Here is a 141909-nt window from a genome sequence, read left to right on the forward strand (position 1 = left end):
CCATGTGTTTAGAGCAACTTATGTAAATGCATTCGATACACCTACCTTGCAAGTCTTTTCGAGCCGGTGCAACCCTTTGTCTCCTAGCTTCACCGAGGTGTAAAACCTTCAACTTGTAGCTTTAATAGCTGCCGGAGTGCTGGTACTAGGTATGGAGGAGAAGGGAGACAAAGAGAGTGGAGAGAAAGAGAGAGCTAAATGAGAAAGGAGAGAGAGCTAAGTGGAAAAGAAGATAGGAGAAGGAGGTGTTGTGCGAGGGGTTTCTATAACCCCTCTTGGGCATGTCCATAGCATAAGGTAAGGCCTCAACCTACCTGATTTGATTGGATTCTCATATGCTTCCAATCTTAATTTTTTTTATTTGTTTCCTTATTATTATAATTTTTTTCTACTTTTCTTTGCTAAAATTTTTTTTCAGCCCAAACCTTCCAAAATCCTATTGTTTTGGTTTCATATTTAAAATACATGTACATATTTACTTAGTTTTTAGTTGTATATCGTATAAAACACATAGATACAATATATGATATATTTGAATATATATCTATATATTTTCTTGCTTAAGGTGGCTTGCCTCTTAAAGAGATTTCAGTCATGAAGATTGGGCCCATTAGAGTGGGACGTCCCACCCTAAGCAGGCTTCTTGCCTAAAACCTTGACTTAGAAAAATCTAAGTCTATCGACAAGGTAAGTTTTTCCTAGTTGTCACATAAGAAACTTTTGAATTTTATGAACTTAGGTTTAAGAAAATTTTCCTAATAAAATTTTTCAGATCCTAATGCTCACTTTGGGTAATGTAGAACATCCATTAGGTTAGGCCCACATAAGGGGACGCCCAGCCTTTTGGACTTCTACAATTTTGTCAATTGTAGTTTAGGTTTTCAATTTTCATTCCATTTATTTTCTAAAATAAATTCTCATATGGATTTTCTCCTTTTGGATTTCAAATCCAATTGGGGTCCCAACCCATTTAAGAAATCCAAATCAAATCCGTGTCCAAAACCAAAGTGAATCTCGAATCCATTCGAGACACAAAATTAAATACCAAATCCAATTTGATTTAATTGAATCCAAATTCATGCTTAATTCAATTCAAATTCCAATTTGCATGAAATTAACTCTGATTTAAATTTAAATTTCAATTTAACTTTAAGTAAAAATTCTAATTCACTTGGGATTCAATTTTGAGATAATGTACACAATTAATTCTAACTGACAAGCATATTTAAATAAATTAAAATATATAATTAAGACATAAAATCATTTTTTTTATTTAAATAATTGGCTTAAAAAATGAGTATTACAGCGCCACCCATTGTTTTGATCATTGATTGTTTGACCCTTCTTTGACGGTCCTATCTCTACCAAAGTAAACTTGTGGGCTTGGCAAAATCCGCACGTTTAAAACAAAAAACTTCTCTAGTTTGTGATCTTCATCTTCTTGGAGGTTTGCAAGATAGTTTTGCAAATATGATCAAGTGCATGATATCTATTTGTGAATCTCCTTTTATTTTAATAAACTTCGCAAAGTAAACTTGCAGACTTGAGGAGGTTTGCATGTTTAACACACAAATCTCTATAAAGGGTAAAATGGTCTTAAATAAGTCAGGAATAAAAGAATTTAAGAACTAGAACTTTAACACATTTCTTAGCATTTACAAAAATAACGTATTTTTTAGGATGGTATAATCATTTTTCATAATACAAAAGTGTTAAAGATATATTTAATAAGAGGGTGTTTGATGGAACCAATTTTTTCTCTCCTCAAAAAAACTTTTCCATTTTTGGTGGGGCTCACATGCACCATCAAATGCATGATAAAGCTCCCCTACTTTTTTGTTGTTTTGAGGAGTACTCCCCAAAACATGGAGAGAAAAAGTGTCCTAGGGACCCAGAATGTTAGTTCTTAGATATATGGGTTTAGGTTAAGTCAGTTACCCTATAGAGATCCAATCCATTAACAGACTACCAAAAACCTTTTCTTTCACTTTTTCAATTTTTTACAAATGGAGTAATGTCCAATCTCCATGGGTCCAATCCTATGCAAATGCATAGATATAATGATGCAACACTGACCTTGCTTATTTCATACAATTTTTATAGAAAATATTTATTGGCATTCCCTTCCCTCCTCTTCCAATCATGGATGAAACAAACATTCAAGTATCATGGTAGAAGTGCCATGTTGACGCTAGTGAGCACCAGTTTTTCTGCTTGTTGTAAGAATCATTGTGAGTCGATTCAATTCATGCCTAATTGGCTCAAAACTAATTTTTTAAAGGGCTTATTTGGTTTAATACTTTTTAATTTTTTAATATTTATTAAGGGTGCATTTATGTGCCACAAAAAGTTGAGGCTTTTGTGAAAATGCACAGCTTTTGATGTGTTTCTATGGGGCTCACAAAGGCAATGCAAATGAGGGGCTCTATTTCCTTGTAGAGAAGTTGCCCCCAAAATCAACGTTTACGGCCTTTCCGCGGTAATGGTTATCATGGGGGTTGGGATCATCTTTTACGGAAGAGAGCGCCATGGAAAAACCAATTGTGGAGCTCTCTTTCATGACACAAACAGGCTCTAAGAGGTTTTAAATAATTTTTAATATTTTTAATTATGCATGTCTCATCTTATGGGTAAAAATTGGCTGATTCTAATTACTTCAGTTCAATTCTGAGTTAGCCAATTAAATCATTTTCAAAATTGATTCAAACTCTAAATTGATTCTGACAACATTAGTAGACCTCTTTCTATATGTAAATTATGTTGTACATCTCTCTTTATATTAAAGAACTTTGATGGGAACTTAGGTGGCAGCAATTTTTAAAACAAAAACTGACCATATTATACGACAAACATGACGTGTCTCCTGGAATGCCCCACGAATTTTGAAATCCACCCCATGTCCAAATTCATAAATATTTGACTTTAAAAAGACCTTTTTTACCCTTTGTACAAGCAGATATCCTCTCAAATATGTGAATTTTCTCTCAAATATACAAATTTTCTCCCAAATATGTAAATATCCTCCTAAATATGTGATTTTTTCTTTTGTTTTTTGCGCGATACATCGCTATGCTCTTTGGATCTTGCAACCACTCACTAAAAATTGTATTTGCATAATATTTTTATAGAAATTGTAAAATTTGCATAAACTAATATGCAAATATGGCTAGTTTTCATCCTAACAAAGTAGATTCACACATCAAATGTGTACATCTTCTTCATTTTGCAACCCCCATACAAAACTACTCTCGTTGAAATGTCGTGCGTCGCACTGTTTCGCAACACCCAGTCAAAATACAAAAATTCACATGTACATTGTGTGAATAACTGAAAACCTACTCACATTCATAAATTTCCTATGAGTTTTGCATATATAGTACAAAATTCATGAAGAACCATGTGAAACTCCTTTTAGGATATGATCTTCTAGGAGATATAGAAATGTGTGCAAAATTTTACATATTACAATACGAACTTCGTGAATATAACTTGTGAACCTTAGTTAAGTAAATACTCCTCAAGGAGATCCATAAATGTATGCTTACATTTGCAAATATCTGTATATGTGGATCTTGTGCCTTATTTGCAAACTTTTTGAACATTCACATTGGACATGAGATTCATAAATTTTTTGAAGACTTAAATGTGAACCTCCCCATTTTTTTATGAATCTTCATACTAACATTAAATGTGACACTTCGATATTTAAGAAGTGACAACTCACATTTTAGGGCTCCTAACCTCTTTTGCCCCACCATGTTTTCCCTAGGAATTTTTTTTTTCAACTATTTTTCTACGGCACTTCATCGGTGACTTTTTCAGTGTCCAGGACATCGACAGTGAGATATTTTGGTTGGCACATTGTTACCAGCTGAAACAATTATTTCTTTGGAAATTTTGGCATGAATCCATTTTGTAATTGAACGTTGGCATGAATCAATTATTTTGACATTCGCTTTTCCTGTTAAATGAATAGATAAATTTAACACTTTAAACATTGCTTCATATTTTACTTGTTTATGTTATTTTGGCATTCTTTTTTTCAATAAATACATTTTTTGGCATTCTCACTTTCTACATATTTTTTTACTTTTAGGCATGTTTGTTTATCATATGCATTACATTTTAATTCTTGATGCTAATTGATTCCACTCATAATCATAAATTTAATACATTTTGTGGATCTTGATTTGGGTTTCATGATAAAAAGTTCCCTCTTCTCATATGCCTCTTAATTTATATCATAATTTGATCATGTTGCATAAAGTTCTTCTCCTTTATGTTTATTTATATGATATGATGTTTGACAACTGCAAGTGTATGCCTTTATTTTTTTTTTGAGTTATGTTCATGATCATCATCTCTTTTCCTATATACATGAACTGTTGTGGAGGCAACAATACCTCCGCCAACACCTATTGATATAACATAGCAAAGAGGGTAGCAAATACCTTACCCACTTACAAATTCATCTTACAATGAAATATAATTGAGACTTGACACGTGAATAGAGAAGAAACATGCTCCATGGAAAAAATATGGGTGACCGACGTATACCATGATAAATAAAACATGAATAAGAGGAGGCCCAAAAAGTTGGGCTAAAATAAAAAGCATCTAACACCTTCAGTGGCCTGCAAAAAAAAGGTTAAAAAACTTGTGGCCAAAACCATGTCTCTCATCCCAGAAGCATCTAAGGAGGGAGATCCATGTGTGTAGTTAGTGGTAAAGAAGTTGAAAGAGTCATTGATTAAGTAGGAGGCTATTGCTAACCTCAATGCCCAACTAGAGAATGCAGGAGATGTGGTCACCTGTAGTGATAGTGGTGAGATGCAGAAGGATAGTGTGGACATTATGAGTGTGGAAAGGGTGGAGGAGGTACCATAGTAAGGAGAGGATGCCATGGCTGAGGTGGAGAAGATAAAAGTTAAAGATTTTGATATATATGGTGAATGATGTTGATAGTCCTCAGCCGAAGGAGAATGAGAGTGAGGGTTCCTCTGCAGAGGATGTACCTCAACAAAAGGAGAAGGTCCCGATTATGGAGAGTGCACAGGAGGATGTTGAGGAGTCTAAGGAGGTAAAAGATGAGACCTTTGATGGAACAAGTGCATACTCTAAAGAAGAGGTCGCATCGGCAACGAAGGTTCAGTTTTTATTGACATGTACTTTCTTCAGAAGTTATTGTATGCAATATGTTTATATAATATTTATGATCAATTTCAATGTTACATTCAATCATTCATTAAATTGTCATATATATGTGTGCTTGGTTTTGAATTTGAAATATGATATTATATCAAAATTTTAATTTTAAGTTATATGTTTTCCTATGAATTGTAATATTTGAGTGATTTTATGTAAATTTTATTATAATTGTAGGATTCGCAGACTCAAGAGTCAGAGGATCCAATACCTCTTATGTATTAGTTCTACTGGTTCCAAGCACATTCATAGTTCTTAATACTAGCAAAGAAAGGAAATGATTGGCTAGATCTAATACATTTTTAAAAAAAATTGAAGGTCACACTATGACAAATTTGTCATAGTCTTGTGGATTTCATGGTGCAGTTATAAAACCAAACAACTAACACATTTAAGATCTTTGATTTTGAGATGTCCATCACCTTGGAAGATGTAGCACATATTACCAAACTAAAGTGCCACGAGGAGCCAGTGAATGCACCTCATTTTGGAGATTTGAAGCATCAATGTGAAGTTTTATTGGGAGCACCCAAGGATGCATTCAAAGGTGAAAGGTTGAAATTGTCATGATTGAGGAAGACATGACAACAACATGCTAGGAGAATGAAGGGGAAGATACCCTGCGTTAAAGGTATGGCTGAGTTAAAGACATTCTTCCTCTACTTTTTGAGCACATGTTTATTCATCGACAATGGTAGAAAGTCAATCCATGCATCATATGTGCAACTGCTGCAAGACCTGGATCGCATCGATAAATTTGCATGGGGAGCAACTTCACTTGCATACATGTATACAACATTGAGTCAAGTGAAGCATGAAAAAAAAAATTGACCGGCATGTTGGTGTTGTTGGATGTACCAATATTGATTTGATTTGATTGATATAAAAACATGATTTTGTTATCTTTATTTACTAATTTATGTATTAATCCGCATATTGATCCTTGCAGTTTTAGATATGCGTGCACATATCCATTAGAAAGCCCCTTTGACGTGACTTGGTCCCTCAATTTTGATCTATTGCTATGTGGACCGGGTCACGTGCTAGAGAGAAAGATAAGGAAAAAAAATTGTGTGTTGACTAAGGCACATGTAAGTATACATTAAAATAATGGTTATATTTTTTTAAATAATACAATATATGACTAACCATGAATAAAACTTTATTCTATAAGTAACATGATACCGCTACAAAGAAGATGTAGTAGAGAAGGATGTGGTTGTCTAAACCATAGACCTCATGAGAAAGGACATTTGGTTACATAACATGAATAAAGTTAAACACCAAATGGCTAGCCGAGTTGTTCGACAATTTAGATATGCTTATCAACAACTTTGTCAATCATGTCAACTTATTTGAAGGATAGTTCAAATGATTACCCACGTTGTTCTCCTTCAAATTGAAAAACTGGCACGACGGTGGCAATGACATTGGCTTGTATTTAATGGGAGTCCATCACCATGAGAACGTAGCTGCTAACACCAAGTAGTTTCCAAGTCATTCTATGATGAAGAGGGGCATATGCACATATACCCATGTATTTTCTCTATTTATAAATTTACTTTCATTACAAATAAGCATTGCACATATATTTACACTTATATGATACTTTGATCACAAATGAAAGGAGAATGAGAAAATATGAGCTAATAAACAAAAGCAACAAAGGACTACAAGTTGAGAGAGTGCAGACTTAGGTCCTATAAGCACCGAAATTTGTAGGTTGCAGGACCTACTTGAAGCAAAGGATAAGGATCTCTCTAGCAAGGACCTCATTATACATAGTCTACAAGAGCTTTTGCAAACTCAGGCAGTGTTGTTCTCTAGCAAGGACATTACTATCTCTAGCAAGGATATAGAGTTTAAGGAGTTAACAGCACGAGAGCAGTAGTTGCAGCCTCCACTATGACAGTCACCCTGTTTGTTTCTATTGTATAGTTATATTTACAAACAAATATAATTTGTATAGATATATTCTTTTGTTTATATCCATTCTGATGGTTTAAGGTTCGCACTCCTCATGTACGAATGTCGTCTAATTATGGTGAGGTTCGCAACTCTTATGTGTATTTATATTCATATATTCATGCATTCATTCTTATATTTATTCATTAAAAATGAGCATGCTCATACATATATCCATTCATCCCATTAATTCAAAATGAACATGCTCATACATATGTTCATTTATTTAATCATTAAAAAATAAACCTTGTAATGCACATATATTAATTCTATTTACAAAGTCTGTGTTGAAAACATCTTATTACAATGTTGTCAACAATGACTCAGAAAATTCAACATTTGCTTCATGTCAACTTCCTCATTAAGGTCCTCTGCCACCTCCTCTTATGGATCCTTTTGTTTGACCTGTGGACCTTTTGAGGTAGCAGGCTTCACTTCTCTTTCTAGGAATGTTTTTTGTTGTTGTCTCTTTTGCTTCATTTCCTCCTTCACTACCATCTTTTGGGTTGCCTCTTTTTTATTTTTCTTCCTTAATTTCTTGTAGTAATTAACTAAACACTTTTTACAGATTATTGCATGAGCTTGAAAAAGGGGTTATTAACAAACAACTAATTAGCTTATATCGCAAGAACACAACAAAACAAAAAATATAAACATGTACCTACATAAAATTGAGGCTCATGTTTCTGCCCAACTATAGCATGTACATCAGAATAAATATACCACAATATTTGTGGTAACAATTATATAAAAAGTCAATAACATGTACATATATGTATTGAATTTAGGCACATGTGCAAAGTAATTACTTATTCTCTTATTGTAGAATATCATCCATAGGATAGGTCATCCAATTTGAGTAAGTGTCACAGTCAAAGCACTCTGCAAAAACTTTAACCTACAATCCAACATTAATCATACCTAATATAAAAGAAAAATAAAGATATTATCTAATAAATAATGAGTTCATACTAGATTTTTGATGTTCGTATCTGCATTATATATGAACCCTATGAAATTGTAAAGCATGAAATGTTTTTCTTTCATAGCCATCTCCTACAAAAAATAGTGTTCATTGCTCTAGTTGAGAGAAATTAAGATTTGCAACATATATCAAATTCAAAACATAAGTAATTTATCGATATGTAAACATAAACGTAAGTATGCAATATTGTTCGATAGATACCTTGTCACATTCCTCAAAAGGATATGACAGATTTTGGTTCTCTAAGAAAGTATAAGCCCCTTCTTTTGTATATTCACATTTGACCATTTGCTTTAAACAATATTAAGTAGTTAGTTTCTCTTAGTTGCACTACAAGAAACCTGTGGATTAGCAACGACCTAAATCTGTTGCTAATCTGACGCGAATCTGTCACTAAACAGTTTAGCTACAGATTAGCGTCGTATTAGAGATGAATAGATTTCATCACAGAATTTTCAATGCTAAGTAGCGACAGAACTTATCCGTCGCTACTTTCGTCGCTAATTTGCGATGGATTAGCGATGGACATGATCCGTCGCGAGTCCTTCGCTATTGTAAATTAACGATGGATAATATCCGTCGCTAAATTTTTAAAAAAAAATTAAAAAAAATTGCTCCGGGAGCATTTTTTTTTTTGCACAGAACCGACGTGGTCTCCGATGCGTTCTCCAGCGCCTTCTTCGATGTGATCTTTTGCATAAAACTGGTGCATTCTTTGACACGTTCTCTGATGCGCTCTCCAACGCCCTCCTGACCTGGTTCTCTGCTTTTTCGGCCCAGCTCGCCATTGCGGGGTCTTCTGCGACGCCCGCAATGTTTGTCTGTCGACCTGAAACCATAACTACTTAGGCCTCCACTTGCGATGTCTTAATCGATTCCTTGCAGTCCCATGCCTAGGGCTGCGGCCTCCTCTATGCACACATCAGTCCTCTAATGTCGTTTGTTTCTCCTGTCGTGTTCGTCCCAATGTTGTCAATATCTTAGCGGCCAATACGAAAATCAATACCATACTAACCAGAATGAATCTGCCCTGAACGATTCATGTGAATCGGCCCATACTGAATCTCAAGTGAATCATTCTGAATCGGCTAAAAAACAATTAATTAAAACCATGCTTGAAAAAAGAAAAAAAAAACACTTACCGGACCGGAGAGGTCGGGACGACCTCGTTCTTCAGCGCCGGCGGGCGACTCCTCTTCTTCCTCGCGTTCCTCTGCCACGAAGTCGTCCTTGTTCGAGAAGTCGATGAGGCCCTCCGGTCCGGTAAGTGGAACGGTTTAAATCTCAGTCAGTTTAAATTTCGAACGGAGAGGGTGGGGGAGGAAAATTTTCATGCCTTAGATGGGACGGTTTAAATAAAAAATTAGCGAGAGAACTTTTCCATCGCTAATTTTGCAAATATTTTGAATGTTAGCGACAGATAGTTTTCGCTTGATAATCCATCACAAATTTGCGACGAAAAAATTCCGTCACAAATTTCTGTCGCTAATTAGCATTTTTCTTGTAGTGTTGGTAGAAAAACTAGAGGACTATCGCTTTGTAGACTTAATGAGAAATAAGAGGTAAGGTGAGTGGTCTTTGTTTGTTCATTTTATGTTGTCATGTCTTGATTGTAATTCTAAATAAATCTTTTTATGAATCTATACAAATGTTACACAATTGTCATATATGATACATTCATGTTAGATTTAAATGAGTCTATATAAAACCTACCAAACAAACAAACAAATAAACATGCACACCTAACACTTTACTTCACTGGTTAAGAAAGTGTCCATGTAGAAATAATATTCGGGTAGCTCTACAGTTGAACTCTTTCTACGTAGTTGGTTGTCATCAACCTTTTTTTTTTTGTTGCTACCATGTTTTTTTTAGGTGCCATATCGCGAAAGGCCTAAGATGCACATAGAAGATATAAGGCATTGGACAAACAAACAAATATAAACTAGCTACAACAAAAACAAATATATATCTATAAAAAAAATTCTAAACATGGTAAACCCTAAACAGTAAATTTGATGATAAATATTAAATAAAATATAAAAAAATATCTACAACAATAACCAAATACAAATATGCATGGAGCTATTAAATGCTCGTATCTACAAATAAAGAAAAAAGTTTAGAATTAAGTAAAATAATATGTATATATATATATATATATATTTATATATAACTCACATTTCAACCTAACCTAGAAAGTCGACACGAAGGATACCATAACCTCGTAGGAATGCAACAAAAGAATTTCATAGGAATCACAACAAGGGGAGAGAAAAAATGTTGAGGGTTCTAGAAGAGAAAGGGTTAGGGTTCTTTTTAGTAACAAATGAGAAAAAGAAACAAAATAAACAAAAATGACTTTATATATGATTCAGCAAGTATGCAAATGTAAGAAAATTAACATGTCAAAAATTTATGCAAATCACCTTATATTTGAGTATCTCCTTGAGGATCAATTACTTAAAGGAGATCAACATGGCTCTATGAAAACTTCATGCTATGCATGCAAATTTAGTGGAATCATTATGAAGTTTTGACATGTTTTAATTACAAAAAGTTCATAGATTTGGATATGCGAACTTCGTACTATATATGTGAAGTTTCGATAGGTTTCAATTACAGGAAGTTCACAGATGTGGTTATGCAAACTTTGTACTATATATGTAAATTTAGTAAAATATTTGCAAAGTTATGAAAGGTTTTAGTTATAAAAAGTTCAAATATTCAGTTATGCAAACTCTGTGCTATATATGCGAATTTAGTGAAATATTTGTGAAGTTTTGAGAGATTTTAGTTACAAGAAGTTTGCAGATTTGGTCATGTGAACTGCATACTGTATATGCAAATTTAGTAAATTATTTGCGAAGTTACAATAGGTTTTAATAGAAAGTTTGTAGATCCAGTTATGCAAATTTCGTGAGGTCTGAAAAAAAATGTGTGAATCTACCTTTTAGTGAGAGTTTGCGATATCGGGAGAGCGTACCGATATATCGCACAAACTTCAAGAGGTTTGCTCATGTGAAGGGTAAAATGATCTTAAAAAAGTCAGACATTTGCAAATTTGGATATCAAGCAGATTTCGATAAGTGTAGAGCATTCGAGAAACATGTCATTTTTGCCGTACAGTACAATCATTTTCCATTTTTAAAAGTCTGTGTGCTTTCTCGTGAAAGACTCTTCCTTGGTGTAAAGGAAACAAACAGACCCTCGTAGTCTTTCAACCACAAAGTATGCTATAATTACCAATTAGGGCATCCACATAATCTTTTACTGAGTCATACCAGCATTGTACTGTAAAATAATTATTTTTAATATAGTTCTTTTCTCTACTTCAAACAATCAAAATGCATGTTTTGTAAAAAAAAAAAATAATGTGGACCGTATCATCTTCTTCAGATCTGCTGACAAGATCTATATGGAAACTCTATAAAAATGATAAGTCTTTCCCGTAGCCATTCCATTGAATACGGTATAGTACATATTGTCATTACGTGGGCTTCTTTAATGCATGTAGCAAGACAAACTTCACAGTTCCTACTCAGCCATAAATGGAATAGTCAATCAAGAGAGAGTTCTTGACTTTGACTTTTTTTTAAAAGGTAGTTCTTGACTTTGACTTATCCCACTTCTACAACAACCAAAAAAAGTCCCAATAGACCCCATTCCTTCTTTGTCATGGCAAACAGTTTATTTTATTTTTTTTAATAAGAAAACCACCTCATTTACTAGCTGGCTCACCAGGGTAAAAACTCCAGGTCCTTCTTGTCCATCAGGGAGTATACCCTACTTTTAGCCTTGCTGCAAGGTATGCGTACCAATGGGTTTCAAACTGATGATATCCTTTCAACTTGATAATGTTCACTAGTTTTTCCTTTTTGAAAAGGCAAGCAGGGGTTAGGCAGACTCCCACCAGTTAGTATTCAACGTACCACTGGGTTTTGAACCTGCAACATCCCACCACATGGAAACTTGCACTGACAGCTCATACCAACCACGCTCCGTTGGTGATAATGTTCACTAGTTGCCTCTATCAGATGAGCAGAGCCCTCACGGCCGGTCATGATCAGACATTTAAAAACATATAACTTCAATGAATTTTGGACATTTAAGGCTTATTTTTTTTTGGTTCCCTGACTAATGTTGTCTTATTTCTTACAATGTTACGTTATGCTAGCATGTCAGAAATACACACCTACTAGTGGGGGAAGACCAAATTTAAGAGCCATGAATGCTGCTTCACAGTTTTTCTTCCTAGTCCTAAATTTGTTAAATTATCAGTATGTTGACCATCTCATTACTTTTAAAAATGCCACCAAGGTGAACGAATTCAAGAGCATATTTATGATACTCAAAAGCAACTTGAGGTCATAATCATTGTCTTCAATTTATAAGATAAAAGCATTATCAAAAGTAGGTCAAGTTTAACAAGCCTCAACTAGGATCCAATCCAACGTAGACTGTGTTGTCTTTTGCAAGAGTGGCCTGATGCCCTTTTGAGCATGAAATTTCAAGTGACTATTACCTGCTCTGAATGTTCGGACCTGGATCACACCCAACTTCATGTATGTTTGGGTGGGTGTTAGAACCCTAACTCGCCTTCAATACTAATAAGGAGGAGAGGGAGGAAGAGAGAGGAGATAGAGTGAAAATGGTGTGCTTCAATTTGAAGGCAAGCTTGCCTCCCAACACCTGTAAGGGTGATTTTCATCAACTTTTTTTTTTTTGGATAAACAATCTGAGGTTAGCATCTAGGCTGGGATGCCCCCCTTATATTTTATGTAGTTTCCCTTTTATAAATCTATACATATGTGCACATAGCTTAGATATTTTTCAATGAAGTATATTGAGAACTTTCTCTAATCTTCGTTCTAGTTTCAAACTCTAACACTTGAGGGAACGTATTTCTCCCTAACATCTTTTTCTTCCCCTCATGTCCTTGACCCGGAGGGAACGCCTTTTCTTCCTTCCCTTGCTAGTGACCTCTTCACCTCATGTCCCCTGCCCCCCTCCCAAGCAGCTGGCCAGGAAAAATGACTCTCTCTCTCTCTCTCTCTCTCTCTCTCTCTCTCTCTCTCTCTCTCTCTCTCTCTCTCATCCCTCTCTCATGGTGTGTATCTCTCTCTTGAGTTGCGCCTCACACCAGTCCTCCCCTAAGCTTGGGTCCTGATAGTGGTATCAAAGTGGCATTCTCAAGAGCCACATCGACTAATTGTCTTTGCACTGGATGATACAGCAAGGGCCCAAGCCCTTTTCATTTAGGTTCAAATCGATGCTATTATTTTATTTATAGGTTGTATTTAATTCGGTAGCATCAGATTAAATGTAATGTTTGATCAGACCCAACGCTGATCTGACACGAATATTGAGGATTCAGCTTGATCCATGACACCCAGGTCATTTTTTTGTGAGCAAAGAGTTGGGAAACAGTCCTGTCGGCTTTATAAACGTGAGGCTGAATTTTTTTCAACCCGCACCAAGTCCGGATTCAAAGTCTGGTTCAACCTAGACATTTTTTTGGAGGGTCTAACCAACTCAAGTTCTCAACCACAGTTTTGGGTTATCCCTGTAGGAGCCCCACGCCTACCTAGTCGTGTGTGCACTCAGTGCTACCAGGTGTTGTCCACCAGATTTCTACCTGCGTAGTTTCGTTTGGAGTCGAGCCCCTAGGTCTGATCCTAGTAGCCAAGTCAGCACCCAGTTTCTCCCGTGCCTATCCAATGAGGGCCCAAGCCCTTCTTGAATCAGTATTTGTAGACTGTTTTCTGTCTCGGACCCGTTCGTAATCCTGGACACCCGAGATATGATGTGGACACATGTGATGATAGAGGAGCTTCATACAGAGCTACAAGATCACATCGATCAGGTGGATGTACATATCGCCTAGTTGACGCAGAACTTAGACGAGGTTCATGGGTGTATAAATGCGCTCAATGGGAAACTAGATGAATGTTTCTAGCGTGTTCTCACAGTTCTGAAAACTATCCAGAATTGGGGGCAAAATGAACATTCTCCAAGGTGACTCAGGCAGCCAAGCCTTAGTTCCACAAACGAATCCTACTAGTCCCGCCAACCTCGGTTGGAGTTTTTGAAGTTTGCCAGAGCAGACCTCATGAGTTGGTTGTTCCGAGCCAAGCAGTAATTCAAGATTGCGAAAATGCCTGATAAGGACCAGGTTACTTTTGCCTCGATCCACATGGAGGAGGAGCCTATCTGATGGTACCACTGGTTGGAAACCCAGTGGGGAACGCCTCTTTGGATCACCTCTTGCGGTTGAGACTCCTCTCTCTCTCTCACTCATGGTGTGCACCTCTCTCTTGAGTTGTGCATCATGCTCCACGGTGTCGAGATTGTTGGATCATATTTCAGATCACACAGTTTCACAATCGTCATCATGATATAAAACACGATATAAATCAGAAAATACAACAGTGTAAATAACATGATTAACAGACGACAGAAACAATAACAGGGTGCAGGCATGTCGGTTTCCGCAAGCAACCAAAATCCAGACAGCAGCATATAAACAAACATATGCACATAACACAATAAACATAATAGAAGCATGTTAATATTGTGTAACAGGCTAAGGCGTACGGAAGTACTCCCCTTAGAGAAGATTCGCCCCCACATACTGTGCAAATCAGGGTCCGGCGTCCTTCCCCAGGATACAATAGCCACGACGAACCGAACGGTGCACTCCGGCGGTGGTCCTTCGAAAACAACCTCTTCGAACCAAATGTAGCAGAACACCCTTTTAGGGAAAACTCAGGAAAGAGAGAGAGAGCAACCGGGAAGATGGGAAATCGCAGAGCTCTCTTAAGCGTCTCGAATCTGTCTGTAACCCCGTCCCTACCCATGCTTTTATAACCCACGAACAATTACAAGGCGAGGACGGGACCCGTTACGGAATCCGAGGGGACGTGACCCATAACGGACTTCGAAGGATCGAGATCCGTTACAGAATCCGAAGAGCCATAATGGGCACGGACTACGAGGAGTCGTGACCCGTTACATTTCCCATAACCCGTTACCGAATCCAAATAACCAAAGAAACTTTGGGTAAAAAGGTACTTTGTCTTGATTGGATATGGCCCTAAAGGGCCAATTACCCGAACCCGAACCCGAACCGGCTCGGCTCGGCTCGGCACGGCACGACATGGCACGGCGGGCGCGCGCGCGCGCGTGTGTGTGGTAGCCATCCCAACCTCTTGTTCTCAGGAACAAGTGTATGAGTTTACTAGTTGCTTATAAAGCCCACAGAAAACTCAAGGAAAAGCAATATGGGACTATTCCACCTCATCAAGACCACTTCCTCTAAACAACCCAGTTTCTCCTTTGAATTTTCTCTCATTACCTTCTTACACCTAACACTCCCCCACAAATTCAAAGAATGAAACAGAAGGAAACAAAGATGCAAGATGAGACAATCTGCAACAGGACATATCATGCTTTCAACAATTGTACCTTCCGGTTTGAACCACTACCTTAGTTGACTAACTTTACCCCCACAGGAACGAAGTGAACTGAAGTCTTGAACTTGAAGCTTTGGTGTAGGAGTGTCCATCAGCAACAACATGATAAAGGTTCTGGTTGTAATCTTTAGGGGCGGCGCGTTAAAGGCCATGCGTCTGAATCCTGTTTCATAAGTGACTTCAGGAATAACCCAATTCCTTAAACTGCGGCCACACAGTCACACTCACATAGGTGGGCTTCTCCAAAGATGCACTGCTAACATCTCGCCTAGAAGGCTTTGAACCCATTCAGAGTTTTAACTCTTCCTTAACTTGCAGCTACAACACCTTTCCAGAGTAAACAGGGAACAGACACAGATACAAAGTATCATATTTAATAAGATGCTATCCAGTTCACCCTACAGCTTGTTATTACCACATTGAACCTATTTTGTGGGATCTCCACTCAGATAGGTTGGGTTGCTACTGCAGATGAACTACAGATGGGTTTCAGTCCCATCCCCTCTCTGGATTTCAGGACTAAAGACTTATCTAATCCTTTTGTTAATGGATCAGCTGTGTTCTCTTTGGATCCAACATAGTCCACAGCAACCACTAACTGAGACACAAGTTCCCTTATAGATTTTATTCTGACTTGGATGTGTCTCCTCTGCTTTTGGTTATATTTTGTGCTTTTAATCTTTGCAATAGTGGTCATATTGTCACAATGCACAGATATCGCAGGAATTGGCTTGCACATTAAAGGAAGTTCCTCAAGAAGTCCCTTTAACCATTCAGTTTCCAATCCTGTGACATCTAAAGCACAGAGTTCAACCTCAAAAGTAGACCGGGACAAGATGGTCTGCTTTACTGATCTCCAGGCGACTGCGCCGCCACCCAAGGTAAATACATACTCTGTCACGCCATAACTGCCAGAGTTCATGCCTATCCAGCTCGCATCACTATATCTCTCAAGAACTGCAGGGAATCTCTTGTAATGCAAACTCAAAGAAATAGTTCCTTTTAGGTATCTAAGCACCCTGTCCAATACCTTCCAATGAGAGCGATTTGAACAACTTGTGTATCTACTTAATTTTGTCACGGAGAACAAAATATCTGGTCTCGTGCAATTTGCAAGATACATCAAACATCCAATAATCTGGGAATACCTTAATTGAGACACATGAACACCAGTTGTATTCTTATGAAGAAGGATAAAAGGGTCATATGGAGTTGCTACAGATCTCCCTTGGTTATAGCCAAATTTCACAAGTACTTTCTCAACAAAGTGAGATTGAGAAATGGTTAACCCTTCAGTTGAACGAGTCAGTTTTAAGCCTAAGATCACATTTGCAACACGCATATCCTTCATGTCAAACTTACTACTAAAAAATGACTTTGTCTCATTAACAATTCTCATATTGGAACCAAACAAAAGAATGTCATCTACATACAGGCATAAAATAATACAACCATCACTTTTAACTTTACAATAAACACACTTATCAGATTCATTGACAACAAAGTCAAATGATAAAATAATATTATCAAACTTTTCATGCCATTGTTTAGGGGCTTGTTTAAGTCCATATAATGACTTAACAAGTCTACAAACTTTATCTTCATTACCAGGAGCCACATAACCCTCAGGTTGATCCATATAGATCTCTTCTTCAAGATCGCCATGTAAGAAAGCTGTCTTCACGTCCATTTGATGGACCGAAAGATCATAAATGGAAGTCAGTGCAATAAGCACTCTAATAGTGGTCATCCGGGTAACCGGAGAATAGGTATCAAAATAGTCTATTCCCTCTTTTTGTTTGAACCCCTTGGCAACCAGTCTCGCCTTGTACTTGTCAATGAATCCATCTGGTTTCAACTTCTTCTTAAAGATCCATTTGCACCCAATTGTGGAACTGCCACGAGGGAGGTCAACTAGTTCCCAAGTACCATTAGAGATAATGGAGTCCATTTCACTCTTGATGGCATCTTTCCAATGCTTTGTTTCAGGTGAAGCCATTGCATCTCGAAAAGTGGGAGGATCATCTTCGATAAGGTAAGTGATAAAGTCACTTCCCAAATCCTTGGTAATCCTTGGTCTCTTGCTTTTTCTAGGTTCAACCACTTCCTCAGACTCACCGGGTCTAGGATGGGAACAGGATGGTTCTACCCCCACATCTGTCATTCTTTCCACATGATCGGGAATGGAACCAGAAGTTGAAGGTATATTTAAAGAAGACAGATTCTGAGGTACACCAACTTTCAAGGGAAATACATCCTCAAAGAATGTAGCTTCTCGTAGCTCTACAATAGAGTTAACATCTATGTCAGATATCTCAGACTTAATTACTAAGAATTTGTAGGCATAACTGTTCTCTACATAACCCAAAAAGACAACATCTACTGTTTTAGGACCCAGCTTCTTCCTATTGTGTTCTGGGACAAGTACCTTAGCAAGGCACCCCCACACTTTAAGGTATTTCAAGCTAGCTTTCCTATTTCTCCAGAGTTCAAAAGGGCTACTATCCTTATGCTTCTGAGGTACTCTATTCAGAATATGGCAAGCCGTATTCAGAGCATCCCCCCACATATAGGTAGGTAATCCAGAACTCCCAAGTAGAGTATTTATCATGTCAGATAGGGTTCTATTCTTCCTTTCTGCAATCCCATTGGATTGAGGAGAATATGAAGCAGTAAACTCATGAACTATTCCAACAGACTTGCAATATTCATCGAGTTTATTAGAGGTATATTCTCCCCATCTATCAGACCTCAATCTTTTAAGTTTTCTACCAGTTTGTGTTTCTGCTTCATTCTTAAAAATAAGAAACTTATCAAAAGCTTCATCTATTGATTTTAGCAGATACACATAACAGTATTTAGTGCCATCATCTATAAAAGTGATAAAATATTTTTTATGATTTCTGGTTAATACTCCATTAAACTCACAGATATTTGTATGCACCAGATCCAATATTTCAGAATCTCTAACAATCGTATGAAAAGGTTTCCTACATTGTTTTGCTTGCACACAAATTTCACATTTTTTAGTTTTATCAATGGAATGCTCAGGAATCATTTTTAAGTTCATCATGCGTTTCACAGAGTTGAAATTCACATGACCTAATCTATTATGCCATAAGTCAGATGATTCTATGTTATATGAAACATTAGACAATGAATCAAAAGAAACATTATTTTCTAATTTATCACTGCAAACATGTTCAACACGAAGTTTGAATAAACCATCATCTAAATACTCATTGCCAATAAAAGTTCCAGAATGTAAAATAACGACTTTATTATATTTAAAGTTAAATTCATAACCCTCTCTAACAAGACATGAACCACTTAGAATGTTCCTTCTAACTACAGGAACATGGTGCACTCTTTGTAAAGATAGAACTCGTTCTGAAGGAAACTTCAGATCTACTCGTCCAATCCTTAACACCTTTGCAGCCGTTGAATTGCCCATAGTCACGGATCTGCCTGCAGCAGCCTGGTATGAGACAAAGACAGACTTATCAGCACAAACGTGCACATTAGCCCCAGTGTCAACCAGCCACTCAGTTGGCTCATAAACGTGATAGATTTGTGGGTTAACAGAAACATACCCAGTACTGGTCCCAACGACCTCAGTCACCATGTTGACTTGAGGTGTTTCGTCTGTGGTCCCATGAGCTTTGGCCTTCTTGGAAGGACATTCCTTAGCCCAGTGCCCAACCTGCCCACAGTTCCAGCACGGTTTGTTCTTTTCCTTTTTCTGGATTTTGGCCTTAGGTTTAAACTGGTTTTTTATTGCAGATTTCGATTTTTGTCCTTTGCCCTTAAAAGCTTCGGTCATCATGTTCACCTTAGGCGGTTCAGTTGGCATTACGATCTGTTTCTGGCTCCTATGCTCCTCTTCAATGGCAATGGCTACCATAAGATCATCTAGGGAAATCTTCCCTCTACGGTGCTTGAGAGACATACCGAAGTCTACCCAAGACTTAGGAAATTTCTCTACGATGGTCATAACTTGAAACTTCTCAGGAAGTTTCATTTCAGCCTCAGCCAAACTATGGAGCAGTAACAGAAACTTGTGTGCCTGCTCAGTGACCGACTTGCCTTCTACCATCTGATATTTCAGAAACTTGGCAACAGAGTACTTTTCAAGACCTTGGTCTTCGGTATTGTACTTCTTGTCAAGTTGATCCCATAGATCCTTAGTAGTGGTAGACGAAGAACAGTACACATCGAACAATGTGTTGGACAGAGCCAACAATATGCAACCATGGCATATACTGTCCTTTTCTTTCCACTGAACTGCTGCAGTGACTGCAGCAGGGTCAAGGTCCGTATCAAAAACCGAAGGGCAGTCGATTTTCAGAACCGACAGCAGCCCTATAGTGGTGAACCAGATCTTCATGCATTGCTGCCAACGCTTGAAGTTCTGACCGGCAAACTTTTCCGGCATACCGGACATGTCCACTTTTGGTACAAAAGCGGAAGAGGTCGACATGCTTAGAATCTTTTCTAAAACTGTTGGATCATATTTCAGATCACACAGTTTCACAATCGTCATCATGATATAAAACACGATATAAATCAGGAAATACAACAGTGTAAATAACATGATTAACAGACGACAGAAACAATAACAGGGTGCAGGCATGTCGGTTTACGCAGGCAACCAAAATCCAGACAGCATCATATAAACAAACATATGCACATAACACAATAAACATAATAGAAGCATGTTAATATTGTGTAACAGGCTAAGGCGTACGGAAGTACTCCCCTTAGAGAAGATTCGCCCCCACATACTGTGCAAATCAGGGTCCGGCGTCCTTCCCCAGGATACAATAGCCACGACGAACCGAACGGTGCACTCTGGAGGTGGTCCTTCGAAAACAACCTCTTCGAACCAAATGTAGCAGAACACCCTTTTAGGGAAAACTCAGGAAAGAGAGAGAGAGAGAGCAACCGGGAAGATGGGAAATCGCAGAGCTCTCTTAAGCGTCTCGAATCTGTCTGTAACCGCGTCGCTACCCATGCTTTTATAACCCACGAACAATTACAAGGCGAGGACGGGACCCGTTACGGAATCCGAGGGGACGTGACCCATAACGGACTTCGAAGGATCGAGATCTGTTACAAAATCCAAAGAGCCATAACGGGCACGGACTACGAGGAGTCGTGGCCCGTTACCGAATCCAAATAACCAAAGAAACTTGGGGTAAAAAGGTACTTTGTCTTGATTGGATATGGCCCTAAAGGGCCAATTACCCAAACCCGAACCCGGCCCGGCCCGGCGGGCGGGCAGGCGTGCACGCGCGCGCGTGTGTGTGGTAGCCATCCCAACCTCTTGTTCTCAGGAACAAGTATATGAGTTTACTAGTTGCTTATAAAGCCCACAGAAAACTCAAGCAAAAGCAATATGGGACTATTCCACCTCATCAAGACCACTTCCTCTAAACAACCAAGTTTCTCCTTTGAATTTTCTCTCCTTACCTTCTTACACCTAAGGACCGTCCTCTCCTAAGCTCGGGTCCTAAGGTCGAGGTAGCACACCTTATTAGGAACAAGTCTAAATTCATTATTTTGTATAGCCGGGTTGGTAAATGATGAAAGGCTTGCCAAAACTAAAAGGTGGAGTTTGTTATCTAAAAGACATGTAGATGAGAAGAAAGAAAATAATATATACTCGACCATATCTCTCAAAGAAATCATAGAGAGAGGTGTGAGTTTCTTCCTGTACACGTAAACCATATCAAGTCCAAACTACGTAAATTTGCACCATATTCTTTAGCATTTATTTGAGTTTAAATATTTTCATGGTATCATAGTCAATGTCGGCTCTTGATATTATTTTCTGCTAGCTTTGATCCGGTGTGATATTCATCATGGACATTGTACCAATAATTGTTGCAGCTACACAATGAAATGCCTTTGCCAATTTGGTTTCTGTCAATCTCGACAGAGAAACAACTATCTTCTTTGGTGTTCCTAAATTGAATCGCTCATGTTCCGTCAAGACCTAATAAAGTATATGGATGGTTAATCATCTCCACCAAGTCAGAATCTCGTTGAGGGTGACAAGTTTGTTTCAAATCCTGAATAACATACTTGGAAGAGATCTAGCCAACTTGCATTAAGCTAGATTAAAAAAATTGTCCCTGAACCAATTTTAAGCCAAATCGCTCGGCACACATCAGCTCGAGATGCATAATTGTCCCTTAAGAAAGTGTATGCTTCTCAGTCTAGCATGAGGATCTTACAGCTTACACGAGATCTACAAAATGTGCAGAAGGAAGATAAGATCATAACCGAGTATCCTAATCATGTCAAGTTTATCGTCGACACACTGATTACTGTCAACAAAGTAGTTTCGAACAAGGATTAGGTCCTTTACACTTTAAACGGGTTGAGCAATGAATATAAAGCACTCATCACCACATTTACTACATGTACGTGTCTCCCTGAGTTTTTGAACTTTATGATATGCTTGTTAATAAAGAGAGACACTTGCAAATGATAAACAAGCAGTCTCAACATTCATAGTCATATATTATCGCCCTCTTTGCTCAAAGAGGTAGAGGGCACAGAAACTATAGTTTTAGAGGATGAGGTCAAGGCTGAAACAGTGGTGGAGGTAGAGGATTCCAAAATAATTTTCAAAAAAATCCACAAAACAATAATGTTTCTCAGGAAAATCAGGTGGTGTGCCAATTTTGTGCCCATAGAAATCACACAACACATCAGTGCTATGATATTCAAAATGTTTTTGTTGCCATGGCTCTAAATGCCTCTCAAGATTCAACGTGGTATCTTGATACAGGAGCCACACATCATATTAGTCCAGAAGATCAAAACATGAATAAAAGTGAATACTCGATAGTTGACTCAATCATGGTTGGAAACGGTGTAAATATTCTAGTGGTTGGTTCTCGTAATATTTTTTTAACCTTGAATGTTAGATCACTTGTCTTAAAAAATTATTTGCATGTTCCATTGATTAAGAAGAATATCTTATTTGTTGCTCAGTTCACGAAAGATAATAAGTGTTTGTTTGAGTTTAGGAAGGATCTACAAAAAAAGAGTGTATTGCAAAAAGGACAAATTAAAGATGGTCTCTATCAATTGGTGACGAATCATGAAGGTCAAAGGAAAGGAGTTGAAGCTACTTTTGTTGTTGGTCATCTTAGGGAGTTGATGAATAAGTAGCATCGTTAGCTTGGCTACTCTAGTCATAAGACCATTGAACTTTTAGCTAAATTTCTTGTTCTCGATAAACAATGTTTTAATTTTTGTTCTTCATGTGCTGTTGGAAGGATGCATAAATTACCTTTTGGTAGTGCTACTTTTGTTGCTAGTCGTCCACTTTGAATTTCTTCATGTTGATCTTTGAGGCCTACCCTTCAATTATCTTGAGAAGGTTATAAGTACTATCTTCTTATTATGGATGATTTTTCTAGATTCAATTGGTTATTTTCTCTATATTGCAAAGCTGGGTGCTTATGGTGCTTTGTGAATTTTAAGAAAATTGTTGAAAAATAGTTTGAATGTAAGATAAAAAAAAATCATAGTGGAGAATTTATGAGTAGAGATTTTTCAGATATTTTAGATAAAAGTGGAATAAAATGATGGTTTTTTTGTCATCACACTCCACAAGAAGAATGAGCCTTCTTTTTCATGCATCTATGAAAGGGAGTTGTTGGGTGGATGCATTTTGGACAACAGTCCATAGTATAAATAGATTACTAAGTCTTAATTTGCAAAATAAATCTTCCTTTGAACTTCTTTTGAAGTTCCATTATATGATTATTTAAAGAATTTGGGGTGCACATGCTATCCTCTTCTTGCTCCTTACAACTCATCAAAAATGGCTGCTAAATTGTGTGCTTATGTGTTTATTGGATATGGTGTATGTCACAAAGACTATCTTTGTTTGGATCTGGTGAACAAAAGAGTCTATAATCTTGACATGTGGTTTTTGATGAAGATTCTTATATGTATGTTGGTACAGGTGATCATATTATTGCCAAAGACGTCTTTATGGCTAAAAAAGACAAAATCCTAAGGTGAATGACACAACTAAAGTTTTACCAGTTTTGTTTATTCAAAGTCCTCATCTAAATCAAGTTGTCCTACAAATAGAATTCGAAGCCAATGTTCATAGGAACTTAAACTAAAGGATAGTTTGGTTGATCAAGACCAAGATTCCACCATTTATTTTCTCAAAATAATGAACCTTTAACATCTCATCAGTCCTCACCTGGAATAGAGCTTATTGTTGATCTAAATCCTCTACATCCTATTAGGACACGTCCAATGGTAACCAGGTTGAAGATGGAACCCGAAAACTCAAGGTCTTTGTCACCTCAAAGTATTCATTGTCTATGGCCTTGCTTAGTGAGATTATCAAAGAAGAAGAAGAATCGTGCAACTTTATCCAAGCAAAGTCCACTCAAAGTGGGAAAAGAGAAAATTGATGCCTTATATCAGAATAAGACCTAGATGTTTGTTCTTTCATATCTAAATCAAAACCTTGTAGGATGCAAATAGGTGTATAAAATCAAGAGGCATGTTGATGGAACAATAGAGCATTATAAGGCAAAACTTGTTGCCTATGGATATAGTCAGGTAGAAGGGGTTGAATACTTTGAGACTTTTAGTTTGGTTGTCAAACCAACAACTATGACAATTGTCCTAAATCTAGCAGTCTGTTGAGATTGGGTTATTCACCAATTGGATGTTAATAATGCTTTCCTACATGGTTTTTTGAAGGAGGTGTATATGCCACAACCTCCTATATTTGAAGATAAGATGTATCATCATAATGTTTGCAGGTTAGACATGGCTTCTTATGGTTTGAAACAAGCCACCACAAGGTTGTAAGGTTGGTCAAGTTTTTGCAAGCAACAAAGCATGTATTGAGATCCTGCAAAAGTTTGTAAGTTGTCATTGTGTTTGAACTCCTAAAACAGGGTAACCTTCTTCCTAGAAGGTTGGTCAAATTAGGAATCATTTGTGTAGATAGAATTTGGAAGGACAAACCATGTGAATGGTTTCCCTTAATATCATATTTTTAATTATGCTTTTGGCTTGTAATTGGTAGGGATATGCCTAAGGGCAACTTCACTATCTAAAAAAATGGTAATAGGATTAGGAAAGAATACATTTCAAAACTTGAAGCACTAAGATTTTATTTCTAAACCTATGTCTTGCAAACCAAATGCTTCAAACATTTTTTATATACCAGATTATATGGTGTAAAATGTATCTAAAATATATTTATTGTTATGTACCAATTATATGCAAGATAAACCAAGCTGAATACCTATTTTTCATGTATAGCATGCTAAGCCTATTTTGAGTACACAACAAGCTCTTTATGAGTCAAACATGAGCTGAACCATGAGCAGCTTGACTTATTTACTGAGCCTATGTGACATAAACAATGCTCATTATGTCAAGCTTTGTCTGATTATAGTTCTTGCAAAAGGACTGGCATTAAAATCATTGGACTTCAATCATGGGCTAAACACAGTGGAACTTTGATTGGTTATTTATATAATCATACATCACCACATTTATTTATCTAATTAAATGAGTTGGTTTTCTTAATTTTGTTTAAAGTGAATAATATTTGGTGCCTTTGAAGGCAGAAAATCATACACTTCAGTTTTTTTTTGTAAATTAAATCTTATGGATGTGATCTACAATGTTTGTTTAGTAGGGAATGAGCTTTGAATCATATGATTGCAGGTATTTTAGGGGCTTTAAAAATGAACCGTCTACAATGCACTAAAAATTCATGACACAAAAATATCATATTTATGGATCAAAACAACATGATCAAAGTCTTGATCATTTGCAAACAAACCTTCTTGAAGACATCTATGTTGTTAGATTGAGTTGATAAAGCTTGAACCTGATTTTTAGCTCAATAGTTCCATATAATTTGGTGCCTTCAAATGCACCAAATATTAACCCTTATTTAGCTTATGTATATCTAAAACTACAACTTGGGTGGCTATATCCACTTATATCTAAAGCTAAAGCTCAAAATCTCTTTGTTTCATATATTTTCTTTTTTACTAAAACTTTGTTCGTGACCATATTCCAACTTTTATATTCCTTCCATCAAATTTCAAAAAAGAGAAGAAAGAGAAAGGCAATATGCGAGTTGCACATGAACGTTAATTATTTCCCGTCTAGTTAGAAACCCACTTTCAATCAAGAACTTTTTTTTTTTCACCTTTCCACATTATACAAGTACCGTGCTCCACCATGGTCCATGGTTTTTTTTTTTTTAGTTTTAATTTTGTTGAATGTCCAAGCTGGGGTTTAAGCCCTTTGATTTAGTATCATAGTCGAAGGTCATTTGCACAAGATAGTGTTGACTCAAGTAATCCAACTGTTGAAATTGGCCCTGTTCATTCCATAAATTGAATAAAAAAAGACAATTAAATAAAGCAACTCAATTTGTCAACTGTTTATAGCTAAACATGAATAAGGTTTCTCACAAAAAAATGAAAAATATGGTGTTTATTAGTATATTATAGATATTATGATAGTAACAAGAATTGGTCTCTCTCTCTCTCTATATATATAGGGTATCATGGGATCCCCTTCTCGTATAAGATGTGCGCATCTTTTTTTCATTTTTTTGACATTTAGCGATTGTCCAGGACCGCCACTAAAAGTGCTAAAATGCAAAAACACACCGCCATTGATCACATGCACGATCAACAGTGGTGTTTCGTTCAAAAATCATAAGTCAGTTTGTCTGTCTGTCTGATGATACACCCTACTCTATATATATATATAGTAGGGTGTAACATGTACCCGCCACTGATCATGCGCGTGATCAGCAGTGGACATGCATTTACCGTGTTTTACACATTTAGTGGTTCTCGACTGCTGCTAAAAGGGCATTTTCTGCCCAAACCACTAAAGGTCAAAATATCACAAAAAAAAAAGGAGAATCAGATGTGTTGGGCTCGCCCGACCCCTGTCGGATGATTGGGCGTCCATCAATATGCCTAATCATGTATATATATGTGTTAATATTTGGTGCTACTGAAGGCAGCAAATTATATGGAACTATTGAGTTGGAAATCATAGGTTCGAGCTTTATCAACTCAATCTGACCACATAGATGTGTTCAAGAAGGTTTGTTTGCTAAAGATCAAACCTTTGATTGTGTTATTGTGATCTAAAAATATGATTTTTTGAGTCATGAAATTTTAGTGTATTGTGGATCATTAAAATTTTAATCTGTTAAAAAAACCTGCTTATAATGTGTCCGAATCATATGATTCAAAACTCATTTTTCACTAAATAAACATTGTAGGTAGCATCTATAAGATTTAATTTACAAAAAAAAAAATCTAAAACTTATGATTTTCAGCTTAATAGTTTCATATAATTTGGTGCCTTCAATAGCACAAAATATTAAACCTATATATATATATAAAGAGAGAGATGGGTAGAAGAGCAATCGTTAGGAGCACAATAAAAGTGCAGTTCCGATGACCGTTGGATTCTATTAGCATCCAACGACTAGCCCAAGCCTTTCTTAAGAAGCAAATTCCCGTTGTTTTCCCGCTCCCGTTTTTTTTCTCTCTCTCTCTCTCCTTCTCCCCTTCCCTCTCCTTCCCTATTTTCACTGCCATCGCTGTCTCTCGGCCAGCACCACGGTGCCTTCTCTCTCATCAGGCGAGGCCTCGCCTGAGGTGAACCCTTGCTTGAGGGAGCCTCAGGTTCGAGCCTGCAATGGGTTTTTTTTTTAGGGGTTTGTTTGATTTTCCGCAGGGGATGCTGGAAGGCTCGAGAAACTCTGTAGCTCATGTTTCAGATTTTTCATCCCAAACATGATATCAAACTTGTTAGTTTTGGATACAAACAGAGATGTAGGTAGGGATGCTGGAACGGTCGAGGAACTCTGTAGCTCATGTTTCAGGGTTTTTTTTTGCGGGGTTTGTTTGATTTTCCGCAGGAAGTGTTATGCCTTACTTTTCATGTATTACTGTATTGGTGGCTTCATGCTTTCCCTCAGTTTCGCAAAATTATGCTTTATCTCTGTTTTAGATAAAATATGTTGGTGATTGGGTTTGTTATGGTTTTGGATTAATCGATTTTCAGAACTGACTTTTTTGTCTTTCCATGCTACAGTTAATCTTGGAAAGTATGGGTCGAGCTCTGCATACCAACTTTAATGTGCACTTCAAATGTGATGCTCTGAAAGTAAGCAAAGAATTTGCTCGTGACGATTAACTGTTGCATTTGGCTTTGGAAAGGCTCATGCATACGATGATTTTGATCCTCATTTTTTGTTCTCATCCTTTCTATCAGCTTTTAATGTTGAAGAACCAGAGGTTGGCTAAGCGCTTTGTCAATAGAAATATATATGACTGTGTCTGCCGATATGAACCTGCTCCTTAAGTCGATCAATGATCAGCTTAAGAAAAACTATTTTTCCACAATTGAATAAATCATACATCCAAAGGTTCTTCCTGGATCAAAAGAAGAGCAGGAAAAATGTTACTGGTAATGTAGATGAATGTGTAATGAACTATTATTCTGACAGTTTCAGAAGCATATATCAAAGATATTGTTATTAGACTTTGTTTGCATTCCAGTTGTTAGATCAATGTAAGTTGAGTCGGATCAGGCAGCCTGCAATATGATTTGAACTAGGGCTGTCAACAGGTTGGGTTTGTGTCGGGTAAGGGATTACTCAAACCTGCTCAAACAACTAGTTTGGTTCGGGTATCCGATCAAATTATGTCAGGTCAAGAAAATGAATCCCAGACCCAACCTGTATAGTTTAAAGGGTATTTAAAACTTATATCTACACTGAAAATACATATAAAATGTTTGGATCAGCCAGGTTGGGTTGGATACTTGGATATCCATACAAAATTACTTCTCAAACCCGGCCTGCCTGTTACTCAGGTCGGGTTCATGTCAACCAATATAATGTTTGCATTAGAATTTTTTATGCCCATACCCAAGTATTTGGTTGAGTCCCAGTCAGGTATTCAACACAAACCCGATCAGTTGACAGCTCTAATTTGAACTGCATTTTATTGAAGCAGATCAACGAATACTTCTCAATTCATACCACAATTGGATTGAATTTGTGGAACAAGGAAACAAAGATCATATCAGAATAGACTAATCACTACCTCACACCCATTCATTAGGGATTAGATGCCTGGAATATTTTGAAATAAAGCAATTCAACAGGATTAGCTTAGATAAAAATGAATCATACAACAATGCATTCTTACAAAGAGTTAAAATGTTAATAAATTTTTTGCTCATGGCAAGAAAATAGAAGCATATGAGCATTGCCATATTGGCACACAAATTTTCTGCTATAACTGATGATACAAATTGTTCCTAAAGGAACTAATGCACTAAGCTTTCCCTCTATTTTCATGCATCACTTTGCCAAGTTCAATTTATGCAACCATAAAAGCAGCCTAGTCATCCTTCAGCACCCTCTGCGCAACCTTGTTGTTCTCCTTTGCTTCCTCCATCTTTCTTTATGATCACCAACCTCTTCATTAGCTTTGCATTTAAGGGTCACTAAATCATTGGCCTTGTGTTCATTAGTAGATTTGGGGAAATCTGCTTGCCTTATTCTTGCTGGCTCTGCTAATAGATCATGTATTAGCATTTCAGTAGTCTTAACAGTAATTGCAGGTCTTAAAACATCACTTGAGATTGGAATAATAGACAAAACTCAGCTGAGATGGAAATCCATCTTCTGTGTAAAATAAAAGCCATTTGATACTAAAGTCAAGTACATCAGACTTGAGGTCAACTGCTTGGTTTGGCAGGTCAACCATGTCTACATAAGTGAGGAATCACATCACTAAGTTTCAGTGCTCCCTTTCATAAGCTTGGTGTTACGAGATTGCTAACACCATCAATCAACATTAATATGAAGATTCGAATAAGAGTAATTGAGAATTTTACCTTAATGTTCTTAACACCCTTTTGTTGCCAGGATCAGTAATGATGTTATATATTGCATCAGGAGGCAAGCCAACCTCGATCTCCACATTCAGGTTGCAAAGATAACCTTTGGGTACACTAGCCTATTGAAACAGTGCATGTTAGATTTAAAATTACAAGCAAATTCTTTTCATGAACCTTTCCAAAGCGAAATGCAACAGTTAATCGTCACGAGCAAATTCTTTGCTACTTTCAGAGCTGCACATTAAAGTTCGTATGCAGAGCTCGACCCATGCCTTCCAAGATTAACTGTAGCATGGAAAGGCAAAAAAGTCAGTTCTGAAAATCGATTAATCCAAAATCATAACAAACCCAATCACCAACATATTTTATCTAAAACAGAGACAAAGCAAAATGTGTGAAACTGAGGGAAAGCATGAAACCACCAATACAGTAATACAAGAAAAGGAAGGCATAACGCAATCTAGTACAATCAGACTTCTACATTTCTAGATACAATGATCATAAAGTTGGTTCCAACTTATTTTCTGTTGTGTTCTTGGCTTGAGCAAAGAACTGGGGCTGACTTTCTTGTTGCAGTGCAGCCAAAAACATGTCAAAATCTACAGAAAAGGCACCCCAACTGACAACCCTATCAATCCGCAACTTGAATCTTGCATATCTTCTTAAGACGGGATTGTTGCCCCTTCCGATCTTGGGGCTCGGAACTTGATGCTGGAATACTTATAGAATGCTGCTCAACGTGACCATCTTGACCAAGGCTATATCCTGGCAAGCAAAATCTCAGGATAATATAGGCTTCTTTGATAAATTTCAAGACAATTTTGGCACCTACAAAATTTAAAGCATATAGAAAATAGCAGAAATAAGTAGGAAAAGAATGTGTAGAAAATAATTTTTGTATTACTAACTTCTGAACTGTATTTAAATGGAAAAAACTAAATTAGTTAACTTACAAAAGCTGATAATAATCAATGTTCAAAATACCTCGCTTCGTGGATGGCGATCAACCCAAGTAGAATTTTCTTTCCACACCTGAATCTACTTCTCCAAAGTGACCTCAAAGTTTGGATAGGTGTCTTTCATCTTACACAAATCCGAGCTGACATCTTATTTTACCTTAGGTTAAACAGACTGATCAGAACAGAGTGCTAAAGCATTAAAAAAACGATTGTAGAAACAAAAAAAAACTTTCATGCACTGATTCTTTAACAAATATTTTTCATTTCATGGATTGCTAACTTGTTCCAGCTTAGGATGCATCTAATCTGGCCACTGATAAGCTCAAACCAAGTTCAAACCAAGTTGTAAGCAAACAAGTTAGACCCATTTCAAACAAACAACACAATTGACACGTAACAATTTTTCAGTAAATTTTTGAATAAAAATAAGAGGTATTTTTATATAATTTCATCGTATTGACCTAAAATGTGAAACAAAGAAATTTTGCAGTGCCAATTATACTTATGACGTATATATCCTCAAGGATATAGCTCAGACACTCAAAGAGCCTTATCGCACTTATTTGACAAAACGAGAGAATTTCGTAGAGTCAATCTATTTCATCAAGTCGAGACAAAGAAAATGGCGTACTCACTTTTTTTGTAAAACATATTGATGAAACCCCAAAAATGTGCAAACCCTACGTAAATATCTCACAAAAATATATTGTGGGCCCCACATAAATATTTCATGAAAATATCTAGTAGGCCCCACTGGGTTATGCATGTCATTTTATTACTTTAGCCTTAAGTTTGAATCTGGATCAGATGATCTGGATGGATCAGATCCAGTTACCACCCAAATCTAAGATCCATAAGGTTTGACTATAAATAAGAGGAGACCCCTCCTCTTAGAAATCGTCCCCCATCTCTCTCTTGTTTTCTCTTTCCTCTTTCTCTCTCTTGGTTCTAGCTTGGACCAAGCTCACTGGAGGTGAGCTTAGACCTGCCTGACCTAGCTTGAGTCTACTTGGGTTACGCCTATTTAATCTATCAGGTTAGCTTTTCTTTCTCTTCTTTTGTTTTTGGTTTTAGTTTGGGTCAAGCCTGCTTGACCTAAATCAAGCTCACTTGAGGTGAGCTTGGACTTGCTTGACCTAAACTGAGCCTAATTGGGTCAAGACCCCTTGACTTTGACAGCTTGACCTTCTCTATCCTTTTATTTACTAGGTCCAACTCATTTGATCGAGATTAGCCCACTTGAGGTAGGTTTGAACCTAGTTGGACCTAAACAAGGTCCCATCCATTTTTTATCTATACCTCTCTGTTTCACCGCTTCAATGAGTTCTACACGAGACACACTTGGTTATAATTGTACCAGATGTAAGGATGTGCCGGCCATAACCTAGAAGCGCCACTACACTATATTGAGCCACCTTTGCTGAACTTTTGGTAGGTTTGCACGCCACTCTCTTTATTCCAAGTTATTTTGTGGAATAATTAGTGTACGGTAGGATTTTCCTTATCGTGCACCTTTCTAAAATAATATTTAGTCCTAGTCCTTAGTTCATGCTCTCTAGAGTACTGCAAGCTTGCTTCAGTATTCTTGTGCGTATTCTTGCAACTATCTCTTGATATTTATGATAAATTATGTGTCATAGGGTCTTTGTCCTTGGTTTACAACCTCTAGGCCACCACAAGCTTGCTTCAATGTTCATGCACATATTTTTGTAACTACTTTCCTATTTACTATATATATATAAGTTGTTTTACGCAGTTTAGTTAGCCTGATGCGTTGTTTCATTAATCGGACCCTACTTGAGTATTTTACTTAGCCCGATGCGTGGTTTCATTCACTGGGCCCTACTTGCACACTTTACTTAGCTTGATGCATGGTTTTATTCACCGGGCTCTGCTTACGCACTTTATTTAGCCCGATGCGTAGTTTCATTTACTGGACACTGTTTTGCGTACTTTACTTTGTTGTTATGCCATTATGTGCACAAGCTCCTGTTTTATGCTATTTACATTGTTGGTGCATTGTTATGTGCGCATGCTCCTACTTTTAATAAATATAGTTGTATTGTAATAAGCATATAAATGGTGACTAATCTCTATTGTCTAAAAGCAATTCAAAAACCTTGTCTCATTCTAAACATTATTTAGCGAAGAAACCCTTATTTAAAAGGTTCAGATTTGCATAAAATCATTGATTATGCATATCTCTGCAAAATATTGTATATGAATAATACTCGTAAGCGCCGTTGTGTCAAAGTTGATTATCCACCCGCAAAAAGTGAAGTACTTATGAAGGCCGTAGACACCAAGAGCGTTGTTTGCATGCATATACACAAAACATAACAGTAATCCCTATCCATATAGGAACTAACCTATGCTTCAAACAACTGATTGAGGTTGGGTTCATATTCTCTTTATGCAGAATGCATTAGATTGCCTATGTGACACTCGACATTTTAATAAGAAAGATTATATCATCAAACCCCATCAAGAATTACGCTCATCGAAGTAGACAATGATGGTACCACCTCGAGTGACATTATATATGATGAATCAAGCAATACTGCTTTGTAATATATAACTTATTTTAGTTTGTCTAATACTGTTTTAACAAGCAGTACTATTTGTAATAAATAACTCATTTTAGTTTGCTTAAATGAAATATTTTGATGAATAATAAGATATTAACTACATACATGTGACTTGCATGACATTTTTTAAAACCGATGACTAACTATCATCTATTTTCGCTGCTAAAACTTTTTATAAATTTTACTATAAAGAAAAAAATCATGAAAATTATACAAAGTTTTGTTTTGAAAATCTGATGCGTTACACACTGAACAAGAAAAAATTAACATATTTGAATTTGATATCATGTTTGGGATTTGAAATTCAGGAAATTACATCTCTATTTGTATCCAAAACTAACAAGTTTGATACCATTTTTGGAATTTGGAAATAAAAAAAATCTGAAACATGAGCTACAGAGTTTCTCGAACCTTCCAGCACCCTCTACGAAAAATCAAACAAATCTCCCAAAAACAACCAAAAAGAAAAAAAAACATTGCAAGCTCGAGCCTGAGACTCCTCAAGCAAGGGTTCACCTCAGGCGAGGCCTCACTTGAGGCAACACATGTCTCAAGCGAGGCCTCACCTGATGAGAGAGAGAGAGCACCTCTGACAGTGGCGTGATGATAGTCAAGAGACAACGATGACAACATGGTGCGAGGGAGTCATGAAAATAGGGAAGGAGAGGGAAGGGAAGAAAGTGAGAGAGAGACAGAGAGGAAAAAAAGGGAAGCGGGAAAACAACGGAAATTTGCTTTTTAAGAAAGACTTGTGCTAGTCGTTGGATACTAGTAGGATCTAACGGCCAGCGAAACTGCACCCTTATTGCGCTCCTAACGATTGCTCATCTACCCATTTCTCTCTCTATATATATAGAGAGAGTAGGTGGTAGCTGCCTACTATTTTTTGGCCTACCAGCTTTTGAAGTAGATTTTTCATGTTTTACTTAAATTTGACCACACATGCTTGATTTTATAGAAATCGACCTTTGAATTGTCTGATTCCAAGGTAGGTTTTGTAAGGTTTAAAATTTGACAATATATGATTTTCATAAATATTCATGGCTTAAAAATCATGTTTTTTATCAAAAAATCATGATCTAAACCATGCTGACAGGGTCAATTTTTCATCCACACACACACATATATATATATATATATATATATATATATATATATATATATATATATATATATATGGGTGTGTGAAATATATATTGCTATAGTCGATTGTAAATACAATCGACCTAATGAAGCAACACTCCTCTTTTTGGTTTTTTTTGTCACATCTAACACTAAAGATGCGATCTTTAGATTTTATTTAGTGGGAACTGACTTTTGGATCATCATAATCAGGCTTGTATCTAAGTTTTTTTGATGATCCAAAAATCAATAGCTGTGAATGTATCAAATTATATATATACATGCCATCCAACTAAAAGAAAGTCTACAATCTACAACCAATGATGATTCAACAACTCTCTTTCTCCAACATTTAAGCATTTCATTGATCAGATCTAAAGAAGCAAATGGGTCGAATCCAAGATAAAGGTTTTGCATTTTTTTGGCTATTCCCTAATTGATTCGATCCGAATTCCCATGTATTTAGTTGTTCCAAATTCAAACCACTTGCATCCCTAATCAGATCTTGTATATTTATTTATTATAATTTATTCGATAAGAAATATATTTTGAATGAAGATTTTATAACATCTAGATGTCTTTTTTAGAACATGAAAAAACAATGGCTCACAATTGCATTTAAAATTTTACAATACAAAGTATCGTGGTCTGTTAAATTTCAGCACTTTAAGAAAAACATGTAATTATAAAAAAACTTATAATTTAAAACAAGTTGCTTACTAAATAAATGATAACAATCCAAATTTCGATCCATGAAAACTAAAATCTTTTTTTCTTTGATAAGCAAGCTGGGGTTGGGCAGACCCTACCGGTATATTCAATTTTATTCAAAATTACAAATTACAATAACTGTGGGCTCCAATCTGGGGTGATCCTTCTAGGATTTACATGGCACGGATTTTGCGAATTTAGCTACGAGCCGCACCAAGAAATTAGATTGGTATGGCCCTTTGTCTATTTTGACTTGACAAAAATTGTACAGAATAATAGACCTTGTGTCTCACTATGCAAGCTGTTTGACTCAATCTGACCATATAGATGTATTCAACATAATTGATTGACCATAGATCAAACCTTGAATCATATTTCTTCCATAAAATGCATTTTTTAAATAAAAAAGCTCGATGTATTCATGGTCGTTGATTTTCAATCACAGAAAAACCTGTTCCAATGTCATAATCCAAGGATCCAAACGCCAATCTCTACTAAATGGACCATATAGATCATATTTATTTTTGTTTTGACACTTGTTAAAATCTTGTACAAAATCATAGCTGTAAATAGTTTTTTGCTTAATCTAAATATGTAAATGTACTTGTTATGGCTTATTTACTAGAAAATATGCTCTGAGATTAAATTGATTTAAAAAAAACAAAAATCTTCTCTCACATTATATATATATATATATATATATATATAAAGCATAGTGACAAATATCACGAGATTTATGAAAATCTCGCTATAATATTGTGAGAAATTGCCTGAAAGTTTAAAATGGCAATTTCTCTTGAGATTTTTCAAAATTTCGTAAGATTCATAAATACTATGATTTAAACATGATATTTACGTTTTAAATGACTATTTATCATGAAAAAATCATGTATTTTTATTTTTTAATAATTTTTATTAATATGTTTTTATAAAAAATATTTTTTATATTTTTTAATTTATTTTTTTATTGCCAAGATTTTGCCGAAAAAAATGCGAGATTTATGAAATTTTTTCAATTTCTTGCGAGTTTTTGAAAAACGAGATTTTGCCGATAAAAACTTTTGTCACTATGATAGAAAGAGAGAGAGAGTTTGGGAGCAAGGGGAGGGAAGCCCGGGGTCGACAGTCTGGTTGGTGTCCAAATGACGAACTGGCCCAGTGGGCGCCATCCGTACACCCACCCCTCTACCTTTCTCCCTCCCTCTCTTTTTTCAACCCCTTTCCCCTATATCCCTCTTTGTCTCTGTTCCTCACTTTACTGTTCCTTCAGTTCACTGAAATACCACCATTATTGTTCAGGTAAATAATGGGAAGAGAAATCCAAATATTCTGTTTTCTTGTTTTTTTTCAGGAGCATTTCAAAACTTTTGAGTGGGACTTGGGTTTTAGATTTCTCGTTTTCCCAGAGAGTAAATGGAGAGTTCTGAAAAATTTAGAATGCTCTTATTTTTCTTTTTTGAAGATTTTGAATGGGGACACTGTTTCATCGGGTTTAGTTTATGCTGATGGGGATCTTCTCTTGACTGTTTCTTGATCTCAAAGAAGATGGAGAGAAAAGAAAAATGACAAAAAGAAGGCTGGTGGTTTCTCGTGTTATGTTTTGGAGGACTCTCTCTCTCTCTCTCTCTAAATTTTTAGAGTTAGGAGTCTTTTGTTGGTATGAAGAATTCCTTTTTCACGTTTAAAAGGAGAGAACTTGTTTGTTTATGTTTTCCAAAAGGAAGAAAAACTTGAGGTTTTGAAGTTTATCTCGTTCACCAGAAAGTGCAGTTTTTATCATTTTCCTTTATCGGCTAGTGGTTCTCTTGTGATTTTTGAGTCTTAAAAATTCTCGGTGTTGCTCAAATGTGATGTTGGCTGTGTTTTTATTGTTACTTTCCATGATTTAGTGTGAATTTTTCATGATTTGATGCGGTATTTGTGCGTTTTGTATGAGTAATCTTCATGTACTTTCTTTTTTTTCCTGAAAGGTTGTGTTAATTGTTTGTTCTAAGACCTGTTAGAAATGCTTTTTTATCTGCTTAAAGGGACAATGGGATTTGCTAAGGTTGTTAATTTAAGTGTTTTTGATATTTTGAAGCTATTAGACTGCAGAAGTAGGGATTGAACTTTGGTAGATTAAAAGCAAAAGAGGTGTTGGTTGTAAAGTGGATTAATGGGTTTCTATATCATTCCCACTTCCAACTATTTCTGATACACTTAATCCATCTTATTGTAAGATCCGAGATTGAACGATGGTAAATTAAGGCCAACATATCTGGGGCTTGTATGTTAGTTTCACCATGTGGAAGCATAAGCACCTTCCTCCTAGGTGCCCATTTCAGAGCAGAGGGCTTGCTTTCCCAAGTTTGGATTCGGGCTCTTTGCTAAGTCAGAGAAGTGATGATTCAAACCGAGGGCACAATCGGTCTCCATCTTTAAGTGCAATCATAGAAGAACAGCCATCATGGTTTGATGAATTGCTCAGTGAATCTGAAATGAGCGTAAGCAGAACACTCCACCGGCGGTCTGCTAGTGATTCCGCTACATTTCAAGCGCCCCCTACAGCCCTTTCAAGATCAAATTCATTGCAGGAGAGTGACAAGCTTACTCACAAACATTTGGATGGCTTGGCAAAAGGACGTAGCGGCTATGGTGGGTTAGATTGCGAGGATGTCTCTATTCCGTCGCTATATGCACGCTTGCTGGTGATGAAACATCAAAAACAAAATGAAACTTCTTCTACCATTGCATCAGGTTGCATATATGGCCCTAACTCTCCTAGACTGAAGCCTGATTTTTCCCATCTGGATTGCCGGATAACATCAAAAGAATATAACAGTGAGGTCCAGTTTTCATTATTAGCCGAGAACATCTATTCTTGTGCCTCTGAAGTTTCTCATTCTGATGCAAAAGAAAGTTCCACTGGTGCTTCCACTAACCAAGACCCTGAGGTGAAGGGAGCTAAACGGTATGTCAAGATTGTTTTATAAGTGGTTATTATTTTTAAATTTGGAATTGCAATTAGGGTAAAAAACTTGCCGGAGTAGAGTAGGACTATTTTTATTGTTGAGCTGTGGGAATTTTTCTATACATGCTTGGCTGTATGATTTGCATATTTCTAGTGCATGATTTGTTCCTTAAGGTAACCTCCTCAGGTGCTTGTTTCTTAGTCTCTTTTACGTAACAGATATACTCCAACTGTGTAATATGACTGAACTTGTAATTTCTAAAAGAATACCGGTATTATGTGTTCAATTGTTCTGATAATACCACTTTCTTTGAGTATGGATACAAGCAAATCAATGCATGCATGTGTTCATAAGTTTGCCCCCTGAGTTGCTCATGACAGCAAATCCGTGTTGTGAACACCTTGATGCGCTTATTTGGCAACCCTGAATGCTATCAGCACTGTTGGTATTCTTAGGTTATGCTTTATTAATATTTGCTTGACAAGAAAGCTGATATGGAGGAGATAAATCAAGATGCAGATTCCCAGGAAGAGAAATTGAGAGGGGTTCCATGGAAGCAATTGGAGCCCTAAGGGTTATTGGGTGTCTAGGATTTGAATGAGAAGCTGGAGGGAGCATTAGTGGAAGCTGACAGGAAGTCTATAGCATGAAAGCTATTAAAAGTAATTCTAAGAAGTGGATGATAAGACATACAAAATAACAAATTGTTTTACTTCCTCTCTCTCTCTCTCTCTCACACACACACACACACACACACACACACACACACAATGATAGGGTGCACCTACCCCTTTCCAGTTGGAAATCAATGTTTTATGCTGCAGCTTCTCAGTCTGACTCCACAAACATATTCAGTCTGCTAAAGATCACAACATGGATCTTGTTATTTGTGTGTAAAAAACACAAATTTTGAGTTATGAATTTTTGGTACATTGTGGGTTATTGATGTTACTGAAAAACCTATAGTCATGTCACAATCACACAATCCAAAACTCATTTTCTACAAAACAATCTATACAGATCATATCTATTTAGCTTTTGATTGACAAAAAAAATGCAAAAATGATAAAAAATGCAGTCACTACTAAAAGAGAATAGGTGCACCTGTTGATACTTATCTAATATTAAACTAGTTATATTTAACATTAGCTCTGTTCAACTGATTGAAATAACCAAAACAACACTAAAAGCAATGGCAATTTTGAAAATGCATGGTTACATTTTAAATCCAGTGAGCATTTTATTTTGGAGGAAAACAAAAGGGCAAATACATTTTTCAAAGGTGTATTTTACAAGTTTACATTTGAAAAGTTCAAGCGACTTTTTTGCTGTCACATGGATGGGTGGTATGACTATATATATATGTATATAGTCACAGATATAGGTGATATTTTGAAAATATCATGATAATATTGCTGCAAATTCATAAAATAATATGAAAGGCATGATATTTTAAAAAAATCAGAATGTATTACACTATTATTGTGATAATATCATGATATTATCAGTTATATTTACTCGTTTACTTCTTTTCTATATCTTAAATATGTTTTTCTTCTTTCTTTTATATTTTCTACTTTTTCTTTTAGATGTGTGTATTTACTATCTAAACATGTCATTTTCTTACTTATTTATGCTATTTTTATATATTTTTAATTTTTTTTAAGCACTGAGTTTTTTCTGAGATTTACCAACTAAACCTATATTATCACAAGAAATTGCCTTGCTGAGGGATATTTCTGACTGTGGTGTGTGTGTCTCTCTCTCTCTCTCTCTATATATATATATATATATAATCCTACAGCTGCTTGTATATGCAATGTAGTTGGAAACAATTTATTTTTGACATTTTGCACTAATTTTGTAAATCTAACCATATAGATGTGATTTACATAATTTCTTTGGCAGAAAACATGCACATTTGAATCTAAACCTATGATGTGTTATCATTGTTTACTCATTAGAGAGCATGTATTAGATTAGGTAAAAAGAAATCAGTGGCTCATATTGCATTAGATGATAAAAGACTTTAAGTTTTTCTATGAAACCAATTCAAATCATGTTTTTCAGTAAATAAGCAATAGCAAACACTTCTATAGGTTCAGAAACCTACAACTATGTTTCTTAGGGGGACCTAATGAGGGCCTAAATGAATTCCTCTCTCTCCCCCCTATGTGTGTGTGTGCAAGGAGAGAGTCAGATTTGCATGTGGTATCATGTCGGCTTATCAAAGGGTCTTGAAGAGGGTCCATGCAGGCATGCACCTCAACCTGGAAGTAGTGAAGCTGCTGGGACCAATACCTGAGCTGAAGGAAAATAAACAAAGAAAAATAGTAAAATATGCCTCACTGCTGGGGATTCCATCTCAGTCTAACATCAATATGTGTCAACATTGCATAGGGTTGTATTATTGGCAAAACCTATGTCACATGGATACGGCTGCAGATATGGGGATACGACCATTCTTATGAAAATTTCAATACAACTTGTATATAAATGGATACAAAATGACAGTCAAAATGGAGTATCTGTAATGAAGTATGCGGAAGAATTCAAGAATGCCAAAGCATTCACAATGTCCAACAGGACAAAAGAAACAAGCACAAGAGAGAAAATCCACCAAGGGATATACGAAGGGCCTTATAATAAGGCTACACACATAAAAGAATATTTCTTTTATTGAAGATGAGCTCTCTAAGAGCCATACAAAATACAAGGGGGGTTCCCCCTATTTATAAGAAAAGGGAGACCAAAGGGGGCTCCCAATAGAGTCGTTGGGAGCCCCCAACGACTCCATTGTGGGGCCCCTTTTCGGTATCCCAAAATACATTTAAAAAATAAAAAAACAAAAAATAAAAAACAGCAAAATAAAAGAAATAAAACAAGTACCCCTATTGGGTACTTGTGAAAAGACCATAATACCCCTATCGGGTATTATGGTAAATACATCTATATTTATATATATATATAGATGTATTATTACATATTATTATATATGTCTTAACACCCCCCCTCAAACTTTACGGGGAAATGACCGAAAGTTTGCCAAGAAGGAACAAGAAGCGAGGAGCAGGCAGGGCTTTGGTAAAGAAATCTGCAAGTTGATATTCTGAAGTGACATATGGCAGTGTAACTGTCCCACGAAGATATTCATCACGTACATAGTGACAGTTCATTTCAATATGCTTAGTCCTCTCATGAAAGGTGTGGTTGCTGGCAATGTAGATGACACTTTTGTTGTCGCAACAAAGCTTCGAAGCACCGGTAATTTCGACTCCCATATCTTGAAGAAGACTTCGAAGCCACACAAGCTCCATTGTAGTAGTTGCCATAGCCCTGTATTCTGCTTCAGTAGAAGACAATGAGACTTTTTGCTGTTTATTGCACCTCCAAGCAATTAGCGAATCTCCTAGGAAAACACAAAAGCCAATAGTTGAGATTCGATCATTTGGGTTTCCTCCCCAGTCAGCATCAATATAAGCCAGTAAGTCTAAGGAAGAGAGTGGGGATAGGAATAGCCCTTTAGTCAAAGTATTTTTGATGTATCGAATGATCCGGAGCACAACACTCATATGCACAGATGTAGGAGCATGCTGAAATTGGCTTGCAGAGTGCACAACATGAGCAATATCCGGCCTGGTGATAGTCAGATAGGTGAGTGAGCCAATGAGTTGCCTATAGGGCGTAGGATTATCCAGCAGAACTCCATCCTCCAGTCGAAGTTTAGCATTGATAACCTCGGGAGTCTCCACCTTTTTGTCATCTGAAATCCCAGATTTGGAACATATGTCTGCAACAAGCTTCATCTGTGACAATATATACCCTCGAGGAGAGTATGCTACTTCTATACCAAGAAAGTACCTGAGAAAACCCAGATCAGACATATCAAAATTATGTTTTAACATATTTTTAACATTAAGAATACCACTTTCATCATTGCCAGTGATGATCATATCATCAACATAAAGCAGAAGGATGATGATACTATTACCTGCACGTTTAACAAAAAGAGCAGTGTCAGTATAACATGAACGAAATCCCAATTTTAACATGATAGCACTAAATCTATCATACCAAGCCTTAGGGCCTTGTTTAAGACCATATAAAGCTTTTAATAACCGAAGAGTTTGACCTTGGTTAACATTAATTCCCGGCGGAAGGTCCATATATACTTCTTCATTCAACTGACCATTAAGAAAGACATTTTTAACATCTAATTGAAATATAGGCCATTTCTTAGATGATGCTACCGCTATTAGAGTTCTAACGCTTGTCATGCGAGCCACAGGGGCAAAAGTCTCCTCATAATCGATGCCATATTTTTGTGAATATCCCTTAGCAACTAATCTAGCTTTATAATGTTCTAGGGAACCATCACTTTTTGTTTTGACTTTGTAGACCCATCGACACCCTATAGCTTTTTTATTTGAAGGAAGGTGAACTATTTTCCAAGTTTTAGCCTTATTTAAAGCATCTAGTTCAACTTTCATTGCTTCAACCCAATGAGGAATATTTTTTGCTTGATTATAGTGGGAAGGTTCATAGTAAGAATGCAAGGCAATTAGACAAGCTCTATATTTAGGTGAGAGAGTTCATATGCGACAAACCTATTAGGTGGAATTGATTCTCTAGAAGAACGCCTAATGGAGGTTTCTTCTAGGGGTTCATTAAGCCGCAAGAATTTTTCTAAAGCACTAATAGGTTGTGCTTCCTCACGCCGAGTGTATACTTGGAGATTGTCATCATGAGTATTTTCTAAAAATTCCGGATGACTCAAAAGGTCATCATTTGAGTCTTCTAAAAGATCATTGATAAACATATAATCAATTTCATTTGGTTTTTCCAAAATTTCAAATCCATTTTCATCTTCTAAAAAGGTCACATCTTTGGAGACAAATAATTTATTGCTCTTATAGTCAAAGCATCTATAGCCCTTTTGATTTTCACCATATCCTAAAAATACGCATTCTATTGCTTTAGGTGACAATTTATCTCTTTTATGTAAAAGAACAAAGCATTTACACCCAAAAATACGAAGACGATTGTAGTCGGGTGTCATATTGAAAAGTTTTTCATAAGGAGAGATATTGTTCAATTTTGAAGATGGGATCCTATTGATTAAATAGGTGGAGGTTAACACGGCTTCGGCCCAAAAACTTTTAGGAATATTTTTAGAAATGAGTAAGGATCTAGTGGTTTTTAAAATATGTCTATGTTTTCTTTCCGCTAGACCGTTTTGTTGAGGAGTTCTTGGGCAAGATTTTTGATGACAAATGCCATGTTTTAGATATGATTGAAAATCATTTGATAAGTACTCTCCACCCGAATCAGATCTAAGAATGGATATTTGACTTTGAAATTGATTTTGAACTTTTGCATGAAATTCTTTGAAGAAGTTAAAAACTTCCGATTTAAAGTTAAGAAAATAAATCCATACATATCTAGTATAATCATCAATAAAAGTAACATAATACGAATAACCACCTTTGGATAGAACCGGAGATGGTCCCCATACATCGGAATGCACCAATTCAAAAGGTCTTGTTGTCACAAAAGTTCTAATAGGAAAATGAGTAGACTTCATTTTTCCAAAAATGCAATCTTTGCAATTGATATCTTTTTCTTTACAAAACTTGTTTTCAAAAGAAAAAAGATACATTTTAGAGTAACTTGGATGTCCAAGCCTTTTATGCCAAGTTTCAATATTTTTGTCTTGGACATAAGTACAAAATGAGGTATTTGGAAGTATCAAGTTATCCATAAAATAAATGTCTCCCTTCCTATGGCCTTGCCCAATCCGCTTTCCGGACCGGAGATCCTGCACAAAGCACCCTTGGGATGAGAAAGATATTTCACATCCATGGTCCGCTATTTGAGAAACGAAAAAGAGGTTAAGATTTAATTTATGAACTATTCTAACTTTTGGAACAAGAAAATTTTGAACATTTTTAGAATCAAGAGTTTCAATACCATTTATTTTGAGAAAAGTTCCATCGGCCATAGAGACACAAGATATTTTTGAATTAGTGTGCACATTGGTTAATGCATTTTCATGAGGAGTCATGTTTTAAGAGGCTCCGGAATCTAAAATCCAAGAGTACGTACCGAGAGGTGATGATGAGGCAATGGCGGCACCGGAGGTGGAAGAAGTAGCCTTTAAAATTTGTTGGAGAGCCAAGGAGATTTGTCCAAGAGTATCTTTGAGATCCCCGTTCTTGCCGTCATCTTCTTTGGTGGATGATTCTTCAACGGAAGTCACCTTTGGCTTGAATGCCCCATTTAGCTTTGGGCAAACGGGTTTAATATGTCCCGGCTCATAACAATAATGACATATAATAATTTTTCTTCCTCCATTCCCTTGCTTACCAAAATGAGGTGGTTTGTATGTTTTAACATGATTGCCGGGTTTAGATACGGCAAGAACTTCCTCTATGCTTTTACCCATGCTATGCCTAGTCTCTTCTTGAGTAATCTCGGCAATAACCTCTTCTAAGGGAGGAAACGTAGATCTATGGAGAAGTGAGGATCTAACTTGTTCAAATTCGGGACGAAGCCCAAATAAAAATTGAAACAATCTATCTTGTTCCATTTGTTTTTGTCTTAGTACCACATCTTCCATAGCCACCCATTTAGGCTCTAAAAGAGCCAATTCATCCCACAAAGGATTTAGAGCACTATAATAATCTTGTATGCTCATGTTACCTTGTTTTGTGGTTCTTACTTTTTCTTGCAAAAAATAAGCTCTTGCAAGATCCTTTTGGGTAAACATACCCTTCATAAAAAACCAAGCTTCATTTGCCCGACGGAATTTTGCAATATTTGCACATACCTTGAGTTCGATATTATTCATAAACCATGCTAGGATTTTTGCATGGTTGCTCTCCCAATCTTCCATTTGGTGATTATAATCTTCAATGGCCTTGAGACGAGCATCGCTTTCAAGTGCTTTCTCTTGATCTCCTTCCATCTTTGTGAGCTTAAGTTGGGGTTCCGGAACGGTTCCCATTACATAACCCCAAAGCTTCTTGCCTTTGAGATTATTCTCCGTTGCAGATGCCCACATCATGTAATTTTTCCCATTGAGTTTGAATGATAGATCGATCTTGACTTCCATTGCTACAAAATGAAGATGTGAGAAAGAAAGGAAGTAGAGAGAGACACGATTTTACCTTAGAAGATCGTATGGCTCTGATACCATGTAATGAAGTATGCAGAAGAATTCAAGAATGCCAAAGCATTCACAATGTCCAACACGGACAAAAGAAACAAGCACAAGAGAGAAAATCCACCAAGGGATATACGAAGGGCCTTATAATAAGGCTACACACATAAAAGAATATTTCTTTTATTGAAGAGGAGCTCTCTAAGAGCCGTACAAAATACAAGGGGGGTTCCCCCTATTTATAAGAGAAGGGAGACCAAAGGGGGCTCCAACGACTCCATTGTGGGGCCCCTTTTCGGTATCCCAAAATACATTTAAAAAATAAAAAACAAAAAATAAAAAACAGCAAAATAAAAGAAATAAAACAAGTACCCCTATTGGGTACTTGTGAAAAGACCATAATACCCCTATCGGGTATTATGGTAAATACATCTATATTTATATATATATAGATGTATTATTACATATTATTACATATGTCTTAACAGTATCCATATGACATAGGGCAAAACAGAGAAAGAATTGGAAAAGAATTCTTTCCAAGTCAGCTGGCATATCCATTTATAAAAGAGAGAATTATTTGGAGAAATAAAGGAAAGAGACATCACTAGAAAGTGATGTCACATTTGTGAAAAACAGCCTAGAAATATGTGCCCGGCAGATTCAACTTCAACAAAAAGATGAAAGATGAGAGAGAAAGAGAAAAGAGACTTGGAGGCTAAGGGACGTCCAACATGGTCAGTTAGGGCTGGCATCTCAAGTATATATATTAAACGCATGGGAAAAGGACAAAACTGACCTTAGTACAATATAACATATTACATATAGCTTTTGGATCTCTAAATCTTGACCTAGATCCATGACCCATATTCCTAACACGCCCTCTCAAACTGAACATGGGTGAGAACCATGGACAGTTTGGATTTTAAGTTCCAATGCCTATTTATAGTGAGTGCTTTTGTAAATCGATCTGCCACTTGATCTTCTCTCCTAATAAACATTGGTTGATTTTTTTTTTTGCCTCTACATTTTCTCTAACAAAATGCTGGTCTATCTTCACATGTTGAACCGGATTTGTAGAGATGACTATAACACTTTTTTTTATCAAAATACAACAATGATCTTGATACAATATGTTTGATCCATGCAACTTCTGTTGTGACAGCTGCCATGATTCAATACTCTGCCTACGTGTTGGAGCGTGCCACAGTCTTCTGTTTTCTACTAAACCGAGACACTAGGTGAGGCTCTAGATAGACTCCATAGCCTGTTACCGATCTTCTGGTAGAAGCATCGTGTGCCCAGTCAAGATCAAAATAAACAATGATCTTGATTGAATCCTTTGGATTTACTTGGACTGGTCTAACATAAACTAGTCCATCTTAAAGTGTACTTTCCTCTCCACCGCTTCCATGTGCTTCACCTGAGGCTTGTGCATAAATTGCGACACTTGGTTCATTGAAAAAACTAAGTCCGGACGTGTAAAGTGTTAAAATGTAAAACATATAGATATAATAATAATATAAATATTATTATTATATCTTTATTTTTCTGTAATTTTATTTTATTTTTCTGTATTTATTTTTGTATTTTTAGTGTCTAGTTCTAATAGAACTAGACTAACCTTATCTAGTTAAGTTCTACTTGGAACTTAACTAGAAAGCTAACTGTTGGAATGGTCCAACGGTTACATTTCTAACCGTCGGACCATTCCAACGGCTACAAGGAGAGCTCCTTAAGAGCGCTCCTCTTCTTCCCTTTTTCAAACTTGTATATATAGGGGTGCAGCTCCTCTTGTGAAATAATTCCAATGCTTCTTAAGCATTAGGTTCTCCGGCTTCAATAAAGAATATATTTTATTCTTTTTTGTTTCCTTTTATACCCTTTTAAGGGTTATGCTTAAGTGTCCTTTTAGGACACTCTTTCTTACGGATCTTAGTTCTTGTTTGGAAGATCCTCATTTCATTTCATGGTATTAGAGCAAGGTTCATCCTACGTCATGAGAATTTCTTGCCTCGTTTTCTGTGCCAAGCTTACAAAGGTGTTTTATCACCTTGGTTGGGTTCTTTGAAGCTCCTTTTGAAGGAAGGAGAAAAGAGGAAGGCTCGTTGCATCAAAATCTTGTGTTTGTTCTCTTTTATCCTCTCTTCCTCTTTATTTCTTTTTCTTTCTCCTTTTATCACCTTTGTAAAAGATGGATGATCAAGATAAAATCACCATCATACCCATGAAGCTAAACGACACAAATTATGTAATGTGGGCTTCAATAATGAAACACCACATATGGGGAAAAAGATTACGGGGCATAATAGATGGTTCTGATTCGGAACCTAAACTTGTCCTCACCAAAATGGAAGGTGATAAAGAAATTCTCTTAACCGAAGAGGAGAAAAACAAAGCCTTAGCCAACTTTGAAAAAAGTTGAAAGGAATGGCGAATAACGCATGCTAAAATTATGTCATGGCTAATTAGTAGTGTTGACATAAAGAAATGCTCTAGTCTCGCCAAGTTTGAGCATGCTGATAAGGCATGAGAATATTTCACGAATATGTATTCCCTAAAAGATATTGCACATGTGTGCAATCTTCAAGAAAGAGTGAGATCAATGACCCAAGGTGATAAAACTATACGTTGAATACTATAACGAACTATTGAAACTTTGGAGTGAATAGGCTATTTTAGAGCCAAAATGGCATTGTCCCGAGGACATTGAGCTCCGACAAAAGCAACTTGACATGAAGCACTTTTATCAATTTGTAAATGGTCTAAGACCAGAATTCGAGTCGACTAAGTCGACTCTTATTCATCGAGGAAAAGTTCCCTCTATTGTCGATACTATAGAGGAATTAACTATGAAGGAAAACATAATCAAGAAGAATACTCCAAAGAGTGAAGATGATTCTGTGCTAGCTGTATTTAGACTGGGGAATCATGTACAATCTTATAGACCTCATTTTAACCGACAAAGTGGTGATTATGACAAGAAAAATGTTATTTGCCATCATTGTCATAAACCTGGACACTACAGGCCACAATGTCCCAAGCTTAAGGAGCTGAGAAAGAAAAGAGTTGCGATTGCTGGATCGGAGCCCAAAGATCAGGATGCATCAGTTTTCATGGCTCAACTAATGGAGATTCTTCAACCTCTCATCAAAGGAGCCTCCTCTACATCTGAAGCTTCAACTGGCGCAACTGCCTCATCTTTTTCCGATCCAGGTAATTTTTCTTGGCTCCTTGACTCTGGTGCTTCTTTCTATATGACCCCAATAATCAAAGTTTATCCGAATGTATAAAAAATAAAACAAGTGTGTCAAAAGTTTTTACAACTGACGAAACTTCTTTTGAAATAGAAGGAATAGAAAATTTTGAAAAAATTCATAAAACAAAGAAATTTTCTATCCCAAAAGTTAGATATATTCTCAAATTAAATTTAAATCTTTTATCTGTATCTCAAATATCTGATGATGGATGTAATATTTCATTTTCTTCTCATGGTTGCTGGGTTCAAGATCGCCAGTCAGGAAAGCTGATTGGGGAAGGCCATAGAGAAGGAGGAATCTATTACATGGATTTTTTGGAAATGCCGAAGAATGTCTTTTACTGTAACATTCAGAAAATTGAGTTGGAACTGTGGCATAAAAGACCCAAAATCCAACATTTTCCAAATCTAGGAAAATTTTGTAACTCTGAAGCATTTGATTGTAAAGATTGTATTCTTGGCAAAATGAAAAGATTACCATTTCAGAACAAAACTTTTATCTCTTCAAGACCACTTGAATTAATGCACTCGGATGTTTGGGGTCCTGCACCAGTAATTTCTAAAGGAGGACTTGCTTATTACGTTATTTTTGTCGATGATTTTTCCCGACATACGTGGATTTACTTTCTTAAACATAAGTCTAAAGTATTTTTCATACTTTCAAACATTTCATAATATGGTTAAAAACAAGTTTCAAAACGATATTACTATTTTTTGCATAGATTCATGGAGAGAATTTTTATCCACAGATTTTAAAAATTATCTTAATTTACATGGCATCACACATCAAAGGTCATGTCCATACACACCTCAACAAAATGGGTTGGCAGAACATAAACATCGCCGTATTATGGAAACTACTAGGACTTTATTAATAGCAAATCAAGTCCCGAAAGATTTTTGGGCAGAAGTTGCCTTAACTGCCACCTATCTGATTAATAAGATGCAATCCTCTTATTTGCAAAATATAACTCCCATTGAAAAACTTATGAATGTTTCTCCAGATTACTCTAGATTGAGAATATTTGGATGCAAGTGTTTTATATTTACCGACAAAAATGATAAACTTTCTCCTCATGCGATTTCCTGTACTTTTTTAGGGTATGTTGAAAATAAAAAAAGTTATAGGTATTTTGACCTCAAAAATAATAGATTATATGTGTCTAGAAATGTTTCCTTTCTAAAAAAGGAGAGCTTCTTTGATTTTGAAAAACCAAAGGAAGTCACTAAGTACTCTTTTTTGTTAGATCTGACATCAAAATCTGATGAATATGATATTGACTATAACTTTGATAATGATAAAGGAATTATTGATCTTGATCATAATGTTGACAATGAAGAAGTTCATAGAGACACTAGTATACAGTATTCCAGGCGACGAGAGCCTAATCTTCCATGTGCACTTGAAAGATATTCTGACATTCCAACTAGATGGTCATCCCGAGTCTCGAGGCCTCCAGGAAAGTTTGTGTTATAAGAGTCCTTCTCACCTACGTATAGGGCAGTCATTGCATTAATTCACTCATATGAAGAACCATCTACATATCTTCAAGCAAAAAATAATGTCAAATGGATAGAAGCCATGAAAGCTGAATTAGATACACTCGAAAAGGCTTCTACATGGAATATTCAAGATCTTCCTCCAGGCAAGAAAACTATAGGATGTCGTTAGGTTTATAAAATTAAAACCAAGAGTGATGACACTCTTGAAAGATATAAAGCCCGATTAGTAGTCAAAGGGTATGCCCAAGAATATGACATTGATTATGAAGAAACCTTTGCCCCTGTGGCTCGTATGACAACAGTCAGAACCTTAATTGCCTTAGCCTCCATCAAGAAATGACCCATCTTCCAAATGGATGTCAAAAATGCATTTATAAATGGAAAGCTAGTTGGAGAAGTATACGTGGAACCCCCTCCAGGTCTCAATATTCCTAAGGGTAAAGTCCTTCGCTTAGAAAAAACCCTTTATGGACTTAAACAAACACAAAAAGCTTGGTATGATAGGTTTAGTCGTGTTATGATTGATATTGGGTTTCAATTTTGTTTAACTGACACTGCTTTGTTTATTAAGAATTCTGATGCAGGAATCATTGTGCTTCTTCTCTATGTGGATGATATGATCATCACCGGAAGCGATAAACATGGTGTTGAAACGATCAAAACACTTTTTAAATCTCACTTTGAAATAACTGATTTAGGCTTATTGAGATATATTTTAGGCATTGAAGTTGCCTATTCCCCTAGAGGATACTTATTGTCCCAAACTAAATTTGCTTTTGACATTGTTTCCAGGTCTGATATTACTGATGACAAGAAAGTAGACACTCTAGAAGTTGCCAATGCTAAAATGAAGATTGATGATAGAGAACTTCTTGCAGATCCTACCCCTTAAAGACAGCTTGTCGGGGCACTTTTCTATCTATCCATTACCAGACCAGACATAACACATGCTGTTCACACAGCAAGTCAGTTTCAGCACGCTCCCACCTCTGTTCATATGGGAGCAGTCATGCGTATTATCAGATACATCAATCCTCTCTTTCACGGAGAGTTTTCTTGTCTTCCTCCTCCTCCCTTGATTTAATTGCATATACTGATGCTGATTGGGGAGGTGATCCAATCACTGGATTTTGTGTCTTCTTAGGTGAGTCATTAATCTCGTGGAGGTGCAAAAAGCAGCAGAAGGTCTCTCTATCATTCACCGAAGCTGAATACAGAGTCATGACAACCACAACCATGGAAGTAGTTTGGCTCCGACGTCTGCTTGCTGACATGGGAGCTGAAGCAACAAAAGCTTCACAAATGTGTTGTGACAACAAACGTGCGATTTACATTGCAAGTAACAAAACATTTCATGAACGCACCAAACACATCGAAATGGATTGTCACTATGTCAGAGAGGAATATCTACATGAGACAATTGATCTGCCATATGTTACTTCAGAATATCAATTAGCAGATTTCTTTAGAAAGCCTCTCGCTGCTCCTCGTTTTCACTTCCTCTTAGACAAACTTTCGCTCATTGTACTGTAAGTTTGAAGGGGAGTGTTAAAATGTAAAACATATAGATATAATAATAATATAAATATTATTATTATATCTATATTTTTTTGTAATTTTATTTTATTTTTTTTTGTATTTTTTCTGTATTTATTTTTGTATTTTTTATTGTCTAGTTCTAATAGAACTAGACTAACCTTATCTAGTTAAGTTCCACTTGGAACTTAACTAGAAAGGTAACTGTTGGAATGGTCCAACGGTTACATTTCTAACCGTTGGACCATTCCAACGACTACAAGGAGTGCTCCTTAAGAGCTCTCCTCTTCTTCCCTTTTTCAAACTTGTATATATAGGGGTGCAACCCCTCTTGTAAAATAATTCCAATGCTTCTTAAGCATTAGGTTATCCAGCTTCAATAAAGAATATATTTTATTCTTTTTTGTTTCCTTTTATACCCTTTTAAGGGTTATGCTTAAGTGTCCTTTTAAGACACTCTTTCTTACGGATCTTAGTTCGTGTTTGGAAGATCCTCATTTCATTTCATAAAGGTAAGGTGTAACTGTTAAAATACATGTAATCAATATATATATATATATATATATATATATATATTCCATCATACCCGATAGGGGTATTTTAGTTATTTCACATGTACCCAATAGGGGTACTTGTTTTCTCCTCTTTTTATTTTTTGTATTTATTTTTTTATTTTCGTTTTTATTTTTCCCTTTTTTACCCACTTAAAGGGGCCCCACCATTGAATCGTTGGGGGCTCCTAACGACTCCATGGGAGCCCCCTTTGTGGATCTACTTTTGAGGCCTCTTGACCTCCCCCCTCTCTCATTTTTCTTGTATAAATAGGGGTGACCCCCTTTGTATATTTTCACTCTGGAGAGCTCTCTCTCTTTCAATAAGAGACACTTATATTTTATGTTGTGTTGTCCCTTGTGGACTTGGGTATCTTCTCTTTTGTTTGTCCATTGGTGGACATTGCAAGTGCTTATAGCACTCTTTGTATTTCCGCATATCTCATTACATGGTATCATAGCCTTGTGTATGCTCTTGATTCTTAATATAGCTAGTCGAGTAATATTTTTTTTTATTTTGTATCTCTCTTGGTTTTTCCTTTTGAAAGAGATTAAATGGAAGGAGAACAAAAGATTGATCTCTCTTTCAAGCTTAATGGTTCCAACTACATGATGTTGGCCGCTGCCATGAAAAACAACTTCAAGGGTAAAAAGCTTTGGGGATACGTTATGGGCACTATTCCGAAACCACGAACTCCAACTCACCAAGATGGATGGTGATCAAGAAAAAGCTCTTGAAGGAAATGCCTGCATGAAGGCCATTGAAGATCACCAATCTAAAGTGAAAGATTGGGAAAACAAGCATGCAAAGATTCTTGTTTGGTTCATGAACAATGTGAAACTCAAAATTTGTGCCAACATTGCTAAATTTCGGATGGCTAATGAAGCATGGTTCTTTATGAAAGGTATATATACTCAAAAAGACCTTGCTCGTCAATTCTTCCTCCAAGAAAAAATCCGGACTATTAAGCAAGGGGAAATGAGCGTAAGAGATTACTTTAGCACTCTTGGACTCTTATTGGATGAGCTATCTTTACTAGAACCAAAGTGTGTTTCTAGTATAGATGTGGAAGTAAGAAGAGAACAAATGAAAAAAAAACACTTTTTCCAATTTCTACATGGGCTTAGGCCCGAATATGAACAAGTTAGATCTTCCTTTCTTCATAGATCTAAGCCTCTTCTTTTGGAAGATGCCATAGCCGAAATATGCCAAGAAGTAACTCGTCTTGGCATGATTAAGGGAGGGGATGAAGTTTTGGCCGTGTCTAAACCCGACAATCATGTGAAAGCCTATAAGCCTCCACACTTTGGGAGGCAAAATAACTATAATGGAAACTATAGAAAAGCCATTTGCCATCATTGCCAAGAACCGGGTCATATAAAACCTAATTGCCCTAAGCTAAATGAAGCACCAAAGAATAAGGTTGCCTTCGTTGAAGAAATTACTCAAAAGGAGGAAACTATCAAAGGGAAGGAGTCCTTCTCTTTTGCTCAACTATCGGAAGCACTTCAAATTTTACTCAAATCGCCATCAACCTCGGGTGCAGCCATAGCTTCTTCTTCTCCTCCAGGTATGTCTTCTTGGATTCTTGATTCTGGAGCTTCCTTTCATATGACCCCTCTTGAAAATGGGCTTTCCGATTTGTGTAATAACTCTAAAAACTCTTATGTTTCAACCGCCAATGGTACATCTTTACAAGTAAAAAGTTTTGGAACGTTGAATTTTTCCAAAGATTTCTTTGTGCCAAACATAAGAGTGGTACCTCAACTTAATTTAAATTTTCTCTCTGATTCTCAAATATGTGATCATGGATGTGAAATCTCCTTCTCAACTAAGGATTGCTCTATGCAGGATCTCCGGTCCGAGAAGCAGATTGGGCAAGGGCATAGGAGGAGAGATCTCTGTTACATGAGCAACTTGAAACTTCCCACTAACTCTTTTTGTAATCATGTCCAAGATAAAAATATTGAAACTTGGCATCAAAGATTTGGACATCCAAGTTTCTAAAAAATGTACTCCTTTCCTTTTGGAAAGAAATTTTGTAATGAGAAACATTTTGTTTGTAAGAATTGTATTTTTGGAAAAATGAAATCACTACTTTTCCAAATCGAACTTTTGTCTCCAAAAGACCTTTTGAGTTAGTCCATTCAGACGTTTGGGGCCCTTCTCCGGTCATATCGGGATACTCCTATTATGTTACTTTCATTGATGACTACACTAGATATGTGTGGATCTATTTTCTCAATTTAAAATCCGAAGTCTTTGACTTCTTCAAGAAATTTCATATGATAGTTAAAAATCAATTTTCAAGTAATATCTCTACTCTTAGATCCGATTCGGGTGGAGAGTATCTATCAAATGAATTTCAAAATTATTTGAAAACAAATGAAATTTGTCATCAAAGGTCATGTCCTAGGACTCCTCAACAAAATGGTCTAGTCGAAAGAAAGCAGACACATTTTGGAAACCACTAGGACACTTCTTATTTCCAAAGAAATTCTAAAAGTTTTTGGGCCGAAGCCGCTTTAACTTCAACTTGATAAATAGAATGATATCTTCATCCTTACAAAATACATCTCCATATGAAAAACTATTTGAAAGAACACCCGATTTCAATATATTAAGAATTTTCGGGTGTAAATGTTTTGTCCTTACACATAAAAGAGACAAATTATCTCCTAAAGCTATTGAATGTGTTTTCTTAGGATATGGAGAAAATCAAAAGGGTTTTAAATGTTTCGACCTTAAAAATAACAAACTCTAAAAGGTGTAACCTTTTTAGAAAATGAAAATGGTTTTGAGAAAACTAAAGATATTGATGAAAGTGAATTTGCTTTCTTATTTGATCTTCTCCCTCAAGAAGATGAGACTCTTCAAGAAGAGGAAATCTCTAATGATTTGTTGAATGATCTCAAGGATATTCCTCTTAATAATGTTGAAAATGAAAGTGATAGACCCATCCAAACCTATGTTAGGCGTGGTCAACAAGCTCCCATGAATGCCTTAGAAAAATACTCTCAAGATTCCAACATAGAAGAAACCTCTTTAAGGAGATCCAACCGAATCTCCAATCCTCCTAATAGGTTTGTTTCCTATGAGTCTCTAACTCTAAGGTATAGAGCATGTCTAATTGCGTTAGACTCTTTTCATGAACCTTCACATTATAATGAAGCCAAAAGCATTCTTCAATGGGTTGAAGCCATGAACTTAGAACTTAGTGCCCTTGAAAAGGCAAACACTTGGGAAATAACTTCATTACCCACTGGAAAGAGATCTATTGGATGTAGATGAGTCTTCAAAATTAAAACTAAAAGTGATGAATCATTAGAACGCTATAAAGCCCGGTTGGTAGCAAAAGGATACGTTCAAGAATACGGTATAGACTATGAAGAAACCTTCGCGCCCGTAGCTAGAATGACTAGTGTTAGGACTCTTATTGCGGTTGCGTTAGTTAAAAAATGACCTATTTATCAATTAGATGTTAAGAATGCATTCTTAAATGGTGAATTAAATGAAGAAGTTTACATGGATCCTCCACCAGGAGTATGTATTGGTGAAAATAAGATTCTCAAACTTAAAAAGGCATTATATGACCTAAAGCAAGCTCCAAAGGCTTGGCATGATAGATTTAGCAATGTAATGACAAGTTTGAATTTTCGTTCATGCTATACTGACACTGCTTTGTTTGTGAAAAGTGCAGGGTCTTCAGTAGTTATTTTACTACTTTATGTTGATGATATGATCATCACTGGAAGTGATGAGCAAGGAATTAATGATATTAAAAAGGTTTTAAAAGAAAATTTTGACATGTCTGACTTTGGTTTCTTAAGATATTTTTTAGGAATTGAAGTAGCGTACTCTCCTCGAGGGTACATTCTCTCTCAGATGAAACTTGCTGTCGACATTTGTTCCAAGTCTGGTATCTCCGATGATAAGAAGACAGAAACCCCTGAAGTCATCAATGCAAAGTTAAGGTTGGAAGATGAAACACTCCTCGAGGATCCTACTCCCTACCGTCAACTTGTTGGATCTCTAACCTACTTATCCATCACTCGGCCAGACATAGCTCATGCCATCCACTCAGTCAGTTTCAACATGCACCTACAACTGTGCACATGAGTGCAGTCTTAAGGATCGTCAGATACATAAAAAACACCATAACTAAGGGAGTTTTTCTTTCGTCTTCTTCATCACTTGATTTAATTGCTTATACTGATGCTGATTGGGGAGAAAATCCCAATGATAAAGTCTCAACTACTGGTTTTTGTGTTTTTTTAGGTGACTATGATTTCTTGGAGATGCAAGAAGCAACACAAAGTATCATTGTCCTCAACAGAAGCAAAATATCGTGTTATGACCACTACAACCATGGAGCTTGTGTGGCTAAGAAGTTTCCTTAGTGATATGGGCATAGTCATCTCTACTCATTCGAAGATGTATTGTGATAACAAAAGCACAATCTATATCGCAAGCAATCACACCTTCCATGAGCGTACTAAACACATCGAGATGGACTGCACTACGTCGTGATGAATACCTAAGAGGAACCATAGCACTGCCTTATGTTACTTTCGAGTACCAGTTGGTGGACTTCTTCACTAAAGCCCTTGCAGCTCCTCGTTTTATATTCCTTCTCAGCAAGCTTTCGGTTATATCCCCGTAAAGCTTGAGGGAGGGTGTTAAAATACATGTAATCAATATATATATATATATATATATATATATATATATATATATATATATATATATATAGGGTACTTGTTTTTCTCCTCTTTTTATTTTTTGTATTTATTTTTTTATTTTCGTTTTTATTTTTTCCTTTTTTACCCACTTAAAGGGGCCCCACCATTGAATCATTGGGGGCTCCCAACGACTCCATGGGAGCCCCCTTTGTGGCTCTGCTTTTGAGGCCTCTTGGCCTCCCCCCTCTCTCATTTTTCTTGTATAAATAGGGGTGACCGCCTTTGTATATTTTCACTCCGGAGAGCTCTCTCTCTTTCAATAAGAGACATTTATATTTTGTGTTGTGTTGTCCCATGTGGACTTGGGTATCTTCTCTTTTGTTTGTCCATTGGTGGACATTGCAAGTGCTTATAGCACTCATTGTATTTCCGCATATCTAATTACAGTAACGCCACAATGATGCTTTTATATTTTTCTGGCTCACTGAAATAAACATTTTTAGAAAAAACATTTCCCAGCTGAGAATTCATTGCCATGGGAGTGTGCATAGGCTTGCATTGCACCATCCCACTACGTTCTACGATGTCCTGACTCCTGAGTGTATTTTTGCTGTGACAGTATCAAACAATCTAGTTGCTGGTCCACTTGCACTCTAAGAAAAAATCTAAGAAGTCCCAAGTCCTTCATGTGGAAAGGCCTAATCGATTTCAACTGTTGAATTTTAACCTCACTACTCCCAGTAATAGTAATATCGCCCACATAGACTAGAATGATAGTAAGATCAGATCCATCACAGTGACTTTTTTCAAGCCCAAGAGCTCTAGCCTCTAACCACAATGCTGAAGGTATCGGACCAAGCTCTCGATGCCTGCTTCAGACCATAGATTGCTTTCTCCAACTTAAGAACGGTAGCCTGCATGTCTCCTTCTGGATAACCAGGTGGGTATTTCATGTATGCCTCCTCGCATGTCGCCATGGAGAAAAATATTCTTCACATCTAACTGGAACAAACTCCATCCATGAGATACAAGGGATAATACAATTTGAATTGTTCTCATTCGAACAACTGGTCTGAATATCTCATTGAAATCCGGCCTGTGTTCCTGAGTGTAACCTTTTGCTATTAACCTTTTTTTGTATCGCTCTATGGTCCTATCAGACTTATGGTTAATCTTATACACCCAGCGACGTTCCACTACATTTTTACTTGCAGGTCTTGAGGTGTTACATTCATGCAAAGCCGTAATCTCATCATTCATTGCATATATCCAATGTTGATTTTTAGAAGCTTCAGCAAAGGATCTCGACTCTTGGACATCAAGTGTAGCTGCATAAATCTAAAAATCTAAAAAAAAAGGATTCATAGCTAACCCATCTTTCAGGCATATGCTTAATTCTGCTGGACACAGATCTGAGACCTTTGTGACTGAACAGTAAAATAATTACCGGATTGACCTGATTGTTGGACTGCACCACTTCCAAAATGATCAACATATTGATCTACAGAGGCATCCCGACTGGTGACATCCATTTCTGCTTGCTGATTTTCAGATTCACTCTTTATGACAGGATTCTCACGATTTGATGCATCAGCAGAACCATTTCTTCTGTTGCACACCTGCTTGAAGAATTGAAAAGGTGGCTGCACATGTGGCTGAACACAATCATTCAATTGTTGAGCTACTGTCCTTTGCTGTTGATGTTCAACAGTTCTGTTTTCATCATGCTATGCTGTCCCTGTTGAAGGCCAAAAGGCTCAAAATAAACTGTTATAAGAAGGCATAGACGAATTTCCACATATATCTTCATGGAAAACGACATGACAGGAACTCAAAATCTTATTGGAAACATGATCATAATAACCCATGTATTCATCATCATACCCAATGAATTTACACACGGTAGCTCTTGAAGACAACTTATCTCTCAATGCACTGTTAACGTGAACTAAGCGTCGACATCCATAGGCACGTAACAGAGAATAATCAGGGTGCATTCCATACAACAGAAAATACGAAGAGTCCTCTCTAAGATTAGACAAGGGCATCCTGTTTATTAAATACACTGCTGTATGGAAGGCCTCCAATCACAACTTTGTTAAATTGTAATTCATAAGACAATGTATTTTTTATATATATAAAAGAAGATGCATATGCATATATATATTTCATATATATGTATATGTATCCATCTACTTGTATATATATATATATATATATATATATATATATATATATATATATATATAATATTTCTTTCTTGTATTAGCTGTAGGGGTATTTTAGTTATTTTTACATTTTACGCATATTCATGTTTTTGAATATGATTGTAATTCCTCCTTTTTATTTTTTCTTATTTTTGTATTTTTTTTTCATTTTTTATTTTTGTTCTTTTATGTAATATTTCTGCAGTGTACAACAGTCAGCCACTAACTGTGGTACACTTTAAAAAAGATGGATGTTTGGCTGATTTCCAATGTCTCTAATAAGAGCTGTTGGGAATAGCCTAACGACTCTTTAAGTGCCCTTGTAAATAAGGGCTATGTGAGCCCATATTGAATGTAGTATTACAATAAGGTGTGGTGTTGTCTCCTTAAGCTTATAAACACTCTGCATTGATTGCACTTCTTTTGTGGTGTAAAGCTTATAAACACTGTGCATTTATTTTGTGTCTTGAGTATTTGAAGTATCAAGTTATTTGAAAACTTGATTGTTTGCAAGGATTCTTCACATGGTATTAGAGCAAGGTTGGAGAAAGAAAGATCGTGTGGATTCTCACTTTTTTGGGTGCTTCGAAAAGCGTGCCTTCATTTTTTTTGGTGATTAGAGTGGATCATCTTGTTCATCCAATATTTTAGAAGACTCTTCTATTAAGAACGGTCTAAAAATTCTTTCTGGTACGTATTCATTTTCATCATCTCTCTTCTCTAATGGGTGAAAAAAACTCATTTTTCTCTTGGCTTCAAATTCAATGGGTCCAACAATCACGTTTGGGCCGGAAACATGAAAGCTCATATTAAAGGGAAAGGGCTTTGGGGTTATGTTCAAGGCTCGATTCCCGAACCGTAGCCAAAGATAACCTTGATGGAGAAAGGAGAAATAAAAATCCTTAAAGGCGAAGAAAGAGCCAAGGCTCTTGAAGACTACACCAAAAAGCATAAAGAATGGGAAATGAGGAATTTTAAAATCCTCTCATGGATTTTTTCATCTGTAGAAACAAGAATTAACGCCAATATTATCAAGTTTAAGAAGGCTCTTAAGCATAGGAGTACCTTGAGAAGATGTACACCTCTAAGGACTTGTCTCATAAATATTACCTCCAAAAGAGGGCGCTAACTCTTCATCAAGGAGAGATGACTATAAGAGAGTACTTTGTCGAATTCTCTTCTATTTGGGATGAGCTTGCTATGTTCAAACCCAAGTGGAGTGGAGAAGCCATAGAGCTTCGTCATAAACAATTGGAAAAAGATAAATTTTTTAATTTTTTGAATGATATTAGGCCTGAATTCGAACAAATCCGGTCTTCTCTTTTATCCGCCTTCACTTTTCCCTCTCTTGAAGATGTAATTACTAAACTAAGTGGGGAAGAGGCTCGTATGAGTATAAGCAAGAACAACTCAAGTGTTCTAGCTACACCTTCTAATAATGAAGAAAATGAAGGAGTTAATGCCGTCTCAAGACCGGAGAGCAACTTAAGGACCTACAAGCCTCCTCACTTCAAGAATCAAAACTCAAGTGGTCAAGGAGGGAAGAAGGATTATAACAAGCTTTTATGCCATTTTTATAAGGAACCGGGGCATATTAAGCCTATTTGCCCAAAGTGGAAAAAGTTACTTGCCATGGCTACTACATCTCAACCTCAAAAGTAAGAGTGCTCGTCATCTTCAAATGAAGCTCTCTCATTGCAACAAATCGTGGATGCACTTCAACCTCTTCTAAAAGGGGCTATTTCTGGAGCCGCTATGTCAACCTCTTCTCCTTCCGGTAAGACCTTTTGGTTTTTAGATTCGGGTGCTTCTTTTCATATGACCCCAAGTTTTAGTTCTTTTTTCAAATACTCAAAAAATCCCTCTCCATCTTTTGTTTCAACCGCGCATGGAACATCTCTTGAAGTAAAATGAATAGAAAATTTTGAAAAACAAGAGTTTTTTATTCAAAAAATTAGATTTATACCCAAATTAAACTTAAATTGCTTTCCGTTTCTCAACTCTCGGATTATGGGTGTGATATAAAGTTTTCATCTAACAAATGTTGGATACAGGATCGCCGGTCCAAGAGATTGATTGGGGAAGACTCTAGGAAGGACAATCTATACTATGTCGATTCCCTTCAAATTCCAAAGAACCCATTTTGTAATGTTGTCCAACAAAAGGATATTAATGTGTGGCACAAGAGACTTGGACATCTAAATATTGCAAAAATTTCTCATTTACCTTTTGTTAAAAGTCTATGTAAAAGTGATTTTACTTGTAACGATTGTATTCTTGGGAAAATGAAAAAATTGCCTTTTTGTCAACAATCTATGTTTACAATAAGACCTTTTGAAACTATCTATTCGGATGTACGGGGACCGACACCCGTCCTATCAAAAGGAGGCTTTGCATATTATGTCATTTTTGTTGACAACTATACAAAATATTGTTGGATTTATTTTCTTAAACATAAATATGAAGTTTTCTCGATTTTTAAAACCTATCATATGATGATTAAAAATCAATTTAATGGGAATCTAAACATTTTTAGAACTGACTCTGGTGGAGAATGAAAAAGGTGAAAAGGATTTGAGACCCAGGACCCGACCCGATCCATGTAATGTAAAGATTGTGTACAGAGTATACGTTTACTCTTAATCGGGTCTGGATACACCAGACCTGGATCCATATCTATGTAAAGTAAAGTTATAAATGTATTCTTTTAGGTCACGATTTCATACAGAAATTGTGACAGCCGCATACCCATTCTTGCATTTCGTCTCTTCGCCTCTCTCTCTCTCTCTCTCTTTCTCAATGCAGGTACGGGTGGTGGATTTCTAACATGGTATCAGAGCAGTGTTGAAGCCTGGCCTGAGATCGCCTTCTCGTCTGCGTGCGTTTTCTTCCCCCTTTCCTCCGTGTTCTTCAGTTCCGGTGAGATCGATAACGTCTCCTTCTCTTCCGTCATCATCTCCTCTTCTTCCTTGTTCTTTAAGATCTGATTCTCTCTGGAATCAAAGTGGACTCTCAGTTGGATTTGCCGACGTGAAGAGACGCAGACCAGTTTTCCCTCTTCTGATTTTTTTTTGTGTATCCTGTTCACGTGAATCCTGTTCACGTGAACCCAGACCGTGAAAAACGAGGGGCTGTATTTCACGTGAATCGTTGAAATCGATTCACGTGAAACATCAGACCAATCGTGTGCCCTATTTCATTTTCTGTTTGACATTGCCTGCTTGTCTCCCTTTACTGTTGTCGTCTGCTCGATCTCCCTTTGTCTAATCCCTTTCACACATCCATTTCTACATATTCAAATATATTTGTCGTGTAGTTTTTTTTTTATTGCTACTCGTTTGAAAATATATCTAACGTGGAAAAGTTCTTTTAATATCAGTTTTCTGGAGAGCATAGAAAAAGGTTCAGTCTCTCTATTCTTATTCTCTGAATCTGACAGTCGCAAAAAAAAAAAAGGGGGCTGAGCATTTTGTGAACACTCTTGCTGAAATCCACTCTCTATGGATTCCTATTCCCTTCAATCAAATATTTTTTCAAGTTTTCTCAACCAACTCATTTTTGAAAAGTTGAATACCTCAAACTTCTTGATTTGGAAGAGACAAATCATTCCCTTTATAAGGAGCCAAGGTCTTATAGGTCACTTGGATGGAACCATCCCTGTTCCACCAGAATTTGTTCAGAGAGAAGAGAAAGATGATCAAGGTGCGAGTTTGATCGTATATGTCAAAAATATAGAATTTCTCAATTGGAAAATGAAAGATCAATCTGTTGTTGCATACATCACCTCAACCCTGTCTCAAGAGGTCCTTGTTGCCATTCCCGACAATTGTATAACATTGCTACTCTGGGAGCGACTGGTCCAGACGTATTCACAAGTTTCACAAGCTAGGATGGTTTTTCTAAAAAGGGAATTTCAGTTGCTAAGAAAAGATTCCATGACCATCATGAAATATTTGAACAAGATGAAGACCATCACAGATCAACTTGCAGTTATAGGATGTTCCGTTAGTGACAATGACATGGTGCAACAAACTCTGAGCGGATTGGAATCTGACTACAATATGATAATCACTTCACTATTGTGCCTTCCTGTTCTTCCTACCTTTGATGAGCTACGAGCCAAATTGATCCAGTACGAAATGACTTTAAAGGGATTCTCTGAAGAAACTCACATTCACCCAAATTCTCAAGTTTTTGCCACAGGAGTGACTTATGGTAGAGGACGGGGACGAGGAGGACAAGGGCAAAGTGGACACAGAGGACGTGGTTTGCTTCCCACTCCAAACATGTTAGCTCATGCGTAGGGATCAAGATCCATCCTTACTTATTTCCTTTGTAACAAAAGGGGGCATATCAAGGCAAATTGCTGGCATAATTCAGAGAATAAAGGAAAGGGTCCACAAACGGAAACCAAAAGAAAGTTCACAAATACCAGAGACAGTGGAGAAATTAAAGATCTGCTGATATCTGCCTTATCAGAGTTGAAATTAAGGCAAAACGATGAAGGCACTTGGTTTGTTGACTCAGGGGCAGTAACTCATGTAACAGGCGATGCAGGTAAAATTTCTAACCCTATTCCTTATTTTGGAAAAAGTAAGATTGTCACTGGAGATGGATCCCACCATCCTGTTTCTCATGTTGGAAAAACTGTCATCCCCATGCCATATTCCACTCTTACTCTTTCTGACGTTCTTCATGCTCCTGACATCAAGAAAAATATTGTCTATCTTTCCAAACTTATTGATGATAATAATGCTTCAGTTGAATTCACTCCTTTGTCTGTGCAGGTCAAGAACCTACGCACGAGGAAAACATTCGCTGAAGTAAAGAGACGAGGCAATATATATGTCTTTGAAGAAGCTCCATGTCATGTTGTTCGCCCTGTTTATCTGAATTCGAAGTCTTCATTAGAGTCATGTTCATCCTCTTATGCTAATGTTTTTAGTATTTCTGAATGTAATAAGCCATTTTTGTGGCATAGTCGATTAAGACATTGTGGGAGTCATTTTATTGAAAAACTTGTCTCTAATAATCTCATTCTAAAAGAATGTCTCAATGGGAATGAGAGCAGTCATAAGTGTTCCAGTTGTCTTTCATGCAAGAGTCATGTATTGCCTTTCCATTCCATTAATAAGAGAGCTTCAAAACCTTTTGAGATAATTTGTTCTGATGTATGGGGACCCGCCCCGATTGCCTCTGGATCCGGGAGCGGATACTATCTAATCTTTGTTGATAACTATTCCCGATACACTTGGATATATTTCATAAAAAATAAGTCAGAAGTCTTCTCTTTATTTTAAAGTTTTCTTTCCTTGGTCAAAAATCAATTTTCTGAATCCATTCAATTTTTCCAATGTGATGGAGGTGGGGAATTCTCATCCCGTGATTTTATTTTCTTTCTCCGAAATAACAGAATAGGAAGAAGGGTGTCCTGCTCTCACACCCCTCAACAAAATGGGATTGCTAAACGAAAATATAGGCATATCGTTGAAAGTGCCATGAGCATGCTTCATGACAGTAATCTTCCCATCAACCTATGGACAAAAGCTTTCCATTCTGTCGTACATGTGATAAATAGACTACCTATGGTTGTTCTGGAAAATAAGTCTCCTTATCAGTGTCTTTTTGGAGCTCATCCTAGTTATCCCGATCTGTGTGTTTTTTGATGTGTTTGTTATGTGCATATTGATCAGTCCCTGAGAAACAAGTTTCAGGACAAGACCAAGAAGTGTAGGTTTGTGGGATATGCAGATGATTATAAAAAATATAGGTGTTATGATCCCATCAACAAACGCATCAGAACCTCAAGAAATGTTGTCTTTGATGAACAAAATTTTGATCGCGAAGCTGACGCAACGAACATGTCAACTGAAGTTTACTATCCTTGGCTGTGTTCAGAACTTTTTGCTGGCCCCAATGAAGCGTGTTCCTCAGATTGCATGCAACAAGAAGAGATGTTTGAGAACACTGGGACGTTGGGATCACAGAATGCAGAGGAAGTACCAGGTAGATGAAAATGCATTGTCTATTCCAAACAGAGACCGATAGCATCAAGTCATTCAGATCATGTCTCAGTCACCAATCCAACTCCTCATACTCTTGAGGTCAGAAAATCAAACCGCATACGACATCCTATTGACAGGTGGGTCAGCTATAACAACTTTTCCTTGGATCTTCAACTCTTTTTAACTGTCCTCAATAAGGAAGATGAACCCATTATGTACTATTAGGCAGTCACTTCTACTAAATGGTTAGAAGCCATGAATGATGAAATGCAAGCCTTGCATGAATGTGAAACCTGAGAAGTTGTTCCCAGACCACCTGACAAAAATGTTGTCGGATATAAATGGGTCTATAAAATAAAGTACAAGCCAGATGGAACCATTGAACGATATAAGGCAAAGCTTGTGTCAAAAGGATTGACTCAAGGAGCAGGGCAAAATTATGATGAGACCTTTAGTCCGGTTGTAAGAATGGGAACAATTCGAATTATTATTTCTCTGGCTGTTGAACATGGATGAAAGTTGAGTCAGCTTGATGTGAAAAATGCATTCTTGCATGGAAATTTGAAGGAGTAAGTATACATCCTCCTGGATATCAAGAACAAAATTGTAAAACCCATGTGTGCAGGTTAAACAGAGCTATCTATCGTCTGAAGCAAGCATCTCGCTCTTGGTTTGATAGCTTCTCGCTAGAAATTCAGAAACATGGATTTTCACGTTCCATGCTAGACCACTCATTATTTATTTTTAAAAATCAGAATGTGACCATTCTATTATTAATTTATGTCGATGATATTATCATCATAGGAAACTCTGCAACCCACATTCAAGAAGTCAAAGACTTACTAGGTTAGAGGTTCAAAATGAAAGATCTTGGAGTTCTACGTTATTTTCTTGGCGTAGAAGTTGATAACTAGGCTCATGGCTTGACACTCACTCAGCATAAGTACACCGTAGACGTTCTCAGCAAGGCAGGCATGAAAGACTGCAAACCTCTAGGAACTCTAAGTGTGCTTCATCAGAAACTTAGCGCTGATGATGGAGATTTGTATGATGACCCCACCAGGTATCGAAGCATAATAGGAATGTTACAATACCTCACATTCACTAGACCCAACATCGTTTATTCAGTCAATCAAGTATCTCAATTTATGCATGCGCCACGTACTGGACTTATGGAAGCCGTCAAGAGAATCCTTAGATATCTGAAAGGGACTATTGGGGATGAATTGATATATTCACCACAGTCATATGGCAAAGATGAGCATGAACTTACTGTATATTGTGATGCTGACTGGGCAGGAGATCCTGACGAACGAAGATCTACATCAGGATATTGTGCCTTCATTGGAAGAAATTTAGTCTCTTGGAGCAGTAGAAAACAAAAGGCTATCGCTAGATCAAGCACTGAGGCTGAATATAGATCCATGACTACTGCTACTGCCGAAGTCATATGGATCAGGCATTTACTAACTGAAGTAGGAGAAAAGATCTCTCACACTACCTTGCTATGTGACAACCAAAGTGCTATCAACATGTCATTCAATCCCGTACATCACAGTCGTGCTAAGCACATTGAGATTGACCAACACTTTGTGAGACAGAAAGTTGAAGAAAAAGTGATTGAGCCTGAATTCATCAGTACTGAAAGGTAAGTTGCAGACATATTTACCAAAGGGTTAACCAAGGATCATTTTTGGATGCTTAAAGGCAAGTTGTTCATGGTCCAAAACTATGATCAACTTGAGGGGGGGTAAAAAAGGTGAAAAGGATCCGAGACCCGGGACCCGACCCGACCCGAGTCGACCCGATCCATGTAATGTAAATATTGTGTACAAAGTATACGTTTACTCTTAATCGGGTCTGGATACACCAGACCCGAATCCATATCTATGTAAAGTAAAGTTATAAATGTATTCTTTTAGGTCACGATTTCATACAGAAATCATGACAGCCGCAAACCCATTCTTGCATTTCGTCTCTTCGTCTCTCTCTCTCTTTCTCAATGCAGGTAGGTACGGGTGGTGGATTTCTAACAGAGAATACCTTTCAAGTGAATTCAAAAATTATCTTGAAAGTCATGGTATTCTTCACCAAAGATCTTGTCCGAAAACCCCTCGACAAAATGGATTAGCCGAAAGAAAGCATAGACATATAATAAAGACAACTTGTACATTACTTGTTTCTCAAAATATCCCAAAAGGTTTTTGGGTTGAACCGGCTTTAGCATCTGTCTATCTGATAAATTGGCTACCTTCTAAAAACTTGAACAATATCTTGCCTTTTGAAAAATTGTATACCAAAGAACCCGACTATAGTCGGTTGAGAATTTTCAGTTGTAAATGCTTCGTTCTTACTGACAAGAACGACAAGCTTTCACCAAAAGCCATTGCTTGCGCTTTTCTTGGATATTTCGAAACCTAAAAGGGTTTCGTTATGATATTAAAAATGACAAGCTATATGTTTCCAGAAATGTGAGTTTTCTGGAAAATATAATGGTTTTGAAATGAGTGAACCCTTTGAAGAAAACATGGATTACTCTTTTTTATTTGAAATGTTAGCACATGATAATGATAGTGATGACTATTTCATTCATAATGACGTCAATGATAAAGAAGATGGCTCTTCCCATCCACCTATCTCTCAACATAGAAATGAAGGAGCATTGAGAGATCCTATAACATATACCCATAGAGATAGAAACAGTTTTAGGAGTGCAATTGAAAAATTTAGTGAACCTAGTTGGTCCAATTCAACAAATGATGAAAACCTACGAAGAACTGAGAGAAATAGAAAGATGCCTTCTAGGTTTATTTCATATGATTCGTTTACTCCTAAACATAGAGCCTGCCTTAGCGCCATTCATTCCTATATAGAACCGAAAAACTTCGAAGAAGCAAAAAAGAATGATGAATGACTGAAAGCAATGGAATGTGAGCTTTCAGCTCTCAAGAGGGCAAAGACTTGGGAGTTCCAAGATCTTCCTAAGAATAAGAAAGCAATAGGGTGTAGATGGGTATTTAAGGTAAAAACTAAGAGCGATGGATCTCTTGAGAGATATAAGGCTCAATTAATTGCAAAGGGATATAGTAAAAAATACATGATTGACTATGAAGAAACTTTTTCCCTGTGGCCCGAATGGTTACTGTCCGATGTCTCATTACCGTTACCTCAATCAACAAATGAAACATCTATCAAATGGATGTTAAAAACACCTTCTTTAATGATGATCTGAATGAAGAGGTATATATGGATGCTGCAGCAGGAATGAAGACTCTCAAAGGGAAAGTGTTTCGCCTTCGAAAAACATTTTATGGTTTAAAACAAGCCCCCAAGACTTGGTATGATAGATTTAACTCTGTAATGTTAGAAAATGGTTTTTCTTCTTGTTTCACTGATACTGCCTTTTTTGTTAGAAAAACCAATTCAGGGATTGTCATTCTGTTCTTATATGTAGATGATACGCTTATGACCGGAAGTGATTCTAAAGGGGTTAAAAGCATAAAATCAATTTTGAAGGATAGGTTTGAAATGTCCGATTTGGGATTTCTAGCTTATTGTTTAGGTATTGAAGTAGCATACTCTCATAGAGGGTATTTTTTATCTCAAACTAAGCTTGCTTCTGAGATTATTGACAGGTCAGGTATTACGGATGATAAGGTTTGTGAAACTTCTGCTATAGTAGGCGCCAAAATGAAGATTGATGATGGTATTCTTCTCTCCGATCCCTCCCCCTATAGACAACTTGTGAGATCTTTAATGTATCTGAGTATTACTAGACCAGATATCTCTCATGCAGTTCATACTGCAAGTCAGTTCCAACATGCACCAACATCAGTTCACATGAGTGCCATCTTGTGGATTGTGAGATACATAAAGGGCACACTAAACAAGGGAGTGTTCTTATCCTCTTTTGAATTAAAATTAATTGTTTATACTGACTCTGACTGGGGAGGTGACCCAAATAACCGTCACTCCACCACTGTTTTTTTTTGTGTTTTTAGGAGACTTGTTGATTTCATGAAGATGTAAGAAGCAACAAAAAGTGTCTTTATCCTCAACAGAAGTTGAATATCGTGTCATGGCGACTACTACCATTGAAGTTGTATGGATTCATCAGCTATTAGAAGACATGGGGATCTCAATAGAAGGGCCCACCAGGCTATGCTGTGATAACAAGAGTGCAATATACATTGCCAAAAATCGTACTTTTCATGAGCGGACTAAATACATTGAGATGGACTGTCACTATGTTCGGGAAGCGTATCTGAAAGGAATTATAGATCTTCCATATATAATTTCAGAATATCATTTGGCAGATTTCTTCACCAAAGCTTTGTGTGTTCCGCGGTTCAATTTCCTCCTTGGCAAACTTTCAGTCATCTTGCCATAAGTTTGAGGGGGGTGTTAAATTGTAATTTATAAGACAATGTATTTTCTATATATAAAAGTAGATACATATACATATATATTTTATATATATGTACATGTATCCATCTACTTATATATATAAAATATATATTTTTTTCTTGTATTAGCTGTAGGGGTATTTTAGTCATTTTTACATTTTACGCATATTCATGTTTTTTAATATGATTATAATTCCTCCTTTTTAATTTTTTCTTATTTTTGTAATTTTTTTCATTTTTTATTTTTGTTCTTTTATGTAATATTTTTGTACATAGTCAGTGGCTGGCTGTGTACAGTGTACAACAGTTAGCCACTAACTGTGGTACATTTTTTGTAAAAGATAGACGTTTGACTGATTCCCAACGTCTCTAATAAGAGTTGTTGGGAATAGCCCAACGACTCTTTAAGTGTGCTTATAAATAAGGGCTATGTGAGCCCATTGAATGTAGTATTACTGTAGGGAGTTGCTTATAAACACTGTCCATTTATTTTGTGTCTTGAGTATTCGAAGTATCAAGTTATTTGAAAACTTGATTGTTTGCAAGGATTCTTCACAAACTCAATCGTAAGATTAACATCATATATCATTGCCAGGGTTGTTTCCACAATGTGGCTGTGCTTTTTGTTCAACAACACCATTTTGTTGAGATGTCTTGGGACAACTCAACTCACGTTGAATTCCATTATCATGTAAAAATTGTGACCATCACTCCGTAAGGATAACATTTTTCAGGAAAATTGAGTCTCAACATATGATTTAAATCTACAAAAATCTGGCAAAATTTGATCCTTTGACTTCAAGACTTCAAGAAATATATCTAGGTAAAGCGAGTGTAATCATCCACAAAAATAACATAGTATCTGAACTTATACAAATACATAATATAGGAAGGCTCCCAAACATCTGAGTGAACAAGTTCAAAAGGAAATGAATCTCCTTTATTAGATCTAGAAAATGAAAGTTCATGGTTTTTACGGACGCAACAACTAACACAAAGAAGAAGTTCTACTCTTAAGTTCAATTTGACATTTATTACATAGGACATTAAGAAAACTAGAATTGCAATGACCTAACCCATGATGTCAAACATCAACTCCTTTATCAGCTTATTGACCGAATGATGTGAACAACGAGTGACATGACAACAACAAAGATGGCGAGGATGAAAAGTTGAAGGGAGACTCTGGAGCTTCATTAAAAACATAAAGGTTCCCACATCTTTTTCTCTTAGCGAGCGTCTGCTTAGTGTGAAGTCCTTTCACAAAAACAAAGGACGAAGAAAAATAGTCACAAGAATTAGTGTCACGACGAAGTTGGAAAACACAAATGAAATTCTTTCGAAACAAGAAAAGAAGACAATATGCAGATCTGAACAGAAACGAGAGGAAAATCAGATTTAATATAAAAGAAAAGAAAACAAGACTTAAGAGAAGGAAACAAATTTTAATATAAAAATAAGAAGAAAGAAAGAAGTATACAAAGAAGAGATATTCCTTTGAGAAAACAAAAAAGGAAGATTGCAGCCAAGATCTAATGAAACTTACCTCTATGAAGTTCTGATACCATGTCAAAAACAGCCTAAAAATATGTGCTATGCAGATTCAACTTCAGCAACAAGATGGGAGATGAGAGAGAGAGAAAAGAGACTTGAAGGTTAAGAGAAGTCCAACATAGTCAGTTAGGTCTGGTGTCTCAAGTATATATATTAAACACATGGGAAAAGGACAAAACTGCCTTTAGTACAATATAACATATTACATACAGCTTTTGGATCTCTAAATCTGGACCCGGATCCACGACCCATATTCCTAACAACATCGTCCCTGCTTGTGGGTCCCACTATTCAATAACATCTAAGAAAATAATGAAATGGTTGCTCACAAGAGGTGCTAAATTGCACTTGCTGGTGCCAAAGCCTGTGCTTTGATTGCTTGCTTGACAACTTGCTACCCATGCTAACTTGCCAGATCTGCTTCCTGCCTATTGCTTACTGACTGTTTACCTAGTTCACTTGCCATCAGTCTAACAATCATTCTGATGACTAGAATCAAGCCTAAACAGTCTATCATAATAAAAAAACCTATAAATATGTCACTGAAGGCCTAAATGAAACAAAGTTCCAAATACCACTTGACATTCAATTAAGGTGCATATGTCCCACTATGTTGCTGTTACCACTTGCCATGTTTATAAGTGGAAGCCCACTAGACTTGTGAATAACATTAGGTATGTCGACAGAGTGGAGAAAAGTAAGGTACAACTAATGTGAGTATCGGCACTAAACTCTACTAAGTTCAAATTTATCTGTGCTTGTAGTCCAATGATTCTAGGTTGCCACCTCACTCACTCCTGAGCTTATTGGTTTTAAACCCTAGATCACCCTTGCCCACCAGGAAGCACACCCAGCTTTGGCCTTGTGGCAAAGGATGTGCACCTGTGGCTTTTGAATTTGTGTCACCCCTGCAGCTTGGTGACATCCACGAGTCGCCCTTACCAGATGAGTGGAGCCCTCATGGGCATGTCCTTGTGACAGAGTTGAGAACTTTGTATATCTGGAAATGTTAGATTTATCCTTGTAAACACAAAGTCACAAAGTAGCTTAACACGATGAAATGCTTTGGGATTTCTGTAATCGTGAAATAATCTCTTTAATATTCATGAATAATGTAACAAAAATTGTCTTGCAAATCTTATATATAGGACGCTGTCAATATTTGTTTTACAGGTAAAAGGAAAAAAGATCCATCTGTGCATTGGTGCCAATTTGTGTCCATAGACATGAGACTCTTGAACTTTCTGATTTATTGTTTCCATTGCTCCATATCCTTTCTGCTGCATCATGTTGATCTGAGGTGTTAGTGCAATCATTTTCTTGATGCACATAGTGAAAACAAGAGTATTATTAAATGTTGCATGTTATTGACAAAATTTGTAATTTGTATTTTCTATTGCTACTGTATCTTCTCTACTAGATCATGTTTCTTTGAGGGCTGCGTAACCAAGGTTCTGTTTTCTGTTGCTATTATGATCAATGATGTTGGGAAATTACATAGTATGAAATGTTAGGCAAATGTTCCTACCATTAGCAGGCTTCAAAGTTCTCTTTTTCTTGAAAAATCAAGTGTGCTTTAGGGTCTTGAGAAACTTTAAGAGTTAAAGCATGTGAGTTAAAGTAGCATTTTCTGAGTGGTCTTTGCATTGTGTTCCAAATTTGGAGTCATCTGGCAGATAATGTTACTCCCAGCTTTTTCATGAGGCCAAAATGTGATCTCTGTCAATTTATTCAACTGGTGCATATCAGGAGATCATAACAACTAAATTTGTGGCTCATACATGTTCTGCTGGGCATCTTCTCTTTATTTGGTTAATAGCAGATTCCTTCATCCAAGACAGCATTCTAGGATTTTATATCCTTCTCTGCAATGGACATTCTTATTAAGATGCATCTATTTCTGCTTAATGGGAACTCATTGTGCTTGAGCAGAACTTGTATCATCAATTGTCATTTTTCCTGATGGGTTTTGTTCTTGCACTTGTAGGCACTCTGGTCAGAGATCCAGAATTCGTAAACTTCAGTACATTGCAGAACTTGAGAGGAAAGTAGACATGCTTCAGGTAACTGTTTTGCTTAATTTAGTGAGCATTTGTAAAAATTTAGCAAGTATGTCTGAATCTTGTTTGTTTGCTGTGGTGCTTCAGGTGTTGGAGTCAAATTTGGCAGACAAGGTAGCCCTCCTTTTTCAGCAGCGTGTTATATTGACACTTGAGAACAATGAGCTGAAGCGCAGGATATCGTGCCTTGTAAAAGAGAAAATGATCAAGGATGGTGAGCCTTATAAACTTTAGGAATCCCATCTTCAATGTGCTTAAGAGAGGTTTATGAAATTGCTTTGTACTTAAGAATATTTACAACTCATATGGTGGATGCTGGGTTTTCTTATCTTCCATCACTTTCCTGGCTTCACCTGGTCCTCAACTGATAAAAATGACAACTTTTTCTCGCTTGATGAGAGTACTCTTACCAAGAAACTATGATTAACTATTGAGTTTAAGCAATTCTTTCAGTGGTTCTTAAGGGCATCTTTTTATGGAAATTTATTACAATTCTCATTTCAATGATAGCTTATGATTGACTGACTAGGAAAAGTGCATGTTCATTATAGACGAAATGCCTAACACTTCTAGTTTACTTAAAAAAATTCTTTGAAATTTCTCATATGTTTTCAAAATCTTTATCCCCTTCTGAATTTTGGAATGCTTCTATCAGATTTATAAAAAAGCTGTCATTTATGACCTTTAAGTTTTCATTCTCTTTTTTTCCCCTTTTAATGCATCATCTACCTTCGTGTTTGCAATAGGCCAATCCCAGTCGTTGAAGATTGAAATTGAAAGGCTTCAAATGGTACACACAAGTCATTCAAAAAACAGAAGGCTTTCCTCAAATATGAACAGGTCACAAGATGCCTCCTCAGAGCTTAGTTGGCAGATGTTGGACATGAACAAGCTGAGTCTTGGTGGGCATCCGATTTCCTTAACTGATAGTTACAGAAGTTGATCAGGCTGCTGAATCTTGAGATCTGCATACACGTTCCAGCATCTAGGTTTGCAGTCAGCTTTACAAGCTGATATGCTCTGCTTTTGTAATTTCTCACATGTGGTGTTAAGGTTAAACCCTACCACATAGGCTGATTAGTGTTTTAAAAAAAAAGGAAAAACGGTTCCAACAGTAAACTAGGGTACTCCTTTTCTTTCCTAAAGATGATTTTCCAGCTTGCCTATGTTCTGGTAAATCTGTTTATTCGCATCTAGGCATGATGTCCATAGCTCTCTCTCGCTCATGCAGACATACAAAGGCAGACCGTCATCAAGAATCACCTTTTGTTAAAATGCAGTGGATGGTTCCAAATCATGGTTTCAATAATGAGACCAAGTTGATTATCTGGTTTTCATGATAGGTTGGTTTGCCTTCGGTATTCTTGCTTCATGGCCTGTATGGGGAAACTGGAAACCGATCATGCTTCATTTTTTAGGTGAATTGGTATATATATATATATATATAGTAGAGCATAGGTGCTTGAACATTAGGTGCTTGTGATACGTGCTTGATGGGTTTTTCTGCTCTTCTGGTGTTTTTTTCACAGTTCTGGCCCCATAAAATGTGTTAGACATGGTCGATTTATGAGGAATCCACACCTGGATCATGTGTTTTCGATGAAAAAAATGATATTTGGAGCCTCGAAAATTTACAAAAATTTTGGACCGTTGATTTTTCGAACCCTATAAAAACCCACCCATGTGTCAGAATTGAATACTTCAAGAGCTGATCATAAAATCAAGTACATAGATCACATTTGTACTGTCAGAATTTAAAAATAAAACAAAAAAAATTGAAAAACCCATCAAGCACGTATCACAAGCACCTAATGTTCAAGCACATATGCTCTACTCTCTCTATATATAGAGAGAGAGAGAAAGAGAGAGAGAATTGGTTTCTAAAAGATCCATAAATTTTCAACTGGACATCTGCACTCCTACTCAAGTTGAGAATGTCAACAACAACAACAACAACTACGCCTTCATCCCAAAACAATTGGGGTCGGCGATATGAACCAAAAAAGAAAATCATTCTGGGTTTTCCACATGAATCCTTCTCCTCCAATCATTTCTATCCAATGTCATGTCCTCGGTGAGGTTCAAAGCATTCATATCCTTTCCTATCATCTCCATCCATGTCTTCCTAGGCCTACCCCAATCTCTTTTAACTAATATATTTTTCCATTTCTCCATCCTTCTAACTGGAGCATCATTAGGCCTTTGCTGAATACCATCGTAAACGATTCTCTCTTATCTTATTTTCAATGGGTGCAATGCCTACCTTCTTACGTATCTTCTCGTTCCGAATCCTATCTTTTATTGTATTTTCACACATCCATCTCAGCATACACATCTCAGCTACACTCATTTTTTGAATATGATGTCTCTTGGCAGCCCAACATTCTATACCATATAGTAAAGCGGGCCTAATAGTCGTCTTATAAAACTTTTCCTTCAACCGCAATGACATTTTATGATCGCATAACACTCTAGTTGCACTTTTCCATTTCATCCACCCAACCTTTATCCTATTATTTACATCTCCATCAATTTCTCTATACTTTTGAATGATAGATCCCAAATATTTGAAACAATCATCCACCAGTATTTCTTGCTCACCAAGCTTCACTACACTCCCATCACTACTTCGTTGCATACTAAATCGACATTCCATATATTCTGTCTTACTCTTACTCAACTTAAAACCTATTGCTTCCAATGTCTGTCTCCATAATTCTAACTTAGCATTAACCCCACCTCTAGACTCATCAATCAAAACAATATCATCAGCAAACAACATACACCACGACACATTTTCTTGAATTGATCTCGTAAGCTCATCTATCACTATAGCAAATAGGAAAGGGCTTAATGCAGATTCTTGATGTAACCCAACCATTATAGGAAAATTGGTTGTCACCCCTCCACAAGTGCGGACATTGGTTACTACTCCTTCATACATATCTTTAATTATACTAATGTTCTTGAGAGAAACACCTTTCTTCATCGTTGTTCACCAGAGAACACCCCTAGGTACTCTATCGTATGCCTTCTCCAAATCAATAAAAACCATATGCAAATCTTTGTTCCTCTCTCTAAATCTCTCAATAAGTTGTCTAAGAAAATGTATAACTTCCATAGTTGATCTTCCAGGCATAAAACCAAATTGATTCTCCGATATCATGACAACCTTCCTCAACCTATACTCAATCACCCTCTCCCAAAGTTTCATAGTATGACTCATGAGTTTTATACCACGATAGTTTGTGCAATCTTGTATATCATCCTTATTCTTATATAGAGGCACCAAAGTACTCTTCCTCTACTCATTAGGCATCTTATTTGTCTGCCAAATCTTGTTAAAAAGATTTGTCAACCATTCTAAACCTTTCTTTCCCAAGCATTTCCAAGTCTCGATAGGTATATCATCTGGGCCAACTGCCCTTCTTGATTTCATTTTCTTTAAAGCCTCTGCAATTTCTTTCTTCATGAAGTCACGATTCATCTCATGAAAAGGAATGGAGAAGTCTCCAAGATCCTGAGCATGACTTTTATTAAATAGCTTATCAAAATAATCTTTCTATCTCTCCTTAATCTCCTCATCTTTGACTAAAACCCTTTGCGTTTCATCTTTGATACATCTAACCATACCTAGATCCCTCGATTTCCTATCTCTCATCTTTGCAAGCCTATAAATATTCTTCTCGCCCTCTTTGGTATCCAACTTGTCATAAACCTCCTTATATACTTTATTCCTCGCGTTTTGAACTACTTTTTTAGTTTCCTTCTTTGCTATCATATACTTCTCCAAATTCTCATTATCACGACTCTTAGATTTCTATAACACTCTTTTAACCTTAATAGCTAATTTGACATCCTCGTTCCACCACGATGTATCCTTACCTAGCGGTGCACCGCTTTTAGACTCACCCAATACCTCCTTAGCCACCTTTCTCATGACACCCGCTATCTTATTCCACATTTATTCTGAATCCTCCTCGAGACACCAATCAACTTCCTTAACTACCTGCTCTACAAACATTCCTTGTTTAGTTCATTTCATTGCCCACTACTTAATTCTAGGATCTATCCTATGTCTATCCCTTTTGCGGCATTGTCTAATTCTAAGATCTAAAATTAAGACTCTATATTGTCTAGCTACACTTTCTCTCGGTATAACCTTACAATCGATGCAACAACCTCTATCTCTCTTTCTAAGTAGGAAAAAATCTATCGGACTCGTATTAACCCCACTTTTAAATGTTACTAGGTGAGACTCTCTCTTGCTAATCCTTGCTAAGATCATATCATAGGACAAACCAAAATTTAAAATCCTTTCTCCACTTTCGTTTTTTTCTCCTATATCATAGCCTCCATGGATACTCTCAAATCCATCCCTACTAATGCCTACATGCCCATTAAGGTCACCACCGATGAAAAACTTTTCTCCATAAGATATTCCTTGTACTACTTCATCTAAATCTTCCCAAAATTGATGCTTAACAAGTTGAGAATGTCAAGATGAGTTAAATTACTTTTCTTTTAAATTTCAAAGATTTGCCAATCGTTTGTTTTCATCAGTGCATTTTATCTTTTATTTGTCAATTATATTTGCAAATAACCTTGAAATTTTACTTTGAGAGAGAGAGAGAGAGAGAGAGAGAGAGAGAGAGAGAGAGAGAGAGATGGTTTCTAAAAGATCCATAATTTTTCAACTGGACATCTGCACTCCTACCCTAGTTGAGAATGTTAAGATGAGTTAAATTACATATTTCTTTTAAATTTCAAAGATTTGCCAATCGTCTGTTTTCATCAGTGCATTTTATCTGTTATTTGTCAATTATATTTGCAAATAACCTTGAAATTTTAGTTCAGATCTCTAGTTTTCCAGTGAAATTCGAGTCGAACCTATCCTTATGATGTCTATGTAAGTTAATTAACTTGATGTCAAGCCACATGACTAGTCCACTGATTTCATGATTTCTTAATGTATTTACATGGATTTTTCTTGCGCATCGCCCTCCATCCTTGAGAGAGGGTGTTGGGAATGTGTTTAGCCCCCATAGGATCATATCTGAGTATTGATAGCAGTGTGTGGCAGGATTTTACATATTGTCATCAAACATCACCATGAAATTGAAAAGATGTAATTTTTTTTGGCTTTCTTCTTGGACTCTGTGTTGATGTTGAAGATATCTGGCATACACGTGACTATCTTGATGAGTTAGGTCTTTTAACATTTATCTCTAAAGCCATGCTAGTGATCATCTGAAACCCGATAAAATTCATGAATTCTGAAATCACACTGAACTTCATGACCAGGTTGCATTTGACCTGATGCCATTCAAATCTAGTTGTAGTATGGCATGACGCTTAATAGTGTGATGGTTATTTGACAGAACTTGGTACTAGTTAAAAAACAAAGGCACCTGTTGTTGGCATTCAGATCTAAATTAAGCATACCTATCCTATGAATGATAGTCAAATGAAATCATTTTATGGATAAAAGCAACAAAACCATCTTATGCATGATAGAGAAAAGGAATGCATAATCTCCCTCTCCCTCTGTCTCATATAAATTATGAACCGAACTGTGAACATGGCCTTTGTTGGGGTTCAATGTCTTTCTTTTTCTTCATTAAGGCATCTATAGTATGTGATGTAAATGAAGCCCTTGGGGTCAATTGGAGAAGGAACAAACTTTGTGAATTACCGAGTTGTGACTTGGGGGTTGGAACGTTTTGTGACGTAACCTTCTAATTGCTGACCACCTTATTATTATTCAAAAGCTTTCTACATGTGCTTTAAAACTGTAGCATGACTAGCATTTGTCACAATGTTGGTAGGTAAAGAACTAAATTTATTAGCGGAGGTTAAGCGAAAAATCAAGGATTTACAATATAATGAATTTTAAAACTTAAAAAAAATGTTATTTTTATGTGGAGAAAATTGCGATTTAAGGGCTGATTTTTACAGTTTTGGCCGTGCCAGATATTATGGGGACATATTTGGACAAAACCTCTTCCTATGAGTTCCAACTAGTAGGCTTGGAACCCATAGGATAGCCAATATTTTCCCAAAAATGTATTTGTTAGATTGTGTAGTAAGGTTCACACCTTTTTTGTCAGGTAACCATATTTTGCAAACCATTATGCGAAAGTGTTATATTTAAGTAGGTGTTGTCTCTGTATTTTCAAGATAGTGTTTTTGAGCGGGTGGTGGCTGTTTACCACCCAACTGTCCAAACGTCAGTGGACACATGCTGAGCGTTCATCGCGTATGTGCTTGTTAAAGGAGCCTTTAGCGAACACGATGGATGGCACACTCACTTCCACTTCCATCAGGCACATAAAGTGGGTGGCAGCTACCACTTTCTTCTTTATAATTAGGTCAAAGGTTAGGCGGTTTTTAATTAGTAAAAAAAATTATGATTTAATTTATTTAGTTTACTGAGATTTTCCCAATAAAGCATGGGAAATTTAAAACATTTGAGATCCTCCTGACAAAAACATGGCCAATAACTTACTTCTGGCCTTGAAAAAATGTGTAGGGTTATGAGAATAGAACCTGAATTAGAATTTTAGAGAGAGAGAGAGAGAGAGAGAGAGAGAGAGAGACTGTGCTTGTGCACTATTGGTTTGGCCGAGAAGTTGGATGACCCATTCATTCGCACAACGCAAAAACAGATTGTGGAAATAGTGAGCCGTTTTATCATAGTACAGTATAACACGGTTCTGCCAGATTCGTATCATTGATAATTAGAACGAAGGTGAAATCACCTGCCTTGATTATCGTCCTAAATAGTCTATCTTCTAAACCACCCTAAGCATCTTCAAAGGGCAAGTTTCCGGTGTTTGTATCATCTGAACTTACAGATATTTTTTTCTATAGGTTACTTGGTATAAAACATATATTAGTTTCAGCATGCTTCATGTATAGATTTTTTTTAGTGACAAAAATCAATAGCTCATATTATACTAAAACTTAATGAGATAAAAATCAAAATTTTCCCATTAATTTGATTTGACCCAAGGCACGAGTTTTAGTAAGTGCGCAATGATAAACACATCAACAAGTGTCTCTAGATAAATTTCTTAATCTAAAGCAAATAAGCAGACACAAAGTTGTACTTAGGTTTCTACCTATAAAAGGGAAAATAAACACCCATATATATATATAAACCCTTACCTAAGGATTTTTTGAGTTCAAACACAACATACTATCAGCCAAATAACAATATTGGAATAAAGAAAAATCTCAGGGGTAATGAAATCACAGGATTTGATACCCAAAAATCAAATCTGATCCAAAGCCAAGGAGTTATTGAGGTATTTCTAAAATCCAAGATCAGTATTAGACTTTTTACACTAGTTTTAGAAGATGACAGATTTCTAAAAAACTTGCAAAAGAACAAAAAAAAAGACTCAGAGAACTTTTCAATGACACTTTATTCGTCAAAAAGCTATCAACGGGTGATGAGATACAATCCCGACAACATACATAAAATAGGAGAAAAATAGGTGTCGGGATAACTATTCTGACTGTTTTAAGCTATTTTTAGGTCCTCAGCATTGAAAATTAGGGAAAACAATAAAAAGACAAAAATAGTTTGATAAGTCAGCTTTCCAAGAATCACCGGTGACTATTGTTTGCAAATTAAAATTGTGCCCCAGTTTTGCAACCTATAAATGAGGACCCTAAAGGAGTTTTCGGTTTTGACTCTAAATAGGGAAATTTTAGATCTATATCCCAGCTTTTTAATGGCTATAAAAACATTGGTTTTTGAGATCGAAGCATAGAAAACAATAATATTTTTTTATTTCAATGCATTTTAAGAGGCCATAGAAGCAGAATATGAATTTGTGCCAAAAATGAGAAACATACGTGGTTGTCTATTTTCCAATGACTCCTAGAATGTGGTGATACGACTTATGAATAGATATATATGGCCTTGCTAAAAGGGCAAGGTCAAGACAGAAAAGTAAAATAAAATTGGATTTCAAATCTGGGGTGATCCAATATCTAAAAATACTAAAAAAATAAACTGACCTTGCAGCGCTAAGATCTTGAAGTTGCTAATTCTGATGGATTCCCAAAAACAAACTAACAGTGATTACCATTAGTGGATCTCTAAAATTTGAAAACCAAAACGGGGGTTTTATCTGAAAAAAATTTGGATTCAAAAACCCGATATGAATTTGAGATGAAAGAGAGTTCTAGTGTCCACTCTTCAAGTTGTGTGCCCTTTCTCCTTTACTAAGCAAGGATCAACCACACCAGAAGCCCAAAATCTTCATTGTCAGGCTTTTAGCTTGCGAGTAGCTATGTAGAGTCTTGATATGGCGAAACACACAAGAGGGGGGGGGGGGGGGGGTGAATTGGGTTTTAAAATTATTTCACTTTTCACATAGACGAATATAAGTAAATTAAATAAAGCAATGCAGAAGCAAAATAAATAAGGAAACCACAACACAAGGTTTATAGAAGTTCAGCCAAATACAACCTACGTCCTCTTGGCACTCTTGCCCAATCTACTAAACCCCTAGCTTCACGGTTCTAGAAACCAAATCCCCTAGCTTCACAGTGCTAGGAACCGATAACAATGATTTCACAACACTTGTGAAACCCAACCGTGAGTCCTATCGGCTCTCCATAACTCAACCCAAGAGTTAAAAATACAAATGGTTTAATACAATCACTCTTTTGCATCATACAAATGTGAACACAATTATGTGCAAGGGTGAGTGAAACCCAATATAGAAAAGCCCCAAATAATCTCAACACTAAGAAAAGAAATCGATGAAGATCACTTGTTTGAATGCTTTGAGAGCTTTGATCTTGAAGAGCTTGATGATTTGATTTGTTTCCACAGATTCAACAGTGTAGGAGTAGTTCTTCCTCTTTAATAAATACTTGAGAATGATCTTGATCCATTGAGAGAGTCATTGGGCACACAAATCAAGAGTTTTAAACATATTTATGACCATTAGAAGCGTCTGTTACTCTTACATGTTGACATTTAACTTCATGTGTCGACATATATTTTTCGAGTGTCAATATGTCATCATTCGGGTCGACACTTCATTCATATTTTCAACTTTGTTCAAAGCTTCTTTCTTCAGCATATGTCGACATTCAGATCCAGAGGTTGACATTTCACTTTTTGATTGCTAGAGGAGTCAATACTTGCTTCACGGATGTCGATACTTCTATGATCAGTAGATATTCATGCATTTGGTTGTTGGAGGTCGACAAGGCATTAAAGGATGTCGACACTTTAATCTTGAGAGTTTATACTTCTTGATTTCTTCACGAGTCGACACTTTAAGCTCAGTTCAAGAAGACATGCATTTGGTTTGTAGAGAGTCGACATGTCATTCACGCGGATCAACATATTTTGCCTTTCAACATGATATTCTTTTGAACTTTTTTTATGTGCTCTTCATGGGTCGACATGTGCTATCCATGGGTTTGACACTTAATCTGTAAACTTTTTATATTTTTGCTTAAACACGATCATTTCAAAGTATGATCTTTTTGGCATTTCTTGGAGGGATTTTTGACACTGAAATGTGAATGTTTTCTGCACGTAAAATCAGTTAAAATCCATGCACACTTGAGGTTTAACTATTAGTCCTTTAGAGAGTTTTGTTATCATTGAAATCAGTCTAAGAGTTCAACAATCTCCCCTGTTTTTATGATAACAAAACTATCTCAAAATCAATGCAAAAATAGAGTATGCATAATCAAATTTGTATGGTTCAAACATTTTGGAGTTTAAATTTGATTCAAATATGACATTTTAAATTTGAACTTTCACACTTATGCTTATATTGTATCACTTCAATTCAAATATAGTACATTCTTAACAATATTTCATTCATGTATATTAACAATGCCTATAACATCAATATTTTTAACAAAACTTTCTCAAACCTCAACAAGTACATATGTTCTTCTCATTCATTGTATTGCATATTTTTTCATACACTATGCATGCATTTTTGCATTACACTTCATATATACATGCATTTTCTCCCTTTTTTTTGCATCATCAAAAAAGGATTTCATCAAATCATTTAAAATAATGTAAGCATATAAAAAAAATTTATCTTTTGAAAGAAAAAAATATACTGACATCAATAGCATTCCTTCATATAGTTTATATGAAACATTTACACATAAGATGGAAAGAAAAATATTCATTCATCATAGTAGAGTCATTGATCAAACATGTAAGCATTTAAACTTTGTTGAGTTCATGTTTGAATCAAAGTTTACATTTGATTCAAATCTATACTTTTTACTCACATTGCTCTATGTTAACAATATCTCTCAATTCAATTTTTTTTGCAAAATAAGTCACATTCTCAATGTATTTTCACTCACATTCCATTCATTTTTATCATTTATATCCCCTTTTTTGATAGCATCAAAAAGGCGAATATTCATTTATAAAAAACAAAGTATCATATCATTGAAAAATTGTATATCAATCAATATTGGTTGTTTTAAAAACAAAATTTATAGATGATGCATTATAAGTTGATGAATTCATAGCTTCTCATATAAATATCATTTTCTCTTTATTTTCAAAGAGGTAATTCATTCAATATTAACAACACATATAAATCCTTGTTCTCAAACAAGATATATATTTTCCTTTTTAGCATAATTCAAGAAGAATATCATTCATTAATATAAGCAAATATGATCAAGACATTTGAAATTTAAAAGAGTATTTTGTTCATTATAAAGTTTGTGTTAATGATATCCAAAATATTAATACAAAACAAAAACAATTATTGAATTGCATTGTCTTAGGAATCATTATCTAAAATGAGTGACTTGATCAGAAACTACAAAATATCAAGAGATCAAAATCAAATTTTCTAAACTGGTCATAGATGAGACATGTAATGGAAGATCCAGAGATAGGTGATTGATATGATGATGCTCTGATGAGGAGGAATCCTTTGATCCTTTAGATTCTGTAGCATTATGTCTAACCCTGTTGCTCAACTAACAATTGGCTTTGCTCCCCCTCAATAAGTGCTCATCTAGAAGATGATACATATGAAGCTCCTGAGGCGAGTACTTCAGCAATGTTCTCCCTCTTAGCTGTTGCTTGCTTTCACTTTTTGATATCCACTGAGTTTCATTTCAATCATAACCCACTCAATGAAGAGTGATCTCATAAAAAATATCTGACTTCTTCAAAGATACGGAGTTGAAAAGGCAAAAGCTTTAAACAGATGAAAGTTTATCAATCTTCAATGGGAGAATGTGAAGAGTCAAGATGCTTGGGTTGACTGCCCTAAGCTTTAGATTGAAGGAGAGAGAAAATAAAAATAACGAATGAGTGTTTGGGTCACCTTTTTCTTAAATAGGTCACGAAGAGGTCGACACTTGGAATCAGTGGTCGACACTCGAGAAAGAAGGAATGCATATGAGTGAAATAAGGGAAGTCGACACTCGAGAAGATGAGTCAACATCTGAGTATATGTATGACTCTTTAATGAACAATAAATAGGTAAACATTTAGACATAAGGAATCAACATTCGAGTATATGTATGACTCTTTAATGAACAAGTGATGTGTCGACATCTAAATATAAGGGATTGTCATATAATATTCGAAATCAATTTTTCAAATAGAATCAATGAGGAATCTGAAAGGAATTCAACTTTTATTTGAAATAGGTTGATTCAACCACGCTTAAGTTACAATCATAGAGGATTCAAGATGAAACTTGAAGAATTAAGATGATGATCCGAGATACTTCTAAAATTCTAACAAGATTTCATTTCAGACTCACTTTCTATTAAAAAAACACACAATTTATAACTTCATACATTTAAGAGCAAGCAATTTCATAAATAATCAATTGCAATTACACATGCCAAACTCTTTTCTAATATTAGAAAATCTTTTTTCACTCAAAGGTTTTGTAAAGATATTGGCTAATTGCTTATTTATTTAAACAAATTTTAGTTCTACATCACCTTTGATAACATGATCTCTAATAAAATGATATCTTAATAAGATGTTCTTAGATCTAAAGTGCTGAATAGGGTTCTTAGATAAATTTATAGCACTTGTATTGTCACAACATAGAGGTATGTGATCTAAATTAACATCAAAATCATGTAATTGATGCTTAAGCTATAAGATTTAAGCACTACTTGAGCCTCAATAGTAGATAATGTCACAAAATGTTGTTTTTTTGAAGACCAAGAAATCAGACTTCCACCAAGAAACTGACAAATACCACTTGTGTGTTTTCTATCAATCTTGCAACCTACATAATATGAATTTGAATAAGCTCTAAGATCACATAAGAATTCTTTTGGATACTATAGACCAAAGTCTAAAGTGTTCAATAGGTATCTAAATATCCTCTTAACAGAAATTAAATAAGATTCTTTAGGATTGCTCTAGAATCTTGCATACAAACACACACTAAGCAAAATATTAGGTCCGCTTGCAGTTAAATATAATAAAGATCCTACCATGCCTCTATACAGTTTAGTGTCAACACATTTACCTTTTTCATCACTTTCAAGCTTGATTGAGGTAGATATAAAAGTTGAATAACCTTTTGAGTTGTGCAATCTACATTTCTTCAATAGTTCTTTGGTATATTTGGTTTGGCTAATGAATATACCTTCTTTTCTTTGTTTTACATGAAGACCAAGAAAGAAGCTCAATTCTCCCTACATAAGCTTAGAAAAATCTTTGCTTATAGACTCATTAGTAGCATCAACTATGATAGCATCAACATAAATTTGAACTATTAGCATTCCAAGCTCATTCTTTTTTATAAAAAGAGTTGTATTTACTTGGTTTTTGGAAAAACCTTGATTAGTCAAGAATGTACTAAGCCTTTCGTACCAAGCACGAGGGATTTGCTTTAAACTATAAAGAGATTTCTTAAGTTTAAAAACATGGTTTGGAAAATGTGAATTTTTAAATCCATAAGGTTGTTCAACAAAAACTTCTTCTTTGACCATTTAGAAATGCACTTTTGACATTCATTTGATATAGTTTGAAATCAAGAATGCATGCAAATGCTAAAAGCATCCTAATAGCATCCAACCTAGCTACGAGAGCATAGGTTTCATCAAAATCAATGTCGTCTTCTTGACTATATCCTTGGGCTACTATCCTAGCCTTATTTCTAAAGATTTTATCGAATTCATCAAGTTTATTTCTAAAAACTCACTTTGTTCTAATGATATTTTGATCTTTAGGTCTTGAAACTAGATCTCACACATCATTTCTCTCAATTGATTTAGCTCTTCCTGCATAATTAATATCCATGATTCATTATTGAGAGCAACATCAATTGACTTTGGTTCAATTTGAGACACAAAGCCTAAGAATTTGTAAACATTGTTCAAGTAATGCTTAATTCTCACACCTTCACTTGGATTACCACGAATATTTTCAATTGAATGATCCTTAACATATCTCCATTCTTTAAGAAGGTCATCATGTTAAATATTCTTTTCTTGCAAATCTTTCAGATGAGGGTTTAATTCATTATGTACATCATCATTTTAATCCTTGGCATCACTTTCTTTTTATTTTTCAAAACTACCTAGTTTATCATTGACCATTTTATCACTAGGAGGGAGGTTACATTCATCAAATAGTACATAAATTGATTCTTTAACAATAAGAGTTCTTTTATTAAACACCCTATATGCTTTTGAACTCAAGGAATAACCGAGAAAATTATTTTTATTACTTTTGACATTAAATTTGTCTAAATTATCTTTTCCATTGTTCAAAATAAAACATTTACAAAAAAAGCTTTAAAATATGAAATGTTGAGCTTTCTACTTTTGTAAAGCTCATAAGGGGTATTTTTGATAATAGGTCTAATCATGACCCTATTAATGATATAGCAAGCCACATTCATGGCTTCACTCCAAAAATATTTTGGAAGATTATTTTCACAAAGTATAGTTCTTGTCATTTCTTCTAAGGTCATATTCTTTCTTTCAACAACACCATTTTGTTGAGGAATTCTAGGAGCAGAGAAGTTATGAGAAAAACCATTTTCACTCCTAATGTAGGTGATAGAATAACTTTTTTCAATTTAGGTGTTTGCAAAATGTGATGAATTCATGCAATACATTACTCTTATTTATAAGAAGAATCATCCATATAAATATTGAAACATCATCTATAATTACAAATTCAAATATCTTCCCACTGAGACTATTTATTCTAGAGGGACCAAAAATATCTAGATGAATAAGCTCTAGGGGTCTTGAGGTAGAGACCAAATACTTGGATTTGAAAGAGGATCTAGCGTGTTTACCTTTAGCACATGCATCACAAACTTTGTCCAAAACAAAATGCAATTTTGGTAAACCTTTTACAAGATTATGCTTAATGATTTTTGAAATAACACTAGAACTTGCATGTCCAAGTCTCCTATGCCAAAACTAACAATCATCTTTGTCATTAGATATATTCATCTCCTTCTCCTTCTCCTTCTTCTTGGTGGTGGCCTATCCAACCGCCATTAGAGTTGCAACCAAGATTGAGGACATTGGTTGGCAAATCCAAGACGGGAGACGAAGGTTTAATCGATTCGAAAACCCGAAAGAGGTAGGTTCACCTAGCGCATAGGTGTAAATTAATCCCATCGCATGGAATATGCATATGGCCAATTTCTATATCTGATCCAAGGTAGATCATACATTAAAGTGATTAAAAAAATTGGTTTCACGTAAGTTTTAGAAAACATTTTTGGTGAAAATACATCACCAATATATATTTTGTGCAAAACCAGTTTTAGAAAAGGGGTTTTAATAAAATCGGTTTTGGGGTTTGAATATGAATTTTGATTCATGTAAAAAGTGTATATTTGGGTTGTTTAGATCTGTAAATTCTTGTTACAAGTCATGTTAGTATGTGAATAGTGGTGGTTTGATTATATAATTTGTTGGATTATGATTTGGTTAAGAAGCATGCTTAAATCAAATTTTTATGTGCTATTTTCATGAATCATGAATGAGTAGTGCTCAAAATTATGTATTTTAGCATAAAAAAATTATGATTAATGGATGTACTGTACTTTGATCATGTTAGTTTAATTAACAAGCATGTTAGATTAATTTTTGTATCATGCTTAACATTGATTACTGAAAGATTTTTATATTTAAATTTCTATTATGCTGCTCATATTTTGGACTTGATATGTTTCGGAAAAAAATTGATAACTCAGTGAATACGAGTACAATAAATATAAATAAGAACACTATCATATTCTACACATATGTGGCTTGATTAGAACCCTTATTTATTTTATTTGAGTATTTTTTTATGCCAAGATGACCTCTAAAATAAAGCATAAGTTTTCTGCGCTGACAGCAGAACTAACTGTAAAACTGTCTCATTTTTAACCTGACAAGTTTTAGAAAAAATTTACATCTCCTAGAATACGAATTATTAAAAGAAAACAAAGTTGTATAATGTTCTACATATCTGGAGCTTGATTTTGGCGTTTTAATTTATTCTGATTGAGTCCATTTTGAGGGATTTATGCCCTCTATAGAAAAGCATTATTTTTTAGCTCTCGTTACAGGGCTATTCTGACCAATTACTTTGACAGTTAGGAAAACCCATTCAAAATGGTTATTTAATTTTTTAAAAAAATTGGGTGAGAGTCCACATACAGAAGAAGACTTGGTAAAAAAGTTTTTAAAAAAAGAGTTAACAGTAGGTCTCAGAAAATTCTCAAAATTGGAAGATTTTTTGCAAATTACAGATACTGGTTTATAAAATTTCCTGAACTGGGTTTAGTCTTAGAATTTTTCTGATTTTATTAGAACTGATTTTAATATTATGTTTTTGGGTTGAGTCTTTGACATGTTGGGGTAACCCCAGTTAAATTTTGAGAGTTAAATAAGATCCTTGTGAGTCTCGGTGGATTTTCCAAAATCAGCTTAATAATGACCTGAATTACCTAATTATTAGGTCTTAATGCCTAGTTGTTTTCTATACTACTGCAGCATGATCATGGATGTTTAAACTTGATTATGGATTGATAAGCATGTTAACTAAATGCATTACATGTTCAATCATGATTGACAACCATGAATATGTTAGATATGCTAATGAGTACTATGCATCATAAGGCATGAACTGTTTGAAAATAAATGGATGCACATGTTGTTTGTCAATTGGGACATGATTAAAATTGAATTGCGTATATGATGCATGATTGATAATAAAGAATGTATGATATGAGTATAAACATAGCTTATGAGTGAGCTTGAGTTTGATAGAACCCATGGGTGCCTACGAAACACCAAGAAAATAATAGACTAAATAACCATGCACATAATCACATATTTGCCTCAAGGAGACCATGCTCAAAGTCACCCAGTGATGAAGTTTGAAATTTGGATTGTTTGAATGGGTTGAAACAACCTTGTGTTATAGAATCTTCTCGCGTGGAGATTGGGCTAGCGAGCCCGTGTGCTTAGAGCACTTGAAATTAATTCATGAGCCTAATAATTAAATAACACCTACGACCTATTCAAACCCGGGACCACTTTGAAGAGAGTGGTGGTACACATGACCTGTTGACCATTGCTGCTTTGGAGAGCTAGGCGTTTTCATTGGTCTCCAGTCTCAGGTTATAAAGGGTCAGACTACCATGTGACCTAGGTGGTATGTTCTGAATATCTGCAGAGTAAGAATCGATTTCGTATGGACCATTGAGAGATTCTCTCGGTCACAGACTACTCCAATGAAAACTTCGAAGAGAGTTCACAAATTCTTTTAATCGATGAGGCTAATAAAATACATGGCATGATAGACACTTCATTGAATTTGTTGAATCAGAGTTAGAAACTTGAGAGTGTACCTTTAGGGTTAGAAAAGAGAAATAGATCATTAAATGTAGAATCACTGGTTTTGATACAGTCTGTGCATGAATTTGTTGGTTTGCTTTGGATTTGTGCATTGTAGCTTACATGTTCTGAAATTAAATGCAAGCATGACTGATTGTGATAATGCATTTATGCTTATCCTGATATACTGTGCTGCATGCTTTAATTGATATTTGCAATTACATCAATGCGTATTTCTTGCTTTGAGAGATATTTACGTTTATATGGTTGGTGAAACCTACTGAGGCTGTGGTTTGACACCCCTACTTTAACATTTTAAAGGCAACACTTAGGCTGGGGTGATGAAGGATTGATCAGCGACGTCAAGCGAATGATCACGTTCTTCTTTCTCGAAGAATTCAACATCAATTTTGGATTGCTTTGTCTTTTTATTATTGAAATGTTAATCCTTAATTATTTAAGCATGGAATGATATTAAATTTGAAAGTTAATGCTTAGTTTTAATGCATGTGGCGTTGATTTATTGTAACCCGCCCAAAGTGGCATCGAATTTCAGAAAAAAGTATTCTGCTTTATTATTGGTGTTATTTTTTTTTCTAAAAATTCTGATATAATTTTGGGGCGTTACAATCCAATCTTGAAGAGCTGCCAAATTTAGATGGTTGAAATCATCCTCACGCACGATACCATAAAATAGCCTCTTTTTTCTTTATGTGATTCCCCCCAAAGATCTAGATATTCTAAGGTAATGTTTCGTGCCAACCAAAATCTAGATATTCTAAGGTAATGTTTAGTGCCAACTGAAATCTAATTACATTCATGAATTGAAGGTGCTTGGCAACATAGCACCTACCAATGAACATTTATTTAGAGATAAATGTTTTTTAGGGTGCACGCAATCTAGTGTTCATAAAAAGATGTTTGTTCAGCGTGAACTCGTTCACGTTTGCATGAAACCAATAGTAAACTAAAAAAGCTAACAATAGATCACTTACATGCAGTAAGGAAAGGGTGTTGGCTTTTTATTATTGTTGTTCCCGTAGCCTAATTGAAAGTGTTCGGTCCAACCGACAGGCGCGATGTAGTGGCTGCCCTTCTTATTAAAAAAGAGGGCCCCACTACAGGCCCCTTATTAAAAAGAGGCGAATACTTATGAAGTGTTCGCCCTGAACACTGGATCACTCTTCTACAATTGCAGGCCACTTTTGGACATGGATATGGAGACTCCAAATTTGAATTGAAAATGTAGTTTATTTTTTAATTTATAACCTAAAGAAACTTTACCCGGCACCAAGATCTGGTCGTGATGGCTCAGACCGTCGCCGTGCCAGCGACGTAAAACTCCAAGGCTAAGACCCCTGCCCCCGGGGCCTATGCTTTGAAATTGGAGTTGGACACCATCTACTAGAATTTAGCTTAACAAATTGATGCGACTAGAGGTTGGGTATAGCTTGGAAACCCAACAGATATTTTCCTTTATTTTAATCTAATTAGACCTTTTAAGAGCAAGCTGTTAAAGAATGTGTCTGGTGGGAAAGAAACTTATCAGCTACACCCAACCGCTACAAGACTGTCAAAGAATCCTCAAGGAGAGACCTGGTTAGGATACTTGCTGTCACATCAAGGGAAGTGGCCAGCCAGGAGTAGGTAGTGACCGGATTCTACAATTAACATACAGCTTTTAACGTTTTTTAGTTGGGAGATAAAATCTTGTAACATCGTAACCAGGCAATTAGCTTTCTTATCTCGTTAGGACATATATTTTAAAAATGCCCTTACTTTTAAGGGTATTTTTGTTTTTTAAATTGATTGAATGCAACTAATGTTGACTATATATATATATATATATATATATATATATATATATATATGATAACTGAACATATTAAGTCTCATTTTCTGCCTCATTCTGCTCCATAGGTTTTAAGTGTTTTATGATAGATCTGAACCATTAGATGCATTTAGCATGCTCAATTTAGTGGGAATACACTCTTCGATTATGTTTTTTTCACAAAAAAACATGTTTTTTGAGCCAGAAAAAAATGGTACCTTCATAGCCATTGATTTTGGATAACCAGAAAAACCTGTATACAGGTCAGATTCCGATGATCCAAAAGCTGGTTCTCACTAAACAAAGCTTATAAATCACATCTACGGTGTTAGATGTGAGAAAAAAAAACTTAAAACTATGATTTTTGAAGGGGCCAAAAAGGGGCCTTAAGGAACTATATATATATATATATATATATATATATATAGTTAATATTTGGTGTTATTAAAGGCACCAAATCATATGAAACTATTGAGCTGAAAATCATAGGTTTTAGATTTTTTTCTTAAATTAAATGTATGGATGTAATCTAAAATGTTTGTTTAGTAAAAACTGAGTTTTGAATCATATGATTTTGATATATAAGTTTCAAAAATTAGCGGTCCACAATACATTAAAATTTTATGACTCAAAAAATTATATCTTTTAGATGGAAATAACATGAACCAAGACTTGATCTTTAGCAAAAAAAATCATTTATATTAGATATATGTGGTCAGATTGAGTTGATAAAGCTTGAATATGATTTTTAGCTCAATAGTTTCATATAATTTGATGCCTTCAATAGCACCAAATATTAACCCATATATATATATAACCGCCAAGGATCAAGCCACATAAGGACCCACTCTGAGTAATAGCTTTCGAAAATGAAATTGGCCTAATAATCCCACTTTTGGTAAAGTGACAGGCACGGCCTCTAGGGTTTGACCTTGAGATGTGTGCAGCCTCCAGCCTCAAATATTTTACTTCACCACAATTTTCATACATCTCCAGTGGTGCAGTTGACAAAAAAGTATCATACACTAACCAAATCATATATTTTACTTCACCACAATTTGCATACATCTCTAATGGTGCAGTTGACAAAAAAGAAAAAGTATCATACACTAACCAATTCTTCATTGCTTGCTTGTGCTCCTCCTACCCATTTGCGCCATATACCAACATGCATACCACAACCTATGTCAAAGTGACATGCCATTTAGAGGCCTTGTCATGGATAACACAAGTTGGACACGACTATGATACACTGACACGACTCTTATATGTATGTACATTATCTAAATTAATATTTTTTAACTTTTTTAACACATTTTGATTAGAATTCATTATTATCAAAAAATATCTTTTATTGATTAAACAATTAAAAAATATGTATCACCATATCTTAATTTCCAAAAAATGTTCAAAACCCGCATGTCAAACCCGAGTTTCGTGTCGAGTCATGCATGTATCTTTGTGACGACTACTGCTACTAAATCAACTCAAGCCGTAAATTATGCATATTATGGGCAAGAATTTGCGAATTACTCAAAATTGGCAGTTTCTCGGTCAAACTCGTCACCAGTTGGGCTAGTAGTGCGTGCACGAAAACTTGGTTGGATTTTTTTTTTTATCAAAATAAAATACCAAATGAGACACAAAATGTTTTGACCAATCACAATAGTATAGTATAGGTATTTTTTTTAATAAGAAAATGACATCCCTTATTATCATAAAATACAAAATATGTTGGTCAGAAGGATCGCAAGTTTGTCTAGAGAATGCACAACACTCCAAAAATAATTTTGAGTATGTGGAGTTTCTTAATAAAAATTAATGGTGCCTCATTGATTCAAACTTTTCTGTTCACCATGAAATGAATTATTTAAAAGAACCTCGTCTTCTTGACAAATGTGGTAGAGTGGGGTGGGGCCTTGGCTGCTTGACGGGCAGTCAAGGTTTCATTCTCATGGGTGTCATCGCTCTTCTGCACAACCCAATGGGTAGCATAGGCCCCGAGGGTAGGGGTCCTAACTTTGAAGTTTTAGGCTGGCGGCACGACAACCGTAGGCAAAGGCGTATCTAGGGGGTGGGTGGGGGGCGCAGGACCTCCCCAAACAGTTTTTTTTTTTTTAAAGCCCAGTCCTAGCCCATCCCTGATTCCATATGAAATAGATTTTTATCCATTTTTGTAGCCCAGGTCAGTCCTAGGCCAGCCCTGACTGCAGCAAATAGTTTGAGTTGTCCATATCAAATAGATTTTTATTAATAATTGTAGCCATTTTTTATTTTATCTCAAAAAATTTTTTTTGGGGGGCGCTGCCCCGGAACCCCTCCCGACTATCACACATTTTTTTCCGCTACACCCCTGTTTGCACCCCCCCCCCCCTCACATGAATCCTAGCTATGCCACTGACCGTAGGTATGGTAGGCTAAGCCATTGTGACCAGGTCTTCATGTCGAGTGTGGTTTCTTCGAGTTATAAATAAAAAAACCTTGATTTTTCAAAATTTTCAAAATAATATATATATATATATATATATATATAAGAAAATATTTTTATTAATAAATATAAGGAACTAATGGCTAGAAATTATAGGTGCAAGTTGTTTCGTGTCAATCTAACCACATAGGTGTGTTCAACATGGTTTGTTTGCTGAGAATCAAACCTTTCATCGTGTTTCTCTAACTTTAAAATGTGATCTCTTTATTTATGAAATTTTGATACATTGTGGGTCATTGATTTTTGGCCTCCTTTAAAAATTTAATAATTACTTGTTATAATCACAATATTCGAAACAAGTTTTCTACTAAACACACACTGTAGATCGCATATGTAACAATTGATCTACAAAAAAATAAATTTTTTTGAAGAAAATAGTAATTTCTACTCATTAGTTCATTTCTTTCATTCATAGCCAATATATATATATATATATATATATATATATATATATATGGTTAATCTAACATTAAACTAATTGTGTTTAACATTAGATAGATTCAACATTATAAAAATAACTAAAATACCCTTAAAACAGTAGTACTTTTAAAAATGCATGACTACTTTTTGGGCATTACATGTCTTTCAAACTTGAAAGAAATTGAAAAGTCAATCACCATTTTCAAAAAAACAAACCTTATGAATCAATAAAATTTATCTTTTTGGCCTAAAAAATAATTATATATTTTCAAAAATACCACTTTTAAAGGTATTTTTAAACACAACTAGTTTAATGTTAGATTATATATATATATATATATATAGGAGGGAGGCATGTCACTTTATTTTGATGTTTTAGATATTTTTGTAAATTGACCTGGATGTGACTTATAAGGTTTGTTTAGTATAAAATGAGTTTTGAATGATGTGGTTGTTACATGTAACCACATTTTTTAAGGGATTCAAAAATGAATGCCAAATTTCATGAATAAAAAAATCTTGGTTTTAGATAGAAGATAACCAATCCAAGGTTTGATCCTTAGCAAATAAATCATGCTAAACACATCTATGTGGATTCACCTTCAATAGCACCAAATGTTATATATATATATATATATATATATATATATATATATATATATATATATATATATATATATATATATATATATATATAAAGAAGAATTGGTTTTTTCTACCATCCATGTAATGTGCATGGTGCTTGTTATTGAAGCCCTACAAAAGCCTGACCAAGTATCATAATTGAATGATCTAAATGTTGATTTCTACTAAATAAACCATGTAGATCACATAATCAATAAACCATATATCATATAAAAACCTTCACACGTACGAGAGCCTGATGATAAAATATCTAGATTCCACTAAACCATATAACATATATTTGTAACATTAGAATTTAAATAAAAAATAATGTTGAAAATTAGTGTACACATCATGCTTAGGGATAAATCTTTGCACACTTCTCTCTATTTTTATAAATAAATATGTAAATATGCATATACATAAATAAATAAATATATAAATACATAAATACATAAATATATAAAAAAATATTTGTTACTAATTAAGGTAATGAACTAATGATCTAGAAATCATAAGTATAAGTTGTATCGACTCAATCTAACCACATAGATGTGTTCAGCATGGTTTGTTTGCTAAGGATCAAATCTTGGAACCTGCTTTTATAATGTAAAAATGTGATCTTTTGACACTTGAAATTTTGGCACATTGTAGGCCGTTGATTTTTGGACTCAATCACATGAATCAAAACAAGTTTCTTACTAAACAAACCATGTAATTTTTGAAGAAAATAATGATTTCTACTCATTAGTTTTTACCTTCATTAGTAACCTATATATATATATATATATATATATATATATATATATATATATATATATTCCTTAATTAGGCTCCCTTTTTCTATAGGTCTCATTAGGCCCTTTCAAAAATCATAGTTTTAAGTATTTTTTTTCACATCTAACACCGTAAATGTGATCTATAAGTATAAGTTTTGTTTACTGGGAACCAACTTTTGGATTGCCGGAACCTGACCTGTATATAGATTTTTCTGATGATCTAAAATCAGTCACTATGAAGGTATCAGTTTTTTTCGGCTTATATCATGTTTTTTCATAAAAAAACATAATCCAAGAGTATTCCCACTAAATCGATCATACTGAACACGTCTAACTGTTTAGATCTTTCATAAAACACTTAAAAACTATAAGGCAGAACAAAAAATGACGCCTAATATGTTCAGTTCTCTCATATATATCGCCGGAACAGAGTGGAAACATGCTCCCTGCACGACTTTTGCATATGATAAGATTGTCAAGCACGTACACGATTAGCTTGTAAGGTTTTTTAAATCTGACTATTGGATCTGGTGCTTCATTCTGATTCTTACCTACTATTTAATAATTCACTTTGGAGGGATATGATGTTCACGACAGAACTAATATTATATGGCCTGCCATCTACACTAAATTTTTTTGAAAAGGCTTCCATTATATATTTATATTTAAACACAGAGTGGTTTCTCTATCATGCACAGCCCACCAACTTAATTTTGAGTCTTTGACCATACTTTCATTTTAAAATTTACAACTAACAAGACATTTTTACAAGTAATCTAAATGTTCACCTGTTTTCCCGTTCCCTGAGAAATCTCTTGCCCCTGTAATTCAAAACCATGAACCATGAACTATGAACCATAAACCCGGAATGAAAGTCAAAATCAAAACCCGTGTGGGGATGGACTTACTCTTTCCCCTGTCTCGCTCCGTTCTCGATTCTTGTTAAGAAAATTATTATTATATTTTTGCACATATTATAAAATCTTGTATATATATATATATATAATAAAACCCTTTCTCGAATCTCTTTCATTTTTTTAGACTAACAAGCTGCCTGAGCTTTCATTTCTCTTGTATCTTTGTTCTAACGGTGGCAGCAGCAGCGGCAGCGGCAGCGGCAGCGGCAGCGGCAAAAAGACCGATAAAATGGAGCTCAGCCTCACTCCATTTGGATTGGGGATGAAGGATACTAAACAAGAAATGAATCGAGGATGGAGGTTAAAAATCAAAACCCGTGCAAAAATAGAGAGCAAAATTGTGAGACCGAGTGGAGGTAGAAACAATGTCCCCAGCACCCGTCCCGGTACAGTGACATCCATAATGGGCATCTAACTCATAGTGATTTGGACGTCGTTCATCTTAAGATTTACGACATCCAAGAGATTTCTGAAGGTATTAATGTCAAAGGTCTTAGCCTCGCTGGCCTGATCCTGTTTTTTTTTTTTTGAGGCAAAACCACCAATCGCGGTTAGCACGTAAATGGAAACTCATAATTAATTAATTTACAAAAATAAAAATTATTTTAGTACCAGTTAAAATATATGATGCATTTTGCTTAGCTCAAAATCCATCATGGCTAAGCTAAAGCTTAAAATATTTGAGTATAATCTAAAGAGTCAAAACATGTTCCCCAGGACCCGGCTCAGGAAGGAATGGGTCCACTTGACCCGGACACCAACCACTGGGTTCAGACAGAGTTCAGTCTAGCACCAACCAAACCAACCCAATCCAACCGTGCAATCGGGTCCATAGTTCAGGGTGGTCCCATTGATCCTGCTCTAAAGTATCAGACATGCTTTTTGTTGGTTTGCCCATCTACGGCCATAAGATGTGAGGGATCGTAACCCTTTTTAGTTTCATGCAACAGCCACTTGTGCAAATGGATTGGATTTGGTTGGACCTCAAACAAAATCCGATACATCTAATTTGGACTATGGATCTTCAAATAGAATCTGGAAGTGTTTTCTGGTCGGATTCAGACTTATATGGTCGTAATCATTTGGATTTCTATTTGGATTATGATCAATATTTGCTGTCGGATCCATGTTTGGATTCAGTTAAAATCTGATATGTTTGTACAGTTTCCATATAAAATGCTACTTATAACATGCCGTATATAATTTTAATTTAGATTCAGCTCTACTAAATCAAATTTATTTCCAATTCATATTTGGATGCAGATTCTAGCGTATGATCCGTAGCTACACTTGGACCAGATCCAAATCTGTACCAACAAATCTACTTGGATCCAAACCATACTGAAATCACATTCACATCTAGTATATCTAGGGATGTCAATGAATAGGATTTTATCTGATATCTGACCAAATTTGATTCCGTTTAGTTGCATTTGGTAAGTCAAAACCATATCAGATTATAATCGGATGTCGATATCATATTTGATTTTTTGCTCCCAGAACCAACAAATATCTGAATTTGATGAATATCCGAATCTGTTTACATGTAAAAAGTGAATCTGATGTGAGCTTTTGGCCGTTCCAATCTGAATAAGAATTTGAATCCATTTAGCAAACATTTGGTTAATAGAATATGGTATTTGCCACATTTGATCCAAATCCGAACCGCTTACATCCTTAAGTATATCTTTTAGTAAAAAGTACACCAAGTATGTCAAATTTAGACTAACGCTGTACTGGATCGACTTATTTTGGGACATGAATACACGTTAGACAGAGCCGGGAAAATCCTGTATCCAACCATATATCCAGATCCATGAGGTGGTGGACTCGAGTCTGAGTCAGATATCCAACGGAGCGGTTATTTTTTAACTGCATTCAGTGAGAGCTCATTCCCATGTCCAGCAATATAAATGATTGGATATGCTTTGAGTATCCAAGATCAATTAAAATCTGAATCTGTTTACGTGCAGAATGAGAATTGAACATAGTATGAAACTGAACCATGATCCAGTTGGATCCTATTATAACATCCATATCCAATAATGTTGTATCGAGTTCAAATCAGAGGTCCTACCATTTGGATCCATTTGCACCCTGGTACCCTCCTTGCCTTACATGGAAACCCGAATCGATCTTTTATCCATTTCGGACCCGGCATGTTCTACGGCCACCTGAATGTGAAAAAGAATAAAGAAACTCCAAGCTAAAGTAAAAAACTGAGAAAAAGAAGAAAGAAAAAACCAGTTTTCATCTTCCCCACTTCATTCCCACAGAGAGAGAGAGAGAGAGAGAGAGAGAGAGAGAGAGCAACCCTTCTTTTGGAGGACCCACACTTTCCTTTTTCATCCTCCGAGAGACCAACCCTTCTTTTGGAGGACCCACACTTTCCTTTTTCATCCTCCGAGAGACCAACCCTTCTTTTGGAGGACTCGCACTTCCTTTTTCATCCTCTCACATAGAAATGGCAGGTAGTTTGAGTTCAAATCTAAGGGAGGGCTACCTTACTAAGGGAACACCGTCTCTCCCTCCTTTGGCCACCACCACCAGCAGGCAGCAGCAGCCCCTAAACCCAAACCCCAAAACTCTCTGCTTCACCCAATGCATGATGCAGCAGGAGGGTGGTGATAAGAACCCCTCCCCACAAACACCACCACCCAAAATGGCACTCCCCATAAATGCATTCTACCTCTCACTGGTCATAATCCTATGCTTTCTGGCCTGCAGGACCTCCTCCACCACTGATCCAGGAGATCTCTCCATCCTCCTCTCCTTCCAGCAAGGCCTGAAGAATCCTTCCCTCCTCAACTGGCCGACCAACGACTCCGACCCCTGCGGCCCTCCCTCTTGGCCTCACGTCTTCTGCTCCGGCTCCAGGGTGTCCCAAATCCAGGTCCAGAACCTCGGCCTGGAGGGCCCCCTCCCCACAAACTTCAACCAACTGACCGAGCTCGTCAACCTCGGCCTGCAGCGCAACCGCTTCACTGGCCCCCTCCCCACCTTCAGCGGCCTCTCCAAACTCAACTACGCCTACCTCGGCTCGAACCAGTTCGATTCGATCCCGGCCGACTTCTTCGACGGCCTGACCGCGCTCCAGGTCCTCTCCCTCGAGCTCAATCCCCTCAACCAGACCAATGGCTGGTCCCTCCCTCCCTCAATTCAGAGCTCTGCGCAGCTGGCGAACCTCTCCCTGTCCCAATGCAACCTCGCTGGCCCCATCCCCGCCTTCCTCGGCTCGATGCCGTCGCTCGCCGTCCTCCAGCTCTCCTACAACAGCCTAAACGGCCCCTTTCCGGCGAGCTTCAACGGCTCGCAGGCGAGAATTGTGTGGCTCAACAACCAGAACATGGCCGGGCTATCCGGCCCTCTCAACGTCTTTGCCACCATGACCTCGCTGCAGCAGCTCTGGCTCCATGGGAACCAGTTTTCAGGGGTGATTCCGGCCGGGCTCTCGAATTGCGTGTCGTTGGTCGATCTCAGGCTCAATAACAACAAGCTTGTCGGCCCGATCCCGCCCGGTTTGGCGTCGATTCCGTCTCTGCAAGTGCTTCTGGTCGATAACAACATGCTCACCGGGCCTATTCCGAAGTTCACGTTTGCGAATTTCTCCGGCCATCAGAATCCCTTCTGCCAGAGCGTCCCTGGGGTGCCCTGCGACCCGGAGGTCACTGCCCTCCTGGATTTCCTCAGCGGGGTTGAGTATCCGGCGACTCTCGCCGCGCAATGGGCCGGAAACGACCCTTGCTCAAGCCCGTGGCTGGGCGTTTCCTGCGATCCCAGTAAGAACGTTTTGATTTTGAACCTTCCTAATCGGAATCTCAATGGTAGCATTAGTCCTTCGCTCGCAAAACTTGCTTCCTTGGTGAAAATTCTTCTCAATGGGAACAATTTGATGGGCGTGATCCCGCCAGAATTGACGGGATTGAAAGCTCTGAGTTTATTGGATGTTAGGTCGAACAATTTGCAGCCTCCAGTCCCGGCGTTCGCCAAGGGAGTCGTGGTCCTCACCGATGGGAATCCGCTTTTTGCTTCGAATGCCTCTGTGGCGGGATCACCACCTTCCTCTGGTGGTTTCACTCCGTCTTCTCCGGTTGGCCCCTCGTCGGGTAGTCTGAGCCCGGGATCTCGATCAAATATTATGGTTGTCATCATTGCACCAGTAGCTGCTGTTGCAGCATTGTTCGCTTTCTTGGTCCCCATTGTTGTTTTTGTCGCCAGAAAGAAGAAGAAGGGGAAGGGGAAGGGGAAGGGGAAGAGGAAGGGTCAGGCATCAAGCTCATTTGTCGTCCATCCAAGTGACCCATCGGATCCTGATAATTTGGTGAAGATTGTTCTTGCGGGTTATTCGGATGCTAGCGGGTCAGTGATGAGTGTGAATGGCTTGCAGAGTAGGAATGTGAACGCTGGTGAGACGCAGGTGATAGAGGCCGGAAACCTCTTGATCTCAGTCCAGGTCCTCCGGTTCGTGACGAGGGATTTTGCACCAGAGAATGAGCTCGGGAGGGGCGGATTCGGGGTGGTTTATAAGGGTATGTTCGATGATGGTACCTTGATAGCGGTGAAGAGGATGGAGGCCGCAGTGATCAGCAACAAGGGGTTGGATGAATTCCAATCGGAGATCACCGTGCTCTCAAAAGTCCGGCATCGCCATTTGGTTTCACTACTTGGGTACTGCATAGAAGGGAATGAGAGGCTCTTGGTTTATGAGTACATGCCTCAGGGTGCCCTGAGCAAGCATCTTTTCCAATGTCAGAAGTTGAATTTGCAACCGCTGTCTTGGAAGAAGAGGCTTAACATTGCTCTGGACGTGGCTAGAGGGATGGAATACCTTCACAATTTTGCTCAGCAGAGCTTCATTCATAGGGATCTTAAATCGTCTAATATTCTTCTTGGAGATGATTTCAGAGCTAAGATTTCGGATTTCGGATTGGTGAAGCTTGCACCCGACGGGAAATGTTCGGTGGCCACAAGGCTTGCAGGCACGTTCGGATACTTGGCTCCAGAGTATGCAGGTAAGGTTGCAAACTGGTTCTGCAAATGCTTTATCTTCCCCTTGGTGATGCTTGGTTATATCTGCACAAGTTCGTTTAACAATTCTAGCTTTGATCAAATGTGTATATGTTATTTGGTTTTGTAAGGAATCAGTTCAAACCTATGTCACATAGATGCGGGTGCGGATGAGGCAATGCTGCACTTTAAAAAAACTTGGGTGCGAGGGTGCGGGGAGTGTATATATATATATATATATATATATATATATATATATATATATATATATATATCTATATATATATATATATATAACAGTTTTAAGTTAACAGTGTATTTGTGTGCATTTATGTATTTATATATATAATATAGATAAAAAATAGACTTGATTAGGGTTAACTGAATCTACTTTTGAATAGAAATGGACCTCAGTGTGGGTGACTTCACCTAACACAAAGGAAGTTGTGCGGGTGCGACGCAGGTGCGGTACCCTGTTAGAAGAGTCCGTGTGACATAGGTTCAAACTGGTGCTGTGAAAACATCTCAATTTCTTAGTAGGATACATACTATTCAAATGAACAATTTGCATTGATATGTATGCTATTAGGGCCTATAAAGGCCATGTGTATCATCTAAACTATGTCACAAGGACTCGGCCAACTATGCGACGCGGTGCGGGTGCGCGTGCGGCACCCGGTGCAGTCAACCTGACCCAGGGTTATTTATGTCCCACTTTTGGACTATATATATATTTTTTTATATTTCTGCCGCACCCCCGCACCTAAGTTTTTTGAAAGTACCGCACCCCCGCACCCGCACCCATGTGACACAGCATCTAAATTGTTTGTAGGTGTGAAAACATCTCAACCGATATGCACTTGCCTACTCTCGAAACATTCTACTGTGTCTGTGAGAGAGAGAGAGAGAGAGAGAGAGCAACTTCATATAAGTCGATATCTATGTCACATGGGTGTGGGTGCGACACTTTCAAAAAACTTGGGAACGGGGGTGCGGCATATATATATATATATATATATATATATATATATATATATATATATATATATTGTGCAGGGGAGGGTTCGAGCCCCCTCCCTATCCTCCCTCTTTGTGCAGGGGAGGGTTCGAGCCCCCTCCCTGTCCTCCCTCTTTGTGCAGGGGAGGGTTCGAGCCCCCTCCCTGCACCCTCTTTGTGCAGGGGAGAGGTCGAAGAGGAGAGCAGAGGGAGTCAGAGAGGAGAGAGCGTACCTGAGGAGGAGAGTAGAGGCGGAGCGGTCGGCGGCGGCATCGGGGTCCGGTGGAGGCTTCAGGAGGAGAGGAAGGAAGGATTAGGGCAAAAAAATTTTGCCATAATCCTCCCACAACAGCATATTTCATTGGGCATAAAATTTTTTTTAAGTCTAAAAATTAAACACAAATGACCCTGGGCGCGTTGACCACACCCAGGGTCGGGTTGACCGCACCGATGCCGCACCCATGTCGCGTCGACGCGGGTGCGGCACCCAGTTTGCTGAGTCCCTGTGACATAGGTCGATATCCTGCACTCTTGAGATTTTGTTTGAGTTGTTTTAAGTAGGATTTTCTTGAGTTGCTATGTCCATCTGTTCCAAAAGAGAGAAAAAAGGAGGAAAAGAAAAGTATGAAGATCTCTCTCTCTCTCTATATATATATATGTACACTTGCACCAAAATGTTTGCATGGTTCTTCCTTCTTTATGACTTCTATTCTAATTTGTTTGGACTTCTCCACATTTCTTTTAACATCTCTATATTCTGCAAATTGTAGCCATGTTACGGGTGATATTTTTGTTTATTACTATTTCATCCTTTTATTTTTTACCAGTGGATGATCTTATAACTAGTGCTGGGTAATTGGTTTGATTCTCTTTAGACCTAGCTGCATCTAGTGCACTTGTTTGCTACCTTATGCGGGAATTCAAATCCCTTGTTTGCTTTGCCTGTTGCACAAAATGCTATTCGATACAAAGCACCTCGTTCATTGCTTTCGAAGATGTGGGAATAAATGAGTCATTTTGAGTGATTGATCAGCAAGATCTCCATGAATAGAAAACATGACCTTACACGATCAACTACAATGAAAAATAACCTCAAATGTTTAAATTCTTGCTGAGCAATGAATCTTCAGAATATTTTGCGGCCCTCATTTGTGATTTAAATCTAGATACTTCAGATGTCATTATCACATAAATCTTGGCTTCTTTTGTATATAACTTTTTATTCTTCAACATTAATGTTGGATCTCTGAAACTAATTAAAGAATTTGGTCCGACTACCCAGTAACTGGAAAAGTCACAACAAAGGCGGATGTCTTCAGTTTCGGTGTTGTGCTCATGGAGCTTCTAACTGGATTAACGGCACTGGATGAAGACAGATCTGAGGAAAGCCGGTATCTTGCCTCTTATTTTTGGAAGATCAAGTTAAGTAGAGAAGCTCTGCTTGCTGCTGTTGACCCTGCACTTGATGTTGCAGAAGATACTATTGAGAGCATTCAGATAGTTGCAGAACTTGCCAGGCATTGCACTTCGAGGGAGCTAAATCAGCGGCCGGACATGAGCCACGCGGTCAATGTACTATCACCACTTGTAGAGAAATGGAAACCATGCGATGAAGATGATGATGAATTCGAGGGAATCGCTTATGACAAGCCATTGCTTCAGATGGTAAGATGCTGGCAAGCTAATGAGGAAGATGTTGTGAACACCTTGACAGCATCAGATGACAGCAGAGGAAGTATTCCAGCAAGACCAACTGGGTTTGCAGATTCTTTCACTTCCACCGATGGCCGGTGAGATTTATGATCTTTTGTGGCTGGTGATGAATTGCAGATGTACATAAGAACAATAAACAATAATACTACAGTTCGTCTGTTTTGTGTTTTCTTAGCAGCCCTCTTGGTTTTTAGTTTAAGTTGTTCAATTGATTCATTTGTAATGGTTTTCCTTTATTGTTGTTTGAATCGTTTTAACTCTGCCCAGTTAAGTCGCTTTTTTGTTGCCTATATGATTTATTAGCTCTCTCTCTCTCTCTCTCTCTCTCTCTCTCTCTATATATATATATATATATATATATATATATATATATATATATATATATATATATATAAAGACCTGTACACAGGTTGGATTCGGACGATTAAAAAACTGGTTCCATTAAAAACAACAGGTAGATCACATCAAGAGATGCTACTTGTGGATTTTGAACACAGGTATGGGAATAGATGAGGAAGGTCTGGTATCCATTGTAATCCCTATCCAAATCAAAACCAAGAGGGACGAGCATCCCAACCTGTTTGCCAGATTTGTGAGAAAGTGGGCCACATAGCTCATACATGCAACCAATATATCAATTTGCTTTCTATGCGTGCGAGTTCACCTCAAGCATATCATGCAACCCATTATTGAACTCCAAAGTTCATATGGAGATGACAACTGGTACCTAAATTCAAGAGCGACATGTCACGTTACCTTAACAATCTTTCAATTAGGAGAAGATACTTAAAATCAAGGATAATTTATATAACTCAAAATTTTAACCCAAAAATATACTTAAAATCTCTTATTTTTTATTTTTTTTTCTTAAAACTCTTTAGAATAAAGTGAAAGTATTCATTTTTTGTAACGGTTAGAATTTTGAACGGGTTGCAGGTACTTTAACTTAGCGACTGAATCCATTTCTCATAAAAGACTTGGATTCAAGTCCAAATCATGGAAATGAGACATTACAATTCATGAATCAAATTAAATCATTCATTAAACAAATGAAGTATTTGTAAACGTTCACTTTAGGGCCCGTAACATCGTCAATAAAAATAACAAGCCTTAATAATCAGACTATTTTTCAAAACAAATCTCGAGACTAAAATAATTGTTTCTTGGCACCACCTGCAGCATCTCGCCACTGCTTCAGCTCATTCATTTGTTACTTAAATATTTATGATGTTAATGTCAAACTCATCGAGTCTCGGTAAGAACATTATAACATTATATGTTTATATAAAACTAAGTATACATGTAATCATACATCATTTCAGAACATATATAATGCAACATAACAATCATAATGCATTCGGATGAACAACTATAACAAATAAATTTATACAACATATTAAAAAACAAGAATATATCAATGATTAAGGAATTAAATCATCAAGTACATGCATCCTTGGTAGCCTTCAACCAAGGTCTTTTTGTAATCTTACATGTAGCTTCTACAATATTTTCATGTCTCTTTTTTTTATTAGAAAATGAACCTACTGAATCGCATTGTTTCTCTTGCTTACCATTCATACGGGGATGCACATGACAAGTCATTGAATAAGAAGAGATCACTCAAGAGTTCATTATGCCATATGTATTTTAATTAATTGAGTGATTTACTAAAATAGATCCATTGTAGGCGGTCCACGATTGAGAATTTTTTTTACTAGTAGCAACAAAACAAGATATATCCTACCAAACTTCTGCAGAAGAACCTGGACATACCTCCCTAGGACACATTGATAGTCTGTCCCCTTAAGTCTTAGGACAAGAAACCATGTGAGACTTCCTACTCTCACAAAGTTTATAACGTGGTTCATCAGACTGTGTATCATCTACCCTCTCCAAGGTAGACCCATAAAAAAATCAGTAATTGAGTTATCTTTATTAGGGGCAAGAGGTCAATGCATTTTAATACATGTGTCATTTATCATTCGGCCTTTCATGACCAAATAGCCCAAGTACCCCTCGAGGGTAACTTTCCAAACTGCCCTTCATGGCAAAAGCATTACACCGCACACTCATAATAGTTACACAGTTTATTAATAAATTCACGTGGATAGCCCATTTAGTATTTTCTTGATTCCTTTAAACCATTTGTTCAGTCATGTACTTATGAGCATTCATGTGCTCATGTATGTTTTTTATGACTTCGTGCATTATGACACCACATGACATACTTTTATTGGCATACCTTGCATATTATAATCACAAGCCATATATCATAATATTACGATAGACATTATAACATGATGACAAAATTTAAAACTTTATATTCACAAGATTTTTTACAAAAGATTGCACAAGCACACTACTTCAATAGGCCCACATGTTACTCAATATTATGTCACATATCCATTTGATTCACCTCTGAAACCATCACATGCATTCAAACAAAACAATTCACTAACTCGGGATTGATAACACATAAATTTATAAGATGTTAGAAATTTTATCATAAATCGTATATAACGATTTAGGCTATGATATTTTAACTGAAGGTACTTAGATCTATTAAAGTTATATTATCAAAATCTCAAACTTTAACGTATTACAGAACAAAAAATAAAATTTCTGAAATGGAGACTATTTTTTCGATTTCTAGATTCTTGTCTAAATTTGTCTTTTCAAAGAAAAAACCATTATAAATTGTTTAAAAAGAATTAGATGCTGAAATTTTTACTGTAGATGACTTGATGTGTTAGATTCATCCTAAATTTTAGAATTTAATTCGATTCTAGTTGAGAGATAAAAATCTTAAAACATGTACTGCTTCAGTTATTAGATAGAATGTATCCTTGAGAACTACAAATTTTGGACCAACTTTCATGAATTTTCTTTTCCAAACCATGAGGAGTCGACCTTTAAACTTTTAACAATGTATTTTTTCATATCTAGACTAATATATTGTAAGATTTTAGTCACAGATCCTGATTAATTTTTGAAATATGATTTTTATAATATACACTATCTCTACATACTTATAATTATGATAGAATATCTGTTTTTACTGGTAGATGGCATATCTCTCAATCCATAACTCATCCGATTCTAAAATTTGACCTGTGACTACTTTCATATATATATATATATATCCTCACAAAATTTAAGAATTTATGGGTCTACGATTTGGGAGAAACAAATTTATATTTTTGATTGGTCGAATTAAAGTACCACAGAACAGAATATAACGAGAATCAACCAAGAAACATAAAAAAAACCATCAAACAATTTTTAAATCCATCGAGAACACATCAAAAACATTCATACACATATTTAACATGTAAATACAAAAAATTCACACATAACACGAATATAAAACCCCCAAATCAACCATTTTTAAAAGAAAATAAATGTGCTCTATACTATGAATAATTTTTTTTTTACGAAAGAAATTTTGGTTTTAAATCCTCTATGCACAAAACAATTTCAGTTCCTACGTGAATCTAGGTTGACATACAAGCTGATATGTATCCAGGGATCACCCCATGATATGCACATGTACCGTAGCACTATACACAGGTACACACTTGAGGTGAACCTAGCTTAGATCCTTAGATCTTATGAACACTCTTTCAAAAAATTAATTTGTCTTTGTTGACCAGCTTCTTTTCATCTTGCACAACCAAAGGAGAGTAGTCGCACCCTATGCATCTATGGAAGGTTTTCAGAGAGAAGCATCAGAGAGAAAGAAGAGAGAGACATGTAAGATGGAGAGAGAGAGCTTCAGTCTAATTAATCCTCTTTTAAAGGACCCTTAAGCCATATTTATAGATGGGCCTAAGCAAGAATCTCATCCTAATGACAAAAGAACAATATCAATAGAACTCTTTATATAAATAAAAAAATAATGTATGAAACCTAGCTAATTAAAACTCTTAATTAAATAAAAAATAATTTATGCAACTTAACTAATTAAAACTCCGAATTAATTTGGCTAAGTAGGAGGGAAAGGAAGGCAAAGACATCTCACCTTAGCTTGGGCTTGAGTCCCTCTTCTCTTTAGACTTATTTAATCCTCCCCCCTACCTTGCACTCTCATTACAAGAAGATCAACATCTAATGGAGCATCTGACCCCTGGGTTCTAATTATAATACTTGTGGTCCACTTCTAGGTTTAGGTGCTAAGATTGCAATTATCCAAATCCAAAAAAGAATTGAAACAAATATTTCATCTTTATTCTTCAAAAAATTTCTGGTGTTACAAATAATATTTTTATTTTAAATATATATTTTGAATTATGATGTTTATGGTAATAGTGTTTATGAGGTGTGTCAAAAGGGTAAGATTCATAGATTTTCCGTAAAGTCCACACGTCCAGTGAAGTTTTCTTTAGAGAAGTGCAGACAGTTCATCTCTGCGCTGCAGTTTACTTCAGCCTATAGATTAGGTGAGCACCATCATAAACCCTGTTTAGATCAACTGAGCTTGATGAAATCTCACTGATTAATCAGAGTATGGGCAGTAGATTCAAAAGTAATGAATCAAATTGGGAAACAATTTTTTCTTGGTGCATCATTTAATAGAAAACATAAATCAGTTTATGCAGAAAATTAAAAGAAATCATCGCTCACATATTGAGGAGGGTAAGGAGGAAGACGAGGCAAAGCACCTAATGGTCTGGTGAAGGCTCTCTCTAGTGCTATGTGAACATTTACAAATATATATATATATATATATATATATATTGCGAGAGTTTTATATTTTTTTTTTACTTTTGTCATATGATATAACGTGATAAGGGGGTGAATCACAGAAGTATTCAGTATCAGTGAAATTATAAGTATGTCCTTCTCAATGAAGAAGCCTTAGAAGAGCACAAAGACAGAGAAACCCTGGAAACTTAAACTAAACTCAAGCTTTTGAACCCAAAAAAAGAAAATATCTCAAATTTAGCATGCTCAATATGAGAATCACAAGAACTGAAATAAGCAAACCCAATATCAACAACACATCAAATTAGCACTAAACCTAATATTTGATCTAAGTCTCCAAAACCGACATAAAATTCCTCCATTAAAAAAAACACTAGAATTAACACGATCAGAGTAACAAACAGAACAAAAATAAAGAAAAACCAACCTCAATCCTCTTTTAAAGGACATGTAAGATGGAGAGAGAGAGAGCTTCAGTCTAATTAATCCTCTTTTAAAGGACCCTTAAGCCATATTTATAGATGGGCCTAAGCAAGAATCTCATCCTAATGACAAAAGAACAATATCAATAGAACTCTTTAATTAAATAAAAAAATAATGTATGCAACCTAGCTAATTAAAACTCTTAATTAAATAAAAAATAATTTATGCAACTTAACTAATTAAAACTCCTAATTAATTTGGCTAAGTAGGAGGGAAAGGAAGGCAGAGACATCTCACCTTAGCTTGGGCTTGAGTCCCTCTTCTCTTTAGACTTATTTAATCCTCCCCCCTACCTTGGACTCTCATTACAAGAAGATCAACATCTAATGGAGCATCTGACCCCTGGGTTTTAATTATAATACTTGAGGTCCACTTCTAGGTTCAGGTGCTAAGATTGCAATTATCCAAATCCAAAAAAGAATTGCAACAAATATTTCATCTTTATTCTTCAAAAAATTTCTAGTGTTACAAATAATATTTTTATTTTAAATATATATTTTGAATTATGATGTTTATGAGGTGTGTCAAAAGGGTAAGATTCATAGATTTTCCGTAAAGTCCACACGTCCAGTGAAGTTTTCTTTAGAGAAGTGCAGACAATTCATCTCTGCGATGCAGTTTACTTCAGCCTATAGATTAGGTGAGCACCATCATAAACCCTGTTTAGATCAATTGAGCTTGATGAAATCTCACTGATTAATCAGAGTATAGGCAGATTCAAAAGTAATGAATCAAATTGGGAAACAATTTTTTCTTGGTGCATCATTTAAAAGAAAACATAAATCAGTTTATGCAGAAAATTAAAAGAAATCATCGCCCACATATTGAGGAGGGTAAGGAGGAAGACGAGGCAGAGCACCTAATGGTCTGGTGAAGGCTCTCTCTAGTGCTATGTGAACATTTACAAATATATATATATATATAGTTATATATATATATATATATATTTTGCGAGAGTTTTATATTTTTTTTTTACTTTTGTCACTTGATATAACGTGATAAGGGGGTGAATCACAGAAGTATTCAGTATCAGTGAAATTATAAGAATGTTCTTCTCAATAAAGAGGCCTTAGAAGAGCACAAAGATACAGAAACCCTGGAAACTTATACTAAACTCAAGCTTTTGAACCCAAAAAAAGAAAATATCTCAAATTTTGCATGCTCAATCTGAGAATCACAAGAACTGAAATAACCAAACCCAATATCAACAACACATCACATTAGCACTAAACCTAATATTTGATCTAAGTCTCCAAAATCGACATAAAATTCCTCCATAAAAAAAAACACTAGAATTAACACGATCAGAGTAACAAACAGAACAAAAATAAAGAAAAACCAACCTCAATCCTCCTTTAAAGGACATGTAAGATGGAGAGAGAGAGCTTCAGTCTAATTAATCCTCTTTTAAAGGACCCTTAAGCCATATTTATAGATGGGCCTAAGCAAGAATCTCATCCTAATGACAAAAGAACAATATCAATAGAACTCTTTAATTAAATAAAAAAATAATGTATGCAACCTAGCTAATTAAAACTCTTAATTAAATAAAAAATAATTTATGCAACTTAACTAATTAAAACTCCTAATTAATTTGGCTAAGTAGGAGGGAAAGGAAGGCAGAGACATCTCAACTTAGCTTGGGCTTGAGTCCCTCTTCTCTTTAGACTTATTTAATCCTCCCCCCTACCTTGGACTCTCATTACAAGAAGATCAACATCTAATGGAGCATCTGACCCCTGAGTTCTAAATATAATACTTGAGGTCCACTTTTAGGTTCAGGTGCTAAGATTGCAATTATCCAAATCCAAAAAAGAATTGAAGCAAATATTTCATCTTTATTCTTCAAAAAATTTCTGGTGTTACAAATAATATTTTTATTTTAAATATATATTTTGAATTATGATGTTTATGGTAATAGTGTTTATGAGGTGTGTCACAAGGGTAAGATTCATAGATTTTCTGTAAAGTCCACACGTCCAGTGAAGTTTTTTTAGAGAAGTGCAGACAATTCATCTCTGCGCTGCAGTTCACTTCAGCCTATAGATTAGGTGAGCACCATCATAAACCCTGTTTAGATCAATTGAGCTTGATGAAATCTCACTGATTAATCTGATTATAGGCAGCAGATTCAAAAGTAATGAAGCAAATTGGGAAACAATTTTTTCTTGGTGCATCATTTAATAGAAAACATAAATCAGTTTATGCAGAAAATTAAAAGAAATCATCGCTCACTTATTGAGGAGGGTAAGGAGGAAGACGAGGCATAGCACCTAATGGTCTGGTGAAGTACCTCTCTAGTGCTATGTGAACATTTACAAATCTATATATATATATTTTGCGAGAGTTTTATATTTTTTTTTTACTTTTGTCCCTTGATATAACGTGATAAGGGGGTGAATCACAGAAGTATTCAGTATCAGTGAAATTATAAGTATGTCCTTCTCAATGAAGAAGCCTTAGAAGAGCACAAAGACAGAGAAACCCTGGAAACTTATACTAAACTCAAGCTTTTGAACCCAAAAAAAGAAAATATCTCAAATTTAGCATGCTCAATCTGAGAATCACAAGAACTGAAATAACCAAACCCAATATCAACAACACATCACATTAGCACTAAACCTAATATTTGATCTAAGTCTCCAAAACCCACATAAAATTCCTGCATTAAAAAAAACACTAGAATTAACACGATCAGAGTAACAAACAGAACAAAAATAAAGAAAAACCAACCTCAATCCTCTTTTAAAGGACATGTAAGATGGAGAGAGAGAGAGCTTCAGTCTAATTAATCCTCTTTTAAAGGACCCTTAAGCCATATTTATAGATGGGCCTAAGCAAGAATCTCATCCTAATGACAAAAGAACAATATCAATAGAACTCTTTAATTAAATAAAAAAATAATGTATGCAACCTAGCTAATTAAAACTCTTAATTAAATAAAAAATAATTTATGCAACTTAACTAATTAAAACTCCTAATTAAGTTGGCTAAGTAGGAGGGAAAGGAAGGCAGAGACATCTCACCTTACCTTGGGCTTGATTCCCTCTTCTCTTTAGACTTATTTAATCCTCCCCCTACCTTGGACTCTCATTACAAGAAGATCAACATCTAATGGAGCATCTGACCCCTGGGTTCTAATTATAATACTTGAGGTCCACTTCTAGGTTCAGGTGCTAAGATTGCAATTATTCAAATCCAAAAAAGAATTGAAACAAATATTTCATCTTTATTCTTCAAAAAATTTCTGGTGTTACAAATAATATTTTTATTTTAAATATATATTTTGAATTATGATGTTTATGGTAATATTGTTTATGAGGTGTGTCAAAAGGGTAAGATTCATAGATTTTCCGTAAAGTCCACACGTCCAGTGAAGTTTTCTTTAGAGAAGTGCAGACAGTTCATCTCTGCGCTGCAGTTTACTTCAGCCTATAGATTAGGTGAGCACCATCATAAACCCTGTTTAGATCAATTGAGCTTGATGAAATCTCACTGATTAATCAGAGTATAAGCAGATTCAAAAGTAATGAATCAAATTGGGAAACAAATTTTTCTTGGTGCATCATTTAATAGAAAACATAAATCAGTTTATGCAGAAAATTAAAAGAAATCATCTCTCACATATTGAGGAGGGTAAGGAGGAAGACGAGGCAGAGCACCTAATGGTCTGGTGAAGGCTCTCTCTAGTGCTATGTGAACATTTACGAATATATATATATTTTGCGAGAGTTTTATATTTTTTTTTTTTACTTTTGTCACTTGATATAACGTGATAAGGGGGTGAATCACAGAAGTATTCAGTATCAGTGAAATTATAAGTATGTCCTTCTCAATGAAGAAGCCTTAGAAGAGCACAAAGACAGAGAAACCCTGGAAACTTATACTAAACTCAAGCTTTTGAACCCAAAAAAAGAAAATATCTCAAATTTAGCATGCTCAATCTGAGAATCACAAGAACTGAAATAACCAAACCCAATATCAACAACACATCACATTAGCACTAAACCTAATATTTGATCTAAGTCTCCAAAACCGACATAAAATTCCTACACTAAAAAAAACACTAGAATTAACACGATCAGAGTAACAAACAGAACAAAAATAAAGAAAGACCAACCACAATCCTCTTTTAAAGGACATGAAAGATGGAGAGAGAGAGCTTCAGTCTAATTAATCCTCTTTTAAAAAACCGTTAAGCCATATTTATAGATGGGCCTAAGCAAGAATCTCATCCTAATGACAAAAGAACAATATCAATAGAACTCTTTAATTAAATAAAAAAATAATGTATGCAACCTAGCCAATTAAAACTCTTAATTAAATAAAAAATAATTTATGCAACTTAACTAATTAAAACTCCTAATTAATTTGGCTAAGTAGGAGGGAAAGGAAGGCAGAGACATCTCACCTTAGCTTGGGCTTGAGTCCCTCTTCTCTTTAGACTTATTTAATCCTCCCCCCTACCTTGGACTCTCATTACAAGAAGATCAACATCTAATGGAGCATCTGACCCCTGGGTTCTAATTATAATACTTGAGGTCCACTTCTAGGTTCAGGTGCTAAGATTGGAATTATCCAAATCCAAAAAAGAATTGAAACAAATATTTCATCTTTATTCTTCAAAAAATTTCTGGTGTTACAAATAATTTTCTTATTTTAAATATATATTTTGAATTATGATGTTTATGGTAATAGTGTTTATGAGGTGTGTCAAAAGGGTAAGATTCATAGATTTTCCGTAAAGTCCACACGTCCAGTGAAGTTTTCTTTAGAGAAGTGCAGACAGTTCATCTCTGCACTGCAGTTTACTTCAGCCTATAGATTAGGTGAGCACCATCATAAACCCTGTTTAGATCAATTGAGCTTGATGAAATCTCACTGATTAATCAGAGTATAGACAGATTCAAAAGTAATGAATCAAATTGGGAAACAATTTTTTCTTGGTGCATCATTTAAAAGAAAACATAAATCAGTTTATGCAGAAAATTAAAAGAAATCATCGCCCACATATTGAGGAGGGTAAGGAGGAATACGAGGCAGAGCACCTAATGGTCTGGTGAAGGCTCTCTCTAGTGCTATGTGAACATTTACAAATATATATATATATATATATATATATATATATATATATATATATATATATATATATTTTGCGAGAGTTTTATATTTTTTTTTTACTTTTGTCACTTGATATAACGTGATAAGGGGGTGAATCACAGAAGTATTCAGTATCAGTGAAATTATAAGAATGTCCTTCTCAATGAAGAGGCCTTAGAAGAGCACAAAGATAGAGAAACCCTGGAAACTTATACTAAACTCAAGCTTTTGAACCCAAAAAAAGAAAATATCTCAAATTTAGCATGCTCAATCTGAGAATCACAATAACTGAAATAACCAAACCCAATATCAACAACACATCACATTAGCACTAAACCTAATATTTGATCTAAGTCTCCAAAATCGACATAAAATTCCTACACTAAAAAAAACACTAGAATTAACACGATCAGAGTAACAAACAGAACAAAAATAAAGAAAGACCAACCTCAATCCTCTTTTAAAGGACATGAAAGATGGAGAGAGAGAGCTTCAGTCTAATTAATCCTCTTTTAAAAAACCCTTAAGCCATATTTATAGATGGGCCTAAGCAAGAATCTCATCCTAATGACAAAAGAACAATATCAATAGAACTCTTTAATTAAATAAAAAAATAATGTATGCAACCTAGCCAATTAAAACTCTTAATTAAATAAAAAATAATTTATGCAACTTAACTAATTAAAACTCCTAATTAATTTGGCTAAGTAGGAGGGAAAGGAAGGCAGAGACATCTCAACTTAGCTTGGGCTTGAGTCCCTCTTCTCTTTAGACTTATTTAATCCTCCCCCCTACCTTGGACTCTCATTACAAGAAGATCAACATCTAATGGAGCATCTGACCCCTGAGTTCTAATTATAATACTTGAGGTCTACTTCTAGGTTCAGGTGCTAAGATTGCAATTATCCAAATCCAAAAACGAATTGAAACAAATATTTCATCTTTATTCTTCAAAAAATTTCTGGTGTTACAAATAATATTTTTATTTTAAATATATATTTTGAATTATGATGTTTATGGTAATAGTGTTTATGAGGTGTGTCAAAAGGGTAAGATTCATAGATTTTCTGTAAAGTCCACACGTCCAGTGAAGTTTTCTTTAGAGAAGTGCAGACAGTTCATCTCTGCGCTGCAGTTTACTTCAGCCTATAGATTAGGTGAGCACCATCATAAACCCAGTTTAGATCAATTGAGCTTGATGAAATCTCACTGATTAATCAGAGTATAGGCAGATTCAAAAGTAATGAATCAAATTGGGAAACAATTTTTTCTTGGTGCATCATTTAATAGAAAACATAAATCAGTTTATGCAGAAAATTAAAAGAAATCATCTCTCACATATTGAGGAGGGTAAGGAGGAAGACGAGGCAGAGCACCTAATGGTCTGGTGAAGGCTCTCTCTAGTGCTATGTGAACATTTACGAATATATATATATATATATATATATTGCGAGAGTTTTATATATTTTTTTTTACTTTTGTCACTTGATATAACATGATAAGGGGGTGAATCACAGAAGTATTCAGTATCAGTGAAATTATAAGTATGTCCTTCTCAATGAAGAAGCCTTAGAAGAGCACAAAGATTGCGAATCCCTGGAAACTTATACTAAACTCAAGCTTTTGAACCAAAAAAAAGAAAATAACTCAAATTTAGCATGCTCAATCTGAGAATCACAAGAATTGAAACAACCAAACCCAATATCAACAACACATCACATTAGCACTAAACCTAATATTTGATCTAAGTCTCCAAAACCGACATAAAATTCCTCCATTAAAAAAAACACTAGAATTAACACGATCAGAGTAACAAACAGAACAAAAATAAAGAAAAACCAACCTCAATCCTCTTTTAAAGGACATGTAAGTTGGAGAGAGAGAGCTTCAGTCTAATTAATCCTCTTTTAAAGGACCCTTAAGCCATATTTATAGATGGGCCTAAGCAAGAATCTCATCCTAATGACAAAAGAACAATATCAATAGAACTCTTTAATTAAATAAAAAAATAATGTATGCAACCTAGCTAATTAAAACTCTTAATTAAATAAAAAATAATTTATGCAACTTAACTAATTAAAACTCTGAATTAATTTGGCTAAGTAGGAGGGAAAGGAAGGCAGAGACATCTCACCTTAGCTTAGGCTTGAGTCCCTCTTCTCTTTAGACTTATTTAATCCTCTCCCCTACCTTGGACTCTCATTACAAGAAGATCAACATCTAATGGAGCATCTGACCCCTGGGTTCTAATTATAATACTTGAGGTCCACTTCTAGGTTCAGGTGCTAAGATTGCAATTATCCAAATCCAAAAAAGAATTGAAACAAATATTTCATCTTTATTGTTCAAAAAATTTCTGGTGTTACAAATAATATTTTTATTTTAAATATATATTTTGAATTATGATGTTTGTGGTAATACTGTTTATGAGGTGTGTCAAAAGGGTAAGATTCATAGATTTTCTGTAAAGTCCACACGTCCAGTGAAGTTTTTTTTAGAGAAGTGCAGACAGTTCATCTCTGCGCTGCAGTTTACTTCAGCCTATAGATTAGGTGAGCACCATCATAAACCCTGTTTAGATCAATTGAGCTTGATGAAATCTCACTGATTAATCAGAGTATAGGCAGATTCAAAAGTAATGAATCAAATTGGGAAACAATTTTTTCTTGGTGCATCATTTAATAGCAAACATAAATCAGTTTGTGCAGAAAATTAAAAGAAATCATCGTTCATATATTGAGGAGGGTAAGGAGGAAGACGAGGCAGAGCACCTAATGGTCTGGTGAAGGCTCTCTCTAGTGCTATGTGAACATTTACCAATATATATATATATATATATATATATATATATATATATATATATATATATATATTGCGAGAGTTTTATATTTTTTTTTTACTTTTGTCACTTGATATAACGTGATAAGGGGGTGAATCACAGAAGTATTCAGTATCAGTGAAATTATAAGTATGTCCTTCTCAATGAAGAAGCCTTAGAAGAGCACAAAGACAGAGAAACCCTGGAAACTTATACTGAACTCAAGCTTTTGAACCCAAAAAAAGAAAATATCTCAAATTTAGCATGCTCAATCTGAGAATCACAAGAACTGAAATTACCAAACCCAATATCAATAACACATCACATTAGCACTAAACCTAATATTTGATCTAAGTCTCCAAAACCGACATAAAATTCCTCCATTAAAAAAAACACTAGAATTAACACGATCAGAGTAACAAACAGAACAAAAATAAAGAAAAACCAACCTTAATCCCTATTTCATTTTCACTAATTTCCGGCTCCCATCCAAACACAACTCATCAAATCAAAACGAGAAAACCCACAAAAAAACCTAATTTGGCGTGCTCAAAGCAAAAACCAAGAGCACACGAAACAAGCCAGCCTAATCTCAACGAATGAAGCAGCTAAAATCCATGGATCCATCTAGAATCCGAACAAAAAACACTTCCAACTAAAACAAAACAATCCAATGCGATCAGAAGAAGCCTAAATTTGATTCGAAGCCCTAAAACGAGGGGAACGAAAGAGAACAAACCCTTAGGGGAGGACCAGAAAGCATGAAGCCGACAATGATTTTGTTGAGGTCACTGCGGAGGACGGAGCTGGACTAGAAGGAGGCGCCATCCAGGACGGCGACCACTTTTGGAAACCCACTGCCCCAGCGGGATCACCTGTGTCTGCCTCTGTCGCTCTTGCAGATTCAGAACGGAGACCGGCGATAGTTGATCGCTGGATCGAGAGAGAGCGTTAAAATGGAAAAGGGTGGAAATCACGCTATAACTTCTGCCGGCGCACGTAAAGAATGCGCCAGAGAAAAGTAGCTTTTCCTGCCATAATTTTATGTGCACCAGAAATTTTTTTTACTGCTGCACTTCTGTGTTGCACCATAAAAAGGTTCTTCAGCCCAACTTTGCAGTGTGCAAAAAAAAACAAAAATTATATTGGTGCAGTTTAGCGCTAGTACCAGTCTCATTTTCATAGAAAAATAGCGCCAGTGAAAATTCCCTTTTACAGGTGCCCTCGGGGCACACCAGTAAAGGAGCATTTTTCTGGTAGCGATTGACCCCAAGAAAAGCATACATTTCGATCATATATTAAAGGCGCATATTCCAAGCAGATTGAATAGGGCTATGGGAAAAGACTCAGAATGATAATTATTGAACCTGGGTCTGGTAATTAATAAACAACTTTTGTGTCATTTTGATGAGTTATATACGAGACTTAGATTAGATGTAGATCCAGATATATCTTCAATCAGTGTTATCCAGGTCTGCATGCAACCAAGTTTGTTCTGGGTCGTTGAAGTTGTGGATTTTGGATTAAGATTCAATATTATTGTCCAGGGCGGGGCATACCCATTTTCATTCATTATTATTGTTTCAGTCAAAAGTTGTCACCTTACCATCTCTAATTTGCAGTTTTTTTGTATAGTCAACAATGAGATAGGGTGAATATTTGGTGCTATTGAAGGCACAAAACACTACAAGAATTATGCGGATTAGCGACAGACGCTATTCAACGCTAATTCATCATAAATTTCATCGCTGAACTGTTTAGCGACGGATAACGTCCGTCGCAATTCTTTGGTCGCTAATTAATGATGGATTAGCGAATGCCATGATCCGTCACAAATTTATTGCTAAATAAGCACTGATTTTGTTTTACGACAGATATATATCTGTCGCTAATCCGTCCCAAAAATTTAAGGATAAATATGTATCCGTCTCTAAATTCCATCACTAATCCATCATAAAATTTTAAAAAAATAAAATAATTTTGTTTGAAATATAAATATCGAGAAAAAAATTTCTCGTTATACAATTTATATAAGCTATATATAAAAGGCAAAGTACACATAAAAAATACATATACAAAGTTGGTGAAAAAAAATTAACACAAGTTATAAGTGAAACAAATTTAATAACCCAATATAATCCTCGCCAAGTTCTAATTAGTTATAAATGAACATATACAAAGAGTTTCGTTTGAAACAACAAGTACGTGAAACAAATTCAACACATGAAGCTACTCCTCACCAAGATTCGGAGCATCATCCTCTTCATTGTCCCGATCTGCCCCTCCATCCATGCCTCCATCAGTCCCTCTACGCTGATCATCTCTAGCATCCTACAAGAGAACCAAAATGTTAATATTGATAAAAAAAATATAATGAAATAAATTATATGCAATGCACCAAATCTAAGGCAATCAAAGTAACATGGCTAAATGACACATAGACTAGCAACAAAGTGAAGGACATTAACATAATTCAGAGGCCAACAAACAATACATGTAGAGTCTCTAAAAATATTAGTTGAGGTTCTGAGTTGATAGTCGTTGTCAATTGGCCATGAGATTCTAGGTTGAGGTTGTGTCACTGTCACATATTAAAGAATAGTCAAATTCAACTAATATAATCATAATGAAATATTATAGGCATATACGTATTGAAATCTAATGACATGAAACTAATGATATGAAACTTTAGATATGTATTGAAATAAATGTTATACGTACCTGATGGGCACCAGAGCTCATGTTTAAGGCAAACAAAGTTTTCTTATCCTGAAAAAAGTTGCATAACTCATTATGGACAATGATGATGCATAAATTATACATTTTCTTAATATATTTTCACTGCATAAATGCATCATCTATAGGTTTAGGGTCCACACTTAGATGCATATTGATGTTAGGAAGCTATGGTTCGAATTTCATCAAAATCGGACTTAAAATGAAGAAATTATTGCATTTACAGTGTAGCGGGTCAAACCTCAGAGCAAATCTGGATATTCAGGATCCAAACCGCCCATCTGGGTCTTGGATCTGGACAAAAAAGCATTAAGATTTACTCCAGCTAACCCATTCACCTTTTATCAAAAAGGTTTTCTAAAAACCCCCTCTAGAAAGAGGCGCCCAGTGAAAATTATGTTTTTAATCCTCTTTCTGGAAAATCCAGAAAAGAGGTCAATCATTTAAATAGAAAGTGACGCCCCACATGGGGGCTGTCTTTGCTTTGGTTTTTGTGCCCTAGAGGCACGACTCTTGCTCCAGCCAGAATATGTAAAGTTTTATATTCCAGAAAGAGTTTTAAAATTCTGTCTTATGAATATAAAGTTTTAAATTTTGTCATCATGTTATAATATGTATTATAATATTATGATATATGGCTTGTGATTATAATATGCAAGGTATGCCAATAAAAGTATGTCATGTGGTGTCATAATGCACAAAGTCATAAAAAACATACATGAGCACATGAATGCTCATAAATACATGACTGAACAAATGGTTTAAAGGAACCAAGAAAATACTAAATGGGCTATCCACATGAATTTATTAATAAACTGTGTAACTATTATGAGTGTGCGGTATAATGCTTTTGCCATGAATGACAGTTTGGAAAGTTACCCTCGAGGGGTACTTGGGCTATTTGGTCATGAAAGGCCGAATGATAAATGACACATGTATTAAAATGCATTGACCTTTTGCCCTTAATAAAGATAACTCAATTACTAATTTTTTTATGGGTCTACCTTGGAGAGGGTAGATGATACACAGTCTGATGAACCACGTTATAAACTTTGTGAGAGTAGGAAGTCTCACATGGTTTCTTGTCCTAAGACTTAAGGGGGCAGACTATCAATGTGTCCTAGGGAGGTATGTCCATGTTCTTCTGCAGAAGTTTGGTGGGATATATCTTGTTTTGTTGCTACTAGTAAAAAAATTTCTCAATCGTGGACCGCCTACAATGGATCTATTTCAGTAAATCACTCAATTAATTAAAATACATATGACATAATAAACTCTTGAGTGATCTCTTCTTATTCAATGACTTGTCATGTGCATCCCCGTATGAATGATAAGCAAGAGAAACAATGCGATTCAGTAGGTTCATTTTCTAATAAAAAAAAGAGACATGAAAATATTGTAGAAGCCACATGCAAGATTACAAAAAGACCTTGGTTGAAGGCTATCAAGGATGCATGTATTAAACTTGTGTTGAAAGCATGTACTTGATGATTTAATTGCTTAATCATTGATATATTCTTGTTTTGTAATATGTTGTATAAATTTATTTGTTATAGTTGTTCATCCGAATGCATTATGATTGTTATGTTGCATTATATATGTTTTTAAAGGATGTATGATTACATGTATACTTAGTTTTATATATACATATAATGTTATAATGTTCTTATCGAGACTCGATGAGTTTGATCTTAACATCATAAATATTTAAGTAACAAATGAATGAGCTGGAGCAGTGGCGAGATGCTGCAGGTGGTGCCAAGAAACAATTATTTTAGTCTCGAGATTTGTTTTGAAAAATAGTCTATGATTATTAAGGCTTGTTATTTTTATTGACGATGTTACGGGCCCTAAAGTGAACGTTTACAAACACTTCATTTGTTTAATGAATGATTTAATATGATTCATGAAAAATGTAATGTCTCATTTCAATTTTGGATTGAACACGATCCTTGATTTGGACATGAATCCAAGTCTTTTATGAGAAATGGATTCAGTCCCTAAATTAAAGTACTTGCAACCCGTTCAAAATTCTAACCGTTACAAAAATGAATACTTTCACTTTATTCTAAAGAGTTTTAAGAAAAAAAATAAAAAATAAGAGATTTTTAAGTATATTTTTGGGTTAAAAATTAGAGGTGTTATATAAATTATTCTTGATTTTAAGTATCTTCTCCTAATTGAAAGATTGTTAATTGAAAGATTGTTAAGGTAACGTGACATGTAGCTCTTGAATTTAGGCACCAGTTGTCATCTCCATATGAACTTTGGAGTTCAATAATGGGTTGCATGATATGCTTGAGGTGAACTCGCACGCATAGAAAGCAAATTGATATATTGGTTGCATGTATGAGCTATGTGACCCACTTTCTCACAAATCTGGCAAACAGGTTGGGATGCTAGTCCCTCTTGGTTTTGATTTGGATACGGATTACAATGGATACCAGACCTTCCTCATCTATTCCCTTACCTGTGTTCAAAATCCACAAGTAGCATCTCTTGATGTGATCTACCTGTTGTTTTTAATGGAACCAGCTTTTTAATCGTCCGAATCCAACCTGTGTACAGGTCTCTTATATATATATATATATATATATATATATATATATATATATATATATATAGAGAGAGAGAGAGAGAGAGCTAATAAAACATATAGGCAACAAAAAAGCGACTTAACTGGGCAGGGTTAAAACGATTCAAACAACAATAAAGGAAAACCATTACAAATGAATCAATTGAACAACTTAAACTAAAAACCAAGAGGGCTGCTAAGAAAACACAAAACAGACGAAGAACTGTAGTATTATTGTTCTTATGTACATCTGCAATTCATCACCAGCCACAAAAGAACATAAATCTCACCGGCCATCGGTGGAAGTGAAAGAATCTGCAAACCCAGTTGGTCTTGCTGGAATACTTCCTCTGCTGTCATCTGATGCTGTCAAGGTGTTCACAACATCTTCCTCATTAGCTTGCCAGCATCTTACCATCTGAAGCAATGGCTTGTCATAAGCGATTCCCTCGAATTCATCATCATCTTCATCGCATGGTTTCCATTTCTCTACAAGTGGTGATAGTACATTGACCGCGTGGCCCATGTCCGGCCGCTGAATTAGCTCCCTCGAAGTGCAATGCCTGGCAAGTTCTGCAACTATCTGAATGCTCTCAATAGTATCTTCTGCAATATCAAGTGCAGGGTCAACAGCAGCAAGCAGAGCTTCTCGACTTAACTTGATCTTCCAAAAATAAGAGGCAAGATACCGGCTTTCCTCAGATCTGTCTTCATCCAGTGCCGTTAATCCAGTTAGAAGCTCCATGAGCACAACACCGAAACTGAAGACATCCGCCGTTGTTGTGACTTTTCCATTCACTGGGTAGTCGGACCAAATTCTTTAATTAGTTTCAGAGATCCAACATTAATGTTGAAGAATAAAAAGTTATATACAAAAGAAGCCAAGATTTATGTGATAATGACATCTGAAGTATCTAGATTTAAATCACAAATGAGGGCCGCAAAATATTCTGAAGATTCATTGCTCAGCAAGAATTTAAACATTTGAGGTTATTTTTCATTGTAGTTGATCGTGTAAGGCCATGTTTTCTATTCATGGAGATCTTGCTGATCAATCACTCAAAATGACTCATTTATTCCCACATCTTCGAAACCAATGAACGAGGTGCTTTGTATCGAATAGCATTTTGTGCAACAGGCAAAGCAAGCAAGTGCTTTGAATTCCCGCATAAGGTAGCAAACAAGTGCACTAGATGCAGCTAGGTCTAAAGAGAATCAAACCAATTACCCAACACCAGTTATAAGATCATCCACTCGTAAAAAAAATAAAAGGATGAAATAGTAATAAACAAAAATATCACCTGTAACATGGCTAAATTTGTTTCACCTGCTTTGTATATGTATTTTTTATGTGTACTTTGTTTTTTATACACAGGTTATATAAATTGTATAACGAGAAATTTTTCTCGATATTCATATTTCAAAAAAAAAAATTATTTATTTTTTTAAAATTTATGATGGATATTATCCGTCGCTAATATCCATTGCCAATTTAAATAAGTCGATGTTTTGCGACAAAATTTAATCCGCCATTAATCTCTCGCTAAATTGGTGATGGATATTAACGATGGATACATATTCATCATTAAATTTTAGCGTCAGAATACATTCCTTTGCAAAACCAAATCAGACCTTATTTAGTGATGGATTAGCGACATACATGATCTATCACTAATTAGCGACAGATTGGCCATAGATAAATTTTATCGCATTTTAGCGACCAGGATTATGCGACGAACACTTTTGATCGCTAATCTATCATTAACTCATCGCTAAACACGTTAGCGATGGATTAGCGATGGATAGCGTCTGTCGCTAATCCGTATTTTTCTGTAGTGGTATATCGATAGTTGACCGTAAGTATTTCATTGTCACTTATCCAATACTTATCACGACAGATTATTGAGATGCAATGTGCGACAAGTGAGCGAGCCATAAATTTTAAAACCGCTAAGCAAAGGCTGGACAGAACCGAGCGAAGATGCTCGATGCCCATCTACACACAGGTGGTTCTAGGACTTTTGGGAGCCACCAGAAAAAAATGGTAACTCATCAATATATATATAAGTATTTCTACATACTTTCTAATTGATTTTTTTATCATTTAACCTTGCAGGAAGCTGAAAAAGGAGGCACAACTTGTGAATAAAAAATGATCCATCGTGAAGTTGCGACGAAGTTTAAGACAAATTTTTTCCATCGCTAATTAGCGATGGATTCGCGACAAAATTTTTCCGTTACTAATTTTGTAAATAATTTGAATGTTAGCGACGGATAGTTTTCTCTAGCTAATCTGTCACAAAATTTGTGACAAAAAAAATCTGTCGCAATTTTTTGTCGCTAATTAGAGTTTTTCTTGTAGTGTACACTATTTCAATGAGTCATCGTGTGTCAGACTGAGAAGACCCAACATCCATACGACTCTCTTGGACTGTTGTACAAAAATAAGAAAATCCATGTACACATTCTATCTATATGTTGAGCAAATAACTTTAACCATTATAGAACTATACATACCAACCAACGTTGACTCATGATGTGTATGAGTAGCTGGTGTAGGTGGGTCATGTGCAGGCGAAACATCATCTATAGAACAATGAGTTAAAAATTCACACAATGCATATTTAAACTAATCAAGTATATAATTATTTAAATGATATACCTATCAAAGTTATACATGAAGACGAAGGCTGAAACTGACGATCATTGAGCTGAGATCCTATAAAGACGATTAACAAGTAACAATTTTTATATCAACATATAAGCAAAAACATAATGAATGCCTATATTTAAATATAACATAAAGACATTTACCTAATGTTGTCCCACAGCCTCCACTTGGTCCTTGACCACTAGGTGCTCGACCACTGCGACCTCCACGAACCATATTCTAACAAATAAAAATGTTATTTAGATCAGTTAAATAACTCTTGATCTTAGTATGACATGCATGAACATGACATATGCATGAAATGTAAAGATTTAAAGATCCTACATGAATCTGTTTTATAACTATGCATGAACTGTGCATCTACATGCTAAGTATGCATAGAATGTAACATGATACGCAAAATATAATGTTAAAATAGATGGTGCATATAAGAAAGTGACGTAGAATGTAACATGATATGCAAAATACATTGCACAACTTTGGTCGGACCATTTTGTAAATCACATATTCACGGTTTACAACCATTTTGTCCTATGATGTTACATATATTATCTTAACCAGTTAAAAGAGAATCATAATAATGTTATGATGAAAAAAATATCTAATTTATCATGCATTGATGATAGATGTAATAATTTGATATATATATATATATATATATATCACACATACACAAATATATATGATGTCATTCACCTCCAAGAAAACACTGTCACGCAAAAATAGTTTTCCACACATTTAGATGAAATTACAAAGTAGGTTCCATTTTTCCAAGTTAATGGGAATGAAATGACTGATTTCTCCTTGTTGGTTTGCTATAATTTGCATATTGTAGGTCATAAAGTCTTTATTTTGCTTGTTGCTTGTGTTGAGTTGGTTAACATTTTGTTGTGGTTTACAAAATTATTAGAAATTCTTGTTTGATGATTGTTGGTGAGTAATTTTTTTGTTTCAGTTAATGCGTAAATTTTCTTTTTCTCTCTACCACAAACATGATTAACATAAAATGCAATTCCATGAACTATTATGCATGCATTGATAATTTAATATTTTCATGTGTAACACCATCACAAGGATATTTAGAAAGATGAAATCACATTCACAAACATGATACATTTATTTTAAGCATGTTTTCATGATACAATTTTACATGGAATGCATAATCAAATCGAAAATAACTTATGCAAGTATGGATAGTCATGTCAAACATTGCAATACATTGAATTGTTCATATCACAATAATGTCAAACATGTACATGCAACAAACACACTCCAATATCCCGCTAACTACAACCATGACTAGCATGGTCTCTGAACTACAAAAATAAGCGCACTTCTATTCCCATATATTCAAATCATGCTCAACATGATCTCCAAACTCCAACAAAACATTCATAGATATCCACAACTAAGTGAGTGTGTGAGCAAAAAAGTGTTGCATCCAAGAAAGTAAATAACATGTTATGTGCTTGCATCACTTACTCGCCAAAGGAATCTGGGGTGCGCTCGACAACCTAACTGAGACCAACCCTGCCAAACGGGGGAGGGAGGCCGAAGGGCATTGGCCCTCCGGTTGATGCTAAAAGAGAGGGAAAACAGAGATGAGGCCGAGCCCCTCTCCTGTCAAACGAGAAGAGGGAGAAAGCGAAGAGTGTGGGCTTGCCTTTGCCTGACCAAGAGCAAGCGAGAGGGAGGGCAGTGACGCCCTCCCCTCTATCGCAAACAATTAGAGAAGGAGAAGAGAGATGAGAAGAATGAAGATGAAGAAGAAGACAACGAAGAGAGGGGAAGAGATCACCTGAGAGGGCTGGACGCAAAGTGGGGGTCGTCAGTGTTGGGTGGTCAGAATACGGCGAGCGGGAGAGAGGGTTCACCTGAGGGAAAGGGGCGACAGAGGGGGAACGAGCGAGGGAGGAGAAAGGGAGGTGGTCAGTGAGGTCTTCAATGAGCTGTAGGCCAGAGCTCATAGGTCAGACAAGCAGGGAGAAATCACAGAGAGAGGGGGAGAGCTGCACGAGAGGGGGAGGGAGTTGTCGGATGGTGGGTCACCGGAGAGTGGGGGCGGAGAAGGCGAGCAGCGCAGGGGCTATCGACAGATGAGGGGAGAGAGAGAGCAGGGAGAGGAGAGAATTTTACGCCCTAGTCGGTCATTTTATGTCAAAAAGTAGTGATGGATTAGCGACGAAAACATTCTGTCTCATACGCCACTGTAAATTAGCGATGAAGTAGCAACAAAAAAATTTTGTCGCTCATCTGTCGTGAGGTTGCGACAGAGTTTGAGACAAAATGTTTTCTTCGCTAATCCGTCGCTAATTAGCAACGGATTTTGAGACAATTTTTTTTTGTCGCTAATTCTGCAACTAATTCCAATTTTAGGGACGACTAGTTTTCTCTAGCTAATTCGTCATAAATTTGCGACAGATTATTTTCGTCACAAATTTCTGTCCCTAATTAACATTTTTCTTGTAGTGGAACTATTAAACTGAAAATGATAGATTAAGCTTTATTAACCCAATCTGACCACATACGCGTGCTCAACATGGTTGCTAAGGATTAAATTTTAGATCATGTTATCTCAATTTAAAAATATGATTTTTTGAGTCTTAAAATTTTAGTGCATGTACATGCATACATGTCAACTCAGATGAGCGAAAACTCATTTTTCGCTAAACAAACATGGTAGATCACATTCATAAGTTCTGAGCTAAAAAAATCTAAAGAACATGAAAAATGATTAGAATGCAATAGCTCTGTGCTTTCAATTTTTATTTGAGATATATACTATTGTGAGGATAGAAACATCAAGGCATTATTGTACTTGAATACAATTATAACTTTAGATGCAATCTATGATGCTCTTATAATTAATGACGTTGAGACGAAAAAAGATGAAATTAATTTTCTCGGTTTCATAGAAAACTAAGATCAATGTTCTTTTGTCAAGTTACCAGCTTGTGATTCATTACATAAATGAGATAAAAAAATAATATTTTTTTCATCAACTGATGGAATCCAAATATGCTGTCCCAACAAATAAGACTTCTTTTTTCGGTGATCCATTAATCTCTTACTTTACCTCTATGGGAGGTTACAAATATTATATGTTGGACATTTCAGATCGGTTTAACCTTGAGTGACTGAGTTTGACACAAGGCACTAATGAAGGTATTAGTAAGGAGTTAGTGGGGCCGGGGGTTACATGAGTGTGAAGAGTTCACATTCAATATGGCATATGAAGGGTTCACAAACATGAATGTCATGTAACCCCCACTCTCCTCCCACTATAAATTGAGGCATGGTTGCTTGATGAGTGCAACCAAAGTGTCATCTTTATTTCATTTGGGTTTAGGGTCCTGCTCACCACCGACTTGAAGGTCTGGGCTCATCGTGGGCGTCGATAGGCTGAGGAGAATGTTGTGCACCTACGCCAATGCTCGTTTCAACCATGATGTCTATCAGTATGTATTCTTGATTTTATATTTCGGTTATATTTTAAGAGCCCTACTTTGAGTTATGGGCCCACCATGCTTCCGCTTTCGTCGGTGCTGGTGGTCGTCAACAGAAATGGAGGGGACAATGTTTTAAAGAAACTGAAAGGCCATCGAGCCTTATCAGGTGCCCTGATCCAGGTTGGATCAGGTATACCGACCCAGTTGCACACATGATCCAAACCTGTTTTGGGTGGATCAAGTATCAATCTCATCTGGGGTGAGGCTCGATCCACAAATCAGATTCGTTAAGGGATCAAGTGGGTCGGGTCCAAAACCGAACCTGGGGACGAGACCGGACCCAAACCCATTTGGGGTTTTGGGTCTAACTGATCCATAATCGATCGAGGATTCAGATCTAACCTAGATCCTTTATGGTTTGTGTATGGGTCTGGACCGAGTCAATGATCCGGATCAGACCCAAACTATTATACATCAGTCATAAACAGGTCTGGACCAAGTCAGGTTCCAGGATCTGACCAGGGCCTGTTTGGACTAAATCTATATCTAGATCAGGTCTAGATCGTGGGATCGAACCTGAGACCTGGTCATATAAACAGGTCTAGATCTAGACTGGATTTGGATGGGGAGATGCAACTCTGGATCCATTAAAACCAGATCTAGATCCAGATTGAATTAGATTAGGTCCGAAATAAGGTCCATGTACTATTTAAACTTATAAAGGACTGAATCTGTTATGTGATCGATATGAGGCATTTCAAGACCGGTTTGAAGCCGTTTTTTACTGGTTTCTATTGGTTTTTCATCGGTTCCTGAATATAGAAACCTTGTTTTCATTAATCTATGATGTAACATGGATTTTCGCATTTGGTTTTAAGGGTTTATAGGCTTTTGTACATGTTTCAGACCGATTCGACTATTTTGGGACCTGTTTAGGCCTTTAGTTGACCAATTTGAGGTAGTTTCAGACCGATTCGAAGGATTTTTTGATCGGTTCCAGCATGAGGACCTCAAGGTTTACCCATAAGAGCATGTTTTTGTCATTTTTTCATGTTTTATAGGTGTTTAATTATTATGAAAACATGACTTTTGCATATCTTATACATGCATTTTATATTATTTAAGTTATGCATAATATTTAAGCATAAATTATGACTAAATTTATGATATTTGTGTTGTATTTTTCATTAAAATTTATTTATACATATAAGTTGAAGCATGAATTTATATTTTTAATGATATAATACATACTTCATCATAAATATACATGCATCATCGTGTGTGCATGGTCATGCTCCATAATACAAATATGATTTATGGTAAAAGGTCTTGATTAACTGACTAATGCAATCACCAAAGTGATCTGAGTTGTGTTGATTGAGGATTCTTTGGACCGTGTTAAGATTCAGTATTATGATTGTGTGTGACTTTATGAAACAATAATTCTACCCAAAGGTTGGTCATTGTATTTCTAATTCACACAAGGTGTTAACAGTAGATGTGTATACTAGCCCATGAAGCATGTTCATACCTAAATGTACAATGCTGAATTATCGCTGGCTACATGATCTGCTAGTTTCATAAATTGAAGTCAATTCCTTATGAATTGAAAAGATGAAGCAACTATGAGTATTATTGTTTTCACCAAAGTGGAACGATAATAGCCCAATTATACTTGTCTTATAAAAGGTAAATAATAAAGAGTCTCACTTTTACCTTTTCAATATGAATATCGTATAAAGCGATTAATCTTTCACTCATATAGAGAATATAATAGTCGTTGTGAAGGTTGTCTATGTGAAGTGCGAGCGCTTAAAAAGATGTCTATGAGAAGTGAGAGTGCTCAAATAATCTAAGCATATTGCTTTTGCAATCATGAGTGACTAAGAATATTCGAGGTGTCATCTCTTATTGCAAGACAGTGAAGGAATTTTTGAAAGCTATTGAGGCAAAAATTATTGCTTTAAACGAGACTTCATCTCAGGCCATTTAGATAAGAAATTTCATTATGGGTCTTGAGATTGTGGACTCTATTGAAAGACCACTAAAGATCGTTTATGATAATAAAGTTATTGTGTCCTTCACGAATAACAAAAAGAGCTTAACCTCGTGTCGATATATGGAGTTAAAGTACTTTGTTGTTAAAAAATAACTAAGAATCATCTAGTGTGTATTGATACAATCGGTACGAAGAAAATGACTGTGAATCCCCTTACTAAAAGGCTAGCACCAGGATTATATTCCAACATATAAAGGGAATGCGTTTGTTTAATTTCTTATGAGGTATGACAATACACTATGGTTATATGCAATCACATTTGTGAAGCTAAATTAATTCTCTATGGCTTTGTGTATTGTTGATTATGCATAAATGATCTTTTATTTGGGTAGAGAGAATAACAAAATAACAATATTAAATGACCAATAAAATGAGTTAGAGACCCACATATTCATAAAGATAATCTTAACATGCTAAAACACTGAAAATGAATTATATTGTAGTGCATGTAAATATAACATTTTATAAAGAGGTGTTCATCTCCATATGATTCATTCTTATAATACTGGATAACATGTGAATCCACATAAAAATTATATTGAGATAACGGTAAAAAATCTTGATTTTGTGTCTTTCTCTATCAATAGGTCAAGTGGGAGAATGTTGAATATTTTGGATCGGGTCCAACCTTGAGTGACCCTGTTTGACACAAGGCACTAATAAAGGCATTATTGGAGAGTTAGTGGGGAGGTGGTTATGTAAATGTGAAGAGTTCACATTTAATATATATGACATGTGAAGGGTTCACATATATGAATGCCATGTATGTAACCCTCACTCTCCTTCCATTATAAATTGAGGCATGGTTGCTTGATGAGTGCAACCAAAGTGTCATCTTTTTCTCATTTGGGTTTAGGATCTTGCTTACCATCGACTTGAAGGCCTGGGCTCATTATAGGCACCGATAGGCTGTAGAGAACACCGTGCACCTACGCCAATGCTCATTTCATCCATGGCATCTACCAGTATGTATTTTTGCTTTTACATTCCGGTTATGTTTTAAGAGCCCTACATTATAGATTTTCAATTCCTTTTCATTAATTCATCCTACTCATGATCTTCCTCACTAAACAGAACATGTTGCAAGTTCCCCGTTTGTAGCTCTATAGTCTATATTAAAGCTCATAAAAGTTCTCATCAGTTCGAGGTTCATAAAAACCAAGCTCAAAGGAAAACCACCCCACTCACCTGTAAACTCATTGGTGTAAAAACCCCAGCTCACCCTTGCCCTTCAAGGAGTACACCCAACTTGGCTCCAAAGGCAAGGGACTCTAACCCATGGGTTTTGAGCTTATAACGTTCCTTCGGAATGGTGACTTTCACAAATCTCCACTACCAGATGAGCAGCACCCCTGTGGGCAAAACCAGGCTAGCTAGATTTAATCACAATGACTAATGCTCGCGTCTTAAATACAAAATTAATTATATTACCATTTAAATGCCATTGTGTATCAACTATTGCAGTTAGCCTTGCAAATTGAGAGAACCAGAGAAGGTTGAATGTCCTTGTTCGCGTCACTTTCATTGCTAGTTGTTTGATTGAGTGATACCTTACAGAAGGAGCTTGAGCTGAATGAGGCCAAAGCTCAAGCTTGGATGGCCATGTTTGAAGTCAAACAAACCAAGCGTGAGCCCTCTAAAGCCATGAGACCTTAATACCAAGGGAGCAACAAATTGAGGCTTCCTGTTTGGTCAAGCCAGAAAATTTGGGAATGTTATGTACCCAATACAAAACTATTAGTACCATAAAAAATTAGAGTTTTGTTTGGATATCATAGCTGAGAAGTCTCAGTAATGGGAGTTCCAGTGGTGCCTAAATTAACTTGTTTGGGTGAAACACAGAGAAGTGGGAATGGTGTTAGAGATGTATGGAATTCTGAAAAGCTGGGCAGATTTAAGATTCTCAATAATGTTTAGCATTACCACCTAATGAGGTGGTATTTTTTTTCTTGAAAACTGTGGAGCCCTAAGTACCTAAAATTCTCATGGCTTAAATTTTTAGGAAACCTTATTAATCACAGGGTAATTTACTTATAAGCACTGAAGATATCAGTTTCAAATATTTAAGATAATCACCTACTTTTTCAACAAATTGCTTAAGAGGACGGCCATATGAACAATTTCTTTGTAAAGATATGTGCTTATTTTTAAATATTAAATAACTAAGGTGATTAAACATAAATTACCATATGTTAGGCGTTTATATGTAAATTACCCTTTATCATAATTCCTTTTGCTCCCCAATTTTTTGTTTCCCATATGTGCCCTCTATATCTTTTCTTTGTACTTGTGTTTACATACTAAATACAAACTATTAGTACCCGAAGTTCTTGTGACCCAGAATTTTAGGAAAATCTCATAAACGGGAATTCCATTTTACCGAAATTTACCCTTGGTGTCTTTTTTTTTTTCTTTGGTGTACTTGTGGTTATGTACTTAAGTACAGTAAAAACTTAGGGCACGTTTGCGAGCTCTTTGCAAAAAGTGTCCCTCGGCCATTTGACTCTTTTTTTTTCGAGCGAGGTAATTCTTTTTCTTTTTGATGTATTCTCTCATACAACCATGGGAAACCATTTTCTCATGTTTGCAACCATGTGAGAAAATGGTTCTCCAATTCTCACAATGGTGTATGCAAACGTGACATTAGGGTATGTTTGATGGCTTGTCCATGGTTCGACGAAATGAATAAAAAGAACATAACAGAACATTGGTTCTGTTCGTTCTGTAACAATTGTTCCAAGTCCAATGTTAATGCTATGTTCCAAATGTCCGTTGTGACGACGATGCGCAAACAACTTGGATAGTCATGAATAATGAGTCAAATTACTTAGTTTTCATCGCATGTAACCGACTACAAAAACAATGAAAATCTGTTGAAAAAGCATCAAAGCACATTTAAAAGACTCATTGACAGGAAAATTGTGCATACATGGATACAACTGACGACCCCACACAGGAGACTCCCATCCACGATTCCCTGCATGGATCACCTCGGCTCGCTTTCCAATCAGTTAACTAAGGTGGTTGGTTCAGTGAGTTGTATATAACTTGAAGGGCTTGTACTAAACAAAAAAGGGATGATGGTTGGTACCATAGATTAAACCAAAAAAAGTGGTCAAAGCTGCAATGGATAGAATCATTCGTCTGATGAAAAGAAATTCAACTGCATTCTTGTTTTATAGTCAAGACTTACACATTCCACAACCAATATTGTTTATGCACATCAAACAAGCGACACTGCAGGTAAATAGTTCTTGGAATTTTAACATTTGAAAGATTACTGCATGTTTTATAGTCAAGCACAACGATGCTAACCAGATGAAGATCAATAAATAGTAAGGTAAGATCAATAAATAGTAAGGTATCAACCGAAATGGGATATTTTAATGAACCTTTTCATGCCCTTTTTCAGAATCCTACATAGTTAAAGAACTAATTTTTCCAAAATCAAACATGAAATTTTCTCTTGGTTAATCATAAATTGATAGGTACAAAAACTCAGATACCAAAACCAAAATTATACTTTTATAACTTCTCCCAGAGACCATCTTCATCTACCATTGATGGTGGTGATGTCTTTCTGATTATTATTGTTGAAATGCAACCCCAACAACAACGATAAGCAAACCATCAAATGGCAAAAAGACATGAACAAACTGCAACTAAGTAGAACAAATAAAACCATTTTCTCCTTTTCATTTCTTTAACACAAATAAAACACTAGTCAGGAAATGCATGGAAGGATATCCATTTCTTCCATTGCAACCAAAGAGAAAAACCAGATTTTGATCCAAGAAATACCAAAAAAATGCAAAAACAAAAATGGGATTTTCCCTCTTCTGCTCATTATTTTACAAAATACAAGAGCCAAGAAGAAATTACCGTTTGCTTGATCAGTGGTGGCGCGAATGACAGGCAGAAGAAGCAAAATCCGAAATGGCAAGAAACCCATTCTAAAGAGACCTTCCATCTTCCTCTTTCATGGCTACAAACACTCTATTTTCTTCTTCCCTTTCCCCTTTTCCCAGAAATAACAACAAAATCTAGAGAGAGAGATCCTCCTTTTCACATAAACAACTAGGGATGGCAGTGGGGCGGGGCGAGGCGAGGCGGGGGACAAGGTCTCCACCCCCTCCCCGCCTCAAGATTTTATCCTCCACCCCCGCTTCCATGCCCGGTGGGGAATGGATTTTATCCTCCATCCCCGCCTTCATCCCCGTTTCATGTCCTCCATCCCCGGTTCAAACGGGGATGAGGCGGGGCGGGGCAGGGATATTGCGGGGAAAAGTGGTCGGGGCGGGGTTGGGGCAGGGATGAGGTGGGGATCGTGGCGGAGACGGGGCGGGGCGGGGCGGGGAAAAGTGCACGTCCATCTCCGTTTCATACCCTTCACCCCCGTTTCATACCCTTCACCCCCGGTCCAAACGGGGCGAGGTGGGGCGGGTCCTCGCTTTCCCCCGATCCACTGCCATCTCTATAAACAACAATAAAATCTAGAAAGAGATGGAGATTGGTCCGCTTCTTCTCAGTTCTATGCTTTTGTCAACATCTGTCAACAACGCATCATAGGAACACTTAAGAAATGCATAATAAAATCAATATGAAAGGTCGATGGGGCGGCAGAGTCACCGTGGCCAGCAGCAGATGAGGAGGAGGAGGCCGAAGGCAGTGGTGCCAGGCTGCCACCACCCATCGCACCAGCGTAACCCTTGCATACTGAGAGAGAGACGCATCGACAGGAGCGGCACGCCCGTCGATGCATTTTTTTTCGTCCTTTCTGTTCCTGTTCTTTTTGCAACAGGGGGAGGTGGATCAAAAATTACAAACCATTATGGACGCGGCAAACGCGTTGAACGCCGTCTGCCACGTCCAACGTTTGTCTGCTTTTGTTGTTCTCAGCGGGATTTCCATCTGAATCCCGCTGAGAACAGTGCATCAAACATGCCCTTAGCATCCCAGGACAATACTTGTATATATTCCACAAGAATAGCATAAAGACATTATTCAATTGCATAGCACAATAGCCCCCACACTAGGGATGGCAGTGGACAGGGGCTCGGAGTTATGAAATGGGGATGTAGATTAAAATCAAAACCCATACGGATGCAGAGATATACTTACTCTTACCCTGTTCCGCCTAATTCCCGATCTTTATTAAGAAAATTACTATTATACCTTATATATATTCTTAGCCCTAACGTAAAAGCTTTTCTCGAATCTCTCATTTTTCTAACCGCAGAAGTGGCAGGACCAGGAAAATGGGGTCTCACCCTACCTAGTCCCATTTGGATCGGAGATGGAGGACATGAAATGTGGAATACCCTGGAGATAAAGGTTAAAATCAAAATGAGTATAGGGATGAAAGAGGGAATGGACCTGCCTCGGTCCACTGCCATCCCTACCCCCACACTCCATCATATTTATATGTAGGGGTGTCAACAGGTTGGGTTTGGTTCCACTACAAAAAACCTGTGGATTAGCGACAACCTAAATTCGTCGCTAAAATGTTTAGCGACGGATTAGCGTTGGATTAGCGACGGATAACTTTCATCGCGAATTTTTCGACGCTAAGTAGTGCCACAACTTATCCGCCGCTAATTCCGTTGCTAATTTGCGACGGATTAGCGACAGATATGATCCATCGCTAGTCCTTCGCTATTTTAAATTAGCGATGAATAATATTTGTCGCTAATCCGTCGTTAAATTTAAAAAAAAATAAAAATAATTGCTCGCTGCCGGCGCGTTTTCCGTTAGGAAGCAAATTTTTTTGTACAGAATTGGCTTCGGGACGCTCTTCCGCAGCGAGCCAGTCACGGCTGGAGACGGGATCCGGCGAGGGTCGTAGTGGAGACGGGATCCGGTGAGGGAGAGGCGGAACAGGCGGTGGAGACTGCAGAGGGGCACCGCCGGGAGGAGCGGTCAAGGCAGGCGGCGTAGCTAGGGTTCACGGGGGAGAACTTGCAGGAGGCGTTGGGCTGGACGACGACGCGGAGGATGGAGGTGCCATTGGTGCCCGAGCAGTGTCCACCGAGAGGTGCCTGAGAATGGAGGTGCCGACGGGCTGGACGACGACGCGGAGGATGGAGGTGCCATTGGTGCCCGAGCAGTGTCCACCGAGAGGTGCCTGAGAATGGAGGTGCCGTTGGGCTGGACGACGAGACGGGGACAAAGGGATCGCTGCAGAACGGCTGTAGAAGTTGTGCATGGTGCGAGAGGTGCCATCGGGCTGGACGATGAGACGGGGACGAAGGGATCGCTGTAGAGCGGCTGCAAAAGCTGCGCGTGGTGTGAGAGGTGCCTGAGAAGGTCGACCTCCGTGGTGTGAGAGGTCGTTGCGCATCGTCAGAGGAAGGTGGGGATGGTTTAAATCGAACGGGAGGAGGGAAAAACGGAGGGAAAAAAATTTTCGAACGGGGGGGGGGGGAATTTCGCGCCTCAGGCGAGACGGGTTCAAATCGAAAATTAGCGAGGGATTTTTTTCGTCCCTAATCCGTCGCTATTTAGCGACGGAAAAATTCCCTCGCTAATTTTTATTTTTTTGTAGTGTTTTGGCGACAAAAAACATTGTCGCTAATCCGTCGCTAATTAGCAACAGATTTAGCGACGGATATATTTCCGTCGTTAATTTTGCAAAAATTTTAAATGTTAGCGACAAATAGTTTTCGCTCGTTGATCCGTCGCAACTTTGTGACGGAAAAAATCCGTCGTAAATTTCCGTCGCTAATTAGCATTTTTCTTGTAGTGTTCGGACCCAGGTGAAACCATATCTCACTTTAATTTTTGGGTATGGTATTGGATCTGAACTCAGGTCTAATCAGACCCACCATAAGAGAAACCATACCTGGACCCGATAAGAACTACACGAACCCTAATTTTTATCTTTTTTACATTGCAAAATTATAGGTCTTAATCGAAACTCGGATCGGGTCCGAGTCTGGTATAAAATTTCACAAACTCTACCTGGATCCATGTATTAATCGGACCTTTAGGTCTGGACTCGGGTCATTTTATTTATCACCAGGGTTTGGTACGGTTCGGGTCCAGGTCTGGTATAAAATTTCACAAACTATACCCAGATCCATGTATTATGGGACCTTGTTTCCGGACTCGGGTCTTCTTATTTATCACCAGGTTTGTTCATATTCGATGTCAGGGTTTGGGACTGGTCGGGTCCGGGTAAACCTGGCCCGTTGACACCCCTACTTATATGCATTCAAAGGATCGCCCATTTTCCCTAGGCAAGCTAAGCGGTGCACATTGGAGCCCCCCCGGGGGTCCATTCGTTTCGTTTCCATGTAACTACGTCACAAGGACATGCCATTTTGGCAGCATGCCCCCTAAATGACACGACCGGAGATGTGTGACACGGATATGACATGTCCAACCATTATTTTAATGTTTTTTTATATATTATTTTAGTGGAAAATACATTAATTTTGAATAATAAAATATAAACATAATTTTTAATTGATTAAAAAATGTTGTGCCTTTGTGTCCTATTTTAGAAAAAAAAAAATCAAACTGTCGAACTCGTGTCTGCGTGTTTTTGTGACATAGCGTGGAAGGGAAACCACCTTTCACGAGACTGGTACAAGTTTTTAGAAAGTCTTACCAGCTTGACATCCCCGCGAAGCTACCTTTCTCATGAGAGGAGGTATGAATGACTTTACACACGAGAATAGGTGGGAGGTGAGAAATGCTGCGCTCCACTTGAGCTGGTATGGACTGATCTAGGGCTGGGAAATGAAGATGGGTTGCTCATGGCTCATGTTTGGCAGAGCTCGTTTCAACTCGTAAAATAGGCTCGGCATGGTTGAGGTGTTTTGGCTTGCAAGCAATAACTTTAGAATTCAAATATAATTGACTAAAGTCTCAAACAATTATTTTTGGTTTTGAATCTAAATTCAATTGTTTTCAATTTAAATTGTTTTTTTGTTATTGAAAATGAGCTGCTCATGCTCAACTCGTGTAGCTCGGGCTTGTCAGTATCATTGCAAACCGCCCCAAATTGGTTGATTCATATCTTACCAACCAGAAATTGATACAAATTCAAGCTGATTCAGGCTTATTTTTAAATAATGTTTAAGAATGATTTTAAAATACTTTTAATATTTTTTGACATGTGTGGTTAAAAAAATTCACCGTCTCGGTTCAGAATCAGAATCCGCCGATTCCCTGAATCCTTTTTGAAAATCGATTCAGGGCTGGTACCAATTCTGACCACATTGACTCGATACATGAAACCGAGCTAAGCTTGAAACCCCAATCCCATACACTACTTCGAGTGCTTGTTTTAAGCATGATGGGAAGGAAGGGTCAGCATGGCACTTTCACAAACAAATACGCCCCAAGGCATCACATTGTCATGTGTTTGGCAGCGGCAACGACTGTGATTGAGACCAGGGGTGTCTTAGGACTCAGGCGAGTCCAATTCCGGATCTATTTTTGAGGTGATGGTACCGGGTCTAGACCTGTATTCTATCAGATCCACTATAAGAAAAACCGTATCTGGGTCCTATAAATGAACCAAACTTGATCCATACTCGGTAAAATAAAAAAAAATTATCCTTTTTATATTGAAAAATCATGGGTCTTAATCGGAACTTGGATTGGACCCAGATCTTGTATCAAAAATTTCAAACCATACCCGGCTTCATATACTAATCGGACCCTTTGGGTCCGACCCAATTTCTAATCTGACCTCTTTTTTATCACCAAACCTTGACTCTATATAATTTGGTATGGGTCCGGTCTGGGTCAAATCCGATCCATTGACGCAACTCTTCACTATTTTGCGCATAATTACCAGTAAAAGAAATTGATACAAGAAGTGATGTGTGGAGCAGAAGCCAATGTTGAAATGTAGGATAAAGCAGGAATTAAGATACAGTTGCAAAGCGATTATGTAAGTGCATGAAAAATTAAAAGGAACCACATAAAAAACAATATCAAGGGTGGGCAAAAGCAAATAAGAAATGACATAAGTATAAAACTAACATGCAAGCTTATTAAAAATTTTTTTTATTACTTTTTAATATAAAAAATCAATAAATGAGGGAGGAGTGAATGAGAAGTGATAAGAAGCGAGCGGCAAATATTAAGAAAGCAAAATAGAATCTATTTAGGAAACAAGGAAAACACAGACTTCCCATTAGAGGGTGTTAAATAATATCACACACATATAGGCAGACACATGAGCACACAATTTACTGTGGTTGGACACAGAAGGAATCTACGTCCACGGCCTAGAAATTTCTCTCTATTTTCCCTCTACACCTTGGAAAGAGGAGAGGTTCCTTTTTTATATATTGTTGAGTTACATGAGTTGGTCTCTCCTTTCTCTATCACAATCCACGGCTGGTACAATCCCAACCACATTAGATATCTCTCTGTATCTATAAACCTCAATACATAGAACTCTTTTACTCAAAGAAGTCTTATTTGGGTTGTCCTCTTCTTTAACTTCACGTTGAACTCTTGAGCCAAGAGAGTCCTTTGAGTTGTCCTCGTTTTTTAATCTTCAGGTTGGACTCTTGAGCTGATCAGAGAGCCATCATCTGGTCGTTCTCTTAGAGACATGGTAACATTGGCATTTGCATTGGATGAGCTGGTGGGATTTGGATCTTCTGTTTGGATCAAAACTAGATCTAGCTTTTCCTTAACAGCCCCACCTTAAGCTCAATGGCCTAGGCAGGGTGAGGGTATTGAGCTTGCCCCAAAGAATATTGAAATGACTGATCAACAATGGCTTTGGTCATGACATCAGCAACCTAATAAGCAGAGGAGATGTACTTGACCTGAAGATGTCATTTAGCAACATAGTCCAGAATAAAGTGTGCATGAATGTCAATGTGCTTGATGCAATTATGAAACATTAGGGGTGGCAATGGTGTCGGGTTGGCGGGTCAGCATACCTCAACCCGAACCTAACCCGACACGACCCGCCAACCCATTTAATAAATGGGTTGGGTCGGGTAAACGGGTTCTCAGGTTCGTGGGTCGGGTTGACGGGTTGGCAGACGGGTTGGTGGTTTGGTGGGTCGGGTTGACCCGCCCGCCTAACCCGTTTATTAAACGAGTTGGGTTCGGGTTGGGGGTACCGTTTATTAAACGGGTCAGCCGGGTTGGCGGGTTGGCATACCCCCAACCCGAACCCGACCCGTTTAATAAACGGGTTGGGCGGGTCGACCCATTTATTAAATGGGTTGGCTTAAGCCCAACCCGAACCCGCCTAAGAGTCGGGTTGGCGGGTCGTGTCAGGTTTTGCCACCCCTATGAAACATGGGGTTGGCAGTCAAGTAAAAAGCACCAATGTTGTCACACCACAACATAAAAGGTTGGGCAATAAGAACTTGAAGATCCTTCATAAGGTGTTGGAGCCAAAGAACTTCATTGTATTGTAGCGAGCCTCTATACTGGAGCAGGACACAGTGCATTTTTTATGAGTAAACCACAAAATGAGGGACCGGCCAAGGAAGACAACAAAACCCCCGATTAATTTGTGATCATCAACATTTCCTACCCAATCAACATCCAAAAAAGCAGAGATCTGAAAGGCGTTGCGCTTAGGAATGATGAGCTCATACTTGAGAGTATGTTTAATGCATCGAAGAATATGTTAGACCGTAGTCAAATACACTGTAATTGGAGCATGGATGTACTGACACACCTTGTTGACTACAAAAGCTGTCTTGGTAAGAGTTAGGTAGTGAAAAGCACCTACAACTTGGTGGTATGCAGTCGAATCATCCAATAGATTGCCTTCCTGAACTGATAACTTGGTAGATGTGGCTATAAAAGTGGTAATTGGCTTAGCTCAAGCCATATTGGTG

The 141909-nt window shown here is 36.5% G+C and overlaps 1 protein-coding gene and 2 pseudogenes across 1 annotated transcript; 2 read left to right on the forward strand and 1 right to left on the reverse strand.

The window, feature by feature from the left end:
* The first annotated feature begins 36044 nt into the window (after nucleotides 1-36044).
* Nucleotides 36045-74010, forward strand: LOC149847173 (uncharacterized protein At4g06598-like). The gene is made up of 5 exons (XM_089998329.1): nucleotides 36045-36268; nucleotides 37050-37919; nucleotides 72774-72849; nucleotides 72934-73060; nucleotides 73593-74010. The coding sequence occupies exons 2-5, from the start codon at nucleotides 37252-37254 to the stop codon at nucleotides 73787-73789; spliced, it is 1068 nt and encodes a 355-aa protein (XP_089854455.1). The 5' UTR covers nucleotides 36045-36268; nucleotides 37050-37251; the 3' UTR covers nucleotides 73790-74010.
* A 25219-nt stretch (nucleotides 74011-99229) lies between these two features.
* Nucleotides 99230-104563, forward strand: LOC149847174 (receptor protein kinase TMK1 pseudogene; annotated as a pseudogene).
* Nucleotides 104564-123184: 18621 nt separating this feature from the next.
* Nucleotides 123185-123643, reverse strand: LOC149847175 (receptor protein kinase TMK1 pseudogene; annotated as a pseudogene).
* Nucleotides 123644-141909: the final 18266 nt, after the last annotated feature.

This window comes from Nuphar pumila, chromosome 2, assembly GCF_984573655.1.
Source record: "Nuphar pumila chromosome 2, dmNupPumi1.hap1.1, whole genome shotgun sequence".
In the NCBI taxonomy this organism is placed as follows: Eukaryota; Viridiplantae; Streptophyta; class Magnoliopsida; order Nymphaeales; family Nymphaeaceae; genus Nuphar; species Nuphar pumila.

Coding starts and splice junctions, on each gene's coding strand:
- LOC149847173 (XM_089998329.1), top strand. CDS start 37,252: ATGTGGAAGCATAAGCACCTTCCTCCTAGGTGCCCATTTCAGAGCAGA. Junction 37,920..72,773: donor GAGGTGAAGGGAGCTAAACG/GTATGTCAAGAT, acceptor TTGCACTTGTAG/GCACTCTGGTCAGAGATCCA. Junction 72,850..72,933: donor GGAAAGTAGACATGCTTCAG/GTAACTGTTTTG, acceptor GTGGTGCTTCAG/GTGTTGGAGTCAAATTTGGC.